Here is a 144,179-nt window from a genome sequence, read left to right as displayed (position 1 = left end):
GTTTCTCCTGTAAATCTGTTTTCTAGACTGTGAGTTGACATTCTATGTTGAGATTGTCCCTGTGTCTTCAGCCTGTTTATTCCTGCATTAATCACAATATGCATTGTTGCATTCGTCCTGCCACTGTAAAATAATTTTTATACATGCTGCCAGAAGAAATGAAGTCCTAAATTAATTTTGGAATCAAAATTTAAATATTTAAAAGGAAATCTACATTTTGTAGTGGGAGTATCCATTAATTAAAGAAGGGGTATGGAGAACAGAGAACACGGTATGAAACGGAGCACAAATTTATTATGCCTTTGAAGCCTAAGAATAAATGAACACCTGAATTTTCCTGGGCTCTACTAGCTTTTGCAGATGAATGAGGTCATATCAATGGTGATGGCTCAAATTTCACTGATGTTGGACTTAAGCTGCTTCCAAATGCCCATGCTTTTACTCAATATTTGGAGAAGTGTCTCCAGTGGATGTCTCCTATGTGTGTAGGGATAAGCGACTTCTCTTGAACGCCGCTACACTTCTGCACTCCGCAGGCTCTCTCTGCTTTGCCCAGCATTACAGTTCCCATCTAGTGATGTTATGCATTAACTTATGCATGTACACAAGTGTCTGGCACTGCCAATTTTTACTGGGCACTGACACAGTTTCTTTAGAGTCCAAGAGATGCCGAATCTGGGTAGGAAGTGGAGGGAGAGAATGAGGAGAGGAGGGAGGGAAAATGCAAGGAGGGAAGAGAAGGTTTTTCTCCCTGATTTTGTTTCATGGTTAAGTGTTGCTTATACCTTGATGTGTTAGAGAGCAAAGCAGCCTTTGATGGTTTTACTCACAGCTCTTTTTCCTTGAGATTTGGACTTATACCTATATACACAGGAAACAGATCAAAACGTAGTAAAACTGAGATTGTGAATTATTTTAATTTTTTTCTCAATACTTGATATTTTCATTAAAAAAATTGGGTAGGTATTAATTTTATTTAAAAAGGAAAGAGAAATCCTCATAACTCAAGGTTCTGGGCTTTAACATTATGTTCAAAGATTGCAACTTAACAGGGAAAACCCAAGAGTCAGTTTAAGATTCTGAGTTAACAATTTTATCAATTATTTATTGATTCATATTCCATTTGTGTATCGAAGATTTGACGGCATTTAAGATGATTAGGGAAAAGCCAAGGTTAACAATGAAAGATGAAATGAAAGGAAAGGATAGTAGAGAGAGTGCTTGAAAAAGAAATGCAAGTAATTTACTCTGATAGAAAGGAATTTTAAAAGACTAATGGAAAAAGACCGTGTCACTGAGAACACGAGAAGGAAGGAGGCCCTGTTTATATCAGTAGGTAGTTCTCTGTCTTCATTTTCCACAGCACTGTATTGCTAAATCCTGCCAGCTCTCTTTGATAGCTCACCTCGAGGGCTAAACTAAGAAATCCAATTACTGTTCTAGAAGCTGTAGTGATGACCAACTAAACTGTGGCCCTTGGGAACAGTATTTGTATCCTTTGACAGCAATTAATGAAACCAATAAATCAATTAGTTAAATTAAATTAAGGTCCACCCAGCTGTTTCCACAGCCCATCCATGTGTAACTAAATGTGATTATAAGGGTGCCCTTGACGTGAAACGGATACAATTCAAGTGATCTTTGCTGTCTTTACGTCCTTAACGTCTTCCCTTTACAAAATTATAGTTATTCTCCCTTCATCTTGACTCTGTATTGGATGAAATTTGCTTGAGGGAGTGTTCTTGATGGAGGCAACAGAAGTACTTTTTGTACCGCTGAGTGAAAACTCCTAACACTGGGGACTGTAGTTCTGTCTATTTATTCTTTTGTTGGACTTAAGGTATCTCATTTTTCTTCCAAAATAATGGTTGTATCCAGATCTACTTTCCGTTTCATAGAGGAGGCTCCTCTCCCCCAGCTTCTGCCTTCTTCTCTCAGACCTTTCTGATTTCCCTGCTTACCTCACAGGACTGGACTGTCCCTCTGGTTTTTCCTTATTTTATTTCCCTACATCCCAAAGAAGTCAACTGTTCCTCTTTCGTCTGCTTCCTTCCTACTGCCTCACACACCAGCATTCTAACTTCTGTAGCCGCTCTTCTCCACATTATGAATACCTCATAACAACTGCCTCCCCATCATTGAATTCACTGAGCTTTCCCCACCCTCCATCCTTTCCTTGACTTCTCTCCAGACTAGGACACCATTGATCAATACCCGCTTTTGAACTGTTTTGAGATTGGCCACGCCACATACTAGGTCCTCTCTATACTTGTCCATATATGTCTTCTTGATTGCTCTCATTAATTCTTACACCCGCTAATTCCTTCTGCATATCCACTAAATATTTATTAAGTACCCATTTTTGAAAAGCATTGCTTTAGGTCCTAAATATAAAGATAAATAAGACATACTCTTGAGCAGCTTATAGGATAGTGGGGGAGGCAGAGATGAATAAATAGCTATAATATGTCAAACTGTAATGAAATCCCCAGCTACAAGGATACAGAGGATAAAGAGAATGACTTTACCAGGATGGAGAAGGGAAGGACAACATAGATGACACCTATGTTGAATGACTATGGTAAGAAGAAGAGAAATGTCATTTCAAACATAGGGAACAGTATGTGTTAGAGACCTGGAGCTTATGATCTGATCTGAAATGCAGTCTGGTGACTCTGAGAGTATTATCTGTGGTTGATGATTTTGAAAAGGTAGATTGTGGCCAAACTCTGAAGAGCTTTGAATGCTGAGCTGGAGGGTTTAGACTTTCTCACTAGAAATGTGTGGGCTAAGATTTTTGAGCTGATGCGTTTGATTTTACATGAGTTGCAAAAGACACTTGTCAGCCAGCAGGGTGGGGAATGTGTTGGAACCTGGAGTTAACACAACCATTCAGAAGCTCATTTCAATGATCTGGGAGAAAAATGATTAGGACTTGAACTAATAGGATAGTTACAGTAGGAACGGCTACTAACCTTCTTGTGCAGATGGAATGGATAAAAGTGTCAATTGGATGTTGAGGATTGGGGATGGAGAAAAAAATTCATAGATAACTCTGATATTTCTGAAATAATTTTTAAACTGTGTCAGGCTTCTGTGCAGACATTTCAATGCTTTCTTACTGCCTCATTTCAGTGCTTGAAATACAGTTTCTCTGTCAATCAAACTTCCTTTGGCTACAAGTGAAAGAAATCAACTCTGGCTAGCCAGTCAAAGGGAAAAAAAAAAAAAAAGGAAATTGGAAGGATACTGGGGTCATCTCACAGAATTTAAGAAAGATTTGAATAATCTAGCACGAAGAAGTGCAGAAATCAAAGTAGTGACAGACACTCGAAAATAAGGAATTCATGGCTATTTTCTCTAGAATTCTGATTCCCACAGCCTGAGCCTCCAGGTTTCTCAGTTCACATCTGATTGGATCTGATTGGGCCGCTTGGGTCCATTGTTTCCTCAGCTTCACTCAGCGGTGACTACTGCAGCGAAGTCAGATGGTACAGCTGCTAGAGGCCACATCCTTGGGTGTCAAGTTTAGTATGCAAAAAAACAGGAGCCTTTGTGAGCTGGGCAGGTACCCTATCAGAGGTGTGTTCTCTATGTTCTAAATTGTTTTGAGTTATGCACTCACCTGAGAATCTGACGAAAACATGGTTCTCTTCCCAGGGAAAAATATACATTCGCAAAAATACATAAGGAGTTTCATGGCCCCTTGAAAATTATGCACAAACCCAGATTAAGAATATTTTGCCTGAAGAGTAAAGTCTACACTTCTTAGCCTGACTTCCCAAGGCCTTCATGGTTTGGTTTCTAAGAGTCCCTCACCAGTCTTACATCCCACTCCTTCTCTTCTCAAACTCTCACAGTTAAAGAACAAATTACTTTTCCAGCTCTGAACCTTTAATCATGTCATTTCTTCTCTCTATAAGGAATGCCTAAATCCTCTTATCGGAATCCTTTAGTGGCCCGACTGCAAACCTGTTCCTTTTATGAGGTCTTCCTTGACTCATCCATCAACACAGGGGGAACTCCTTCTTCTTGTCGTGTACAATACTTCATACCTATTTCTCTCACGACATTGATTACTTTCTTCTCTGCACTATAATTTCTGTATGGTTTATCTCTGTTCTTAGATTCTAAGATCCTGGGCAGAGGACCTGGGTGCCCTTCAACTCTGTGCCCGCATGTCTAGTGTTCTCTGCAGATGCAGGGCACTTCAGAAAAGCTTGTCAAATGCGTGAAAGGTTACTCACTGGGAGAGAAAGGGGCCGTGTCTACTTTTATCCTGCTTGTATTTTTACAAGTTCTTTTCAGAGGAATGAGTTCTTTTCTTATTTTCCTTTTTACTATACTCGTTTTCTTCGGCTTTATGTTTTATCTCTGCTTCCTTCCTGGCAAATCCCATCTCCTTTTTTGTTTTTTCATTTTCCCTTAGAGATAAATTTTCCCCCGTCAGCTTTTTTTTATTATTCTTATTAATTTGAATGACTGTCGTGTTTTCATTTGTTCTGCAGCGCACAGCCTTTTCTTTGGCCTCATTATTCACAGGAGGGAAAATTCTGATCGAATAGAGAGGCACTCTCCCTTCATTGAAATGCATTGTTTACAGATTCACTAATGGGAGCTAGAAATTCACAGAAAACAGTGTCGATGTTTATAGTTTAGCAACAGTGTTTAGTTCATTCCCACTTCTCTCCAACATTTTCACTTCCTTAAAAATCATAGATTTAGAAATCACCACTAAAATATTTAAATTAACTTTAGCTGAATGACAGATTCTCTGCTCTTTGTTTGAAGTGCAAAACCGCACTCACAAAATGGCCTGACGGGACTCCTTCTCCTGTTTGGACTGTTTTCCGGATGGCATTGGGATGGGTGGGGGGCTTGCTATGCATGGAAGAACAGCATCCTCTACTGGTGACACGGCCTCTGAGGCTTGAAAAGCCTTCTGAGTGCGGATAGCCTACAAAGCTCCGGAAAATTCTTGGCCAGCAGATTCACTATAGATTGGAAATTAATTCAAGATTTCTTATGCTCATCACCATGACATAACTGCCACTTATTTAACTTCATACCACTGGAAATCAGCAATAAATCTTCCCTTCCTTCTTTCCCTTCTCCATCAGGACTTTCCTAACTGCGAAGAATTACTCTTATTTTTAACTCCTTCGGAAATTCTCATTATGCAAAGTTTTTATTGTGGTTCCATAACAACGTTTGTTTATTCAAATGAAGCGACTTGATGTCATCATTATTGTCAAATATTTCATTAGAGACCAGCTCTGATGGTGTTCTTGGGATCAGTATGTGGCCATATCGTATAATGATATCTTCTTGGTATGTATGAGCCCTTGGCCAGCATCCACGACCAGCCATCATTAAATGAAATTTCCATCTGTAGCGAAAATGTGTGAAAATGTGTGTATCTTGTGTTCATTTTAACAACGTGGTCCTTGACATCTTCTTCTATCTAATAAAGACCATATCGGCTCAGTGTGCCTTCTTCTACATTGGATGCCTAAAGGTGAACTCATTTACCCCAAATTACTGGCTTTCTTATCCGATCCTCGGAATTTTTACAAAGAAAGAGTTCATCTTGCTGGTATTCTTCCATTGGTTTTTGTCTATATTTTACAAAGAATCTTTCTGGGACAAAGAGAAAGTAAGATGAGATAAAGTTAAGGATAAATAATCAGTGGGCAAGTATACTGATTTTTATAAGATTTATAAATTGCAAAATCTCCTGCATCCATCTCTATAATTGTCAGGCACACAAAGTTTATTGTCGTCCTAAGACTGACAAGTTCCCCAGCATGACATTTTGCTGTACGAAGTTACGTGAAAAGAGAAGAGAGCTCCAGGAATCTTTTCAATAAAAATGCCCTCAGGAAGTTCCATTTCTAGGATTTTTTTTATATCATCTCGATGGCTGAGCAGTTTCTTTCATTAGAGTGCTTCAAGGACTATGGTCCATGTGGCCACTTTGTATTTCTAGCCCACTTGGAATGAAAGAAGTTCCCAATATCTTATCAGTACATTCGCTACATCTCAAATTACTTTCAGTGTAGGGCATTTAGTTTCAAGAAGGATATCCATTTTTTCTCAGGAGGCCTAAAGCAGATCTAAACCAAGTCTGGATTTACCAAAATTTTTCTTTGTTCTAGTTTCACAGAGAAGGCTAATGTCTAGTAGCTAATATCCACGTATATTCTTCTGCATTACAGCCATAACTATATCCACGTACAGTTCTATATTCTAATTTCTTTATGATGGAGCAATTTGCATTAAACCTTCCTTGAGCTTATTATGATTACAATGACTGCTATAATCATAGTTAGTCATAACTATAATTATCATCACAAATATAGTGGCTATTAAACTAAATTTTAATAACTCACTCTATCATTAATATAATTGTTACTGTTAACTTCGTGCCCTCTTAGAGGCTTTGTGATAATGAATAATTGACAGAGAAGTGGAAATATGAATCACAAAGACCAGCATAAGAAATCCTATTTCCTGTGTTAATGAACTAAGTACCAAAAGTTTACTTATAAATTTATAGTTTGAAACTTAATACATTCTTCTTAGTACTAATAGTTATGAATGACGTTGAGCTTTCTAACTAGCTTCTGCCTCCAAATCTCTTTAAACTATAATACAGCTCAATATAAAACTAATAGGACAAGCAAGAATTTGGGATTCAGGGCAGAATCGAGCCATGTAGTGCAAGGGGGAGACCAAGCAAGAATTTTCTTCTCTTTCTCGGAAGGCAGGCTGATTATAGGTAAAATTAAGTAACGGTGAAGCTTTCTCTCATTTCTCATCTTTGGCATGCCACTTATACTACCTTCAGCTGAGTCCTCTGTGGTGGAATCCTACATAAAAGAAATGCCAGGATGGTGGAAAAATGGCTGTTTGACTTCCACATGTGATCAGTGCACAGAGGAAATCATGTAGATGTTGGGAACAGGCTTCTGCTATCATGTCTGGAGCCTGTCCTCGCCTCATCTGGCTCTCAGCATCTGAGGGTGCCAGGACTTTGGGATGCGCTGCCTCCAGTTGTTCTAAAAGATCTCCAAATGTCAGGGAAGAGGTTTAGAGGTCAGTAACCTTTTGTGCCTCTCTTTATCCTCACCCTTAACTTGCCATCAGTAATTGTTTCCACAGCTTCGCCTACAGCTGTCCTCTACTGGCCATTCTTGGTATCACAGTTTATTGCAGGCTCTTCCGCGTGTTGCAGGAACTATTTCCTAGATTCCCATACTTCCGTTACCCTCCTCTTGACATCCCCAATCTACCACCCATCCTACTCCTGCTTCTGTTTCCATGGACACATTTATTAATCGTCTACTATATCCCCAACACTGTGCTATGAAGTGTTATTCCTCTGCCTAAAAATCTTTACAGCTTTCTTTTGCATATAAAATAAATTCCAGGTTTCTTAACAAGACTCTCCAAGATCTGGCCTTAAACTACTCTGCCAGAATTATCTCCCAGGATGCTTTGTCATTTATCCTATTCCTCAGCTCTGATTCTCTAAACATAACACACATTTCCACATCTTTTTATATTTGCTCATTCTGTTCATCTGCCAGGAATGTTTCTCCCTTATTCTCCTGTCAAATTCTTGTTAATACTTCAAGACTGAAATAAAAATGTTTTTATGAAGTATTTCCCAATTGCTCCCCCTCCTCTTGCCTTAAATTCGGGATTAGTGACCCATTCTGATGTCCTTTACCTAACGTCTATGGCAGTGCCTCATTTAGCGTGTATTTGTCAGTCACTTACTATGTGCCAGGCACTACTGTAGATGTGGAAGATGAACTACACAGACAAAGACTGTGCCCCCAAAATGCTCATGGTCTTATATTTTGGCCTGAATAACCAGAATAACAGATTTGCCATTTAGTTGACAAAGGTGATGAGAGGAGCAGATTTTAGAGTAAAATCAATAGTTCAGGTTTGGACTTGTTGAGTGTGAAGTGTTATTGTATATCCACCTGGAGGTATGATGTAGGTAAATGGATATATGACTCTAATACACAGGGGAAAAGGTCTATAGTTGGGAATTCCCAATCTCTAGGAGACACTGTAAAGTCATTAGATTGAATGAGAATGGAAAAGAAAAGAGGTCTGAGTCCTGAATCCTGAGGGCACTTGAATGTTGGAAAGACGAAGAAAAGCTGTTATGGGAGGCTGGGAGGAACAACCATGAGATGGAAGGAGACCCAAGACACAATGTTAAGTGAAGAAGGCATTTCAGAAGAAAGGTAGTACCCAATTGTGTCAATGTCGCCGACTAAAAATTTGCCTTTGGATCAGCAATGATCTTGTCACTGGGGACTCCACCATTGGTGAATGCATGAGGTCAGAAGCCTGACAGGAGGGAGCGGGATGAGAGGAGAGGCTGCAAATATAGACAATTATTCCTAGTGTTATAGTGTAAAGGGAGGCAGAGAAGTCAGGAAGCGGCTAGAGGAGATGTGGGTGGGAGATCCTCCATTTGTTTGTGTGATGATGGGCTGATCCAGTGGAGACAGAAAACTTGACAACACGTGTGACAGAGATGACAACTGTAGCATCAACGTCCTTCAGTAGGTAGGAGAGGGGTTGGCCTTAGACAGGAGCACTGACCATGGATCCACTCTAATGGAGGGAAGTCAGAGTCGATGGGCCAGATGTTCATATCTTGGTAGACGTGGTGGTAAAGATGGTTGTCGTGGTGGTGCTTATGGAAACTCAATTCTTACTGTTTTTTTTTTTCCTGCGTGAAATGAGAAGCCAGTTGAGTTGAGAGTGAGAGATAGGAAAGAGGCTTAGAGATTTGAGGAGAGAACAGAAAGAGTGAAACAATGATCTAGGAAAAAAGAAAGAATGCATCTTGCTGGTATTCTTCCATTGGTTTTTGTCTATATTTTCCATTGAACGCCCCTCACTGACCTTCCAGCGGGGAGTCTTCCCCAGAGAAGGGGTTTGCTGAGTGTCGGCCATGTTAGTTGATTGGCAGCTCTTCTCATTACAGCTTGGGCCAAGGGGGCATGGCTCAAGGCCATTTCAGAGGCTTTGACTAATTAGACTACTCGCTCATTTTAAATTTACCCACAACCCCTTCCATGTTTTTGTATTTTAAACTAGAAATCCAGCATACTTGCATCTGAGCCACATTTTGCAAAAATATGTTTCTGTTGACATCAGACAAAAGTTGAGTTGTGAAAAACATCTCTTTAGAGCATTAACCAAGCTTCCAAAAAGGCTCTTTGTTGTGGAATTTGCTACCAGATGGGAAACTCTAGGTTCTGAATGTTGACAGTATTCTGGTGATTGCAGAAAAATAGCTTCATTTCATGTAAGTAAAATGAACATATATATGTAAAACACGATGATATTGTAAGTAGATATGCAAATAAGAGTGGAAAAACATAGTTAAATTGCTTGTGGTTTAGAGAAATGGAAATAGAAAAAGATTGCTTGTTAATTAACCAGAGCATACCTAGAAAATATTATCTCTACTACTTAACTTTCCCCACATGGTTTTAGGCACTGGTGTGGCATGTAGAAGAATGTTTGATAAGGTTATGACTCTCAAAGATATTCATCTTGGAGAGAAGTGGTCCTTGTTTTAAAGCACTGGAAAACTGCTAAGTGATGTAAAGTGTGACAGCAATTATGAAAGCAATAGAAGTCTAGTTCGGACTGGATCAGTTAGGGAAGGCCTCCTGGAGGAGGCAAGTCTTGTACATTGGAGAACTCATTTTTCTGAATGACTTTTGCTTGGAGAGCTCAGATAAAGTGGAGACTCTCTGGCTTTCAACTCCTATTGTGCTAGGCTTGCTCTCCGCTTGATTTTCTGTGTGTGTAAATCATGTCCCCTCAGCTAAAGTGTCTGTTACTCAGCAAACATGTAGTGAGAACCCAGTAGTTTCCTTGGGGCTGTGGATGCCCTGGTGAACAATTATGGCGTCTGCCATTGAGAATATCAGAGTGTCATGGACAGAGGCTGGTTCTTATGCTTCCTTATTGGCTTTTAATACTCCTACAGTTGAGTGTTTTCACTTCTTGCTGATCCATACATTAATCTTTTCCTCTCTTCAAGGAAAAATGTCTTTCATGGTAGACCTGTAGAAGTTAGTGGCGTGAAGTATTTATCCAGAAAAGCTCCTGAGCTGCTGCTCAGTGGGAAAAATTGAGAGGTTGCATGCGGCATCTACAGGGTGTGCACCGGGGGCATCTATTTTGAGTTTAGTGTCCGAGCAAGAGGTGATTTTCCTTCTGGAATGGGCTTCCCCTCCTCCTCCCACTGCAGAAGATGCTGACTGATGACAGGTTTGCCTGCACCAGATTCCGGGCTTTCAGGCATAAAAGGACAAGGGATGACCACTGCACTTTATTTAGCACATGTTTATCAGTCACCTACTACATGCCAGACACTAATATAGACATGGAGGATGGATGAATGAATGATACTCTCCAGAATGACACCCTCCGGAAGTTTATATTCTACTGCAGGAGACAAACAATAAACAGATAAGCAGATGAATATATAACATGCCATATAGTGATTATTGCTATGAAGAAACATAAAGATGCACAAAGCAGAGTAAGGGAGATTGAGAGAGAGAAAGAAGAGCAAGGGATTCTGTTTTGGATTGGGTGGTCAGAGAAATCCCCTCTGATGGTGTGGAATCTGGGCGGAGACCTGAAGAAAGCAAGGACGTGTGGAGCATGTGCATATATGGAGGAGCTCATTCCAGGTGGAGGGAAAAGCAAGCGACCTAATGAAGCTCGGAACTTCAGGACTGTACGATGAGCAGTGCAGAGGACGAGGCTCTGCAGGAGGCTGGTGTGGCTGCAGGTGGCTGGGGGGGAGGCCTGAAATGTGGGACTCACAGAAGCAAAAGATAATGGGCGCAGAGCTCTCTCCTCAGCCACGCAGATGAAGAGTTTCCTCCTACCTCGTGGCGAGAACCTGATCTCCTGGCATTCTGGCTCTGTCATTCTCAAAAAGTCCTCTTATGTTTTCTTGAAGTCCTGCAGTTCTTACCACCCTCCTGCTGGTAACTGCTGTACAGCCTGCTTCAGGGCGCTTGGGAGTGAATCTCATTCTTTCCCACTACCCTCAGAGTCCTGGAGAAGCTGGAGAATCTGGTTCCTGCCGCCTCCTGAGCTCATTTCCTCCATCACGGCAGTCTCTTCTCTGCTCAGAGTTTTGCTTTCTGATGCTCCATTTGGAGCCCCATCACCCAGTAAACCCATGGCTTGCCCCTGCTCCTGCTTCAGGTCTCAAAATGTCAACCTCACCTTCTCAGAAAGACCATCCTGGGCCACCGAATTGAAAGCAGCCCTACCCTCGCTCAGCAGCACACTGTTTGTTTCTTTCACAGCTCTTAATGTTCACAAAATGTCAAATTATCTTATTTATTGAATTGTTTATTAAATCTCAGCTCCCTGAGAGCGAAGGCTTGTCTTGTCTGTTAGTATGCTCTGCCGACTTGTCAGGTTGCCTGCCACAGAGGAGTAATCATACATTAACTGTAAATATGGGCTACATGAGAGGATCAATATAGATACCATGAGTTTGGTGGACCCTGCAAATGATTGCAGTCAAGATTCTGTTGGGTAAAACTCGGTAAGCAGTATCTGTAAAGAATTCAACCATAACAAGTCTTATTTCTGTCCGGATTTGATCCAGTGACCTCTTTTTATTCCAATGGAGAGGAATAATCTGGTTCAGACTATTTTTATTTCAATGTCTAACTGTAGTGTGTGTGAATGAATTCTTGCAGACCCACTGTGGAATTGCTTGGAGAAAAGGTACTAGCATTTTGAAACTGTGATCTCAGATTTTGTTTAAATGAAGCATTGTTCAGGCATTCTTCAGATGACAATATGAGAAATGATTGCTCCAGCCTCTGCTGCTGGGTGGCCTGATTCTTGATTCACTGAGATATGGAGTGGGGTGGGGAAGGGGACGCCTATGGGGAGAGAATTGAAGTATGAATGCACTGGTTTCTCTGGAATGAGGTGAAAAAATGAAATCTGACTGTGTTTATTCAGTTGTTGAGAAAGAAAACAGCTGTAATAATAATCCATTAGAGACAGACATTTGACAGTAACACTTTCTCACTTCTGTGAGCCATGACTGGATGTGGGCTGTGTCCTTGGCCTGCCCACTTGCCTCAGGCCCTTCTCCTTTTGGGATGGGGTCAGTTGACCTGCAGAGAATAAAACGCAGGGGCCTGGGCTTTCACCAGGGGAGGTGGGAGCTGAACACAGCCCAGGAGGAGAGGGGGCTCTGCTTTAAAACAATGATTAGTCTTTCAATGATCCTATTGACAGAAACAATATTGCTACATTAGAAAATCACCTGTTTGTAAATAGCAAGATGAAGATAAGATAACTTGTAGAGACAAAGAGAGCTTCCATTTCAGTGGAGGCAAACCGCTAGGCAGAGAGCACAGATATTCTCAACTCTAACCTGCATTTGGTGGAGATGGGAACAGCCATTTAATCTGCTCTAGGAGAACACAACAGCAACAAACAGTAATGGAAGCCACACTATCTGCTTATTTCATTTGTTGAAGTGAAAGCACTTCAGCTTCTTATTACTCTTGCCAAATGGTGCTTTAACCTTAAAACGAAGGTTTTGTCGTTATCACAGCTCAATTTTGGTTCACCCTAGGGCTTTCTCTCCTCTTCTATTGCTGTAGATCACTGCACTGTGTGATACGGTAGCCAGTAGCCACGTGTGGCTATTTAAATTTAAACTAATTAAAAAACCTGTTTGCTTATAACACTGCCCAGATTGCAAGTAAGAGCTCAGCAGCCACAATGGCTGCTGGCTCTTGTACTGAACAACGCAGACATGGAATATTTTCATCATCACTGTAAATTCTATTGGAATAACACTGCTTGAGAAACTAAAGGCCCATTCAGAAGGCACCTTCGTATGGAAGAGGTTTGCAATGTGTTTTTTTAGCTAGGGAATACTTTCTTGAGAAAAATTGTGTGTGGAAACTCAATATATATAAATGATCATTGTAGAGCTGCTTTTGCTGAAGTTGGAGTGGAAGGTTCTGGATCTCTGCTCCTTTGCCACTTACTTCCCTCCCCTCCCTAATACCCTGCAGGTGACCCCAGAGCACGGGTTGAAAGTCACAACTGGTAGAGTGTCATCTTTGGAGTGAGCTGACCTGAGTGCTGACTTTTGGTTCTTCTCTTACCAGCCTTGTGAACTTGGCAGTGCTTGGAACTTTCTGAGAGTGAGTTTTCTTGTCTGTAACATACATCAACTATCTCAGAAGGTTGTGAGGGCAGGTTTCATTTTCTCATTTCTCAGATGAGGAATTGAAGCTTAGCAAGGCTACATGCCCGCCAGACGGCCCCCCTGCTAGCGGAAGCCAGACCCGGGACCAAACCCAGGCCCCTCTCAGCTCTATTTCCACTGCTCTATAATTTCCTGTTCAAATTGAAATTTTTCAAGCCAGACCACTTTTTAAAAATCAGCTGTCTAGATGTCACTTGTGATTTTTTATTTCCTGGATCAATATAACATGTGAATGCTTCTAAATGCATTTAAACAGAAGTTGTCACCCTTGAACTAGCAAATGCTGTTTGAATAAGTCAAATCTTCTTTGATATCCTTCGTACCTCTTTGATATGCTTCATGCTCATCTCTCTGCAGAGGGTAGAAAATAAAAACAACAGGCAAACAAAACTCCCTAACTTTTCACACTTACTAAAAAGAGAAGGGCTATTTTTCCAAAATCCTCATTTTCAGGGGTGGAATTAGAAACTAACCTGAGACTGGGTTTGGATCAAACTCGATTACCCTCCATCATGCCTCAGTCATCCCCACCAACTGATGTCCATGTAGTCTTGACTACACAAAAAGTTTTGACAGATATAGCAGAAAGTTTAGTGGTTTTCAATACTGAAACGACTATTAAATGATTTTAGTGTAGCATAACCAGGAATTGCAAAATTTCATGATTATCAGAAAAATCCTCACTGTAACTGAGACCCTGATGGACTGACTCTTTTTTTTGGGGGGGTGAGGAAGATTGGCCCTGAGCTAAGGTCCATTGACAAACTTCCTCTTTCTGCTTGAGGAAGACTGTCCCTGAGCTAACATCTGTGCCAATCTTCCCCTATTTTATGTGGGATGCCACCACAGTGTGGCTTGATGAGCAGTGCTAAATCCATGCCCAGGATTCAAACCTGTGAACCGCAACTCCAGGGCCGCCAAAGCGGAGCACACGAACTCAACCACTATGCCAGGGGGCTGGCCCCTGGGCTGCCTCTTGATACCCTCTAGTTCCTCCTTTTTGTATCTCTAGGTGGAAATCTCTGTCTTAGAGTGTCCTTGGACACTTTGTCACTGGAAAAGCACAAGCTGCTGGCAAGAAGCTCTTGGTGGAGGCCTGAACATAGCATTACAGGGGAAGCTAGAGCCCAGGTCGGGGCTCACTCTTATTTTCAGTGTGTGCCTTTGAACAGGCCTTTTAACATCTCTGTGACTCAGTTTTCTCCTCTGTACTTTGAGGGCATCGATTGAAATAGTTGCTTAGGTCTGTCACTTCCCATCTTGTCCTTTTCATTTGTTATAATCCAATTATGTCACTGTTAGTAGAAAATAGCGTATAGTAAAAAAATATCAAAACCATGGCTTCTCTGTTGGAACTGCCATGCTCAAGCTTCCCATGTCTCTCCTGGGCCTGTTACAGGTCCTTCAGAGGTTCTCATAACTGTTTCTGAGGATGGACGAGGTAAAGATTTGTGGGAGAGCAGAAAGAGTGGTGAGCATTCAAATGTCCGGAGGGCGTGGAGCCAGAGAGAGGCCTATGTTGCACTCAGGTCTCCTATATTCCATAACCACCGACTGGCTCATCCATCCATGCTGCCTTTGAGCTGGATGGAGAGGGCAAAGGCAAAGCTAATATTTCTGGATACCTTTCCTAGATCACAACTCTGGTGCTGGAACTCTTCTCAACCAAACCTCCAGGGACACCCTTGTGACCACAAAATGAAGCCCCAACTGTATTGTATGCATTTAACATGGATTCTGCTTTCCTTCCATTTTAATTGCCTAGAATTCTTTGATTTTCCTCCATGTGGAAAAGGTCTGTGTTCCTTGCCACACCTCCACTCTCCAAGTCTTCAAGAAGAGCATATTAGAATTGCAGCTTTCTTTAATTTTCTCCAATACTCCTTCTACCATGCCCTTGGCCTACAGAGAATAACTATTTTTGAATCAACAAAATAATTATCACTCTTCAACACCTTAGTATAAAATAATTTGTTACATTATCTAGCCTGATCCAAAAGTGGTACATGACAGGAGATGGGGACAGGAGTCTTTGAAAGGACAATACCAAGAAGGGCATGACCAGCAAGACACTTGAGTGGATGGGTATTCTGTGTCCCATGGCGACAGATTTAGGGACAGGGCATGGCACTCAATATGAGTAGTGCAGTACAGGAAGGAAAGAAAGGAGACAAGCTAGACAGTCTACAAGTTTTCTTAGAGTCATCCCTGTGACCTTCATAATGTATCTTTCCTTAAGAAATATTTCTTTTACCTGGAGCACTGCATACCCGAGACGTTTTTAATGTTGTTGCTTTGCTGAGTACAGCTATGAGGGAATTTCCCGGCAGAGAAGCAGAAGAATTGGGGAAAATTCTTCCAATCGTGTATATAAGACAATTTTGATGCAGGATCATTTGCCGGAGTCTTTTGAAAAAAGAGGTGTTTGTTACCATGATTTAAAATCAAATGACTCTTTATTTAGGGTTTTGGGAAGCCTATGTTGATTCAGAACCCAGAAAGAAGATAGAACTAGAACTTTCCTAGGAATGAACAAAGAAATGGATGCGGTGAGTTTCAAGTCACACTGGGAAAATCTTGGAGAAGTTTATTCTTCTAAATCATAAGGATTGTTTAACTTCTCTTCCTATTGGCTGGCTGGGTAGAAGATACCCACTGCATGGAAGGTTACCCTGATTGACCTTGCACTGTCCCTTGAAACAGATTACTGGTCAAGTCCTTGACTATGTTTTCTTGACCAGTTGATGAAGGAAGACAGAGATACCTCCCAGTGCAGATGGAAGGAGTGTATACTTTTTAAATCTTTGTCATCTCTGTCATGAGGACTACTTAGACACAAAAACAAGGAATTCTTCATAATGTGAATTAGGGGCCTTGGGCTTCAGTCCAAGCAAAACAAAAATCGAAGTTCTACCACCAACAAATTGTCCTACCAGTGGGTAGTGCCCTCATTCACATCCTTTGTTCCCCAAGGCAATATTGATAATATTTCTAAATTTAGTGAAACTTGGTGAAACTGATTGCTTTGGGCCTTTTTATAAACTCTTCTGCTGGAAGTATATCTCTTTTAGTTCCTTTTGAGGTCACGACGATACTACAGAACTTTAAAGCTAAAGGAGTCTTCTCTTCTCACACAGTTATTTCCAGTAGGAGCAGCTGTCGTAGTGGTGGCGGTCCTGATGCAGTAACTGCTCTCTGCTGCTGCTGCTGGGACCCCTCCGTCCTACTACTGCTGCTTCCACTACTCCTAGTTTTGTTATATCAATGCTGGGGCTGCTGTGTATGTCAGGGGCTTTAGATACGCACGTCTAAGGCTCACAGTCATGCCGTAAGGTATGTATTGTTACTCTTATTTTAAGTTTATGTAACCAAACTATTCAGTTACCAACCTGGAATTTGATAGGAGATGCATCTGCTTCCAAAACCCACACTTTCACCTCATTCTTTGTCCTGCATCGGCTCCTCACAATATGGCCAAAGCTCCATAATCCCTACCAAATAGAATATACATTAAGACATGCACATCCCAAGAAGTGTGAACTTCAAAGGGCTATGCAGGAAGTCCGGATGGTTGTCCAAAAATGGCCTGTTTCCTTTGTGTTCAGTGACTCTGGCTTGTTTCGAATGCTTCAAAGTTATCTTAATGTCGTTTCAAAGGCAATTGAGGGAGCATCCATGGAGATAAATTGCCCCTGCAGCCTGTTGCTGAATGCATATTAAGTTCTATTCATGGATTTCCTAGCAACCGGAGCCCGATGACGCACGGAGTCAGTGAGCTTGCGTTATACTCATCTAGAGAAATTAAATCACTTGGATTGTATTATTAATATTTTTAGAAAGCCGCGCTAGATTAGCTGTTTGAAACGCGTTGTTATCTGAGTTACTATCAGCAACTGGTCCCAGCCACATCGGAAGTCACTGAGGACACTGTAATTTTCACAAATGCTCCAGTGCAAGCTTATCTCCATTTTAATATTTTTGACAATTAAGGCTTTAGTTGGGAAGGAAGGAAATTAAATAGAAAAAGTTGTTTTAGCAGCTTATGATCTTGGCAAAATTCTCAAACTTAAGACAAACATAATAGAAATAAGCAGTAGGCATCCTGATGAGAAGAGACAACAGGCTAGGTGGTCAGGCTTATTTGCATAAAAGGACACGTTGAAACCGAAGGACATAGTTTAACAAACCCAGCTCTTCAGAAGACATTCTCTAAGGGTGAGGGCAGAATGTTTTTCATATTAGGGTCCATTGAATATACTGTTTTACAGACTCAGATAACACCCAAATTTGTTTTCCATAGTTCCAACCAGCCTAGAGCGGTGCAAACTTCTCACCAGTTTCTCTCATGTTTTACTCCGTGTTTTGTTCGCCATACAAATCAAATAGACGTGTTCTCTGCTATAGTGCTGAAAGCATGGCATGCATATGCTTGGTAACCATATGTATTCATTCACACGTGACTGACCATTTAGGAATGTCAAGAATTTAAGCATCTTGTTTCTGACCTTATACTCTTTACAGGAAGTACCTCTTAAATCTTGAGACTTCTTAGATAAACACATTTGGATTAAATATCTGAGTGAACGTGACATATTTTAAAGCAGTAAACTTGAGAGGATGGACACTTACTCCAATGATTCTACTTTGCTAGCTATATATATATATATATTTATTTATTTATTTTGAGGAAGATTAGCCCTGAGCTAACATCTGTGCCCAACTTTCTCCACTTTATATGTGGGACGTCTGCCACCGCATGGCTTGATAAGCAGTGCTTAGGTCCGTGTCCAGGATCTGAACTGGCGAACCCTGGGCCACTGAAGCACAGCATGCGAACTTAACTGCTCCACCACCAGGCCAGCCTCATGTGTTTTTTCACTAAGACAATTTTTAGAGCAGTTTTAGGTTCACAGGAAAATTGAGGGAAGGTTCAGAGATTTCCCATATACCCCTTACCCTCCACACAATCTCCCCCACTATCAACATCCTCCTGCCTCCAGAGTGATACATTTGCTACAATTGATGAACCTACACTGACGCGTAATCACCCAAAGGCTGTAGTTTACATTATGGATCACTCTTGGTACTATACATTCTATAGGTTTGGACAAATGGATAATGACATGTATCCACCATAATATAGAGTATTTTCACTTCCCTAAAGATCCTCTGTCTTCAGCCTAATTCAGCCCTCCCCACTCTCCAAACCCCAGCAACCACTGATCTTTTTATTGTCTCCATAGTTTTGCCTTTTTCAAAATGTCATATGGTTGGGATCATATAGTAAGTAGCCTTTTAGAGTGGCTTCTTTCACATGCTAATGTGCATTTACGGTCCCTTTCTGTCTTTTCATGTTTTGATAACTCATTCCTTTTTAGTGCTAAATAATATTCCTTTGTCTGGATGTACCACAATTTATTTACCACTCACCTATTGAAGTACATCTTGAGTGCCTCCAAGTTTGGGCAATTATGAATAAAGCATCTGTGTGTAGGTTTTTGCATGGACAGAAGTTTTCACCTCCTTTGGATAAATACCAAGGAGAGCGATTGCTGGACCTTATGATAAGAGTATGATTAGTTTTCTGAGAAGCTGCCAAACTGTCTTCCAAAGTGTCTGTACCGTTTTGCATTCCCACCAGCAATGAATGAGAGTTCATGTTGCTCCACATCCTCAACAGCATTTGGTGTTGTCAGTGTTCCAGATTTTGGCCATTCTAATAGGTATTTAGTGGTATCTCATTATTGTTTTAATTTATACTTTCCTGATGACATAGGATGTGGATCATCTTTTCACATGCTTATTTGCCATCTGTATATCTTATTTGGTGAGGTGTCTGTTATGGTCTTTGGTCCATTTTTTTAATCAGTTGTTTGTTTTCTTAATGTTGAGTTTTAGGAGTTTTTTTGTATATTTTGGATAATAGTCCTTAATAAAAGCAAGAGCATAATGTTAAACCAGAATTCAACAAAGGCATAGATCTAGGTTCTTCAGGATAACCCATGGTTTTGTGCCCTAACCCATTTTGAATTTAGACCATGGATGGCTGAGTGCCAAATACATGGACTGATGCATGTAAGGGCTGAAGCCACAGTTCACCAAAGCTTCTCGCTCGTGGTGAGTCCAGGGTATGAGCTGCTCTCTGCCTAACTTCCCTTGCCACCACATTCAGGAGCCTGATGGACCCAAAAGGTTTCTTCAGAACATTGATAAAATGTGCTAAAATGTGTCTGTGGAGCACCCGCAGGGGCCCCCATGGTGGTGGTGGGCTGCCACAGTGCTTCCTCTGCGTCCAGCCAGAGGATTCTTATTCTATATATCACTTTTCCAGGTGATTTAATATTTACAAATGCAGAAAGTTGGGAAACCGCTTCTTTATGGCTGGCACCAGTGGCTCATTTTCACTTTCTGAAGAGTTTGGAAATGAGAGCTTGCTTGTTTAGAAGAATGAGCACTTTTCAGACTTTCAAACCCTCCTGCACTCTCCAGAATCACTGATTATGCATGGATTTCATTTCAGTGTTAGTTTAACATTTCATATTAATGGCCACCTGTTGCCAGACGGGAAAGCAATGATGGTGTCCAGTGAAGTGTGTCCTCGCCAGTGCAGCACACGGCTTGCAGGGCTGCCTTGGGAAAACTAGACCTCTGAGTGTTTTCAGCAAAAATTAATTATTTTGGAATGAATCTGACAATTTCCCTCCAAGTAGCTAAATGTCAATAAACTTGAAGTAACTTGTCTTCCTACGGATTTTGATATTACTGCAAATTCCTGTGTGTGTGTGTGTGTGTGTGTGTGTGTGTATTAGGCTAACACAAATTATCAAGAATATCAACCCCTCCTTGGCAATGTGCTAATTAAAATAAACTAAAAAATAACTCAGTGAAAGATTGATCTGCACCATTTTAGGTGGATTTTGGATCTGAGCCATCATAGGGTTTATCTTTGCAGCTGTCCTTGTAGTTTTTCCTTGACAGTGCGTATGGGAGTAACCGAAATCATGATTCATTACTGAAAGAAGGGAGTCTAGGAGATGGAGTTCCGGCGGTCTTGCTGACGGCAAGAGAAATCTGACCAGCATTTGCTAGCCAAGGCTCAAGAAAAAAACTAGGGGAAAACTATGAAATCTAGTGCTTATTTAACTTCTAAAATTTACCTAGACCTTTTGAAAAATATTTCTGTTTCAAAAAATTTAGAATTAATTCAGAACTTCAGATCTTAATTTAGACCATGTACAACTCATTCTCTTTTCTCTTTATGTGTAACACCACTATTCATTTGAATGTATTGGTTGTTTTTATACCTTCCATCCTCTAGTCTTCATATCGTTGACATACAGAAATTATTTCACTCATTTTCTTTGCTTGTGAATATCCAGAATTGTGTTCTTAAAAAATTATAAAGCAAATAATTTAATAGGAAAAACATCTCATAATTCACAAACTGCTAGTCTTTCATATCACTAACCCCTTAGATAATCTTCGATAATCCCTATGTCTCCAGTAAAAAGTTTTAATTAGGTTATTACTATTTTGTGTTCTGCCATTTTCACATTATATTAGTTTGTGTATCTCCATGAATCATTACGATTCACACACGTGTGATTTAAAAATCTGCATAGTATATGTTCATGTTAATAAATCTTATTTGTTTAACCACAATAAGCTTTTCTTAAAATGAGGATTAAATGATAAAATTCATAAAGGGTTTATTACTTTATCTCTCAGAGTAAGCACTAGATAAACATTTATTAAATAGAAGATAAACTACCTTATTGTTGATAATTTTTGTTGTTTAATATTCTTGTATTATAAATAGTACTTCACAGACTATCTTTAAATAGTAACATTCAAATAAATCTTCTAAAATATTTCCCTGGGATGTGATTCCCCCCAAAGAAATGCCAGGCCACAGGTTCCGGTTCTTTTAACAGCTTCTGCTGTGCGTGATTCTATAACCTACAGCTAATCCATAGTGCAATAAGCAATGTCCCCGTTCACAGTCCCACCAACTTTGGATTTTATCATTTTTCCTTATTTTGCTAACTTCTCAGGCATATTTTTGGACTATCAAACAATTTTTCTCAAAGCATGGGACTTCAAACTTCTGCATCAGAATCACTTGGGATGCTTGTTAAAAGTTTCAGAAACCTAGCTTTCTTGTAGATCTACTCAAGGCGTCTCTTGAGATAGGATCTGGAAATCCTCCTGCTGACTAAGCTTTCAAGGCAATTCTTAAGCACTCTAAAGCTTCAGAACTATTGCCTTATAATTATCTTAATTTGTATTCCTTTACTGACAGTGAGGCTTAGCATAATATCTTAGACCTGGAGGTATTGTAGGGAACTGGCAGGTTTTTATAGCAGTAAACCAATCTTTCAAGTCCTCGCTCCTCCTCTCCATGTTCCTCTGTGCTTCCCTGATCTGAGACACTATGGGTGATTGTCTCCTTTAAGCTTACTTGTTGCTTGTGGTTTGATACGTAGTTTTGAAGAGGGCTGGACGTTAGAGAAGTCCAAATCTTAATATTTTAGGAATACACAAATTGCATTTGCCTCTGATTTAGCTGTTACAGGCATCCTATTATTATAATACCCACATAAGCTAATGTTGGAAAATGAAATAGCTGACGTGGTCGTGAAGTCAACAGAAGTGATTGGCTTTACCTTGGCAGGAAAAATAGTAGTTTTCTGGAAGAGAAATAGGAACATAATACTCTAGTTAAATAAAATACTCAAGACAATGAAGTGAACAAAAAGACTTCTCATATTTTTATGTACAATGCTATATTGTCACTCTTTAGGTCAATTTCAGTTAGCCCATCTCAGAAATTTATTCTATCCCTGAACTTTCCCCTTCACTTTTTGTTAATAAGTTATCAGTTAAAAAATGAAAAAAATAAGTATAGAAGGACTGAGGAATAAGCGTGTGTATGGGCAGGGGGAGCTGTCAGAAATGAAGAAAGTTCAGCAATAAGAAGTGCTTATCAGTGGACTCAGAAAAATGTTTAATGACATAAAGAGATAATGATGAAAAAGTAGGTTATAAAATCAATATATTATGCAACTCTAAAAAAGTAAGAAGCTGAAAAAGTAGTGCTTTGCTTTTGCCCCTCATACGATTTTTCTCCCAAAATACATCCATATGGTAAATGTGTAGAGTTAAACCAAAACAAAGGAAGATAGCAATGAAGTGCTGTTGTTTCCCAACCTGTAAAAGCAGGGGACGCTCACTGTAAAATCAAGAGAGAAATGAGTTTATTTAGGAAGGATTCTTCAGGAGGCCATTTTGAGAAACGGGATTAAGTTATGGAGAAGAATACAGGATTACATTTTTCTTGTCTGTACTACGTAGAGCCTCACTCACTACCATTTCTCCAATACCTTGGTGGACAGGCACTGGGCTAGGGGCTTTGATATATGTTTTCTCATTTAATTTTCTTAAGAAATTGGTGAGCAAGCAACAGCATTCACATTTTTAGGTTCCAAACAAGGCACAAAATCTGAAGTATGGTGCATGTAGTGCACATGTAGAGAGACAACTCAATCCTTTAGCCTGATCCTCAGAGTTTTTAATGCACTTTCAGTTCCTTACCATATCCCCTCCCAGGTAAGTCTTCATGTCTTTCATTCTCAGAGACTGTCAACATTACTAATGACTAGATTGTGTGTGTGTGTGTGTGTGTGTACATACTGGATATATAATATGTTCATTTTGCAAAAATTTTTCATCAGTATCTTTTTGCCTGATTAAAATTTTTCTACCACATCATTTTAATGAGACTATTCCATTTTTATACAGGTACCATAACTTGTCTAACCAGGAGAATTTTAAATATAGAATCAATTGAAACTCAGCGGAGAAGCATTTTCCTGAACTGGGCATAAGCATCTCTTTTTCTGAATCTGTGTCCTCCCCCACTGACCGTGGTTGGATTGGGGACCGGCCACACAGCATTTCAGTTTGCCATCCCTAAAATATCTGTTGACTACTCGCTTTCCTCCAAGAGATAGGGCAATGTTTCACAGCTGTTTATCAGGCAAGCCATAGAAATTCAGACCTATAAATGACGGTGATTGAGGTTTGTACAATTTTAGAGGTAGAACGGATTTGAGAAATTATCTAGATTACCACCTTACTTCATAGGAGACATGACGGGGACCCAGGGAACTGAAGTGCCTAGGATCATGAGGGTAGAACCAGGATTAGAACCTGGTTCTCAAATCCTAGTTTGATGCTTGTTCTACTTTATCACAACTGCTTTCCAAGGAGATTACTTTATTGGACAGTAAAATAACAATAATCATGCCTAACATTTTTATTGTATTTTCAAACTGAGTGAAGATATTCTCTAAATGAATTTGCCGAACAACCCTCTAAGGTAAACCACATGATCCTCTTTTTTCCCACCAGGAACTAGGGCGAAGAGAGAGAAAAAAAAGGTGCTGAGGCGACACAGACAGTTACAGAAGTGGGGCAACTAGTGAGAGTGACATGTTTCATCCTGGGGACAGCGCTAAGCCCTTTGTGTGCATTGCCTCGTTTCAGCCTCCCTTGAGTGAGATACTGTTGCCAGCCCTGTTTCACAGATGAAGAAAAGAAATTTTAGTGAGGTCGCGGTCACCCATCTAAGATGTGATGTGACTGAGATTTGAATCTATGTTGCCTGACTCTAAAACCCATACTCGTGATCAGTTTATCCTGTTGCATTCATATGTTAGTACAGTCTTTTCATTCAATTCTTTATTCACTCCCCAAACAATTGTGAAGGTTCATTTTGTGCCAGGCTCCATGCCTGGTGCTAAGAAGAAAAACAATAAATAAGAAATAGCCCTGGGGCCAGCCCCACGGCCAAGTGGGTAAGTTTGCGCGCTCGGCTTCCGCTGGCCCAGGGTTTCTCTGGTTTGGATCCTGGGCGCAGACATGGCACCATGTGTCAGGCCACGTTGAGGCAGCGTCCCATGTGCCACAACTAGAAGGACCCACAACTGAAAATACACAACTATGTGCTGGGGGGATTTGGGGAGAAAAAAAGCAGAGAAAAAGAAAAAGAAGGTTGGCAACAGTTGTTAGCTCAGGTGCCAATCTTTAAAAACAAAGAAAAAGAAATAGTCCTGGGATTAGGAGAGAGAATTTTATGTCTAAAAATATAATATTATGTTATAGGAACTTTGATAGAAGAATGTACAAAGTCAGGGTAGGGGGGGAAGTTTAATTTTTGTCACTAATTTCTTAGCATTGTATGCCTTTTCCAGAAGTCTACGGCTCATAAAGGATGATTTGAGTGAGCCTAAAGAAACAAGCTTTGATTCCCAAGCTGAAGTCTGGTCTCTACGGCGGACTCAGTGGCTAAGCCAGCAAACCACCATGCTTTTTAAATAGCCCTGCTTGCATCAAGTTTGTTCATGAAAAGGAGCTATGAATATTGACATGTTACTTGTGATGTTGGTGAGGATTAACAATGAAAATGATCAGGAAATGTTTGCTAAATATTAGAAGCCCTAATACATAGTCTTAATCATTACATTAATTACAGACTAAATACAATGCAGGTTTTAAAGTAAAATTGATGGTGTGTGTCTTATTCTCCTTGGACTGCTGCAACAAAATGCCATAGACTGAGTGGCTTAAACAACAGAAGTTTACTTTCTCACAGTTCTGGAGGCTGGAAAGTCCAAGATCAAGGTGCTGGCTGGTTTGGTTGCTGGCAGAGCTCTCTTCCTGGCTTGCAGATGGCAGCCTTCTTACTGTGGTTTCACATGATGGAGAAAGAGCAATCTCTCTCTCTTCCTTTTCTTATAAAGCCACTAATTCCATCATAAGGGCCCACCCTCATGAACTCATCTAACCCTAGTTGCCTTCCAAAGGCATTACCATTACAGTAGGACTTAGGGCTTTGACATGTGAATTTTGAGGGGATACAATTTAGTCTATAGCAGTGAAATTATGCAATCAACAACAGTATGAAACAAATAGTATGATCACACAGTTATTATTCTGTTTAAACCTGAGGAAACCACATTATTTGCCATGTTTGTGTCTTGTACCTTTATGAATTTTTATTTTACTGTGATGTCTCTCAGAGGTTTGAATGAAAAATTCAGTTATTTGCTAAGGAGCTAAAATGAGTGACATGGAGAAATTGGCAACAATAAAAAAGTAAGGAATCGTGCCCCTCTGGTGTGAGTTGCAAATGAGAAATTTCTGCCCAAAGCCTTGGAACCAAATTAAGAATTAGCATAAGAAGTTTTAAATACTGAAGTCATGCCTTAAAGCTGCTAGTAACATTTGACAATGTTGGTCTCATTTTGGGACACATTTGCAGCTAAAGTTAAGATTTTCTTACAGTAAGTGAAATAATAAAAGTAATCAGAATATGAGACTGATGAAGAGTCGAAATCAAACATTAGCAGTGAATAACTACTTGGTGATCACAAATATTGATATTGTGATTTTCTAGAAAATGCAATATCTTTTATTTTCTACACAGAATGAAAGCAGTTTTGAGTAATAAAGAAAGATGGATTTAAAGACTTGGGGTTTGAATTCCACCAGCCCAATACACGTTGACAAATCACTAACTCTTCTGAATTTTCTCTTGCGTAAAATGAGCCTTTCTCTCTTTTTCTTCCTTCCTTCCTGCCTGCCTTCCTTCCTTCTTTCCTTCTTTTCAATAATTACTTATTAAGGGTTTATTATGTGCCCACTGAGGATAGCTATACTAAGGGAAAACTCTGAAAGTTGAAAAAAACTTTCTCATAAGATAGGTTTAAATAAGATTTTGTACGAGAAAGGGCTGTAAAAGCGTTCAACATTTTAAGCGTGTTAAGTACTTTTCCCTTTGGAGTTGACTTCTGATTTCAGGATTAACGAGCCGGGGGAGTTTTGTTTATGCCCTTATTAAAGGAAGTAAGATTAGTGACTCAGACAAGTTGAAAACCAAGTTCATTAAACCAAATAATTTTGTATAGTTTCTCAATTTCTGTACATTTTCAGAACAATTAAAATAAGCAAAGTAGTACTAATTATACCTTTTGAATTTTAGAAAAAGTTGAAAATGTAAAGTCACCAGAAAAGTCAACTGAGCCACAAGGGGTTTTGTGATAGCAGGTCAATAGCCAAATGATCAACATGACACACTTTTGCTCCCTCACTCTCACCACCGTTGCATCACATTAATCGCTTGCCTCGCAGGCATTTCAATGCCAGTCGCTGGACTGTTGGTTCCTGGGCACTGAGTTCTTGGGAGGTTGTGACCATGGTGATGCATAAGTCCATGTCTTTCCAACCCTGCCCCAAATATTGCTCTTCCTGGTACGTGATGAGTACATTGGACGGGAAAAGAGCATGATGGAATAGCTGAAAGAAATTACATCTTCCACTTTCTTCTGAGAAGGCTCTTGGGAAATGGAAGAAAAGAGTGACTTTTTGCTTATTAATATGTATTTCCCATAAATGCCTCAGAAATGAATGCTGCTTCTGAATCACTAAAACCAATTACACCAATCTACCATAAAAAGTTTTATAACACATTTCTTCTCCAGAAACATAAAGGGACATGTCCCAAATGTATATTATAAAAGCCTCTCTCTCATAGTTGAGTTGCTTAGAATTAAGAGCTACATAAATTGAATTTCAAATTAAACAGGCCTATTGCTCAAAATGGGATTCCAGGTCTGAGGTTGGCAATGCCGTGGCATGTTCGCAAGGTCTGAGCTTGTCCTTGACATTTTGACTACTATTTTCTTTTAGGAGATCCAAAGGCCAAAAACATGTTATTTATATCCATGTCTGTTTCATTCAGGTTTTGACAGTTCCAGAGAAACAACACTTCTGAAATAATCCTTTTGCTCAGACTACTTAGCCCAACATTCAAAATGCTACGACTGGTTTACCTACCGATGAGGTTGGATCGTTCTTGGAACTTTGTTGGGAGAAGACAGGCTTGAATAAACTAAGTTCAGTTTAAGTAGAAAACTTGCAAAAGTAAGTTTTTTGTTTGTTTATTAGCTTTTTACATCAAGTTTTTAATTAAGGAAAACAGCCATGTAAAATAATTCCATTTTAAGCAAACACCTTCCTTATTGATGGCAGTCTCAGGAGAACGGATCCGTGCATTTCTCTGAGCAATTGGTTTCTTTTTATCTCAATGGATCCAGTGTATTTTATAACTCATGTTTCCCTCTGCATTTTATCTGCTAGAAAGATTAGAGCTCAAATTCATAGCTCACTTTTTGCAAACATTTCAGACTTTATGGCAAGTACTTAGAATACAAACATCACTCCTAATTCTATCTTTTCTTCCTTTTACGTTTACTTTATCTGATTCATCCCACTTATAACAAATATATTTTATGTTGTTGCATTGTATCTTTTTTGAATTTTCTTGGAACAGAGTGGAGTACAAATAGATAATAATCATAATAATGTTAGCAGGGTAGTAAAAGCATAGGAAATGACAACAATTAATATTCAAAAACTAAAGGCCATTAGGTAATCCTAAAATAAATTACCTCAAGCTGTAGTTTAGAAACATATAGTCCTGCTAGTTTCTTGTTCAATTATTTCTAAAGTACGTGTACATCCTGGCTACACAAGGCTGGGAGAAAGGATGAGGGATTCTTGTATTTGTTTTTTAAAAACTCCAAATAAGAGAGTGAGGACTCCATTTTCTATAGACCTTGCATGATGGCTGCTTATTTTCCCTGTTGGCAAATGCCGTTTTTGAAGATTCTGGGGCCAGGCCAGGGCTGATGATTATTAGTTTGCACCATTCCGGCCATACCAGTTGTTAAAATATTGAAAACTACTGAAATACTTCCATTCCTGTTGATAGAGAGGCCTTGTCCTAAGCCTGCTAGTATCTTCCTGTCATTCAGGCCATTCTGGCCAACCCCTGACATCCCTGGGCCTTGCCTGTAATTCATCAACTAAAGGGTTAATGCCTGACACGGTAGGTGGCCTCCAATCCCCTGCTCCATTCTGATTGGTCAGTTCCCCAACATAATGACTTTAAATATTTTGAGTATCATCCTTGGGCTAAGTCTACATGTGCAACCCAGGGTAGAATCTTGTACAACTTACTCATAAACTAGAATGTCAAAGTGATAAAATGAAAATATCCAGATACTCCCCCTTAAAAAAAGCACTGAAGGTTGGAGAGAGTACTGAAAATGATATGATTTTGGATAAAATCTTCAATCAATTGATTATCCAAACAGTAAGCTTTTTTTTTTTTTTTTTTTGTGGGGAGGATTGGCCCTGAGCTAACATCTGTGTCAATCTTCTTCTATTTTGTACATGGGACGTCGCCACAGCGTGGCTTGATGGGCAGTGTACAGGCCTGTGCCCGGGGTCCGAACCTGTGAACTCTAGGCTGCCAAAGCAGAGGGTGTGAACTTAACCACTACACCACTGGGCGGGCCCTTCAGTAAGCATTTTTTGAGTTTTTACTATGTCTTTATCACTGTGCTAGACATTTTAGAGGCTATAAAGAAATGTAATACCTAGTTGGAGGTGACAATGTGCCAGTGACAAGATAATTGCCAACCCAAGCAAGTAATATATATTATAGACTTCACAGGATGGAGAGAACACTGACTGAGTATAATTAAGATTTATTGGTGGGTAGGACTTGAGCTGAGTCTTAAAGAATGAGAACGCTTCATAAAGGTGAAGATAAAAAAGTTAATTCCATTCTGCAGAATCAAATCTAAGGATGCTGAGCCACTGTCTTCGTATGTGGTAGAATCATAGAAAGAACCTAACGCTGGAAGTCAGATTTGGGTCCACATCTCAACCTTGCCACTTGCTAGATGTGGACTATTTGGAAGATCACTTAATCCTGCACCTCAGTTCAGCATTACTAAGGATAGAATAATATTGTTGACTGTAATTTCATTAGCAATAAAAAGCTTATCCACATAATTGTTTTTGCCACATCTCTATCAAATCAAGAACTCCAATGATTGCTTTTTACCTGCATGCTGTGTGACATCAGCTCTATGCCCACGGACCTGGAGTCTCCAGAGTGGCGGTGGTGGCCTAACATGTTGGCGAGAACTTTTAGGGCAAGCAATAATTGCCCTCCAGGAGGTTAATTTTAGGTTGACTTTGAATTCATAGGCTAATCAGGCAAGATTCCAATTTTACTTAAACAAAGAGATGTAACCACCAACCTATATTCTTAACAAATTTGTGGAGGTGCTGAATGAATTCCCTCATTTTGCATTTAGCTATGCTCCCGTTTAGGTATGTGGGTCTAGCTTCTTGACTGCAGGTCTCCAAAACCAGAATTCAGGCATCTCTGAGCCAGCTCAAAGGAAAGGCGGATCTGAAGCCCATTGTGTTAATATCTGTTCAAGCAAACCAAAACTCAACTGAACAGCAAAGAGCTTCCATATGTAATTGTAGTTACTGAGATGTAGAAGAATGTGTTTTCTAAAGGATGCAAACAAGCTGTGAGACCTCTTTGTAACGCACAGCATGTTAAGAAACAGCTGTTCGGAGATGACATTATAATACTGGTTCTTGGGATGAGTCTTGTCATATTTTCATTTTCAAATGTTTATTGGATGAAGAATATGGATAAAATATCACAGAGCTTTATCCTTTGGCTCTGGGGTTTGAGTTCGCCCTTTTGCATTGTTTGGTTTTTTTTTTTTCCATTGGTTTCTGGTTGAGCATGGAAACTGAAACTCCCCAAGAGGTTTTTAGGGAGCGGAAATGTTTCTCAAAATTGAATGGAAGTCCCATCACGGGCATATATTTTGACTGCTTTTAGAGAATGACAGCACTTAAAGAGGACTTTAAGGGGATAAGAAAAAGAGGGAATGAAAAGAAGGTGAGATAGACTATTTTCCCTCTCCCTTATGTCTGTGTTGATTGCCCACATTCAGAAAGCACCGAGAGACAAACATTCAAAATTCAGATAGCCCTTAAAACACTGAACGTATATGTTCTTGGGTCATTTAAAACTGATTATTTTTGCTGCAGAGGGTTATTGTTATTTGGGAATTTCTTACAGCTTGAATACTATGAGAATCTTCTTTTCTAAGAGGAAAAGGCCCACCAAACTTGTACCATAGAACTTAAAAATTCAGATCCAGAACACTAGAATATAGTATAGTAGCATAGATGTGGGGAGAAAATTTGTAATGGAATGAGAGGAAAGAAAAGGGACAGCGTACAGAAATAGCGGCTGGTTCTACGTCTCTGTTTGCGTTTTGACTTTCTGTTCTGTTATAAACCTGACCAGAGACTGAGTCTCCCTTGGCTATCCTTGGACATTCCTGACTGGAGATTTGCATCAGCACAATACTGAGCAAGATTAGAGTAGATTAGATTATTGAGTGTTAGATTAGGGTACTGGAAGCATTTGTTTTAAAGAGTTGTGCTTTCAGTTTCCAGAGTCTTTCCTATCACACGTTAGCTGGTTCATGCCCCTGATGGAACTTACCTATGATGGAGCGACTGAGGAGTAAACAGTTGGTGCCTCAGCCCTGCACTATTTAATTCTTCAAAATAACACGTTACTTTTCACGTTGGCTTTGGTATAGCTGACAGGAGGCTACTACCTGAATCAATTGTCACTTTGCATCTTTTTTTCTGGCACTTTAGAGATCAATTTCTGGGTAATCAGTTTGATCCCACAGGCAATCGGACTGGTCTCTGGTTGCTTCAGGCTGTAACCTAGCGTACAGGATGCCCCAGTACACAACCCTCCTTTACCTGTCTATTTATTTCCAACTTTTGCTAGAAGCATTGAATCTTATGGTTTTGAGAATCTTAAATCGAATCTTCTCTACAATATCCCTATCCACTGACCATCCTAGCCAAGGATTTGGCTGACTGTCAGAAAGTTCTTTCTTGTGGAAAATGAAGTTCTGTTTTGCCACGCTGTCATGTTCTGGGCTGCTTCGTTCTATCCTCTTGGTACCTCGCACTATTATAATGTCTCTGCCAGATGACAGCCGTTCAAAAACCAACGACAGTTGCATTTAAAGTAAATGATAGATTCCGTCCCTCATTTTCTCATCGGATTCAAAATAACAGCGACGAGCTTTCTGCTTTAGCATTCCTCATTCCAGCTTCTTTAGGCCACCGACTCCACGCATCGCTCCATTTTTACTTCTACGTCAGGGTACAGTCAGAAAAACCGAAAACACGCTAGGGTATTTCACAAGATAATTTAACAGAGGGAATTGGTTAAACAGGAATTGGAGGATTGAAAAAAGCAAAAAGGGATTGAGGCGGGGGTGCTGTCTGGACTGCGTGTGACTTCTCAGGAGCCGGAAGAGGAGCTTGGTGGAGCTGGCCCTCAGACTTCTGAGGAGGGGTGCTAGGCTCACACCTCAGTAGCTCAAGAAGGAGCCCTGTGATGCTGGCAATCAGACAAGTGGGAAGGGGATGGTGTCCAGTGGGGCTGGCACTGTGTCAGCTTGGAGGAAGGCCTCTGTTAAGCTGGGGCTCTGCACTTGAGTTTGGGGAGCTGCCTGCCTAGTGGTCTGATCCTTGGGGAGAGGGTGATGACCTTGGTTCTGAGACTGCCTGAGGCAGCCAGAGGCTGGACCCAACAGGAAGAGGAAATAACCTCTCCTTCTCTACTTCAGTCTCCCTCCACTGCCCCCTAGCTGCAGAATCTAACAGGAAGCCAACTGGCAAAGGAGAAATACATTTTTCAGACTTCCAGCCCCAGCTTCTCAAAACAGTAAAGAAGGATGGATTTGGAACTGAGAGAAAATGGCCCAGAAAATTACTTGTAAAAACTCATTTTTCTTAACTTTAGTTAGAAACTCAAATAAAGGTGGATCAATTTCAATTACATTTTCAAAGAAGGATTAAATTCCTAATATGAACGTTTGCCTATTTATTCACATGCAGCCGCACAGGAAGAGCTGCTCTAGTCGTTCCTATTTATTTCACTTCAGGTTTTTTTTTTGCCGCTGTTGTTTAACTTCCTTGTAAATCAAATTTTCTCTAGCTTGAAGATTATGAATTTCTTCTTTGGAGACTTCTTCATGTCGCAAATGTATTCCCTCTAGTGTCTAATTTCATGGAATACAGAATATCAGAGTACAATTTAATGACTAAAACCCAAATTACCAAAATAGAAACAGTACAGACTAACTCGCTCGAGAAGTTAAAATTGAAGTGAAATTAACACCACTGACCTCATTCAAAACTTTCCTTGTCAGAGTGCTAAGTATGAAAAGAAAAAGATATTGATGTCAAAATGCAGCCTTCCCTCTTCGAAGGAAAGTGGCAGAACTTCTTTGCATGTAATAGCTTTGATTTTCTTCTTCGTGGTGGATGAAAGCACTAGTTGTAAATTCACACACTGGGTATGCAAATAAAGAAAACTTTGCAATTCTCCAAATTTTTCTGGGGTTTTCCGGATTGAAGACCACTGAAACAGGTGAAAGATGAGGAAAGCAGTTTCCTGATCTTGAAAATGCTCTCTCTCTTTTTCTTTTGGATATAAAATTAAGAGCACTGGTGTGGGAATTTACGTTGCCTATTTCTAGTCCTGGCTCTGCTATTAAAGAAAGAGACCATTTGCATGTAGCTCTTTGAGCCTTAGCTTTCCCCTATGTGAAACAGGAGTATGGACGATGGTCTCTAAGCTTTTTCAGTTTTAATAGTAGGAGCAAAACAAGACATTCTAGAATGTTCCTGTTTTTGTTTTCTCTTTCAGAAGTAGGGGCTTTAGGAAAAAGAAGAGGGGAGGAACTGTAGTGCCTGATTATTATAATTATTACTGTTTCAATATTAGTCTTCTTTCTTCTTTCTGAGTTTCAATGGACTATGGAGTTGAAAGTCTTTCTGACATTTTAGAATCAGACTTTGGTTAAAATTCTAATTCTGTCTCATAAGTTGTGATCTTTGCTATTACGCGACATCTTGGAGCCAAAGTGTCCCATCTGTGAAAATAGGATAATCAAACCTGTCCTAAATCTTTTTGGGGAAAACGTGAGATACTAAATGTAAGGCCACCAACATAATCTTTCATACCCATCATATTAATGCAATGGGTAACAGCAATTGCTAACTAATAGTCTTACTTATGCTTCTCTGATTACTGGCATGTGATGCAATCAAAGCCATTCTTGTCTCCACATTCCAAGGCTGGCATTTGGCCAACTCTCGCGGAGTACAGTGCAAAGCGTGCGTAGGTGCTGCTGTGTTTACATCAGCCTAGATTTCTGTGTGCATCTGTGTATGCATGCACACGTGCACAGGCCCGTACCCATAGTGGAGAGCTGGCAAACTGATTTTCCTGCTCTGCTGTCTTTCATCTCCTAGTATAAGAATTTGATGGTAAGACTGGTCTTTTTCTGCTGTAGAACAAAAGAAAAACTCAAATTCTTCTTAAAGTCAGGCTAGCTATCTACATATAATATAGGGATAGAGGAAAGACATTACTGACACTGTCACTGTGGAGAATGATGAAGCTGTGGAAGAAATTATGGGAGTTTAGGAGCAAAAGATTGGTTCTATCTCTTCTAAACCATATCTTTAAACAAACAACACAAAATTATATGATTTAGTAATCTACTGACGTAGCTTCATTATGAGTTAGTTTCTTTTTCATTTCTGTTTTTTATTAACATCTAGTAATAGCATTACTTAAAAATTTAGGAAACTAAGACCAAAAAGTGTCAATGTCCTATCCCAGGATGCTAGTGAGTTTAGGTAACACTAAGAATGGAAAGAACCTCTGGGTTTATTTTTCAAATGCTAATGGCTTAAGCTGTTTGAGGGGTGTGATGTCTCTCCCAGACCCTTTTGCTATGGGCCCCAGGCTCACAGAACTTTGTGTTCAGTGCATCAGATGGTGCCACGCGACTTGTGCCTTCTTGGTAAACCCCTTCCTATGCTGGTACCAGGCTCCATCATAGCAGATGCCTGTATCGGAGCCTGCCATGCTGATGGCAGCTCAGGCTCCTTGTTTCCTCACAAGCACCAAGTTTCTTGTCCCCACCCCCATTTATTCTGAACCCTTCAGCAGCTCAGCACAGCCAAGCTTGACAGGCCCTGTCTTCCTCGACTGTTAATTTCACAGCCGGATGACTAGAAAGGTAATTTATATGGGTCAGTCAGATTTAAAATGCTGCTGCGTCTCCTGACGCGGTGGAATGAGAGGATTTAAAAGAATTATTAGTGTGGTCCAGAGCGGCCATCTGTGGTCTCTTCGACACAGTCCTCTACCTTTTCCATTTGGTAAATGCCCCACGTGGCCTCCACATGTTGACTGTGGATTACAACCAAGATGAGAATCAAGCCACTGGGGGAAGATTTTTGTTTTCATTTATTTTTAATTAATTGCAAACTTCCTCTTTCATTTGGCTTGCCACGCTCTGCAGATCCTGGTGACACAGGAGCTCTGCCAGCATTAGGAACCACTGTGCCGAACTGTGAGAGACTTAAAAGGACCAGCCAGCTGCTTTGCGCTCAATCCTCAGGGATGGTTTGAAATAAATTTGCGTGCTTGGAATTCACCTTCAAAAATGATCCAACTGATGTTGCTGAAATCCATGTTTCTCCTTCCTTAATTCTCTCTTTAAATGATATTTATAATTATAAATCATCATTATTAAAAACATAGTTACTAATTTTCAGTAGGTCAGTAGAGGTCCAGAGGCACTTTAAGGTGAAAGTCCACGGAGAGTTTTCCTTGCTCTTCAGATTTTTACTGAAATCTCTGGAATTAGTTGGCTCGCAGAGGGAAGGGATGATGTTGAACAACAGAAGAACTGAAAAGACAGGGGCTTGGGAATCTGCTGGGCTCTGCTGCTGAAGAATACCCATTCAGGGTAAAAAACAAAGCAATCCATACATTCATACTAAAATTTGAAGAGGAGGGAACTTTCTTAATCTGACACAAAATATCAACCAAAAAACTTTCAGCAAATATCATACTTAATGGGGAAACACTAGAAGCTCCATTTAAATCCCTTACAAATAATGCCTGCTATCACCACTTCATTTTAATATTGTACTGGAGATTTTAGCCAATGCAGTAAGGTAAATTAATTCAGAAATTTTTAAATGTGAAAACATCAGAAAGAAAAAGCAAAATAATCATTACTCCTGATGATATAATAGTCTACATGGAAAAGTATAAGAAAATCTATAAACTATTAGTAGCAATAACAGTTCAGCTGGATTCCTGGACACAAGACCAATGTAAGAAATCAGGAGTGTACTTTTATTCCCTCCATAAAATGTAGTAAATGTACCTAAAGGTAAAGCTAACAAAAGAAGTATAATATCTTTATGAAAAAAAACTACAAACTCCTTCTGAAGGACCTAAAAAAGAGTTAGATACATGGAAAGGAGACACGTGCAAGGATTGAAGACTTAACACAATTAAGAATGGCAATTCTCTAATTAATTTATAGAGTAAATTTAATTCCACAGGACTTTATAAAATGCTCCTAAATGTCATACAAAAGTAAAGACCACTAAGAATGGCCTAAAATAATTTTATAGAAAGAGATGGGGAATGAAGTGCAGGAGGAGGAGAAAGAGAAGAAACCCTACTAGGAATCGAGTTTACTGCAGGATCATATTAAATGAGGCAGTGTTATTGACACGGGGAGAAATCAATAGAGCAACGGAATAGAATTGAGTGTGTAGAAACAGACCCATCTCTATGTGGGAACTTTGTTTAAAGTAGAGTGGCCTTATAAATCCATGAGAGAAAGTTGGGCTGGTCAGTTAACAGTGCTAACAACAGGCTATCCATAGAGAAAAGGATGTTAGACTCCTACTTCATGCCACACACAAAATAAACTGCAGGTAGATTAAACACTAAATGTAAAAAGCAAACCTTTAAAATTTTCAAGAAAGAATATAGAATAATATTTTATGACATCAGGTAAGAGACATTTCTTAAACAAATAAAAATTGCAAAATAACAATAAATTTGACTTTGTTAAAGTAAAAACCTGTGCATGACAAAATATACTATAAACAGAGCCAAAAAGCAACACACACCGAAAAAAGATATTTTCCATCTATATAAGTGACAAAGGAATAGTATTCAGAATACATAAAGACTTCCATAAATTGATAAGGAAAAGAAAACAACCCAGTAGAAAATAGGAAAAGGATATGAAAAGGCAGTTCACAGAAGGGGAAACTGGAGCATTTCACACATGTATGAAAATATGCTCAACTTCACTGACACGTAGGTAATACAAATTAAAATAATATGACATACCATTTCATCCCCAAAAGATAAGAAAGACAAGTCTGATATCAAATCAGATGTTGGTAAGGGTTAGGGAATCAGGACTCAGGTGATGCCAGCAGGAGGCTTAATTGGCACAACCACTTTGGAAAACAATATTTTATTAGGATGCATGGAAATGCCTGTATACTAAAATTCTAAAATTCGACTTCTAGTTATACTTAGAAAAACTCTCACACATGCGCACAAGGGGTCATAGACCAAGATTTCATTGTAGCACTATTTCCAAAAATGAAAACAACGTAACTGCCAGTTAGGAGGAGACTGGAGAGAGAAGCTGGGTTTATTTATACAATGAATATTGTACAGTGGTTAAAATGAATTAATTAGATGTACATATATCAGTATTAAAAAAATCTCATGAGTAGTGTGTTTAATGAAAAAACAATTTGTAAAAAGATACATGCAATAGCAGTATCATTTATATGAACTTCAAAAACACATCAAACAATAATATGCATTATTTATGCCTACATGCATATGTATTAAATAGAATAAATTAAAAGGCAAAGATACATACATGCTTGATCAAGGTGCTTGTCACTCAAAGAGAGGGGCAGGAAGGTACATTGCTGGTGGAGATTTATCTGTGCCTGTATATTTTATTTCTTAAAAAATTTTAAACAAACTGGCTTATTAAGCAAATATGACAAAACAATATTTTGGATATGGTGAGTGGAAACGTGATGATTATACTTTTTCTGTATTTTCTATTTGTTTGAAATATTTCATAATTGAAACCAAAATTTTAAAAAGATAGTCAAAATATTTTATATATTATACAATATGGTATATTTTCTATTTTTTGATAAAATGAAGAACCTTTCTCTTCCCATGGAGGTGTTGATATGCCTCTGGTCCCCACCTTCATTATCTTTGAGAACCACTGATATGCCTAGGATGGAAATGTGACCTGCCAGTATTTTGTTACAATTTACTACTTATAATTTTTGTTATCAAAGCAGTAGTGTTTTCATTTTCCCAATTTGAAGTATATTCTAATATTAATTATGCTTTTTAAATCTGAACCTGCCTTTTGGAGATGCTTACATGCGCTCTCTCCAACTCTGTCTCACCTCCCTCAATTGGGAGTCACAGATAAAAAGAATTAGTATTGCACATGTATTTTTCTGAAAACCTCATTAACAGAGTCTGAGAGATAAGGGGACAAGTGCTGGCTTTGGAGCCAGGAGTCCTGGCTTCTCTCTCTGTTCAGTAACCATGGGACTGTTTTTTCAAATTTTCTGTGCTGCAGTTTCTTTATCTTTAAAGTGGAAGTGTTGACTTATCTCTAAATCCTTTCCAGCGCTCAGGTTTTGTAATTTTATGCAATATGTGAGTGAAGTCAGTCATAAAGCTAAGTGGTGACTGGCATACACGAATTGAGGAAGAGCCAAAGGGCTCCTGTGTCTCATAACATCTCTGCCTCTGTCTGTGCCAGAGTGTCACTGTTTCACACTGGGATATTGAAGGCTAGAATTTGAAAGCAAATGTTTTCTGAGAAAGATAAGCCAATGTTGTTCATTAACGCCTCTGTAGAAATGGATTTTAAAATAAGCATGTCAAATTGGTGGCTCCCTGAAAGACTCTGGGAAGTAGGGCAGGTAGTTTTGACCAAAAGCTGGGCCAGGAAAGGGCTAGAGTGTGGAAAGCACTGCCTTAGAGGGGATCTTTGCCATTTTGAAGGATGCGTGGGGCACTGTGTGCTTGGGAATGGGTGGAGAGAGGAGGATGGAGCAGAAGCAAAGACAAGCACTGCCACAATTCATGAGAGTTGCTCCCAGAATCCTCTCGTAAATTCCAGCTACTGAAGAACTGCTTCTTGGAGGCAGAAGGAGTTTAGACTTTTTTTATGTAATTAGGAAGAATGTTTTGCAATCTTTGGCTCTGTGATGGAGTGGTATTCCTATCTTAGGGTGAGGTTGAAGAGGACCCGTTAGTTAAACTGCCAGAGGAAATGTCCCAGCAGGTGTGCCCCTTGGCCAATTCAGCGGTCCTGGAAATACGCACCCTGAGCCTACTCCCAGTTAGAGTTACATTAGGTTACATCAGATTTAAATTAAAAAGGTAGACAAAAAGATGATTCAAAACTTCTAACAATGAGCACTCTGTTCTTTTACCGTATTGGAACTTCTGAATTGGTGTGAACTTTTCAAGGATTCTATAGGAGTGATTTCAATGTAATTTCCTGGAGTCTTAATTGCTAATTAATTAATTATTTAAGAGCTCTAAATTAAACATTCTCCATTTTGAAGGCTTTAAGGCATTTAAAGCAATTGCTGTCCTTGAAAATGTGTTTAGTATCTGTTCTCAGGAGTGGAATCTAATCAGCCACGTAAGGATGGTGACCTAAGAAAGCCAGAAGCATCAGCCTTAATTGTACTAAGAACTCAGTGTCCACTTGAGTAAAATACCACCATTGACTAGTGGAAAGTTTTGGAACTTAAAGTTCAGCAGATTCAAAGATGGCTTTAAAATTTATTTTTTGACACGTTGACCTGGTCTATTAATCAACTCTTAGGAAAAAAAAATTGAGATCAGCGACTTGGGGCTGAGGCAGCCACCCAAGCCAATATTTTCTGCCTGATCATATCTTAAATACCGTTCTTTCTATTAGTTATGCTTTTTTGTCAACCCCACCAAGGAAGTTATATATATATATATATATCTGTAAGTAAAGTGCTTACAATAGTCACTCCCGACGAAGTAAGCAAGTATTTACCTGAAAGTACAAGTATTTCAATACTTAAGACTACATAGAACCATCAAATGCTTTCAAAATGTAGAGAGCTAACTTATCCTGCCATTTTGAAAATGCCCTACTAACATTTTATATTCCCACATTCAGGTGCCCCAAAGAATTTTAGAATAAAATGCCTGAGTTACTATAACAAGAGATTGAAGAGGATTTTAAGTTTTGATCTGGGTTGCAGCAAGTCCCAACACTGTTGGACAAGGCACGAGGCACCTAGAATTCTGAATGCAGGGAACCAACAGTTGCTGGGACCAAACAGCTGTCTGCGGAAAATAAGCCTCCCAGTACAATCCCCCCACGCCCCCACTCAATAGAAGAGGACTTCTGGGGAGAGAGAAGGATTTCCCTTTTGGGAAACTCAGTGTTCCTGAAGATGGCTGCACCCTGCTTACATTTTGTTTGCCAGTTGGATATTTGTTTTGCCAGTAGGCTTGCTGCCTGCCCCGTACTGTTGAAAAGAAGGAAAAGGCAATTCAAGAGAGAGGTGACAGAACTTCCAGGTAAAGGGAGGGCTGGGGCTCAGACACACAATCTAGTTGTCCCAGACTCAACATTTTTTTCCTTGTTCTAAGAGTTGGCTGGAAAAAGTAGATGAGATGGGGGCTGTGGGCTTGTCAGACATGCTGTGCCTCAATGGAAGAGAGGCTCTGGATCATAGACAATCTGTTGGGCTTGTGCCAGAATCAGAGTTCCCATCCAAATCATATGGGAAATGGTCACTGCTTGGGGAAATCTATCAGGGGGCTCACTGATCTTCAGCAGTGGGGCATATTGGAGCCACCACACATCCTCATGGAACCCACAGGCAACAAACAAGACTGCTAGTGTTGGCCAAACTGGTATGCATGCCAACAGATTTCTAATTGGTTTCTGTGCATGTAGACTAGTTGTTCCATGTATCATTCTCCAAACAGCTATTAGAATGGTCTTAAGGAAGGCAAATCTAATCATGTCACTTCTCAGATTAAAACTCTTTGATGGTTTCCTGTGTTATTGTTAGAATAATTCAGACTCCTTAATTTAGCTTTCCAGGTCTCTCCAGCCTCATCTTTTGGCCATCGTGAGCTTCTTTCAGTGTCTCTACTTTGCCAGAGTACTCTCTTTCACTTCTAGGCTTTCTTAGTACCTTCTAGTTTGCCAGGAACACTTTTCCCTCAGACAGTGTACACTGCTTTGGACCTGCTAATTCTCACTTGACCTTTACTTAGCAGACGAAATGTTACTTTCTTATAATACACTTGACCGTTAATTTGCTGCTCTCTCCAACATGAGGGTGAAAACCTATGGGTCTTATTCATGACCCTATCCTGCCCCAGGGTACATACTCAATAGATATTTGCTGCAAGAATAAGAGTTAATTAGGGACCATTTAATCCTTGGGCACTAAAAAGATAAAGTTAGTTACGTTAATCAGATCAAAACTGGGCCTTCTGCCCACACCATATTAACTTCTGACTCAGAGCAGATGCTCACATTATATTAAGGTATCAACTAGAGAATAGTGAATATAATCCATCATTTTTTAGATACAAGCAGAAGCAAAAAACTTAGTTCTTATAACAGAGAAACTTATCCTGACAATTGTGCATCATACACATTTTCTCAGACTCACACCACTCAAATTGTGTTATTGTTATTCCCCGGCCTTTTTTTTTAATGTGCTAACTACAAAATCATTTGCTTGGCCTCATCAAATTTTTTTTCTGTGAATGCAGGGAAAAGTCGGCAGTTTGTGAAGTATTCACATTTCTATTTAGTGGCCAGCCTATTTCTATATAGAGTTCCCTAGTTTAGCATCTCTTCTCCTCAGGCTGCTCATGTCTTTCCCAACCAATAACTTTATGTGAATTTGCTTCCGTAAACTCCCCAGGAACATTCATCTTTAAAAAAAAAAAAAAGTCAGGTTGGGTGTTTTGGTTACTGCATTAGTCTGCCGGGGCTGCTGTAACAGCACCACAAACTGGGCGGCTTGGACAACAGAAGTGTATCGGCTCACAGTTATGGAGGCTGGAAGTCTAAGATCAAGGTGACAGCAGGTTTGGTTCCTTCTGAGAGCCGTGACGAAGAATCCGTTTCTTGCTTCATGCCTAACTTCTGGTGGTGTGCTGGCGGTCTTTGATGTTCTTTGGCCTGCTGAAGCACCACCCTGATCTCTGCCTTCACCTTCACAGGCCTTCTCCCTGTGTGTTGTCTGTGTCCAAATTTCCCTGTTTATAAGGATTCCAGTTATATTGGCTTAGGGCCTTACCCTACTCCAGTCTGACCTCATCTTGACTAGTGACCTTACGATAACCTTATTTCCACATAGGGGCACATTCAGAGATCCTGGGGATTGGGATTTTGACAAATGAATTTTGGAGGGACATAATTCAACTCATAACAGTGACAAACAGAAACTTTTGCTTAAGTGAAAAATGGAATTCGCCGAAAAGGTATAAGGCAGTGTTGAAAGGTCTTGGTGACGGGGACTGCTCAAGAGTTGACCCCAGGCATTGCAGCTCGGGAGAGTGGACTCCGCTTCTTCCATCCTCTAGCAACTCAACTCAAGATTCAAAATCTTTGGAGGAAAAGTTCAGTTGCCGGGCGTGGATCACACGCGCACTCCTCCGCGGCGCGGAGCGCGATGGCTGCGCGGTGATGAGAGAAGTTTCCGCAGCGCAGTATCTGGCTTCCATAGCAGGAGGGCAGGCACTTGGATTTACTGTTCTGCCCCCAAGGGAGGGGTGACGGTAATTCCTCAAAAGAAGTCTGAGATCTGGGAATACTGAGAAGGGAAATGGACGCTAGGTAGCCAAAAAGAAAAAAAAAAAAATTCCTCTAATTTTCTGTTTGGAAAAAGAGAAAATAAATTCAAGAGGAATGTTTTCTTTCTGGTGTGAATGTTAGACCCTGAAGTCACCAAGCAGGGAGATATCTCTAGGCAGAGATAAGTTGGAGCTTTGGGAAGCTCTTTGATCATACCACGTGCGTCTTTTTCTCTGATGATGTCCCTTTAGAATAGGTGCTTTTCTATTAGGGCAGGCCATCCTTAGGGGAGCTCAGTATATGCCCGTTTGTAGTGACAAGGATTTCCTGAAAGGGAAGAAGCAGGCATTAAGCTTTTATAATTTGTTTGACTTTTGCTTTTTCATACCAATCCTTGGACCTAGAGGGGCCTTTGTGTGCTTGCACACAGGAAGCAGACCTAATCCTAGGGAAGATGTAATCTGAATGCCTCCCAGCCCCAACCACCCAAGGTCTTTACCTGCTGTGCATGCAAACTTATTCCCCTCTGCTCCCCGAGACTGAAGGCTCTGGCTCATCTTCTTAAAGTAGCAGTGAGGGCCAGTGGACAGGCTGTAGGCTTCAGATCCCCTTGGTTTCGTGGGACGGACTGAGTTGAGTAACACACTTCTGAACCTCAGGAGCCTCCAATGTGAAATGGCGACCACACCTCACCAGGGATGACACTCTCACAGGGTTTGTGTGAGATTAAGGGTGAACAGGTTTGCCAAGTGCAACTCATGAAGGTGCAGTTCTGGGGTGACAAGTCAGGTTGAATCAACATTTATAACCAGATTTTGCTGGCCAGTTACTTCCATCTTCAAAACCACAGTGCCTCACACCTTGCCCTCTCCCCTCAAAAAATCTGTTCAAGTATGTCTAGAATTCCCAGGGTGACCTCTTATGTGCTCACAATAGCCGTGCCAGCTTCTTCTGCAAGAATGTCTTGTTGATCACACCTGTCTGTCAGCTTCTCAAGGAAGACACGTCCCCCTCTGCTGCTTTTGCTCATGCGTGCTGTGAAAAGGCTGCTTCTGCCCTCTACGTCTACACCGTCAATCTGATCCTTAGGTCCTTTGGACTTCTTGAGTCTGGCTAAAAGTACTGAATACTCTCTAGGGGATATTAGATTCGGAAAGTGAAATCAAACGGGTGAGTTACAGCCTCTGATCGCCGTGCTGACCATGTAATGAACACTTAGGGTTGTTTGATAGATCATTGGCGTAGCACCACCAGCACCTGTAGCGCCCCAAAATGTGACTTGGTGAGATTGAAAGGTTTTATCGGATTAGCTCAAGGATCAGTAAATTCGGAAATTTACTTAGGAGATTAAATAATCTTTTATTGTGACTGCTCTTACCTTTCCACTCAAATCTTCTCTAATAAAATTTCTACTGCAGCCAGTGAAAGTAGCAAGGAGGATTATAGTTCTGAGAGTTTTGGAAATCTGTTCACATCAGAAATTCATTATATACATCAAAATTCAAAACTCTGTAAAAACTGTGAGGGATGATTTCACGAGGCTGTTGACTTTGCCCAAACTGAGAAGTTGTACGCTCTCTTCTTTATGTTTTCCCCAAGCGCCTGATGTGCCCAGACGTGGTCTTTTTGGCTCTTTCCCCTCACGCTGCCATGGCCCTCTCAGCTGACTTAGGCTGCTGTCTATGTGCATTCCTCTGCCCTGCTCGAGCTCCTTGCTTTACAACTCCTTCCCTTCATCCGTCCCCCCCTTACTTACCTCCTTACTACCTGTTAGTCACTTTAACTGATAATCTTAGGAGGAGATAAGATACTCCAGGATAACACTTGTGGCCTTCTGGAAGCTTTACCCATTCTTTTTAATTTTTGATTTAAAAATCTAATGCCCAGTTTCCCAAGCTTCCCTCCTTCACCTACTACCTTCACAGTTTTGTCCTATCTTACTAACCCTCATAGTGTATTTTGCTTTGAACCAATTCTCATTTTAAACTTAAATGCATATTTTTAGCTTTTATCCTCATCAATAATACTGTGGATCAATGGCTTTGAGCTTTAAGTTGTATAATTTCTAATACACATTAAAATAATAAGTCCCTATTAGAAGAGATTCTTTGTCTATCCCCTGTCATCACCTTATGTGGTACCAGCAACACTCTCACTAGTCCATAGCGGCACTGTTCAATATGGTAGCCGCCAGCTGCACGTGCGCACTGAACACTTGAAATGTGGCTGGTGCAAGCGAGGAACTGAATTTTAAATTTAACTTAATCAATTTAAACTTAAATAGCCATATGTGGCTAGTATATTGGAAAACGTAGGTCTATATTGTGAGATGGTTGGACTAAATTATCTCTCAGCTTTCCTCCAGCTCTAAAAAAATTGAAAAAATGGAAGTGATAGGGTCTCTATAAGTAGGAATATCTGAGTAGATGGAAGAAGAGAGGGTATTGGGACTAAAACTTTTGGGCAGGAGGGACTTTGTCAGTAAGGCTCGCAAAAAGCACAGTACCTGGTTCAAGAAAAATTCTCAAGAGGTAGTAGCTTTTATCAGTCCTCAAGTCACATGGCCGAGATGATGGCCTTCAGGACAGAAACATTAGATTTAATTGAACTCAATTAATTATAGTCAGAGTTTTTTTAGTCACCTTATCACAACCATTTGTCCAGGGCTCACTGTGTGCAAAGTGGTTTAGCAGAGAGATACAGACCCCAGAAGCATAATCCCTGGTATGTGGTCAGGGCCTACTGGTCAGGGTCACCCTTTAATGGAAGTTGTATTTCGTATAGCTAGAAAACTTTCAAGCACAGTTCTTTCTCCAACTTAGTTTCAACTTGAACAAACACAAGAGTACTTGCAGAGAGAAATTCTCCCCTAAAGTGCACTCTTCTGGTGATTACCAGCAGGTCCACTGGCAGCAGCTGGATTGAGTGTCTGAATCAGCCTAGCTGATTACCGTAATCACCTTCATCACAGGCTCTACTCTCCCTGGAATGGTCTTAACATGGAGAGTGGTAGAACAGCTACTCTAAGCTGAAAACGCCTCCTTAGAGCATATTCTGATGCATTTAATGAAGAGCTGACGATTTATATTAGGGACAAGATAATTTCAAGGCTTTATCAATCTTTTGCCAGTTCTTTTGTTAGTAATGAAGAGTTTTCCAAGAATGTCTTTGTTAGAATACACAGCACATCCTTGAGAGGTGCTACTGACGTCCCAAGGTGAGCGTCTCTTCCCTGGCTGCTCCTTAACTGGTGAAAGCAGAACCTGGGATTTTCCTTATCTGGCCCTTCGTTTTGAAGCCCCATCAGTCCATGCATATTTGCGAATGGGGAGTACAGCATGATACTCACTCCCAGAATAAGAAGCAGTGCCTCAAATATTCTTCATCGTGAACACTTCTAAGTGGGTCACTCAATAGACATTCACTCCACTGGGGTCAAACCACCTGAATATTCAAAGTACTCTGCCAGGTTTATTATTTTTTAAAAATAGTACGTCAGTATATAAGGAACAGCAATAACAAAACAAACTGGTGCACTCCTGCCAGTAACCATATCTTTGGAAGTTTTATATCTTCTCATGATTGTACAGGTTTGAGCTTGTGAGAGTAATCCATCAGGGACTATTTCTTTTCTCCTGGCACTGCCTTTTGGTAAAAGTCACCATGGAAATAATAGTGATAGCGTTATGCTGTATTGGCCAAACACCTAGATTTTTTAACAGGCATGTCTAATATTCAATGATTGTTTATAATGTGACCTCTTTACTGAAATAACAAGCATCACTATCAACTGATGTCTAATTACTAACATTCAGACAAAATTTTAAAGACTGTTACAAATTTTAGCTCCAGTTAGGACTAATTTACTATACGTACCAGAAAAATTAATTGCCCATAATGATTAAGAACATTAATCTTGGGGTCCGAAAGAACTGGGTTTAAATTCTGGTGTCTCACTTCCTTCTGTGACCTTAGGTTAATTTCTAAACCTGTGATTTTCCAGTTTCCTTGTCTATAAAGTAGATAATAATATGTAACTCATAACATTTTTTGTGAGAATGAAATGAATAAATATATGTAAAGTGATTAGGATAATCTCCAGCACTAGGTAAAATCCTAGTAAATGATAACTAATTTCAGCAGTGGTATTGTAATACTTTTAATCAGGTCTTGAAAACAACTGTTTTCCAAAACGGGTTCTAATTTTTAAATTTTGGACCCTTGTTTTCAGAACATTCTAGAATATATTTATTTAGAACAAAATAATTATAGTGGGTGCTTATATCACACTTACTGTTTGGCTGTCACTGCCCTGTGCCCTTCACGTACTTTACTCATTCCATCATCACAACAACCTGATGACGTAGGTACTATGATTCTCCCCATTTTACAGATGAGGAACCTGAAGCACAGAGAGGCTGGATAACTTACTTCAAATTACCCAGACAGCCATGACAGAGCCAGGGTATGAACTAGGCAGCCATGATCCTCAATTAGTGCTTTCACCCACTTAGCTACACTGCCTGTTAGGGTCAGAAACAAAGGTTGACTTATAATTATAATATATAAATTACACATATATGTTATATGCAAATTATATATATGATATATAAGTATACAAACATAATTATAGTATTTAACATATTGTAATTAAAAACAAAACATGTTAATTGCAGAAAATAAAAACGTATGTATAAGTAAGTAATTAATGAAATCTTCAATACTCCTTTGGCCCGGATAACCACAGCATAATTCGCTCCACCCAGCACCTTTGGATGAATATTCTTTTTTAATAGACCCTCTGCTTTTGAGATTTAAAATTCAACTTTTTCTAGAACTTTTCCAGAATAAATTAAAGTTTACTTCTTATGAGGGAGGTCGTCTTTATTTTCAAATCTCTTACTCTTATAAGTAAGTAAAACCTCAGTTTGTTTGTAAAAATCATCCTGGAAAGAAAACCAGCATCCAGTGCCAAGGACATGAAGGGAGAGTGGAAAGTCTGTGAAAATAATGGTTGTTCACTGGAAAATCAAAATTTTAGACCAATTAAAAATGGACTAGGGAATCTGGCAGTGACTTGACTCTGTCATGGAAATGGGTCCAGAAGAACCCCATGTGATGCAGACACCAGAGTAATGAGTTCTAGGTACTATAAAAACTGAGTTTTGGGGGAAATCACCTGCCATTGTAATACTGAAAAATTTGGAGACTTCCAAAGTATATATTCCTCAAATAATAGATCTTGTGGCTAAATATATTTTAAAATACACAGTTAGGATCATAACTATATATATATATATATGCATTTATGCATATATTTTAAATTTTATTTATGTATTTAAAATATCATACTGTATTTCTCTATTTTGTGAAATCTACAAGCTCATTTTAACAATTTTCCTTATGAAAATTAGAGTGTTTCTGTTTTTCACCATGACAAATAATTCTACAAGAATTATCCTTATGCATGTGTCATTTCACATCACATATTGCCTGTGATAGCATTCTAGTTGCTTAACTACTGAGTTGAAAGCTCTGAAGTTCAGGGCATATTCCCAAATAACTTTTCACAAAAGTTATACCCATTTGTACTTTTACTAGATGTGAAATAGATTGCCTATATCACTACACCTTTGGCAGACTTGAATATTCCCATTAAATAATTGTATTTCATTTTATTTGCATATTAGTATAAAATTGAACAGCCATTGAATCTATTCATAAGTAGTTTTCTTCTGGGTATTATCTGTTTGTGCCTATATTTCAGTTAGGATATTAATAATATTTCTTAATGATTTGTATCTGCTCTTCCTATATTAAGGATATATACATTTTAATTTTTGTAAATATTCTTCCAAGTTTGTAATTGTAAGACAAATATTGCATGGTTATCACTTATACATGGAATCTAAAAAAAAGGAAGAGTCAAACTCATAGAAACAGAGACTAGACTAGTGCTTACCAGGGATTAGGGGGATGGGGAAATAGGGAGAGGTTGGTAAAAGGGTACAAACTTTCAGTTATAAGATGAATAAGCTCTTAGGAGCTAATGTAAACTGTGTCTATAGTTGAACGAACACTGTGTTGTATAATTGAAATTTGCTAAGAGAGTAGAACTGAAATGTTCTCACACACAAAAAGAAGATCAATAAGCGAGGTGATGGATGTGCTAATTAACTAGACGGGGGAATCCTTTACAATGTATAGGTTTATCAAATCACCACAGTGTCCACTTTAAATATTTTACAATTTTATATCTCAATTATACCTGAATAAAGCTGAAATTTAAAAAAAGAATAAGTTCTGAGGCTCTAATGTACAGCATGGTAACTATAGTTAACCATACTGTATTGCATACTTGAAAGTTGCCAAGAGAGTAGATCTTAAATGTTCTCACCACAAAAAAGAAAGTGTAATTATGTGAGGTGATGGAAGTGTTAATAACTAACCATTTTACAATATACAAGTGTATCAAGTTAATACATATACCTTAAACTTACACAGTGTTATATGTTAATTATTTTTCAATAAAGCTGGAAAAAAATCTCTTTATGTCTGTGGCTGTGTTAGATGGTAGGACTGGAACGTCAACACCCTGCCTTCTCTGTCATTTCATTTCTCCTGTACTGTTTGTGTATTCTACCTACAGGTTTTCTTTTTCTTCTTTCCAGAACAATACGTTCACTGAAAGAAGAAAATACAAGGGGGAAAAACCTTCAATTCTTCCACTGCATTTGAAAAGCAAATTAAATATCCCAAGGGCTCCCCATTGTGGGACAAGATGGGGCTTTTATTAGCATAGTGCATGTCACTCTGTATATGAATCTTGCATACATAATTCCCCCACATGCTCAGAGAAGAAGAACTTTTGACATGGAAAGCTCTGCAGAGACTGCTTATTATTTTGTTTCTGCTTGAAAATTAGGTAGCAGTCCTGGCCAAAAGAAGACAACACTTTGCAAAAAATAAAATCTCTCAATTTCAGCAGGACAACATCTGGATCAGCTGGAAAGAGAGAATGGTAGTCTTGACAAATAGTCACATAGTCTTGACATATCAGATGAGTTCTAGGTCCCTCCAGAACTTGCCAGAAGGTGACAGATGTTGGTGAGAGTTGTTATCATTTTGTTCTACTCTGGTCCAATTTTAAATCCCAAATCAAAATAGATCTCTGGGTGGTAAGCTCTTTAGTGGAAAAGTTCAAATGACACTAGACTGTCCCTTGTTTTACACATGACTCCACGTGCTTCCTTCAGGTTCCTTTGACTTGCTTTCATGAAGGCCCTTGGTAAATATTCTATGGCTCTTCCTAATGGGGAAAATTGGGCTGATTAAAATAATCCTGTGGGTTAAGTCTGATTCTTTCAAGACAGTTTATTTCACATTTGTTCAAAGTTTTAAAGGAGCATCTTCAGGGTTGATTCACAGCTATAAAGGGGTACAGCTGTATAAACCCGGCAGCTTCAGTGTGGTATAATATTCATGTCCTCATCCAGATGTTTATCTACTACAGTCCTTCTATACTGGGATAGGGCTAAAGAGACACGGAAGTTCAGCTTCCAAAAAGGACCTCAGTGGCAGTGTGTCCAGGGCCTCATTCTCCTGTTCAGCCTCCAGCCCACCCGCAACATGGTGGCTTTGCCTGTAGAGTCCTTCTCACACTTCCTCAGATTCCTCTTCTCTGATTACATTCATTCCCTCAAGCTGATGGTTGGCAGGAACCTACTCCACTGGGTTTTACCCATTTTCTAGGTAGCATTCATTAGGAACCCACCAATAGCCTAATGTACTGTTGTCAATAGTAACCAAAACAGAGAGAAAAATAGTTTAAAAATCAACTCATTCAAAATTCACTTTCCATGGAACCTCTCTCCGGTGACACTGCCAGATACAGGTTATCCCTTAACACATTTCCCAAACTGTCAGAACATAACAATCATTTGGGCACACTCTTTTTAACAAACACATTGCCAAACCTGTCCCTTGGACAACACTGTTTCAGTGGGTTTGGAGTGGGGCCCAAGAGTTTATATTTTAAGAAGCCCCAAAACATATTAAATATGTTGTACTCAAAAGCCATTTCAGGCTGGGTCTTACGATCAGGCAAACTTAGGAAACTACCTTAAATTTTCCTTTGCATCTTTTGCCTTAAGGATCTGATGATTTAATTACATCTTAAATCTCATGGATGAAGTGTGTCTTGTGGAGAAATTTCAATGAAACAAGGAGGGAAGTTGGATTATTCAAAAAGGTGGTCATAGGGACTGGAGTGTGAAAAGATAATTAAGGAGAGAGACAGGAAAAGTGCTTCTCAAAGGAAAAGGGGCAGAGTGGGAGTGGGAGTGAGTGGGGAGACGGAGCACTCCAAAGGTCCAGGCAGCATGATAATTGTCGGTCTTCCGCCTCAGCCTCTGCACCCTCGAATTCCTCACAGCTGTCACAGTCATCTTTCTCAGCATCTCTCTTTGATTGCATTGCTTCTCCTCTCAGATCCCTGTGCCAATGGCCAATTACCTCTCAAGCCAAATTAACACTCTTAATCATAGGTGTCAAGGCTCTTCACTCTCTGGTTTCCTCTATCTAACGGCCTTCCTCACCCCAGCTCAGGCTTTCCGCTCTGGCCTCAGGCTCTGTTTACCAGTCCTTGGGTGAAACTTGTCAGCTTGCTCTTGGCAGAGCCCACCTCAGCCTCGGACCTCTGCTCCTTCCTTTTGATGCAGCTATGTGCCTTTCTTCCTTGAAAATACTGTTCAAAAGTATTTTTTCAGTGTTATATTTTCCCTTCTCTTGTTACCGACCAAGATGGTCTTATAGTTCCCCTCGGCTTGACTAAGCTTTAGAGTCTTCCTGACTCTAGGCCCCTGACCTCTCTTTTCTTAGAGCATTTACCTTAGAAAACTTGTAATTATAACTTCGTTCTCTGCCCCTTTGCAATGATGTAAATCTCCCAGCCTCTTGCCAGTTTTATACTCAGGAAATGTCTTTCTTAAGGACCAGAGAACCATGTCTTTGAAATGTAAACATCAAAGAAGATTGCACCCCTGTCTCCCAGTCTCTGTGGGAAGGTGGGAGCCTAACTTTGATGGGCACCAGCTAGCAGACCCAGATGGCCTAATCACAGAGAAAAACATTTGCAAACTCAGGAGTAACTCAGTGTGTTGCCCACATCACAGGGATCAACCTTCTGCTAACGTCCTCTAGTATTTTTCCACTAGCGCAACCTAGCTCTTCAAAACCCTCCTGTCTTTTCTTTCTACAAAATTGAGTTCAGTCTCTCCACCCCATTGCAATAGCTTGAATAAAGTCTTCCTTGCCTGTTTACCTTTGTCCAGTGCAATTTTTGCTTGATGTTACTTAACACCATAGAGAGATAACTGGTTGTATAAATATACAACCAATACATTTCAGAAGAAAGGAATGTATGTATGTGGATATATTATCGTGTCTGTATCTCTAAAGCGTAAAGTGTTCAAAGTTGGTGACCAGCTCTCTTAGTACTAAATTCTTCTGAACAGGAGTCTCTGTTAAACAAAAGAAAGGGTTAGTGGAGTCTCCATATACAAGATGGATGATGGGAAAGACAAGTTTCCAAAAGTTCTGAAGGCATTTTAGAACACTTTTCTATAGAAGAAAAAAAGCCACTCTCTTTTTTAAGCTCTGGGAAAGTGTTCCTAAGTCAGAAAATTCATTTTCTTCCAGAGTTACACTTTGCTATGATTTTAAATTTAGGGAAATTTGCCTCAAATGTGTTTCAGTGCATAGCCATTGCCCAATTAATGGAACTCCAGATCCAGATGTCTTATTAGTAGAAAGTATTAATCAGAAATAAAATGAAATTAAAAAAAGAAAAAAAATCAATAAAATATACACGAACATTTATTATGCAACATACGCACATAAAATATAACTGAAAGGTTATATTGATTTATTGATTCATCATGAGAAAAAAACCTAATGCTTTTTTGCTCCATAATTTTTTCAAATAAATTTGGGGGAATGTTATTACACCAAGTGTGGAAAACGTCTGTTAACAGGAGTATGCGTGTGTTTTGTGAGACTGTCTTTTGTAAGGTTTTGTCAAGTTTTTAAAATTTTCATCTTATATCTTATCAATATAGTTTTTCTGTTAAGTATGTGGGAAAGGGAGCTCGATTGTTAGATAATTTAAATAAGAACATGAAGATTTACAGCATTTCTTTTGTGATGGTCAATTCTACCTGGACCATCCTTGTTTTCTCCCAGTAAAGACAAGCTACACGTTTCTAGTGAGTTGGGAATGAGGGCTCACTGGTTTGTGGCGGACAGAGGTTTTTCTCGGCTGCGCTGAAAGGCCTTGGGAATCACGAGTTCCGTGTAGCCAGCAGCGGGAGGAAACTGTTCTCTAGCAACTCCAGAGGGATCCCCGTCTGGGTCCTCCCTTTCCTAGCAATGCAAGAATCAAACTCCACAGAAAGGACAACCAATTAATTTGCTTTTAACCTGACAGCCCGTTCTTTTTGTTTGTTTTTTGGACAAAACACTTCTGGGTTTTCCGTAAGTGGTGTTATTTTGGCTTCTAGGTATTGAATAGAAATGAAAAGTTCGTCTTTTGAGTGGAAGAGACGAACTCAGTTAGTTAATTTTCAGGATTTTGGTAAATCTTCAGTCCCTGTTCTTAAGATAAAGAAAGAATACTTTAAATTACAAAAAAGCTGTTGATGACACAACATTTATTTGCATATGGATGTGAAAGTAGACTTTTGAGAATTACTTCTAAAACAAGGAAGTGCAGATGGCAAACTTGGACCAATCTGCTAATCTCTTGCATCAGGCAAAGATTCTACAATTTTCTGTTATTATGTAAAACAGTTCCTTACAGTTTGCAGATACCATTTTTTTTGGCCAAATTTATTAAACCTTTTTAAAACAAATGACCTCCAGTTAAAACTATTTCTGTTTTTTCCATTTCCTACCTAGGAATGTAGATGGGAAATTGATTTTGTGGATGCATTTCATATTTTAAAGCTTAATAATTGAGTGAATCGAAATATTCATGAATGAGCTTAATATTAGAGATTGCAATTTATGACTTTTGGGTTTTTAAAAGATTTCTTTTCCCTTAAGTTAAAATATGGTTTATATGAGCAGCCAGACGTTTATTGAGCCCAGTTTTTATCTAGACATTTTAGGTCTTGCGAATGGCTGAACCAGATAAGTGATATTATAAGGGGTTAACGATACTGCCTGCCTCCTGCCCCCACCCAAGCTTCTGCTGTGTCAGCTGCTCAAGTCCCTGTCTCTTCTTCCTTCTCCATTCTGTATGGAGTCTGCGGAAGCCTGACCACTTCAGGTGAATTTCTAAGACAGTCTCTAAGTTGATCTTGCCTGACAGATGAAGTGTCAGGGTTTGAACTGTGTCTGTAAGAAGGGTTATATTTTAATTTCAAGGGAAAAGACCAAGGTGTTCATATGGGGGTTCAGTCATAAAAACAAACCTTATCCTAGGGAATTAATGTGACTTGGGCAGAGTCATACCTGAATCCTGTGCTCACTGTCCCTCATTCTTTGCCCACTGTATGCCTTTGAGTGCATCACAGTTCATTAATATTTTATAAAATGGTGTAGGTAATTAATTTAAAGGAATGTAATGGGGGGGACATATTACTCCATTTCAAAAAAAATCCTGAGAATTTCTCAAACAGAGAAAACACTATATAGCAGGATCTCTAGAACTTGAATATTTTTGTACTGTTATTTTCCTTGGAGAGAAGTTAATGGTTTGAGGAATTTGAAAGTTTCTGGAGGAAAGGCTTGGAAAATTAGTAAAAGAAACATTTCTGGGATTAAAAGGTACCAAGACACCAATTTCTTCTTTCAGAGGTTGGAGATTTTCGTTATGAAGTCCTGTTGAGGAGTGAACCCAGGTGGTCCCGAGTGCCAGTGGCAGAGATGTGCAATTAGCAGGAAGAGAAAGGATGGCGTTACTTTTCTATCACGGCTGTAACAGACCACCACAAACTGAGTGGTTTAAAAACAACACAAATGCATTATCTTACCGTTTTGTAGGGCAGAAGTCCCAAGCGAGTCTTACTGGGCTAAAATCAAGGCATAGGGTGTATTCTGTGGAGATTTATTTGCCTTTTCCAGTTTCTCAAGGCCTCCTGCATCCCTTGGCTCATGGTCCCCTTCCTCCATCTTCAAAGCCTGCAAAGACAAATAGAGTCCTTCTCGCACTGCCGTCTCTCTGGTCCTCTGCAGCTAGACAACGCTCTCTGCTTTAAAGACCTCCTGATTAGATTGGGTCCACATGGATAATCCTGGATAATCTCCCCATCTCGAGGTCCTCGATCTTAATCGTATTGGAAAGTCCTTTTTGCCGCAGAAAGTGACATACTCACAGGTTCTGGGCATTAGTGTGTAGACATCTTTAGGGGCCATTAGCCCATTGACCATGGGAATCATGGATTGCAGTGGGTTGTTTGGCAGGGATGTGGGCTCTTGGTCTCGAAAACAACAATCCCCAGGGGTAGATTAGGGTGAGGTGAGTGGGGTACTCTCTCCAAGTGCAAAATCTAAGTGGACACCAAAATTTAATAATCAAAATAAATAATATTTTAAAGTAATATTTTAAACAATCAAAATCTTTGGGAAAGGCAATCTCGTACATGCAGTCTTCTGACTCTCATTTGGCCTTGAACCTTGAGCACCTCTTCATCAAGAAGTAAAGAGCCCACAGAGCCTATGCAGCGGTTGTCGCCTTGTGTGGGACTGTCTTTCCCTGTTTCAAACTCTATGTAGTGTCCCTTTCTCTGCTTAAGCATGTATGTCAATGGCCTTCAGGCAGGCCCCCAGCTTTCAGTGTGTCAGACTCCATGGTGGAGATGTTAGGGTCTTTCCACTGTGGGATGAGAGGGTACACGTAGGCCAGTTGCCCTGCATCAGCTGCTAGACATGGAGGACCATTGCCCACTATTGAAGCTGATCTTCCTCTGTCTCTTTTCTTTTTCTTTTTTTTTTTTGCTGGGGAAGATTTGCCCTGAGCTAACATCTATGCCAATCTTCCTCTATTTTGTATGTGGCTTGCTCCCACAGCATGGCTGCTGACAAGTGGTGTCTCTCCACGCCTGGGAACCCAACCCGGGCTGTGAAAGAGGAGAGTGCCAAACTTAACCACTAGGCCACAGGGCTGGCCCCACTCTATCTCTTTTCCATGTGAGCAAAGCATTATTCCATCCAGGGCTTGAATGTGTTGTGTTTTCCTTGGCAACTCTGATACCAAGATGCAGTGGGCAGGGGTGTTTGGAGCCCTCCCCTGGGACTGGTAACCAATGCACTGTGCTCTGCTCCTTTGGGATTGATCCAGTGCACTGTGTTTGGCTCGAGAAAAATAAATGCAGAAAATCCGTGATGAACAAACTTCAAAATTATAAACTAAGGACAGGCTGTTGTTGTTTGTTTGCTTTATGGCCTTGTATTATTGTGCAAAGAGAACAGTCACTTCCAATTAGCCCATAGCTGAGGGTTTACAATGGTGTGTGAAAGGATTGGGCAATGCAGGGCTTTATGTGTCATCGTGTTTTATGAATTTAGAAATTTTATCAATTAATTTTTTTCCACTTGGTTCAAAATATGGAATGATATCTTCATAAGTGTATATAGCGGTGCATATTTTTCCTTTTTGCCTCAGGCTACAATAAGGCTTTGTATGGTACTGCCAGTATTTGTGCTTTGCCAGCCAGACTTGCATGGTGGAGGGGTGGCCAAATTAAGATGACCTTAGTTTGTGGAAGCAAATTACAAGGAGGAAACATTGGAGCCCAGGTCAGTGAAGTGAGGTACCCTTGAATGAATAAGATAACACTTTGAAAACCTGCTACATTCTGGCAGGAACATGTTATTGTCAAGGTCAGTAACTGTAGCAGCATCATCCCTGCTACAGACTGGCAAAGACGTGTCGATCACTAGCGTTACAGCAGGCTTCCTCATTAGCATCGCATCGAATCTCTGGCTTCCTAAGCTTGTACTGTTTGGGGACACCCTTCAAGCTCAAGGGACCTTATCTGATGTATAGCTCCAGCAGCAAAGAGGGAAACTGTAAGGATGACCCTTTAAAAAAGAATTCCTGAATTCCTGTCCTAGAGAGTTCTTGGCCACACCGTGGCATAGCGATAGAGATTTGGGTTATTAATTTTATGTGATGTGATTTGGGAATATCGCCACAGAGCATTGTTTGCACTTCAGCCCAGGATGTATACATCCAAGTTTCAAACGTGTAACACATTTGTATCAAGTACATACAGACAAGAAGCAATAATGGGGGAACTCAGCCTGTAAACCAATTCACCACTGGCAATATTGTAAATTTTTCCCGAGCAGGGATATCAGATGTGTATTCAGCTTATTGGCAGTCCCTGGAATTCTGATGTACGCACTAAATCTTGCAAGCATACTTTCCATTCAGTCCCAGTCAATCTCACACTTTCTTTTTCTAAGATACTCTTTCTCTTCCTTCTTGATCTCTCTGTTACATTCACTTTGTCTTTGATCCAGCAATTTGACACGATATGCTCAGGGATGATTTTCTTTGTATTTATACTATTTGGAGATTTGCTGAACTTCCTGAAGCTGACGTATTTCTCAAACTTGGGGAAAATTTTGTATTATTTCTTCAAATTTTTTTTTCTGTATCATTCTCTCTATCCTTTCCTTCTGTGGCCACCAAGTATGAAGACTGTCAAGATACTTGTTAAGTTCCAGAGGTCACAGATGATCTGTTAATTCTTTTAACTTTCTCCCTTTGTGTTCTACAGTTTAGGTAATTTTATTGATCCATCTTCAAGGTTGTTGACCTTTTATTACTGCCGTGTTCAGTCTGCTATCGAGCACACCCAGTAAGATTTTTAATTTATGTATTGTGCATTTCAACTCCAGAATTTCCTCTTTTTAAATTTTTTTCTCCTGAGGTTCTATATCTGCATTCTCCTTACATTCATTTTCCTTTAAGTCCTTAAACATATTTATAATAGCTCTTTTAAAGTCCTTGTCTGTTATTTCTACAATCTGGATCATTTTGAGGTCTCTTTCTATTGACTGCCTTTTCTTCTTGATTACAGGTCAGGTTTTCTGCTTTTTCACGTGTCTGGTAATTTTTACTGTATACTGGACACTAGATTTCACACAGGAAGGAGTCTGGATTATGTTGTCTTCCTTTAGGGATTGTTGAATTTTCTCGTGGCAGATGGTCAAATTACTGGTATATCTTAATACTCTCATGCTTGTTTTTTAAATGCTTTGTTAGAGTAAATCTACTTCTGTTCTGTCCTTAGTGTCCGAGGATATGACCCTTTCTTTAGAGTATAGCCTTTCTGAGGCCTTAAGTGAATGCGTGAGGTACTCAGAGAGATTTATTTACCCTTACCGGGCCAGAACTCCAACATCTCCTAGGACTGCCTGACTTCCAATATCTCTGCTCAGCTTTCAGTCTTACTGCAGCCATTTTCTGGTTGGCCTCTTGATATTTCTCACTATGCATGACATCTCAGTCCTCAGCCATCGACCTAAGCAGAAACCTCACGTAAACTTCTGCTGTTTTTGCCCTCTGTGAAGCTTTCTCCACTCTGATATCCTGTCCTGCAAATTTCAGCCAACTCAGCAACCCTGAGCTACTATTTCTGCCTCCTTAGCCCAGTGAGACCACTGCTCTCCAGTTGAGCTTCGGTATTCTGTGCTGAGGCCAGGAAGTTGCCCCAAGACAGAAAGCCCAAGCTACATGTGACTCACCTTATACGCTGACTGATCTCTGATTAGAGTGACAAGTTTTGTAGTTATTTATGGTAGGAGGGTAAGACCGAAACCTACTGCTCAGTCACGGCTCAAAGCACATCTCTCTCTGTTATATTTGGGTGTTAGTGTTTTGCCATGAAAAATTTGGGAGTCAGGAGCCTGACTTTAGCTTTTTGCTGTGTAGTCCATAGCAAATGCACAATCTGGGAAAAGTTGAGGGCTACAGGAACCATCTTTATTGTTGGCAATGAGGAGAAGTAGAGAATAAGATGTGATGCAGGAGAGCAAAAATTTAGTTCTTTCTCTTGAGGTCACTATGTTTTCTCTCCTTTCCTCTACAAAAAATACTGTCTTCTTAATTGTACTCAGTTGGGTCCTCTGCTGATCTCTCTGCTCTTCCACAATGCCTGCATTAGGATCTTATTTCCCATATCTTGGTTTGGACTAATTTTCTTCTTCTCACATTGACATCTTAGATTTTACTATTTCAGTATTTTATCTCTGACCAGTTCACCCCAAATTTTCTTGCACAGTTAGTCTTGAACCATCCTTCACCCCTCAGTAATATTGCCCTGGGGTGATTCTCTGCTCGTGTGTGGTCTCCTGCACTCCTGATCCCTGACTTACTCTCCCAGAGTCTTTGTCAATGTCAACTCTCTTCCTTGACCAAACTTGCCTATAAGGTTAGGCTCCAACCTATAGATAGTTAAGACACTGTCCAATTTCTGAAATGCAGCTAAGCTTATTAGACTGTCTATACAGCTGGGATAGAGGAAAGGAAAATAAACTCTTCAGGTCATTCTAGAAGACCCTAAAGTTTGAGAGCTACTGTTATAGGCAAATGTCCAAGACATGATTTTCTTTTCCTCTATCTCTGCTCTCTGTCCCCCACGCTAAATAGAATGTTACTTGGCTTCTTTCAGGTCATGACTTGCTTGTTTCCTCCCATACCCTTTCTTGCTTTGTACTGATCACTCAAATTACTTCAAATTAGAGGACTGTTGTTAGCCTAGCATACATAATTGTTTTTACATAAAATGATTCTCTGGTTGCACACAGAATTTTCCAGAAGTATGGTACTCTAGCAATCTTGAATCTCCAAAATTATCAGCACATGTTTTATTAGTGGTTTCTCACTGTCAGCTGAAGCATAGATAAGACAACCTGAGGATGTGGACAAGTGTAGCACTCTAGGTGCAACTCCACATACTTCTCTTGAATTTAGGGAAATATATCAGAATATGCATGATTGATTGGGACATTATTGTGAGGATATCCTTAAACTCATTACTATTTTAAAAAGTTAATTGTTTATTTTATTATTGGTAACAAATTACTTACCTCACAAATAATGGCAGTCTAGTCTAGCTTGACATCAAGGTTGAGGACCAGTCCTGCAAAGAATCTTAATAAAGAATCATAGTGGTGGCATCTCTGGACCTTGCAACCTGTGATCTCTGCTTCCCATCCTTTCTGAAAGTTAATATAGTTTGTCACTGGTCCAGGGAGGTGGTAAGAGGCATATCATGTCTTTTGTCTATGCTTTTTCTACAGTAGTAGATCTCAAACTTTAGGGTGTATTAGGGCTTGTGAAAACAAAAAGGACTTGGCTTCACTCCAAGTTTCTGATTTAGTAGGTCTGAGGTAGGGCCTGAGAATTTTCATTCCTTTCAAAGTTCCCAGGTGGCGTTGTTGAGAATCACTATGTGAAGATACTTTAGAGTCTCTTAAGTCTGAGAATACCCTGGAACTGATTCTCCTTTTAGGTAGTTCTGAAAAATATTGCTAGTGACTCAGCTTTGGTTGACCTTCCGTGGCATTGCCAAAGTCACTTAGTGCTTCTGTGTTTCTATATCACTGTCTGCAAGATGGAATATGTCATCTAAAGCTTAATGATGCTTAGGCTCACATGAATAGTGCTATGGATTTGCAAGTATTTATTTTAAAGTATTATTTTGCAGACTTGGAAAATTCCCCAGAGAAGTTATCATTAAGGCTCCATATAGAAATTGAAATCCCTCTTTGGCTTCAAAATCATTTACTCTGGAGCACTGGATTATTTGCAACAGAAAAAAAGTCAGCTTTTTGTGCTCTGTCTCCATGAAGTTATGATTAAAAATAATTTTTAAAATCAAACTATCACTAAATCCTAATGCCTGTTGATGCAAATGTTGATGCAATCTTTGAGGAACTTTTAAATGGTAAGTTAGGAAACTTTTAAACAATTTTTAAAGGTTCTAAGTATGAGAATACAAAAATGAAAAGGATATTATTAATTATTAACTAGAATAAAGTTTGTTTCATTTGAACAAAATATTGATTTGATAAGAATGTCACATTACATTGAAAGATTCTTCGGGTCAGAGTTGTACAATGCACAAATTCTATTTTATCTCCCAAGTACCAGCCTTGACAAATGTTTACTCTTGGCATTGTATTTCCTTAGAGTAATAACTCACTTGAGACTCCACTTTCTTATCTGATATTGGTGAAAATGAAGCACCATCCTCAAGAAAACTGTTGTAAAACCTTAATAAGATTATGAAGTGAAAATATTGGGGACAATGTGGGTCGATAGGTATTTGAAGTCTTACCCATTAAAATATATTTGGGTCCTGCAATAATTACACAAACAGAATTTTTAATGGATTATTTTTCTTCTTAAGAAGTAAAGGAAATCTCCATCGCAAAGCAACAAAACAAAATGAAACCTAAAAATAAAAAAAAAAAAGAGCAGTGAGCTAAATATAAAACAGGGAACAAACCTCAGAGGTGAAATTTAAGGTTGTCCAGGCAAAAGCCTACATCAGTTTTGTGAGTGGAGAATAAGTATTGGGTGAGCAGCAAGGTAGGAGAGATGAACTGGAGAGTCTCAGTTCAGGACCTTCAAAGTTGGATAAAATCCTAGCTTAGTAGAAACTTGTGACTCTCAGCAGAAGTACAGGTCTTCTCTGGGTACAAGTATGCTCGTATTTGAAACTTAGGATTCCCACAGAACAAGTTTAACAAAATAAGTTCATAGTAAAAAGTCCAAGGAAACTAGCCATTATGAGCGAGAGTTGGAAGGACAGCAAACAATGGATAGGTGCCCGCCAGGACTTCAAATATTAGAATTTGCAGATATGGAATCTGTAACCAAACATTTTTAAAAGGTAGAATATGGAATAAGAAATGGAGCAAGAAGCAAGAATATATGAATATAGCTAGGCATATTTGAAAATCATCCAAATAGAACCTCTAAATATAAAAGATGTAAATGTTGAAATTGAAAGCTCAATGAATATTTTAACCTGAGTTAATCCCACTGAAGAGAGAGTGACTGAACTAAAATACAAATCTAAATAAGCTCCCCAAAAAGCAACACAGAAAAAGGAGGAGATGACAAATATGAAAGTTTCATTATTATGGAAGTTAGAATGAAAAGAGCTAACATGCATCTAATTTGAGGAAATAGTTAAAAATATAATAGCTAAAAAAATTTCAGATGATAAAATACAGAAATCTACCATCATGGGAATCTGATTATATTCCAAGCAGGATAAATAAAATTAAATCCATATGGTGTAATGTTTTAGCAAAGTTGTAGAATATTAGTGACAAAGAAAAGATCTTGATAATAGCCAGAGAGAATGCGTATTGTGCATAAAGGAGTAACAATTAGACTAACAACAGACTTTTGGATTAGCAATAATGCCAAAAGACAGTAGAATAATATCCTCAGTATGCTGGGAAAAGCTATGTACTTGTCAGAGCTAGATTTTTTTAAAAAAATTATTTTTGTTTATTTTTATTTTTATTTTTTTTAAAGATTGGCACCTGAGCTAACAACTGTTGCCAGTCTTTTTTTTTTTTCTGCTTTTTTCCCCCAAGTTCCCCCAGTACATAGTTGTATATTTTTAGTTGTGGGTCCTTCTAGTTGTGGCATGCAGGACGCTGCCTCAGCGTGGCCTGATGAGTGGTGCCATGTCCACGCCCAGGATCCGAACTGGTGAAACCGTGGGCGGCTGAAGTGGAGGGTGTGAACTTAACCACTCGGCCACAGGGTCGGCCCCAGAGCTAGGTTTTAAAAATGAGTAAAATAAAAATATTCGAAGTAAATAAAAACTGGCAAAATATACCATTAATAAACATAAGCCTTCATTTATAAAGGGTATATTTTAGGAAAAAAAAAGATGAAAGGTCTGAGTTGCAGGAAAGAATAGAGAACGGAGAAAGAGGAGAAACTTAACATGATAAAAGAAAAGACGGAAAAATCTAGACAAAAATAACTTGTTTAAAATACTAATACTAAATGCCTAATTTGGGAGTTAAAAAAGATATAACTAACCCACTAAAAAACAATAGCATGTATGTTGGGAAGGAGTTATTGAAATCAAGTTATTCTGAAAGTCCTACTTTTTTTTTAGGAGAAAAGACAAGATATTGACTTCAGACTTGGTTTAATATGCATAACAAAATTTCAATAGTATTATCAAAAAAATAGATATAGAACATACAACCTCCAAACAAATGGAGGGAGGAATTACAATGAGAAAAAGCAAATAAATAAACCAAAAGAGACCTCAGTTAGGGAAACTTCCATGAAAGAAAAGGAGAATATAGTGGAACATATAAGAAGCACAGTGTCAAATTAGTGGAAACCAGAACAAGCATATCGATAAGAAGGTATCATTTAGCTCCTGCCACAAAACAGTAACAAATAATTTCACAACTCAGTGGATTAACATATAAGCATCCATGCTTATGGGTCTTTAGATGGATTGAGGATTGGTGTTCAAGGCTTGGCTGAGCCAAAATGGTTTGGATCTGCTCTACATGTCTCTCACCCTTCTCCTAGGACGAGCTGGTTAACCTAGGGATGTTGTCCTCATGGCTACAGCAGAGAAACATACAAGCATAATTCAGTCCTATGCTGTATTACATCCGCTAACACCCTATTTGCCAAAGCAAGTCCTATCGCCAATCTCAAGATTGATGGAATGGGCAAATATTCTCCTTCCATGGTGTGAAGAAAAGATACAAATACTTATAAACAACAATCTAATCAAAGAGCAATAAATGTAATTATACTAAATTCACGTTATTTACATTATAAATAAATAGTGATGTAAAGATTTCCCCAGTTACAACAATTTAACTACTACCAGTTAAAAAATAGAGATTATCAGACTGAATTTAAGAGAAACACAGAAATCCGGAGAGATTGTTGATAAAAGGATGGGAGAAAAAGATAACTAGGAACACACACTACACAAAATAAAACAAGAAGTTGTGAGTGGTTACTTTCGGGAGCACAGAGGGGACAGTGATTGGTAGGGGACCCCGAGGGGCTCCTGGGGACCTGGGAATATACTATTGCTCAATTCGGTGAATGTAGAAATAGAAAAAGAAAGACAGGAAGGAAGCAAGGAAGGTATGACAGCTGTATTAAAATTGAAGAAAATAAAATAAAAAACACAAAATTAGGAAGGATAAAGTAGATCCCTATAGAAAAAGTGAGAAGTTCAATTTACCAGAAAAATAGAACAATTCTAAACTTGCGTGGATCTAGTTAAATAGCATCAAAATGTATAAAACAAAACAAGATAGAACTATAAGGGAAATTTACAAATTCTCCTTATCTTTGGTTATTTTTAGGACAGGCAGAAGGAAAGATGTAACAATGTGGAGTATTTGAACAATGTGTTAGCAAGTTTGATTTAATGGGCATGCATGGAACCATATTCCTAGCAATTGGAGAATACACATTCTTCTCCATTACATATGAAGCTTATCTGCTAGGACTTTATGCATTTCAAAGAATTGTATCATATTCATCTCAATACTATTAAGATAGAAATCATACGTTAAAGGATAACGTTTACAGCCAGTTATCCATTTGGAAAATAACAAATACCAAAATAATAATAAAATTATTATATGATAAAACAAAGAATTCTGAATATTTTGAAGATAATGTATATAGATAGCCTTTAATGCTTATAATAGAAAAGCTGAAAATTAATTACTAAAGTTAAGATTTTAGGAAAAAATCAACAAAACAAATCTAGAGAAAATAGATAATAAGAGAAATTAATGAAATAGAAAGCAGATATAATGAAGAGGATGAACGAAGAAAAAAGTGATTTCAAAGGACTAGTAATATAGATAAACCTGCGGCAGAATTTATCCAGTCAAAGAGATAAGGCACAAGTAAAAGTAATAATTTTTTATCAAAAATTTGGAAACATAGTTGGAATGAATAGATTTGTAGAAAACTGTAACTTATCGAAATTGAATCAATAGGAAATGAAAATCCAGATCAGCAGTTAAAATCTCCCCACACTGAAAATAGCAATCCCAGGGGGCCTGCCCCGGGCCGAGTGATTAAGTTCGCAGGCTCTGCTTCGGTGGCCCAGGGTTTTGCCGCTTCTGCTCCTGGGCGCAGACATGGCACTGCTCACCAGGTCATGCTGAGGTGGCATCCCACATAGCACGACCAGAGGCACTCACACTAGAATATACAACTATGTACCAGCGAGCTTTGGGGAGAAGAAGAAGAAGAAGAAAAAAACAAAGATTGGCAAAAAGATGTTAGTGCAGGTGCCAATCTTAACAAAAGAAGTTAGTTTGCTGTAAAAAGAAAAAAAAAAAGAAAATAGCAAGCCCAATTTTATCAATAAATTCTTTACATTTTTAAGGAAAACAGTTAATTCTAACCTTAAGCAAATTCCTCTGAATAACAGACAAAGAGGAAACCCTCCATAACTTATTTTCTAATACAAGTATAACTTTTCTACCCAAACACACAGATAAGGACTGTCTGTGAAAGGAAAATTACAGACCAATCTCACTCATAAACGTTAATGCCAAAATGAACAAAACAACATTGTCAAATCAAATCCAGCAGTGTATAAAAAGAACACATTATGATCAAACTGAGCTTATCCCAAGAATGTAAAGGTATTTTAACATTATAAAATCAATTAGTATGTTTCACCACATCTGCAGATTAAAGGAGGAATACCATTTGATCATCTCACTTGAGGCAGAAAATCACTCAGTATAATTGAACATCGTTTCACGATTATCACCCTTTCCAAACTAGCAATGTAAGTATTTATCAAACCCATACAGCAAACATTCTTCATGATGAATTTTGGAAATAGTCCTTTTAAAATTAGTAACAAGACAAGGATTCCTATTATTGCTCTTTTTTCCAGCATTGCACTGGAGTTTCTGGCCAATAAGATGTAAGAAAAAGAAATAGAACTTTTGGAAAGAAAGAAACAAAACCGTTATCTACAAGTAATTATTCACATAGAAAATCTAAACAAATATAGTTTATTAGAATTCATAAGAAAAATTAGGAAAGTGATCGGATATGAGATCAAATACACAAATCATCTGCATTTCTAAACACTTGCAACAGAGAAAGCAACTTAAAAAAAGACACCACTTTCAATGTAAACAAAAATCACAAAGTACTCAGGAATAAGTGTAACAATCTAAGTGAAATGCCAGTATGGAGAAAATTATAAAACATTATTGAAAGACATTAAAAAATAAATAAATGCAGAGATCCTCATATTCAGGGTTAGGAAGAGTCAATATTACTAAGTGTCAATTTTCTCTAAATTAAATGAGAGTTTCAGGGCAAATGCAATCAAACTCCCAAAAGGCATTTTTGAGGAACCTGACTAGCTTATGATAATATTTGAATAGAAGATCAAGAGGTCAAGAAGAGCCAGGATACTCCTGATGAATAAGAATAAGGTTAAGAGAATTGCCTTACCAGCTACCAGATCTATTAAGCTAAGCTAATTAAAAGAGTGTGGTATTTGCGCAAGGGTGAAAATTGATCAGTAGAATAGCAAGCCCAGAACGAGACCTCCTCAAATATGGAAATAAGATATATAACTGAGTTAGTGTCTTGATATAACAGTGATTATTTATCCATAGAGGAAAAAAAAAGAAATTAGAATCCTGTCTCATAACATACGCAAAAATTATTTCTGGATAAATTAACATATTAGGAAAGGTCAAACTTTACAATAAGAAAAAAGTTTTTAAAGAATATCTTTATGATTTCAGATAGAAAAGGTTTCTTAAACAAAATACAAGAAGGATCAACTAGATGAGAAAAGTTTGATAAATTTAATTGTAGACATAAGCTCCTTTAACTGTAATTGCAAAATGCAGAAAGCCATGAAATATGAAAGTTTATTTTCATATGCAGCCTCATTTGGTGGCAAAAACAGACTTGAGGCTGTTCGTAGTGTTTCTTTATAACAGAAGTGAGTATCACCCATTTTGCCTCAGATATATTAATGAGTATGACTACAAAATTCTCTCCAGACTCTGCGGGGAGTGTTCATAATACACAGGATATAACCTATATATAATCTTTCTGGGAAAAAAAAATACAAATCTGAAACACATCTGGTTCTAAAGGTTTCCAGTAAGGGATTGTGTTCCTGAACATTAACATTAAGAATGAGAAACACATAATTCAAGGTAATAGTTGCTTCTGGGTGGAGATGCAGAGGACGAGATGGGCTATGAAAGGACCACACCTGTCCTTGAATGCTGTACGGGGATAGGTAATATTCAAGTAAATGGTTTGGGGTGGGGGTAGTCAGGATTTTATTTGCTTCATAACTGACATGTATGTTACACACATTTAGTATATTATAGTAAATAATACATTTAAAATATGGGTTGAGGATGTTTTAATTCTTCTCTGTCCTTTTTCATCTTTAGAACAGACGATTTTTCCCCTCACAAAACTGATTTTATGGTTCACTAATAAGTCATAAGCTACTTTTTGCCTAGCAGCCCTGGAACAACCTCACCCATGTGCACTGGGAGCCCTGAACAAGAGTATCAGCTGTCCTTATTCCTAAGCGTTAAAGTGGTTGATGCTTAATGGATGGATTGTCTTCATGTTATAAGACAACTTGAATTGGACGTATCGCAAATGAAAACATTCCTCCTCTTCACTGCGAAAGTTGATTTCTTTCTTCTTATTTTCAGATAAGGACTAATTATCCCGTGGATAGCCTCGCCTTTTTGCTAGCGGGGTCCCGTCTATTATGCCTCCGGTGTTGTGAATTTAATGCCATTGTATAGAACGGGCACGGCAAAGCAAACCGCAGCGTCGAACGAGGAGAGAGGGAAGCGGTCAGGGCGGGGAAGGTGTCGGGTTGACAACCTCGGTTCCCGCGTCTCCCTCGCGGTTCGGTCGGGCACTCGCCCGGGAGCGCGGGTGTTTAAACAGACAGCATCTGCCACAGCAGCCGGCCCTCCTGCCGCCTCTCAACGGGGGGGAACATTCATCTCCCTGGTATCTTCTGTGCATTAATTTAGCAAAACCGTGTTCCTGCGGGTAAGCCAAAGTAATCAGTACGCACAGGAGATAAGACTTCGAAAAGACAATTTGGAGCCATTCGAACAACTCCAGGTCTCTCTGGTTGAGATACTTTGGGGAGCATACACTCAAAATGTGTAGACACCCCTTTGGAATTTGCGATTTTTGCCCAGATTATAAGATTGTATTTATCTGAGAAATCTCCAGGCAACTGTCTGAAAGCAGACGGGGATTTCCACTTGACATGCCCTCAGGGCATCGGCGATTCCACAAGATGGGGATATTCTCAAAGGAAAGTAGAGTAGGCCTCTTCAAGGGAAGACGGATCCGTCCCGAGTTCACAACAACTGGTAGTATCGCGTCCTTTCTGGGAAGGAAGAGGGGAGCACACAGCAGATGCTCTTGAGGTTATTTGTAGACTTACTGTAGGAAATAAAGTATTATTCATATGAAATCTAAAACTTTGTCCAGTTTTTTTCGAAAAGTTCAAAATATTTTTTATAATTTGCAATAATCTGCTTTGTTAAAAAGATTACAGTTAAATATTTTGGTTTTCTTGTTAGAAATTACTTATAAACAGGGGCTGGCCCCGTGGCCGAGTGGTTAAGTTCGCGCGCTCCGCTGCAGGCGGCCCAGTGTTTCGTTGGTTCGAGTCCTGGGCACGGACATGGCACTGCTCATCAGACCACGCTGGGGCGGCATCCCACATGCCACAACTAGAAGGACCCACAACGAAGAATATACAACTATGTACCAGGGGACTTTGGGGAGAAAAAAGGGGAAAAAAATAAAATCTTTAAAAAAAATTACTTATAAACAGAATGGTGAAAATGAAATAGCAATAAATATTAGATATCATGAAAGTACAACTAAATATTTTTAACTTGCTAATCACCAACTAAAAAATTCTCTAGCCTCTGTGAAGTTTAGCGTCTTTTATTTATGTGTACATGATTTTACATGATTACTTTGTGTATGCCTCTATGGGGTTCTTATCTTTTCATTTATCGAAATCGCATACGTCTCTAAAATATTGTGAAGGCGATACTAGTAGAGTTTCAGACTCTCTAGTGTCAAATCCCAGTGACCCTACTTACTAAGCTATATGACCTTAATCAAATTACTTAACGTTTTGAGATTTTCTCATTTGTAAAACAGAATATTGCGGGGGAGAGGAAAATTCCCCCCTTCCCCTCTTGGTTCTTATAGTTGGTCAAATAATTAAAATAACATACGGCAGCTTAACAGGAGAAAATCAAAGTTTAATTCGTGCTCATGGGGAGTTCACATGACAAATTCCAAAGACAGTCGGGCAAAATGAGGTAGATATTTCATTCTGGACTAAGGAGAAGAGGGCAAGCGTCTGGGCCTTCAAAGGGAAAGGAGGCAATTTATAGGAAAATGTAAAGAGTTAATGATCTTGAAACAAATGTTTGTTGGGCCATGTAGAGACAATAGGACACAGAGAGGACCTTGATCAAATGGGCCTTGCTGGGTTCCTCCCTGTCTACCACACTTAGTTCATATTCTACTATGGTCTCTATGGTGATGACTCCTTCCTGGAACAGGCCTTCTATCTTAAATTTTTTAGGCTGTTAGGGGGAAGGTCAAGGTTTCTTCCTGAGGCTTTTGTTCTTAAAAATAATCAGCCCAATAATCCTCAAGCCAAAGAGACAAATTTTGGAGTGGCAAGTTCTGCTCCCCTATAATATCATAAAAGGCATTTGAATCCATAATACGCATTGTCATGGGAGTTCAATGCGCCAACCCATATAAAGAGCTTAGAACTATCTGCTTGGCACATATCTAGCTCCTCAGTACTTATTATCTATTATCATTATTTCTCCATAATTATAACATTTAAAAATGCTCAATCTTCTTCCACAGTGCTGCACTTTTCATTTGTGTATGAAATATGGTTTTGTAGAAATATTTTATAGTAGGAAATTCAGTCCTATTTCTTTTAGACCTAGTTTTAAAATAATCAGTGGAATGAAACCAGTGAGCAAATAATACTATCAAAATTTCCTTCTTAATTTATCACTTCATTTATCAGCAGCTGCCTTCAATCCTTGCCTACATGATTTTTAAAACCATTGAGTTTGCATATAGGATCATAGAATATTAACAGAAGTTAACTTATATTTTATCCTGGTCTGGTGGGGTGGGTGAAGTTCTGCTCCCAACCCAACAGCAGCTTTTACACAGAGCAGCTCTGATTTGATCTAGTTTTAACAATTGAACTTCTGGGAAAATTTCATTTGAATGAACAATGTCTCATCCACTAAAACAGTAAAAAGTTTTACAAACTGTACGCTTAATCCATTTATCTCATTTAATAGATGAGGAAACTGAGGGGTTGAGAGGTGACATGGCTTGTTGGCTAAAGGAGAGATGCGCTCCCTAGAAAGTATAGGACACAAAATTCTTTGTAGGTGTTTTTTGTTCTTTATCTCGAATATGTGTGAAATTCAAGCTATAAGCAGTTTTTCCTAATGTTCATGCAAATTATAGGAGGAGCAGAAATATATTGATGCTTTTGTGAAATTGTTTTTCTCTATGTGATAATATTTAACACTTATTTTATACATGTTATGTCTTCATGTGGATTATTTTGTTTAATCTTTGAATAGCCTTCTATGTGAGTTTTTCTTTTTAAAGTTATTTATGGATGAGGAATGTGAGGTGCAAGATCATCTAGGTGGGGATGAAGCTGTGATTCAAACCCAGCCTGACAGGCTGCAAAATATATGCTTTTAATCAGTCCTGTACTAAAAAAGTCCACATAGGTCTTACCACTTATGTCGTTAGTAATGAAATTATAACTTGAATCTTCTGATGGTCCATTAATTATAATCCAAAATTATTAGGATTAAAATGAAGATGAAAACATGCAGTGGGAAACAAGTAATAAAAAATATATAATGTAACATATAAAACATTTCACTCACGGGAATGATTAATGATGGGAATTTTAGGCACTAGATTGTCCTAGCGGGAAAAGCTCTTTTTAGCTCTCTTCACATCCTATCACATAAGCTATTGCTGACTCCACCCTACTTCCTAGTGTACCACCAGCCAAATAGCATCTAAACCAGATGTTTGCAGGAAGGCCTTAGGAAAATGCTCCTTTGTAGGGCTAAAGTTTCTAATACTTGCCATCCCATTAATGATTTTTTTCTCTCTCTCTGGAAACAAATGGAATTAATAAATGATAATTTCATTTATGGCTGTAGACTTAGTCACACTAAGATTATTGTGCATTTTTCCCAGAAGCTATATTTTACATCTTGTAGCAAATGAACCATGCAATTCTTAAGATTTTCCAGTGAGACATTTCTCTCTCAGGTTGCAGCTTGCTGTTTAATGTTGTTATTATAGAAAAGAGAGACCTAACTATTGCATCCATTCCATAAAAGATAATAGGATTTTGAGGTTAACAGATGATTCATTTATGACCTAGGAAAGGTTATGAAATTGGGTTAGAACCACCCCTCTGCCTTGAAGCAGTGAGAAGGTGTAGACAAAATACATTGCGTACATCCACTGTTCCTCCCTCAAAAAGTGGGGGCAGAGAAATTAAGATCTAGCGAATCTTTTATCATCTTGAACAATCGGTAGTTGTGAAAAGCCCCGAACTCCTTTCCTCATACTACTGCATTCTAATCACCTCCATCCCTATCTCCCTAGCATGCAGAATATACCTTTTTTTGCATTAATATTTCTTCAAGTGTTAAAAGTTAGCTTGACTATGCACTGAATTTAATGTGTCCCTGTTATATACGGGTAGCACTTTCATTATAAAAATAAGGGAAAACATTCCCATTACGGAAACAGGTAAGGAATGCTCAGTTGCACATAGAGAGAATTAGCAGACTAAATGATCTGGTGATCATCAAACATACCTCTGGTCGGGAGGCTTCCAGCCTGGAAGATTTGAAGCGGAGGCACACTGTTTTGTGTTGTACCTTCTAAAGAGGGGACTAACAACTCCGTGCAGATAATAGTGGAAGCGGAACAGAGGACTATAAAGAACTCGGAATATCTGTTCCTGAACCATGTCTCAAAATTTCCCTCAATTCCTTGAATTCTCTTCTGAGTCTCCTCTCTCCCAAATACCAGAGCCCATGGGTTGCACCTATTCACAAATTTCACTTGATATGGCAAACGAGTCCCTTTCTCGTGGTAGGACTGGGTGATAGTCAGTGAAACGACTTTCCTGGGTAGCTGGCAGCTGGCAGCGGTGCTGTGATGTGTTTATTAAGCTATTAGCCTGCCAGCCATATAAGTCTTTAGACTTTGTTAGGAGAGAGGACATGACAGGTGATGGCAATTTTCATTAATACTAACCTTTGATGGTCTTTAGGAAATCACTAATTTTTCTAGGAAACAAATGTAGTTGTTAACTTTAATATTCCTTATGTTTGGGAAGATAAATAGAGTTTCAGTTTTTAAAGTTCAGTTAGAAATAGCTTATTCTAGGGATTTTCAAAAGGTTGTCAAACTCAGTTTCCTCTAGAGAACACTGCCGTAAGTTCACCCAGCATTTAAACAGGAAGCAGGTTAAAAAATAAAGCAGTGGCTAGATTTTAAAATCTTTTTGTTGTAGCGTGCAATTTCTGCTATGTTTGGCATACCCAGGGGGAACTGCCGTTCAGTAAGGAAGAAGGGCGGTTTATCTGGTTTGCTCACTTTAGGCACTGGAATCACAACTACATGATAATTGAAATTAAGTGCTTGAATTCCATGTATAATAAGATCCAAGGGTTCCTCTGTTATGAACTTCAAGAAGATGACTAAATGAAGTTGGCGGAACTAGCACTGTACCATGAAGTCTATACAAATTGCCAACATTTAATGTGCCACATAATGACAAACAATAAACAGTGGAGCTCTGATAGCAACTTGCAGTCATTTCTCAAGAAAAATTCATGAAATCATAGCCAGATAAGATGAGGGGACATAGTGTCCTTATTTCGTCTTTTCTCTAATTTATCTACTGGCTCTCTGCTTACTCACATGCCTCACCATCCTCTATCAGGTGATGGAATTGTCCTTCTGTGGATATGCACCTGTCTGTCTTGTTTGCTGTTGTACCCACAGCTGCTCACACAGCATCTGGCACTTGGTAAGTTTTCAATAGGCAAGTCTGAAGGGGCAAGCAGAGGCTCTCTCTGGACTCAGGGCCCTATGGTTTTTCTGGTGGTGTATCCTCACTGCCATGCCTTGGGTTCTTCTCTGGCTACTGGCATGATTCTTAGCTGATTTGAGATTTGCTGGCATGGTGGAAAGATATTTAAAAGTTAATTTCTCCTGTTGATTTAAGAAGCAATACTATTTAACAATAATACTGTTCATTGAAGGTTTGGAAAATATACCAAAATATATTGAAGAAAATAAATATCATGATTCTAGTGCTCACAAATAAATATTTGGATGATTTTCCTTTCTTGATATCATATGTGCTTATATGTTATAATACAACTTTGATTAAGCTATTATCATAATTTTAACACGGTTTTTAAATTTAATATTATACATTTTTTTCCCTAGGTTGTTAAACATTCTTCAAGTCAGTGATTTTTTAATAGGTGGCTTTGGCATTTTGTATTTGTTTTATCATATGCATTTTCATAATTATTTTAACCATTCTTTATTTGTTCCAATTGTTTTCCTTGCTATTATAAATAATGCTTTAACTAGGATCTCTGCACTTTTACCTCTGTAATTCTCAACAACATTTCCTTAGGATAAATTCCAGAAATGGAAATTCTAAGTTAAAGCATAAGAATATTTTAAAGTCTCCAGATGGATACTGCTAAACTTCTTCCCAGAAAGAATGCACCAGAGTATACCGGTTCGGAGTTTTTCTTTCATGTGAAGATTAGCTGGCAGCTAGAATTTAGAATGAAAAAGCATCCTCCCCAGCATAGAAGTTCTGAAGCCTAGGCTAGGTCACTACATGCATCCCCCTGCATGCCACCACTATTTGCAGCAGCCCGGATTGAGCTACTTGAAGTGAAATCTCTGCTAGAAATGGCGAGTTCCAAGACTGGAGCACTATAGTTTTAACATTTTGTGTCTTTTTGGCCGCTTGAGATTTATTGCTTTACCAAGTGTGCAAGGGCTGTATAATAAAATTCAGAGCTAGGGTCATGGTTAAAGTACCAGAGTCAACATTTGTGCCTAAAACGCTATTGGGGCTATAATCTATTGTGTGTGCTTAGAGAAAATGCACAATTACTCTTTTGGAATGTCATCCAATATAATGTGCTAAATAGACTAAAGCAGACCATACCCATCAATAATAGAGTGAAGTAGGAGTGACAATTGGCAAAGTTTAAATTCATGCAATGTGAGCTTGCAAATAAGTTAGATAAACAATTAAAGCCGAGAATCCCACACCGTATCATAAGGACAAATAGTGACGAGTTGTTTCAAGCTTGTAGTTCCCTAGAATAATGGATGAGGCTATGCCATGCATGGATTTCCATTAAATCGTCCCCCAGGTGGAGGAACAACTTGTCTACAGCCCACTTTAAGCCATAGCCTCTAGTGTCCTTTGATAGGCACCTGAGTACAGTTTGAGTAGATGACATTGAATCAAGTACATAGTAAAAGTAACTTTTATATTTTTAACAGAAGAGTAAGGGGCATGTCTCCTATTGCTATTTTACCTTCTTTCCTTACTTATCTTCTCTACTCATGATGTTTCTCAGATGGGCAAGTAGAGAAGGGAAGTGCCTCCTTCTGAGAAGAGGGACAGAATCATAGAATTGAGGGCTGTCTCTGGGAGCTATTTGTTTCATAAAATCATTCTCTGGGATAAAACAATACTGCACCACAGTTAGGAGAGTTTCAATACTCTTCAGACAATTCACTAATTCAGCCAATATTTACTGACTGCTTAATATTTACTTAAACACTGTTCTAAGCCCAGGGATAAAATAGTGGGCAGAAAACAGATCTCTCCTTGCCCTGTGTCATTTGTCATTTAACATGAGGGTAGAAACATTAATCACATAATTTCACAAACAAATGTATAAATGCAATTGTGAAGAGGGCCAAGATAGAGAGATAATAAAGGGAATTGACCCTGCTGAGGGTCAGGAAGGCTGCCCTCAGAAAGTGATACTTGAGTTGAGAACTGAGAGATAGACAAGCATTAACTAGGTAAAGAGAAGGTAGATGAGGATTGAAGATGGAGAAACTGCATTCAAAGGCTCTGCTCAGTCTGAAGGATGCAAGAAGGCCAGTGTGGCTGGAAAGGAGAAAATAATGGGTATATGATATGAAATATAACTAAAGAAGTAAATAGGAGCCAGGCCACACATGGCCTCCTAGGTCATATTACATATTTTTATCTTGATTTTAAGAGTAACTTGGAGACATTGAAGGATTCAAACAAGAAAATAAATTATCAATTTTTTAATTTGAAAAGCTCACTCTAGTTTTATCATGGCGAATAGATTAGAAGGAGTTAGGGTGAATGGAGACCAGACAGTTAGAAGACCATTGTGTTAATCCCGAAGAGAGTTCTTGATAGGCTGGACTAGAGTGATAGCAGTGCAGATGTAGAAAATGGACAATGTTGAGAGGTATTTAGGATGTAATACTAATAGAAATTGATGAGAATTTGGAATGTAGGGTGGAGGGAAATTGAAGTGTCAATAACAATGTGTGGGTTTCCGGTTTGAGCAATTGCTTAGGTGGTGGTGCCATGTCCTGAGTTTAAAAATAATGGAAAATGTCCAGGTTTGGGGGAATATTTTGTATCTGGTTTTGGACATTTGTTGAAGTGACTTTGAAATATCCTGGATGAGATGAATAGATAGTTGAATGTGGTACTCTGACTTCTGAGGAAATGTATGGGCTGGAGTTACAAGTTTTCCAGTCATGTGGGTATTGGATATTGAGGCTGTGGCTGCTGATGGAGTTACTAGGATGAAAGTTTAAGTGAGCGAAAAGACTACAAGGCATAGGCCTAATCTGCTGTATTCAAAATGTCGTCTTTCTCTCCCACATCAATAGATAATGAGGCTTCTTGAGTGTAATTCCTAGGCCTTCTCCTCTTGCCATCTATGAAGAGATTATAATATTTCATGAAAGAGAGATTGGTTAATGATGACATATTTTGTTGAAGAATCAAATAAAATGAAAATGTTAGTTGAGTTAGTCACTATCATGGACATCTGCTACTTTCTTGAGAGTCATTTCAGGGAAATCCTTCAACAAGAAGGTAGATTGGATTAGGTTGAGGAGTGAAGAAATGAAACATAGACAAAATCTCAGACAACTTGAGAAGTCTGACTATGAAGGAAAAGAGAGATTGGGGCAATAGTTGGAAAGGAATGAAGAACTGATGAGGATTTTTCATTTTTAATTGCAGAAACTTAGACTGTGTAAAACTTAATGGAAAAGTTCAATCAAGGAGGAGAGATGTTGAATATATGGGAGAAGGAAAGATAATCAGTAGCCAAAGTTTCTTAATAATTCTGGGAAGCATTGAGTCCAAAGTACAGGTGGTGGAGAATTTAGAGTTAGCGAGGAAAAGAGACAGCTCTTTTATTTTCTCAGGAAAAAAGAAAGCTAAATTATTGAAAATGTAGATGGATGTTTGTCTGATATCAAAGAAATGAGGTAACTCTCCTGATGGTTTCTACATTCTCTGTAAAGTTCCGACATCTTTATGAAAGGTGATTTGCTGAGTTTGAGAGATGAGGGGAGTGTTTGAGGAGAACGGAAAACTTATGACATAATTGTTGAGGTGAGCATAAGAGTGAACAAGCTGAGCCAGAGAAAGGTGATGAGTTTATTAGGTGGTGCAGAAGGCACTGTTTGAGGCTGGTGATCACGAGTTTACATTGGAGCCAACATGGCCTCTTGTGTGATTTTCTCTGGCTACACTCAGCTGCTGAAATTCAGGCATCAAGACAGCAGATAATCACACGCATTCAGTTTTAGGGTTTCCTTAGAGGGGAGTAATGAATAACACAGAAAGGCAATGAAATTTATAGCATTGTCAAGAGTATCATTGAAACAACGGAACATGTATTCTAACCCGTCTCAGAAGGGAAACTAAGAAAGAATAAAGAGGGGGGACAAATTGAGAGGAAGTGGAGAGAGCATTAGACTAGAGACCATGATGAAGTCAAAGAATTATAACCGAAACAATTTAAAAAACCAAGCTGAGAGCAGAAGAGTTAGCAGTCGAAGAACATGAATATATTTGAATTATCACTTTGGACATAGAGAAGCTCAAGGCAAGATCATGCTCATTGGAGATGCAAAGACTGAAGAACGGAGAGGCCAAAGCGTTGAACCAGGCGATCCAAGGGAACTTGAACGACTCACAAGGATGGCATGTTGGGAATGGTGGGGACAAATACAAACTAGGAATCAAATTTTCTAGTGATCCACAGACAGTGGTCCTAAAGATGGCAGCCTTTAAGAGCTTTGATGTGACTGAATGACATAAGTCTCAAAGGAGTCTTTTTGTCTTCCTTTTCAAGAGAATGAGGAAATAGTGATCTAAAAATAGCAATGCTGAACAAGAGAACATCAATCCTACTTCCTATATTGAGGGTATGTGGGATGTGAGAAAAATAATGTGATGTTATCCCTTGAGATAGCTTGAGAGCCTTTCAAGATAAGAGTCAGGTTGCAGATACAGCAGAAGGTGGATGGAAAATTCAGACAAGAGGCCAAAGATGTAGAGGAATTAGCAAATTCTGAAATAATAAATTATAGGGCCCACTGAAAGCATATGAAAGATGAAATAGGAGAGAGAGGCTGAGTAGGGGCAGGGAAGTACATGGCATCATGAAGATTATGATGGGATAGAGGATTGAGAGCAAAGTTCTTACATGTTGGGAATTTATTTAAAAAGTTTTCGTCTCAAGAAAACCAGAGATAAAAGTGAGTACTCTGCCCAGTAGCCAAGGGAGTTGCTTTTTTCATCTTGGAGGGGTGGTGGTGGGACCAGAAACTATCTATTCTAAATGCTTTTGTGTATTGATGACTGACTCAGAACTTCAAACTTCTAACACAGCCAGGATCCAAGGTTACTCTTTAATTCCTTTTTAGAAATTATTTCCTATTTAGTATGGTGAGTCTTTATACGTGGTGGTCTTCAAAAACTTTTGATTTTCATTGACTTTGGTCTAATCTTTATTCTGGCTCATTCTCATGTGTGAGAATGTAAAACTGTAAAATTGTGAGTAAAATTGTGTGTGTGGGGTGTGTGTGTGTGTCCTCTGACTCCACTGTTGTCTTTACTGAATATTTAGTATGATTAGGTTGATTGGTCTGGTTTTCATTAGCTTTACCCCTGGTGGAGGCTTCAAAACACGTATGTTACCCATTCATTTGAGCTGGATTTATGAATATCTGTTGTGTGTGTGAAACCAGAATTGAAGCTAATTTAAGGACCATGTGGTATCAATGAAAGTCACAGCTGAAAGTGAGGATGGATGATTAAGTCGAGCCAGGAATGATGAAGAGGCCAGATGAATCAAAGGGAGTTTGGAGTTAGGCAGGGTAATCTTGCTTCTGTTTTCCTTTTCTTGGGGTCTCACACATTTGAGGCATGAACAACTATGAGTTTACGGGATATTGGCTTGGCTCACAGTGTACAGCCTTCCCAGATGGCTCAATGCACTCATTTCCTGCCATGAAAAGGTCTGGGATTACCCTGCAGTTTTGATGCTCTCTTATTTCAGTGTATTATATCATTGTTATTTCTTCCAAAGGTTTTGAATATATTCAATAGTATATCGTGCCACTGTTATAATACAGTGAAAAGAGTGGATTATCAAGTTGATGTATGATACCATTTATGTAAAATTATGTGTGTGTCTATGTGTTATAGGCATAGAAGAAAGAGTCTGGAAATTGATGCCAAACTGTTTATAGAGGTTATTACAAAGTGTGAGGATGTGGAGTTTAACTTTTTGCTTTGATTCTTTTTGTCTTTTGCATCAGCCAAATAATACTATATAATAAAATATTCATATAATGTTATATATTTGTATGCACATCTATCTTAAAATAAATTAATCTTGTATTGCTTTTATGTCATCTTTTAGGATGACAGGCCATATCTCAGATTGGAATCATTGATTTAGACTCTATGATTTGGAATCATAATTTTGGAAAAGTGACAAATTTTTTGTCTTGCTTGTGTAGCTCTCACACAAACGCACACAGAGTTTCCTTGTCTTTAAGTTATGTTCTTCTTCGAGAGTTTGGAGCAAAACAATGTTTTAAGACTGAAAGACGTGCCAATTCATGCATTTCTTTATGTGAAAGTATGTGATATCACATGTAACTTGGTAAACTCTGAACCAGTTTAAAAGAGAAATTGTCAGAATGAAGTCCTTGAAGATCTCCTAACAACTGGGACAAATAAATAAAAATGAGGAATATAGAAATTTGAGGGGCCGGCCCCATGACCAAGTGGTTAAGTTTGCACGCTCTGCATCGGCAGCCCGGGGTTCACTGGTTCTTATCCTGGGTGCAGACCCACATACTACTCATCAAGCCATGCTGTGGTGGCATCCAACACAGAAGAACCAGAATAACTTACAAGTAGGATATACAACTATGTACTGGCACTTTGCGGGGGGGGGGGGGGGGAGAGGAAGATTGGCAAAAGATGCTGGCTCAGGGCCAAACTTCCTCATCAAAAAAGCATATAAAAAAAAAGAATTAAAAAAAAACAAATTTGATAATTATTAGGAAAGGAAAGGCAAAGCAATCCAGGAATGAAAGAAGTTAAAGTAATTAAGATCTTTTCCATACTTGTTAATTATTATATAGGCACCTGGAAACTTTTATCTAGAGGACAATTTTCAACAGTATGCTATGGGTGCAGCAAGGAGTAACAAAGGAGAGAAGCACCCATCTAAGTTTAGGGAACAGAGTAGGGATCAGAGAAGACTTAGAGGAGAAGGAACTCTTGAAGTGAACTTGAAGGATGGATATGAGTTAGCCAGGCAAAAGATTCCAGTATGAATGAATGGCACAAATGGAGTTGGTAGGAATGAATCATACCAGTGGGGAAGCTTGGAAGGGGTTGGAATGCTCCGCAGATACCACCAATATTAATCAGCACAGCTTTGGGTGTGAGATTTTTCTCATTGGTTGGTACACTATTCAAGCCCTGCCTTTGGTTTCAACAAACATGAAGACACTGTTAATCTTCTTTTTATTGCACAAGATTCCTTCCTCTCATCTACACAAAATTGTAATTGCTAGCATTCATATTTGCTATCTGGTGAGTGTACTCAGCAGGAATTCCTCAACAGCAAAACCAACTTATTTGTATTTCCTAAGTGGAGTTCAGTGCCTGTGTGGACTATATTGGATATAGTGAAATGAGTAAGTGTTGGTGATTCTGTGTGTGTGTGTATTTACAGGGCAGTTTTCAACTCCTTTGTCTTCCGCTGAGAAATGTGGAAAATTGTGGTAAGCGGCAAAATGGAGCCCTGGACTCTGACACCTCCATACCTCTAACAGCAACGTGGAGAAAAGGATGGCTAATCTTCAGGAACAGATCATTGTCAGTCAAACAAACAAACAAACTCTGGATTGGGCTTTGTGATAGGTAGATTGAATAGAATTGAAATGGATATTTAGCTAGGTATTGGAAGGGGAACAAAATACTGCATTCTTTAAGTTGTTGAATTATTTATTCCCCAAACTACAAATCTTCACGATGGTAGTAAATTCCATGTTTCAGCAGTTCACTGGAACTTTATAAAATAAAATACCCATTGATGGAATTGTGGGACTGAAGAAGAAAGGATGCCCCCTGTGGTCTTCTGGGTCATGGTAGTAATAAAACCTTAGGAACCAGGGAGTTTGAGACTTGAGAGTAGAGTATAAACCTCATGGTTCTTAACAAGCACTGCACACCAGAATTGCCCGGATGGTCTTTTCGAAATTGGTATGTTTCAGCCTACCTTCAACACTTAAATGAAGTCCTGGCATGTGCATTTGAAGATGTTCCACTGTGGATGTTTATGCACAGCTCTGTTGGAGAACTATTGATAAAGTATAGACAAGCAACAAGAACAACACAATGGCAGCAACAACAGCGGTTGCTTTACAGTTTATGAAGTATTGTCAACTGTGTTATTTTGCCTAGTCTTCATAATAACCCACCAAGATAAGTAATGTTAAACTCATTTTATAAAAGGAGAAATGGAGGCTTGGAGAGGTCCAGTAAATTTCCCAAGTTTCCATTGCACAGAAAGAGCAGAGCTAAACTCAGTCCCAAATCTTGTGACTTTTCTAGTATTAAAATCTCTGGCATGAAGTCTCTTACATCATCAGATCATGCTTGAGCACTTCTTTGTCCCATTCCATTCACTGTAGCTCCTTCCTTAGATATGTCCTATCCAGTGGAATCCCATTCTCGAAAGCCCTGTTTCCATACAGATATATTGGGAGGAATTAGGATTTGGTGGCTTAGCTTGGGGATGAGCAATATTAGCAACTATACCACTTTAATAACCCCATAATAATTTCCTGACTATTTCACAGTGCAAAAAATACGTGGGATTTCCAAAGGCATTTTAAGGGAATTCCAGACACCAGATTAATGTTGACTAATATTGGAGGGAAGTAATTTGTATCAAAGGCCTAATTCTTTCCTTGCCTAGAAGTTACACAATATATTGACTAGCTATTAACTTCTACTCAAAGCTTTAAGAATAGATGTACAAATGTTTTTAATGAGCAATTTCAATCCCCTGGGAAATTTCTCAGAAGAAAAATAATTTTACATTCTGAATTAAGAATTTTCAAATATCAATCAAGGGTTTAAGTATGTTTCCATTTATGGCATAAAGGAGTTTATAATGATTCCTCATTTGGGGATGTTCTCCTGTCCTTTTGCCTTTATCTTCCCTCAGAGTGCAAGCTTTTCTTTCTGAAGAGGATTCTCATTCACTTTTTTTTTTTTTTAACATTTACTACATTTAATGTTTTTTTCCTACAATCTTGCTCTTATTTTATGTCTTGACAACTCGTGACTTTGTCCTTCTTTCCATAGGATTTTTCTACATAGAATAATGTCTCTCAATATCATCCTGACCTTAAAGAATCTTTTAGACAATTCCCAAAGTTTCTTGAGGTCAAAGGGGACAAGCTCACAGTTCAATCACAGTGACAGCTGAGCACAAAAATCATGGAGGCAGAACCCTTGTATGACACATACCCTAAAGGATGGACTGCAACACTTTATTTCTAGGCGAGGCATTATTCAGTGGCAGCTTCAACCTGGAACTAACATAGCTCCCCAGTGAAGTCTCAGAGTAGCCTGATTTGTTTTTTAGTTCATCCATCTAAGAAATAGAAGAATTTAGTCTATTTATCAGCTCACAACTCCTCTTCATATTTTGTTCCAACCTATTATTCAAGGTGGCTAAACTCAGGATTGTCAGCACCCAGCTTAAGCACTAAGAGGTGAATTGTGGAATGATACCATTTAGTTCACATTTGTTCATTGCCTGTGGGAGATAAAGCTTGGTGGAGCAAAAGAGAGCGGGCTCTGATATCTCTTTATCTCGGTGCCCTTTCTAATGTCTGTTCATCTGGATAGACTGACTAAGGAAGGGCTGGTAATATAAATGTATTTTCTAACTTACAGTATAAATGAGAGAGAAGACGCAATACTTCTACTTTGTCAAATGAAGACTTTCTTAAAGACTTCTTTGCTTACCTATTCAACTTATTTTTGACTGACAAGCTGATTCTGAAGCATATATTTTGCTATATTCTGTTCTCCTTCAGCCTTTGGGAGGCTTTAAGGGCAACCACTGAGGCTGCATGAGAGGGATGACAGCCCTGGCGTCCAGCATCAGCACAGGTTCTTCGAAAGTTACAGTCCGACTGAGAATTGAGCCAGGAAATTAGTAGTCTGCTTAGGAAGTGGGACATTTGTATGGAAAACAAATGCTGTATGAACATTGAGCCAGACCATCATCTTTGTTCACTAAGTGAACAATAAGTTGATCTGCTGAAACAAGTTTCTTAAGATAAATAATATTAGGAGCCATATTCATCATAGTGCAGATGCTAGACAAAAATGTTTGTCAGGATAGGAACTCTATAGAATTTATTCCTTTTTTAATGTAACCTTCATATCTGGCTAGAGACAGACCATGATGGTTATTATTCATTTCAGGACAGGGCATAATCACCTTGGAATAATAAGATCCTTAAAACTCTTTTGTGAGGAAAAACCCGTTATCTGTATTTTAAGAGATGGAAGTAAAGTAAGGCAAAAAGTATCTCCTTAATGAGAAATGTGTCAAATGCCCTTGTGTGATGCCTTGCCATCATATTCAGATGTTGAAAGAAAAAAGTTCCAATGCATAGTCCAAAAAACTGTAATAATAACAACAGAACAAACGTAGACTGCGGGTCCTGATTACGGTGAATACAAGGCAGAAACAGGGGCACTAAGTAACAAAAAATAGATTTCTGTGAAAAATAGTGATTGTGAAGAGGCATCTTTCCAGTATAGAAAATTTAGAGATTGTTTTTAGCTCAAGAAAAGTAACTACAAGTGGATCTGAAAACTGCTTGAATACCTTCCAAAATTGCTCACGTAGTAACGGAAAACAACACAGCAGCAGTGACAACAGCACACTATCTGATAAGAAATAAGAAAATGAGAAAACCCATAAAAAACTGAAAATTTATGAGATGACAAAAGTAAAGCTAAATATATTTGTCATAACAACAAATGAAAATAGGATGAACTCATTAATTAAAAGAGTAATACTGAGTTTAGAATAATGAAAAAAAAATCTATGTGGTCTGAAAGACAATCACCTAAAACAAAGTGACTAAAAATCGAAGGGTAAATGATGAGAAAAATATATAGCGAGAAAATGTGATCTGCAAGAAAGAAAATATGAATGCTAACTTTACATCAAAACGTTGAATTTGAGGTTGAAGAAAAATGAAATGTGTTGGAAAGCATTACTTTAGGGGCTGGCCTTGTGGTGTAGTGTTTAAGTTCACGTGCTGTGCCTCGGTGGCCTGGGGTTCACAAGTACAGACCCCGGGCACGGACCTACGCACCGCTGGTCAAACTATGCCGTGGCAGCATCCCGCATAAAAAAATAGAGGAAGATTGGCATAGATGTTATCTCAGGGCCAATCTTCCTCACCAAAAAAAAGAAAAAAAGAAAGCATTACTTTATTGTAATGAAGAATTCTAGACATATTAAAGGTATTAGTAAGAAAGTAAAGTAGGAAAAAAATCCCAAAACCAAACCCAAACAGGAAATAGTTAGGGAAAGCCAAGAGTTTGTTAATTAGGTAGAAACTCCAAAATAATACAACATATAATCCTCTAGCTAATGTAATGTTATGGGCTGAATTGTGTTCCCCTCAAATTCAAATGTTGAATTCCTACCCCAATACCTCAGAATGTGACTGCATTTGGAAATAGGGTCTTTAAAGAGTTAGTTAAATGGAGTTTATTAGGGCGGGCCCTTATCCAATATGACTGGTGTCCTCATAAGAAGAGGAAATTAGGCTATAGACCCACACAGATAAAAGACCATAGAAGACCCGGGAGAAGACGGTCATCTGCAGGCCGAACAGAGAGGTCTCAGGAAAGAACCAACTCTGCCGGCACTTTGGTCTGGGACTTCCAGCCTCCACACTTGTGAGAAAATATATTTCTGTTGTTTGAGCCACCCAGTCTGTGGTACTTTGTTATGACAGCTCTGACAAACTAGTATACCTAACTTTACAAAAAGAACAACATACAGCATTAGCATCAGGAAGGAAGAAATCATAAAAAACTGACTAAAAAAAGTAAAAAATGGTATGGTTTTATGGTAATAAAGATGAAAACATGGAAATAAATAATTTCTTAGGTATACAATAAATTAGAAATCAACTAAAGAAGAAATAGTCAAAATAAAAGACCAATAAATATAGAAATCTCAAACTGTCTGTCAAAAATAGAACAAAAAACATAATCATCTGAATAGACACAGAAAAAGCATTTGGAAAAATCCAATATCCACATCTGTTAAAAATTCTCAGCAAACTAGGAAAAGCATGGAACCTCCTCAACTTCCTAAAGGGCACACATAAAAACCTATAGCTAACTATGGACTTGATGGTGAAAGACAACATATTTTCACTCTTAAGATCAGGAAAAAGGAAAGGATTTCCATTCTTACCACTTCTATCCAACATTGTAGTGGAAGTTCTAGCCAGTTCAACAAGGCCGGTAAAAGTTATAAAAGACACCTAAATTGGAAAGGGAGAGGTAAAACAGTACTTTTTCACGGATTACATGATCATATATGCAGAAAACTTGGTAGAATCTATGAAACAAACAAAACAAAACTATTAGAAATAAGAAGTGAGTTTAGCAAGATTGTAGGATACACGAGCAATATTCCAAAAATCAATTGTATTTCTATATGTCAGCAATAAACAATCATAAACTGAAATTAAATATCAATGTCATTTTCAATAGCACCAAAAATATTAAATACTTGGGAGTAAATTTGACGGAAGATATTCTGACCGGAATATATGAAACATTCCTGAGATTAAAGAAAATCAAGATAAATGACCCTGAGTCAGAAGACTCAGTTTTGTTAAGCTGTCATTCTCCCAATTTTCTGTAGATTGAATGCAATTCCAATCAAAATCCCAGCAGACTTTTTTTGGTGGAAATTCACAAACTGATTCTAAAATTTATATGGAAATGCAAAGGACCTAGAAGAGTCAAAGTGTCTTTGAAAAATAACAACACATTCAGAGGACTAAAACTACCTAATTTCAAGCCTTATTTTTCAAGCCTAGAGTAATCAAGACAGTATGATACTGGAATAAAAATAGACAAATATATCAATGAAACAGTACGGAGCATTCAGAAATAGATCCATATGTACATGGAAAACTGATTTTTGACAAAGATGCAAAGGCAATTCAGTGGAAGAACAGTCTTTTCAACAAATATGCTAGAACCGTTGAACACCCATATGCAAGAAAAAATTACCTTTGATCCATACCTCACATCACATACAAAAAGCCACTCAAAATAGGTTATAGACCGGGATGTAAAATCCAAAATTACAACTGTTCCAGAAGAAAATAAGGGAGAGAATCTTTTTGACTTTGGGTTAGATCAGGGTTTCTTAACCCCAGCACTACTGACGTTGGGGGTCAGAGCCTTCTTTGTTGTGGGAGGCTGTCCTGTGCCTCGCAGAAAGTTGAGCAGCATCCCTGGCCTCTACCCACAAGAAGCTAGTAGTAGCTTCCCAGTTGTGCCAGCCAAAAATGTCTTCAGACTTTGCCAAATGTGCCCTGGGGAGCAATATAGCTCTGGTTGAAACCACCAGCTTAGGAAAAATTTCTTAGATATCAAAACCAAAAGCATGACCCATAAAAGAATAATTTGGTAAGTTATACATGAACAAAATTTAAAGGCTTCTGCTCCTCAAAAGACACTGTAAAGAGAATGAAAAGACAAGCCACAGACTGGGAGAGAATATTCGTAAATCACATATCTGAATAAGACTTGTATCCAGAATGCATAAAGAACTCTTCAAACTCCAATAATAAACAAACAACCCAAGAAAAATGTGAAAAAGATTTGAACACACGCTTCCCTAAAGAAGATAAACAGATGGCAAATAAGGACATGAAAAGTTGTTCAATAGCATTAGCCAACAGGAGAATGTAATTTAAAACATAATATAACTCTATATATAATAATACATATATACATATATAATAAAACATAATTATTAAACTGGCTTTAAATAAAGAGTGACCATAGCAAGTATCACTGCAGATATGGAGGCACGAGAACTCTCATTCACTGCTGGTAGGAATATAAAATGACACCACATTGGAAAACAGTTTGGCAGTTTCTTAAAAAGTTACACATGCACCTGTCATATCATCCAGCCATTTCACTCCTTAGTATTTACCCAAGAGAAATGAAAGCTTATGCCCACACAAAGACTAGTATAAGAATGTTTATAGCAGCTTTATTTCTAATAGACAAAAGAGGAAACAACCCAAATGTCCATCAACAGATGAATGAATTAATAAACTGTGGTATATCTACATGATAGAAAACTACTCGGCAGGAAAAGGAAGGAAATATTGATGCACTCAACACAATGGATAAATCTCGAAATGATGCTGAGTGAAAGAAGCTTGGCAAAGAAGTATATACTGTCTTATTCCAATTATACAAAATTTGAGAACATGTACTCACTCAAGTGACAGAAAATTAAGATTAGTGTTTGCCCGGGGACAGGGCGTGGGTAGTGGGGTAAGGAGGGTGGCAGCACACAGAGCACAGAGAGACTTTGGGGGTTGATGGATATGTTTACTGTATTGATTGTGGCATTGGATTCAAAGCTCTATACACACGTAAAAACTCACCAACTTGTATACTTTAAATAAGTACAGCTTATTGTATATAAAAATATAAAAGAAAAAGATGCCATTTACAATAGCAACATGGAGAATAAATTATGTAGAGTTAAACTTAGCAAGAAATATCAAGCACAATTATGAAGAAACTTTAAGACTCTCCTGGGGATATAAAAAGAAGATGTGACTAAAATGGACTCATCCTGTATCTTTGTTACTGGATAAAAAGACTCATCATAAAATTGTCAATTTCTCTAAAGCAATCTATGATTTTAACGCAATAATAGTACCAATCCCAAGGAAACTTTATTTTTTTAATTTTCAAATTTATTTTAGAGGAAGATTAGCCCTGAGCTAACATCTGTGCCAATCTTCCTCCGTTTTATATGTGGGTTGCCACTACAGCGTGGCTGATGAGTGGTGTAGGTCTGCGCTCGGGATCTGGGCCACAAACCCGGGCCACCAAAGCAGAGCATGCCAAACTTATTCACTATGCCACAGCTGGCCCCAACTTTATTTTGTTTTTGAGCCATGACAAATGTATTCCAATGTTTATATAGACAAAATATGTGAGAAGAATCAGTAATTAAAAGAGGAGGGCTGGCCCTGTGGCCATGTGGTTAAGTTCGCACACTCCACTTCAGCAGCCTGGGGTTTGCCAGTTCGGATCCTGGGTGCAGACCTATACACTGCTCATCAAGCTGTGCTGTGGCAGCATCCCACATAGAGGCGCTGGAGTGACTTACAGCTGGGATATACAACCATGTACTGGAGCTTTGGGGAGGAAAAAAAAGAGGAAGATTGGCAACAGATGTTAGCTCAGGGCCAGTCTTCCTTAAAAAAAAAAAAAGAAAGAAATGAAAAGAGAAAGTTCTGAGAAATGACTTTTACCTACTACATTTTAAAACATGTTATAAAGCTGAAGTAAATAAAGCCATGTAAATTTGATGCATGAATTAATAGATAAATCAATGAAGTAGACAAGGTTCCAGAAATGGAACCGGGTACATGTGGGCAATAAACATATGATGTATGTGGCATTAAAATTTGTAGAAAAAAAGACGAATTCTCTAATTAACAATTTTGAGATGATTAACCAGCCATTTGAAAAAAAACATAAAGCTAGAACATTACTACAGTCCTTATAAACATAAATTCCAGATTGATCAAAGATAACATTTAAAATAAAAGTATTAAAGAACCAGAAGTCTTCTGGGACACTTTTATAATCCTGAAATGGTAAAGATTTTTCTTAAGCCTGAACTAAAAGCCAGAAAGATATGTAACTAAAGATTTAAAATGTTGAATACATAAAAACTCAAAACTTTTACACTGCAAAAAACACCATAAATGAGGCTGATGAAAATGAAATATCTGCAATTAATGTGATAGAAAAAAAAGAGTGAGTATTTGCATTATACAAAGCCCTCTTAAAACTGAAAAGTTCGGGAGTAGCTGATTCCTGAAAAGAAATATAGGCAAAAAGATATAAACAGGCAATTCACCCAAGAAGTATAAACGGTCAGTGAATTATGTATATATTTCAGCCTTATTACTAATCTAATGAACACAGGCAAACACGTGATGAGATATTGTCACCCTTCTGACTAGCAAATTTAAAAAGACTTATCAAACTCAGATTGGCAACAGAATGGAAATTGACTCGATCATGTATTGTTGGAGAGAGTATATAAACTGACACTTTTTCCAGAACACAATTTAGAAACATATGTCAAAACTTGAAAAGTGCAATTACACTTCTAAGGAATTATTCTAAGTGGAAAAACATACGAGCACAAGGATTTATGAACAATGATCTTCACTGCTGCTGTATTCCTTCTTCTTTATGGAAAAGTTTGAAACATACAAGAATAGAGAGAGAATGGTATAATGAACTGTTAACGTAATCACCCAGTTTCAACAATTACCAACGTTTTGCTAATTTTGTTTCATCTGTCTTCCCCTGTACTTTTATTTGGGAGAATTGCACTTTCATTTGGCTGTGGAGACCAAGTACATATATTAAGGTAAGCCAAAAACAATAGGATACACTCCGCAAATACTTTGGTATGTACATGTTAGAAATAAAGACTTCGTAAACATAACTAAAGTAAGTTATTAATATCTAATACCCAGCCCACGTTTAAATTTCTTCAGTTTTCTCAAAAATGTCTGTTTAAAGTTGGTTTGTTTGAATTAAGATCTTAAGTTTCATATATTACATTGGGTTCATTATGTCCTTCAGGTTTTTCTTCTTTTGTTTACTCTGTTCCTCCTCTCCCTCTTTTTTAATGTTTATTTATTGAAGAAACTCAGTCATTTATACTGTAGAATCTCCCACAAACTGAATTCAGCTGATTACTTTTCAATATGTCATTTAACTGGTTCTTCATTTCCTTATAGCTACTGTAAAATGGTAGCTATAGAGGCTTGATTACAAAGTTTTGATGAGAATGTTGCATAAGGGCTGCAGTGGACTTCCTGTTGCAAAATGCCCGATTCTTCTGTTGAAGTGATATTAAGATCCAGATGGGTCCAGATGATGTCAGCGTGATGCATCCATTATAAAGTTCCCCTAACTTCTCACTGATTGTTTTATATCCATGTTGATAGTTGCATAGATCCATGATTTCATTAGGGACTGCAAAACTGATTTTCTGATTCTGTCATTCCCTTTGCATTTACCAGCTGTGATTCTTCAAAGAATTTTTGCCGGGGTCCAGCCTCGGCAGAGTCCAGGTTCCCGCGGGAGAGACGGCGTCGGCGAAAGTGTAAGTGCTAGATGTGAGACTCGAAGCAGTTGCAAGCAAGTCCAATTTATTTCGGGGACAGGGTACACTTATACAGGAAAAAAATCACACGAGGTGGTCTAACTATTGTCATGGGAACAACAGGTGAGGGGCAGTGCGTGACTAAAGGTAATAATCAAAGGTGGTTATCTACATACCAGATGTGCAGCATACATATCGATTGTTTAGGAAGAGGTTACGTAGTTTCAGGGTCTTCAAAGAAGTTAGGAGGACAGCGAGTATCTAATTAACGGAATATAGACCCCCTCATCCTTGGGGGCTGCTGTTTGTTCTTTGAGATATGTTTATTGCTAGTTCTGCCTGTTTTTACAAGGCTTCCAGGACAGAGGGAAGACGTTAATCAGTAATAGGCTTTAGAAAGGAGGACAAAGGACTCTGCTTAAAGAATTATGTTCCCTGGAGAAGTGCCTTGCACGATTCTCCTTCCATTGCCAGACCTTGTCACAATACAATGGCAGCTAGATTGGGGGAAATTTTCCCTTATCAACTAATTGATTATACTAAAATAGATTTTGTACAGCAAAGACTGGCTTGATTCTTTACCTTTCTTTGTTATTTTTTTAGAGTAATGAGTTGGTTTCCAAGAAGCCTCTAAGGACGACCATTGAGTGCCTGTGTGGTGCTTAGGTCGTTATGAACTTGGGGATTTTCACATTCCTGATGTGTTTCAATCTATTGCAGCCATTATTCTTTTGATGTACAAATTATATCAGCCCAGTTAAAGCCCCTTGAAATTGACTCTGTCATCCTTTTGAGATAACTAGTCATTTTTCGAGAAGTTTCTTGCTTTTCGGCACATCTAAAGCTCCTAGGCTCACTCTATATATTTCTAACCCTTGGCCTAGATCCACCCATTTTTCCGAGGAGCTTGGGTAGTTTTTTCTGGGGGAGAGGTGGGAAATAGTATTTAAAGATCAGAATCTGGACACTGAGGATGCTCCTCCTGAATTATCATTGTCACGGGGCATTTCCTTGGACACAGCTAGGAACTAGGCATTTTTGGAAAGGACAAAGAAAATATTGATATTTTCAATTTGAGTTAAGCTTATAGGGCTTTACTTTAACTTCCTTGATTCTAGATTTGTATTTCTTTTTCACTGAAAATCATGATTCCTAATGATATTAACATAGTATTTATTTACTTGGTCCTATAATATACCTATAATAGCTTCAAAATAACAAAAATATTATTACAACTAACCGAATATAGTTTAAGATTACTTTGCAATTCGTTTTGTCCTTGGGCTATATGCAACCAAGGATTTGAAGTCAAAATACTATGCTTTTGGGTCACTTAAAATAATTCTCTGGGAGCCAGCCCCCTGGCTGAGTGGTTAAGTTCATGTTCTCCGCTTTGGTGGTCCAGGGTTTCACTGGTTCGGATCCTGGGCGCGGACATGGCACTGCTCACTAGGCCACGTCGAGTCGGTGTCCCACATGCTGCAACTAGGAGGGCCCACAACTAAAATATACAACTATGTCCTGGGGGATTTGGGGAGAAAAAAGCAGGAAAGAAAGAAAAGATTGGTAACAGTTGTTAGTTCAGGTGCCAATCTTAAAAAAAAAGAAAATTCTCTGTATGGTTATGCAAACAACTTAGCATAGAGTTAGATTTATTTGCTTAATTTTTTTATGATTTTTAAAATTTTAATTCTTTAATATAAAATATGTACATGGTTTGAAAGCCAAAATATAAAACCAGGTACATTAAAAAAATCTAGCTTTCGGGGCTGGCCCCGTGGCCGAGTGGTTAAGTTGGCGCGCTCCGCTGTAGGCGGCCCAATGTTTCGTCAGTTTGAATCCTGGGCGCGGACATGGCACTCCTCATCAGACCACGCTGAGGCAGCGTCCCACATGCCACAACTAGAAGAACCCACAACAAAGAATACACAACTATGTACCGGGGGGCTTTGGGGAGAAAAAGGAAAAAATAAAATCTTCAAAAAAAAAAAAATCTAGCTTTCATCCTGTCTTCGCTACCCTGTTTCTTCTGTACACTTAAAGGTAATTACTTTTGTTAGGCTTTGGTTTGTTCTTTCAATTGCTTTCTTTTGAAAATATAAACATTATGTGTGTAGATGTATCTTCTCACTTTTCATACATAAGCCGGTATATAAATGCTTGGAGAAGAGCAATGAGTTAGGAGTTGGAGGGACTGCGTCCTTGTTTTGCCTGAACAAGCAACTGAAGATAAGATTTTGGAAGAGTCACTTAGTGATTCTGTGGTTTAGTTTCCTCATCTGTAAAATAATAGAAATGGCCCAGATTACTTTATAATAGTAGCATTCTATACTTTGTGATATTAAACATTGCCTATTTCTTGAAATATACAAGTAAAGACATGAAAACTGACCATACACACACACAAAATAGACCTTCCCTTCGTGGCATAGTTAACAATGCACATCCTAACCTAAAGATAGGGCCACAGTGGGAAAAATCTGGGTAACCAGTGATCCTAAACTAATTCGAACTATTTGCTTTCTTAAATAAGCTTTTAATTGTGCAAATAGTTATATTATTACTACATAGTCTTACTCATGCAAAAATGGTAGATCTTAGAGAGCAGTTAATAATAACTAGTCTGTTCTCCCTCCCATTCTTCCAGACAACTATTTTATACTTTTTTTTCACCTTAAATTCACATCTCCTTCTTCATCCTCATATCAATGGGTAATCTTGCTTTTTACCCTCCCCCCCAAATTTGAAGCAACTAGAAGGAAATTTCTAAAAGTTCCCACCACTGCATCCTCCTATTCATCAGCATCTATGCCTATAAACTATCTTTTCTCCAGACACTATGGAGGGAACTGTCCCCATCTGTAGCCATGGCCAGCCTCTATACATGTGCATTAGAGTCTATGCTCTTTCACCTATTCATTCATCATGCCCTTCCTGGGGCATCATCAACTTCTTACTTTCTGTTGGATTATCTCTACCAGTTTAAAAATATGCTATTGCTTTTCCCCTCTAAAAAATTCTCTTACATCACATTCCCTCTGCATACACTACCCCATATTGTGCTCTCTTTAAAAGAGAGCAAAATTCCTTGGAAGAGGAACCTCTGCTCACTACTTCTAATTTCTCTCCTTCCACACTTTCTTGAACACATTCCAATCTAGCTTTTGCTTTACGACTACCACAAAATTGCTCTTATCACAGTTATCAATGACCTAAGTGTTCTCAGGGGCAACAGTCATTTCTGAGTTTTCATCTTAATGGATAAAACAGAGATATTTGATTATTTTCTCTCTTTGAAACACATGACCCAGATTGAGTTTCCAGTATTTTCTCCACAAAACCAGCTCCCTTCAATGATAACTTTACTCTTTCAGCTGCTTAAGCCAAAAACCTTGGTATAATCCTTAATTTCTCTTTTGCGTAACCCAGATCCAACCTGACAGTAAATCCTGTCATCTCTATCTTCAAAACATACTCAGAATCCCACCACTTCTTATCATACCAAATACCTTTAGCTTGGCTTATGCTGCTGTTACTTTGCATCTGTATGATGGCAATAGAATCGAAACTGGTCTCCCTGCTTCTGACCTTGGATTACTGCAATCTATTCTCAACATAGCAGCAAGACGTATACAGTTAGAACATAAACCAGATTACATCTCTCCTTTCTCTGATTAGCGCCCTCCAATGGTTTCCCATGTCACTCAAAATAAAAACGAAAATAGCTACTGTGAGCTAGAAGGCCACTCAGGATTACTTTTCTGCCCTCATATCCTACTGCCTTCTCTAGTCTTTTCTTTTCTCCATTTCATCCTCTTTTTCCCTCAGGACCTTTGCACTTGCTGTGCCCTCTGCCTGGAATGCTCTTCCTCTAGTATCTGCATAGCTTACTTCCTTACTTCCTTCACATCTTTACTTTCCTGGCTACTTACCTAAAACTTCAAACTTGACCATCATCTTAGCTTTGGTTGCCATAACAAAATACCAAAGACTGGGTGGCTTAAACAACAGGAGTCTGTTTCTCAAAGTTCTGGAGACTGGAAGTCCAAAATCAAGGTGCCAGCAGGGTTGGTGTCTGATAAGGCCTCTCTTCCTGGCTTGTAGAAAGCTGCCTTCTCGCTCAGTGCTTGTGTGACCTTTCCCTTGTGTGTGTGCATGGAGAGAGAGTGAGTGCTCTCCTGTCTCTTCCTCTTTTTAGAAGGGCACTAATCCCGTCATGAAGGCACCACTCTCAGAACCTCATCTAAACTTAATCACCTCCCAAAGGCCCCGCCTCCAAATGCCACCACACTGGGGGGGGGGGGGCGGGTTTCAACATATGAATTTTGGGGGGACACAAACATTCATTCCATAGTAGCTACCACCACTGGTATTTCATATTCATCCTCTTTGTTTCCTAAGCACTTCTCACTTTCTAAAATACTATATATTTTACTTATTTATTTAGTAGACTGTTTGTATTCCCAATTAAATTATATCTCCACGAAAGGAAGGATTTTCAGCTTTTTATTTATCGATTCTCCAGCACCTCAAAAAATTTCTGTCACATAGTAGATGTTCAACAGGTATGTGTTGAATAAATAAGTGTCCAGAATGTCTTAGAGGGTCAAGTGGGCCATGCACATAAAAGAGATGTAGGCCTTGTGAGAAAGCATCTGCTCCACTCTGGAATAAGCGATGAGTTACAGGAAATCCTTGCATTACGTTTATATCCACAACAGTGAACATCTTCACAGTCGTTCAGTGGATTTGTGAATTAAAATCTCTCTTTGGAAAAGTATCTAATTCATAAAGTTACAGCAAATAAACTAGGCCATCGAAAAAGGAATAGCAAAGTAATTTAAATTCCAATGCTGGTATGGGCCTCCGTTTATTGTAAAACAAAGGCTTTTTTCCTCCTTTACTTTAGAATAAACAACTATGACAAATTGGCTCAATATTTCCTTTAGTTATGCTCATGATATATTTTAAGCAACATAATAGGCTTACATTACCCATCTTGTTTTCAATATCCATATGGCGACCATTATGTAGATGTTCCTTAAAAATAAATGATGCTGTTTAGTATACAATGTATGTTGTTTGCTGCTAAAACTACGATTATGTGAAAGAACAGAGTCATTGAATCCTCCTAAATAAAAGATTAAATTCTAGGAGAATTATAAATAGGAAATAGCTGGTGTGGTTAAACTAATGCCAGGCACACTTGAATTTATCAAGATGGCGTAAGTTGGAAGAGGTTTTAAGATGACAATAGAACACATTTTCTAAGTTTTTCAAGGAATATAGTGTATGAAAGACTCTGAAAACTAGCAGCTAGAAAACTGAAATCATGGGTAGGGAAATTGTGACTGAGGTAGCCAGTGTGTTGCTTTGTTTCTCAAAAAGCCAAGTAAGTGTAATGAGGAGAGGAGCCCTTGTGACTATTAATGGCTATTTTAGATATTTCAGAAAATGCAACTAAGACATGGACTCTAATAAGAATCGCTCACTATTCCCCAAATTTTGTTTTGTTTTGTGGATTTTAAATGATAAGAATTTTGGATAGTCCTTGTAGTCTATTGAATTGAGAGAGCTTTATGGAAGACTGAACATATACACACATCAAGTCCAGCAGTCAGGGGCCACATTATAGACACCCTTGCAGCTCAGGTAGAGTCCTCTAACAGTTCCTTCAAATGCTCTATTTTGAGTTAAAGGTGTTCTGTCATATTCAGTTATAGACACACAGAATCTTAGCATTTAGTTTATCTCCTTTGTTACGCATGAAGAAGCATGGATCCTGCAGGCATAAGAAGCTTTCCCAAGGTCACATAAGCCACCTTATCTGTGACCAGGACTGAAACCCATCATGTCTACATTTAGTCTCATTGCTGTCATAAAGGATTCCAAGTCTTTTTTGCTACTGGATGAGACTGGCCAAGTAAAAATTACACACACACACACACACACACACACACAGATTCACACTTACATATATGTGTAATTTTATTCATGCAGCTTAATTCCATTCATCACGGGAGACGAGCAGGTTCATGAGTACCTAACGATATGTTCAGTCATAGGAACATTTGGTTAGCATGTTTATCTTGGCCTGTTTCTTGGGGCACCAAGTTTCCTCAGCAGCATCCAGAGCCTGGGACTTAGGATAGTGATAAGCATTTTTTAAGGCTGATGAAAATGGCGAATGGGTTCTTTTGTTTATTTATATTTTTGGTAGCTGGCATTTAAAAAATATCAGAAGCATATAGTAGCTCTGGCTGCAAGCACAAGTACTTAAAATTGCCCTATAAAGCTAGAAAACAAAAAATAGGCTATGGGAAAATAGCGTATTTGCTGCCTCATTACCTCCTTACATAACAGCGGAGATAGGGTATGAGGGGCATGCCAGGATACTGTCTTTAAATGACATGATTTTAAAAAATTAGGGAAAAAATTAACAGCTTGAAAAAGTAAGAAGTAAAGAGGACATTGTTGAAAAGTGTATTGTCTATCACTGTTTTCAAGTTTTCTGCTTTTAACAATGTGATATTCTTCCCAAATTTTAGGGACTATGCATAAGCCTTCTATCATTAATATTTTCTACAGAATGCATTTTGCTTTGTGTGGTTTTTGAAGGTGCTCCGTTAAAAATTTGGAAGTCCAGAATAAATTGTAGTAGTTCATCAAGATTTAATTGGATTTGGGGAACCCTAGTCTTCCTTTGTGTGTTCTATTGAGATATCAATTCAGGGACTCCATCAAGATAGGCTTCTCCAGGCAATACATCTGCCTTTTGTAGGTTAGCACAGTTTTCTGCTTATCAGAGATGTGTGCTTGTGGCTTAGGGCAAGGAAATGAAACTGTAAGAGTACAAGAATACGGGTTGAGTAGTGAAGGATATTAATGGTATCCAGAGATCTCTAAGGGGGATAGGTACCGATGGCAGAATTTGTAATTGCAATGGGGGTCCTGAGGATGGATTAGGATAGTGAATCTCAGCAGTTGGAGAATGTCCTTCTGCACAGAACAGGAGCCTAAGAACTTGAAACTTGCTCCTATTTATTTCTCCCCAAAACCAGAACATAAAAATTCAGGCAGTTTGCTAGATTCAAATAACGCTATGGACAAAATAACAGCATAGGTGTTGGTGTTGCAATCCAATGTACACATCAGGACAGATGTGGAGAGGGCTGATGGCCACTCTGAGTTTATTATAACCAGCGTTTCAATATATACATAGTTTACATCTGTTAAACATACACAGGTGTTCTGGATGAAGTAATTAGCGAATGCCAAGAATTCTTAGTGATTTCTCAAGAAGCCCTCCCTTGGCCTCTGTTTTGATATTATCATGTTATTGCTGTGCTCTTATATTTTATCTTGGAGCATGCAAGGCCTCCTAGGCAAAGGTCCCTCCTGCTCCCAATATCGTGTCTCCATCATAAGAGATTCCAAAAAAGAACACCAGAAAATGCTTACTCTTTCCAAAGAAAAAAAAAAAAACCACTGTAACTATCAAGTTAAATTTAGAGGACCAACCCACCAAATAGATACTTGTATTTAAAATGTTTCTTGCTTGTTCATTTATACGTAAGAAAAAATAACACACAAAAAAATTGGAGTTGTAATAAGACCATGTGTTTAAAAAGAAATGCATTTTGAAATGTGGGAAAATCCATGAAGAATGTGGAGGAAACCACAAGGACTTTTAAAACATTGGGATGAAATACTGATGAGGGCTGCGGAGTTTGCCCAGGAATTCCTTCTTGGTTATAGTGGATATTCTGGATTGGCTCTTTTAAACATCTGTTTCAACCTCTTTCTAACAAGCAGAGGCTGAAAATAAAAAAAGAAAATCACAGATGTGTTCGAAGTGAGGATTCCAGATGTGATTCAGGGCCTGCCTATCAGATACCCTCAAAGGACACTTGCATTCAGAACTGAATTAACCAAGGAGCCAGGTCTAGTGTGAGACGCTCATTTAGTGGGTGCAGATTTAGCAGGATTTGTGTGACTGGGACCAACAGTGGCAGCCGTGGACTCGTGGTCCCAGATCACAGCTAAGGCAAGGATGATTCTGAAGTCAGGAGTTGGCTCCTGGATCCCCTCCCAGAAGTCGTAATACTCTTGGCAGGCCAGTTCTACTGTGTGGTTCTGGGAGTCATTCCTGGAGGCCCACCCCAGCGCCTGTTCCTACAGCTCTTGTAACAACTTTGTAAATGCCTTATTCCCTATACTAAATTATTTTCTAATTTCCTGTATTAAATTATTTTCTACTTAAAATAGCTAAAGTATTTTCTATTGCCTGCATCTGAACATTTATACAATAGTAGAATGAACACATTCTTATCATATGCTTCCAGTGTAGTCCTGCTGGAAGGGCTGAGGAAAAGAAAGGACTAAATGTATTGAAAGTAGGTCCCCCCCAATAGAACTGTTCTCTTCCTGCTGTGTTCCCTCTGGAATTAGAACCACACAGGCACCACTTTGATCTTTGGCAACTTACTTGAATTCTCTGTGCCTGAGAATAAATAATCGTGTGTCCCGTGTCTCCCTCACAGAGTTATGAGAATTAAATTATGAAAACGTGTAAAGTGCTTCGCACACTTCCTGGTACATAGTAAATGATCAAGAAATGAGATCTACTGTGAGCATTATTACCTCTGTAAACTTCTGTCATTCATGATAATAGATATGTGATAAATGGTTTGCATATCCTTGAGGGAAAGAACTAGACTTCATTCATTCATTCATTGTCCTATCTCAAGAGCCTATCAGAAAGCTTGACACTTAGTAGATATTTAATGTTTCCTGAATGACTGTTTCTAAATGAAGAGTCTATGAGTTCAAAAAGATTCTCGAAGTACTCAGAGTATCTTGTTCTTTTATTTTCCTTTGGGAAATTAGAATATGCCTAATCCTTCATAGAGTCTTCCTTGTGAGGAAGAGATAGAAGCGAATAAAAAATCTAAAAGAAGCTTTGTATAGTATTCATTTCAGACCCAGCACTTCATGTAGGATGAAAGTAAGACCCAAAGTTATTCTTTTGTGCTCAAGTTCACAACCCTACAGATCTCAACCAGTTCTCTATAATCCCCCTGCTAGATTTTCTGTGGCATCACACTAAGTAGGAGATGACCATTAAAATTTCATTCAGCCCTGAAAGTTAATAATTTTAACAAATGAACTTTAAAAAATTGTATCAGTTTAGGTGTAACCCTTCAAATCATTACTGAAAACTTCCACACTTACTTCAATAGTATAACTGTGCCTTTTGTTGATTGCTGAAGACTGTGCTAAGACTAAGTATCAGTGATTGCACTGCGATACGATACAGTGACCTCGCAGAGTGAGTACAGGTCTTTAGGGACTTCTCCCCTGAAGAAGCTAAACAGTCCCCAGTGTTTACAGGCCTTGGATCTTTCTTTATGGTTTTGCTTTCCGTTTCTTTTCTCACTATGAGATATTCAGCTGTCTTTTCTTGCTGCCATCAGTAATCTGGTCTCCAAAAACTCTCACCGATTTTCTAATTTTCTTCTTCTGATCTTCAAGGGTTCAAGAAATCAGGAAAAAAAGTTATTATAACTAGCCCACAGACTCTTAGCGAGAGCTTATGGGATTTTTCTAGGCACAGATGTGAATTTGGTTGGGTAGGTGATTTGGTATTGGTTTTGGCCCCTCAGGGCTTCCCCCTCTTCTCTTCTGATTTCCATTGGAGTTTTGATAATTGAGGTGACCAGACAATTAGGCATAAGACATGTTAGTCTAAGTACCAATTCAGAACACAGAAACAGGCGATTCCTCACAAAGTGAGATAAGGTTATTATTTGACACAGCAATTCCATTCCTAGTTATATACACAAGAGAAATAAAAACATCTCCACACAAAAATTTGTACAAGAATGGTCATAGCAGTCATTATTCATAGTAGCCAAAAGGTGGAAACAACCCAAATGTCTATCAACTGATGAATGGGTAAACAATATCCACACAATGGAATATTATTTGGCCATAAAAAGGAATGAAGTACTGGTATATGCTACAACATGAATAAACCTTGAAAACATTATGCTGATGAAAGAAGACAGCCACAAAAGACCAAAGATTATATTATTCCATTTATATGAAATGTACAGAATAGACAAATTTATAAAGACAGAAAGTAGATTACTGGTGGACTAGGGCTGTGGGGTGGAAGGTGAGGCAACTGTGGGATTCATGGCTAAAGAGTACAGGGGTTTATTTTTGGGTGAAGAAAATGTTCTAAAATTGATTGTGGTGATGGTTGCCCAACTCGTTTTTTTTTAAAGATTGGCACCTGCACTAACATCTGTTGCCAATCATTTTTTTTTCTTGTTCTTCTCCCCGAAGCCTCCCAGTACATAGTTGTATATTCTAGTTGTGAGTGCCTCTGGTTCTGCTGTGTGGGACGCCGCCTCAGCATGGCCTGATGAGCGGTGCCATGTCTGCCCCCAGGATCCGAGCCCATGAAACCCTCGGCCGCCCAAGCAGAGTGCGTGCACTTAACCACTCAGCCACGGGGCCGGTCCCTACAACTCTTATTAACTAAAACTGTTGAATTGTACATTTTAAATGGGTGGATTGTATGGTATGTGAATTATATCTTAATAAAGCTGTTGACCAAAAAAGTCTCCATGTAACTAAATGATGATCAGCCTCCAGCTGAAATTTCATCAACTTCAAACAATATTGTATTCAACAAACATAACAGTTCTTTAAAGTTTATTGTAAAAAGATCCTGTGTGTAATAGTAATTTGATGAGAACAAATGCTCTTCCTAAATTGCCCATTTATATGGTAGGGAATTTGAACAAATATCACTGCTCCAAATTTACAGCGATAAATCGTAAACTTTCACATGAATGCCTGTGCCCCACTCAATATTTTTGTTTCCCTAAGAAAGGCACTGTTATCTGGAATCTCACTTAGAGGGTGACGCAAACAGGATTTCTTAAATTAAAGACAGGAAAGTTCAATGGCAGAAAGATGATTAATCAGCACAGAAGAATTTCTAACTTCCGGGTTAACTCGTAGTGGAGTCAACTTTCTTTCTTTTGTTTTTCGTTGCTATAGAGATCAGGGAACTATAACCACATGTGGTTTGGACAGGAAGCTGCTTACATCTCATCAGAAACAAAAGGGCAGAGGGCAGGAGTGCCTAGTGGCGGGGGAGGACTGGCCAACAGAGGCTGGAGGCACGTTCCTGGTCCTGTCAGGGGTTGCTCCCTGACGCTGGTGATCCATTTGTGTCTCTCATGCTACTTTCCCTGTTTGTTACAAGTTTTCAAATTAAGTCCTGGGAAAAGTATCAGCTTATTGACCTGAGGTGTTTTTTTCTGAAACTCTCCACAATAGGATTCTCACCTTCCTGTGTTGTTATTAAAAATTTTTAAAAACAAGACAACAATATGACATTCCATTATCAAGTAAGTTTAAACAGGAGACAATGGGGAAACAAATTGTTAATGATTCACTCTGAACTGCCTAGAGGCAAATAGTTATATTAAAAATAAATGTATTTTAGGTGCGATCTTTTAGATTGTTTGAAAAAATTATGCCAGGGACTAATAAGAAAATCTCAAAATAACTACCCACACATCCTACTTTTATGTAAAACTGGATATTTTCCTCCATATGACAAATCTATGGCTGAGGGAAATGCTGTCACAAGAAACTCTATGTTTGTGCACTTGAACCTGTGTGTATCCCTGAGTGGGTACGTGTGTTCATAACACAGACACATGGTGTTTTTAAGAATTCAGTTACTGCAACAAGGCAAGAGATGAAATTGTCAACATTATTAAGTAGTCTAAATGTCTTTTGGATGACAGGCTATTCAGAGTTTAAAAAATTAAGATAATTTTAAAAATAAGAAGTATAGTTTGCTAATAAACTTGATATTCATGTTGGTCATTTGCAAAAAGTTATTTTAAGTGGTTATTTAAATGCTTTACATTGTCATGCTTACCATTTTCTAGCCTTCAACCCTGTGAGACTGGGCGTGAAGCTAGTCACAGAGGCATTCTGAGAACTCCTTCCATGGAAATGTCTAACAGTGTTGCACCCATTTTCCGTCGAGTGGAGAGAATCCATTTTCAGTTTTGATCCTAAATATACAGTGAATGATTTCTGACAAAATGAATTTAAAACACCCCTCTCACTGGTACAGCTCAAAGAATTCTGATCCAATAGGAAGCAGGCAGACTTGACCCTACATTCCCGTCTTAACTCCCCTCCTGACCTCCAGCCTAGGCTGCTGATCCTACTGGAAAAACTCTTGTGCCAAAGGTTTCATGTATCTATTCTGTGAATACACATAGAACATTCACAATGGAGAGCAAGGGAGTTGCATCATTACACCGACCATTCTTAGGTTAGGAAACAAAAGCTGAGCACATGGTACAGGTTAGTCATAAGTCCAGCTCAGAGGATCTGTGACTCACAGAGAGTCCATTCCTTTAGCTACAGTGGGAGAGGTGACCATAGTCAGTGGTAAGCTGGTTCAGCAGAACTGACTGTCGCTTATGGATCATTGTATATGAAGTCACTGTTAGAGGATTTTATTCCAGCAGTGGATTTAGCAATACTGTAGCAAATTCTTATCCTGTCTTCAAAAATCCTAAATCTGTGAGCACGGATGTTGTGTAGAACTTTTATCAGATTAGGAGTTGTGGCATAGTTTTCTGTTATGCATATACTGTAAATGCTAAATTGGCAGAGGTGGGAGGCTAAAATTCATTAGACTATACCATGAAAGTCTGACATTTCTTAGGAAAATGTGCGTTTTTCTTGTTAAATTCCATATTACTTCATAATAGTTGGACTAATTGTATCAGGAAAGCCCTATTTATTCAGGTAAATTCAAAACAGCTGGAAGAGCTGATTAATTCCCAAGGACTAATAGCGTAAATAAATCAATTTATGGGCCAACTGGAAATTAGGTTAGGGCAGAAACTGTGTGCATTAAAAGTGAACTAATGTAAATTGAAGTGTTTTGAAACTTGTAGTACACTTGCTAAAGGTAAGACATTATTATAATAATTGAAGAATATTATGGGTTTTAACATTATTACTAACTATGCGTGATTTAATTTTAGACGCTTGCCACCAGGAATTATGATAAATACCTATTTTCATTATGTGCAGCCTTTCCTAAAGATTATGCGAAGTTCCTTTGCCAGAGAACTTTTCTTAAATGTATGGAAAAATTTACTTTTTGTATTCTCTTGAATACAATAAAGACGTCCTGATCAATAAACCCTGGGTCACTGTCACCAATTGACAACTTTTATAATTCATTGCTTATGAAACAGAGATTTAAATCCTGCTGTCTCCTTTTCAGAGCTAACATTCTAAAAAATTGTAGAGAAACAAAACATTTTTTTTTCCCCTTGGACAGATCTGAAACTAGTAACATCCTTGCACTCATGAAGCAGTCCAGGAGGTGATAGGGCAATGTGCTGGGCGCACTGTGTCTGTCATCTCACTGGATCCTCACACAAGCCTGAGAGGCAAACAGCATCTCCAGTTTACAGATGAGAAAGAGGAACCTTCCAACTTCTCTACCCTGGTTTCAAGTAGGCAATTCGTAACTCTGCACACCTCCAACTGAATGGCCTCTTCTCTCTGGATTTCTGCCTTCCATGAGAATACTCTCAGCTGGAATATTGCCTTATAGTCTCATATACGGGAGAGGAGTGGAGAGGAGGGAAGGGGAGCAGAAGAGAGAGGAAAATAGAGGAGAAATACTCTGGCGTCAAGCTTCTGCTTCAAGAATGCTTCCTTATGTACCACCTGATTTTGTCTTTGGCCGCCTGGAATGGTGGGCCTTGTTCTTCAAGTATGATTCCCAAAAGGTGTGGTAGGCAGAACAGTGGCCTCCAAAGATATTTCTGTCTTAATTCCCAAAAGATGTAAATATTTCAGCTTACATGGCAAAGGGGGATTAACGTTGCAGATGGAATTAAGGTTGTTAATCCGCTGGCTTTAAAATAGGGAATTGTCCTGGATTATCCAGGTGGGTTCAATGTAATCACAAAGGTTCTTAAAAGTGGAGGAGGGAAGCAGAACAGTCAGAGTCAGAGAGAGATTTAAAGGTGCTGTCCTGCTGGCTTTAAGGCTGGAGGAAGAGGCCATGAGCCAAGGAACAGGGGCAGCCTCTAGAAGCTGGAAAAGGCAAGGAAACAGAATCTTGCCAGAGCCATCAGAAAGAAACTCTGCCCTGCCGACATCCTAATTTTAGCCCAATGAGACCCATGTTGGACTTCTAATCTAAAGAACTATAAGATAACAAATTTGGATTGTTTTAAGCTACCACATTTGTGTAATTTGTGACAGCGGCAAATAGATAACTCATGCATAGGGCCAACCTTGTGTTCTTCTGGGTACAGGAGGAAGGTAGAACATTGTCACCCTCTCTCCACCTCTGCCCACTGTTGTATTTTCTTATAGTGAGAGCCCATGGGAATATTCTGCAGTTTTCTAGTATAACCCTTAGCTGCTCTAACACTGGAAGATCTACTCACCTTGTAAGGCCAGAAGACACCCTCATGTGAGGGTGCTTGGGGACCCGCACAAGCCCATAGTTGGATTCCTATCAACCATGTTTATAAGTAATACTGGGGAGGAAAAAGTGAAAAAAGTTGACAAGTTTTCAACCTTCAAGAGTAATACTCATCAAGTAAATATAGGTAATACCTGTCAGGTAAATAAAGATAATACAATGTGGCAGGTTTTCAAGCTCCTCTTGAACCAGAGAAGCATAACTATTGTGGACATGGACTTTGGAGCCTGACAGACCTAAGATCAAGGCCTTGCTCTGCCCACCGGCTGGCTGACACTCTGTATCCATGTAGCCTTGGGAGAGTCAAAGCAGACAGCTGAAACCCAGAGGCTTCCAGTTAACCCCTTGTCCATGGAGGCAGGGACACTTCCTGCAGGAACTTTGTGAGATACCTTAAACTTTATAATTTACCCATTTGTTATATTGATCACCTCCTATCTCTTTCCTTAAGATTAAGCATTTAAATGTAACTCCACATTTAAATATAAGAATACCAGGATGCTTATCTATAGTGGAAAAAAAGAAAGGATGAGGCAGGTGAGTAGAAGGGATGGAGGTGGGAAGAGTTGAGAAGAATGAGACAGGTCTGTGTCCAGCTACTGGGGGAGGGCCCAGAAACCAAGGGATGGAGGCGCTGCTGGACCCTGCTGAAGGAGAGGGAAGCTTCTGGGCCTCCGGCAGTGAACCAAAGTCAGGAGGCTCCTGAGAAAGAGCCTTGGACACTTTGGAGATCTGAATGGAGAAGTTACTCCTTGCAGGTCAGATTCTCCTTATGGACTTATCTTATCTCATCTGTCCTTAAGAATTTCTTGAGCAACTGATCAGTTGGATACTATTGACATTAGGAAACTTCAAAAACAAGGGAGAAATAAAAGGATTAGATGGAGCCTCTTCCTTGAGGGTTTCCTGACTGAAGTTCATTGGGAGGGGTGGGTAATGGACCATAAAGAAGTTATTATAGAAAAAACACAGAGGAACTGAGGACCCGGACTCCCATGGCAGAGCTTTTGTTGAAAACTGAAATGACCTGGAGGCAGCAAAGCACATGAGAATTACTTTCCTATAATTAAGATTAGAAATGATTTTGTGAAGCCTTGAGTCCGATTCTTTGTGTCATCTTTGAGAGACTGGGAGCTTCATACTCAAAACTCTAGGATCAGATTACACTGTTAAAATGAAAACAACCTTTTAAAAAATTATTTCATGCTTTGGTCATGGCCCTGTGGCAGAGTGGTTAAAGTTCTGAGTGCTCCGCTTTGGCAGCCTGGGTTCACAGGTTCGGATCCCAAGCACAGACCTACTCCACTCACCAGCCATGCTGTGGTGGTGTCTCACATACAAAAAAAAAAAAAAAAAAAAAATGGAGGCTTGGCACAGATGTTAGCTCAGGGCTAAACTTCCTCAAGCAAAAAAAGAGGAGTATTGGCAATGGATGTTAGCTCATGGCAAATCTTCCTCAGCAAAAACAAAAAAAAAAAAAAAGGAAAGAAAGAAAGAAAAATAAAAAAACATTTCATGCTTTGAATCCAGGTAATGTTATCCTTAGTTTGCTTTGACCATCTGGAATTCATCTTCTTAATTCAGTCCCATGGGCAGCAAAGATCAGCTCTCAGTGTCCAGGGATCTGCCTCACTGTGATTTTGGTCCTAGAGGGAAAAGTCCTGGGCAGCAAGAGTTCATCTCTGGACTCTTCCCCCTTCTCCAGAAGGACAAGGGGACACTCAGTGATGAGGGGCTAACCCTATGGGTGGCAGGCAACACTTGGGGTGAGACAAGCAAGACCAGAGCAGCAGGTAGGGACTATTAGACACTACTGCAGCTTAACATTTTTTTCACTTGCCCCTCAGCAGCTTCCTTTCCCATTCTCATGATGGCCACTTCTCATGTTTATGACTTCTCTTAAATCCCAAAACCATCCTCACTGTTATCAGGAAACCTAATCTCCCATCCCGCGGAAAAGAGAATTTTGTAACTTCTCTTAATTTTCCATTAAATGTACAGCCATCTCAACCTCTCCTTTCTGTCCTCCCTTGGTCTAATATTTCTTCCTCTCTTTTGGCTCCTTCTCCTCTGCTATGTACATGCTCAAAATTCTCATGTCCTACAACCAAATATTTCCCACACAAGCCTGCCTCCTCCTGAGGCCACCAACTTCTCTCTCCTCTCTCCTTCATTAATGCAGTTCTTAAAAGGAAAGTCTCTTTTTGCTTTCTAGTTTCTCACTCCACTTTTATTGCTCACCCCACAGAACTTTAGGTTCTGTCCTTTCCTTTCTAATGAAGCTGTTCCCACAATGGTCATCTCCATCTACTTCCTCATTGCCAGATCTGGTTTTCTCATCTCAATTTTCATTGTATTTGATTTTGAAATAATTATTCAGTCACCATTTTGTCCCTGGCATTGTTTTAAGCTTTGTCACATATTCCACTTTGTCTTCAACATAATCCTGTGTATTAGGTGTCATATTCCACATTTTACAGATAAGGAAGCAGCTTTGCTTGAAACCATAAACAACTTCCTCCACTTGGACTCTCTTCCTCTCTTGGTTCCTATGAAATTACTCTTTCCTGATTCTCCACCTGGTTAGGGGGCCGCTTTCGCTCTCTCTTTTCCTGCCTCCTTAACTTTTGTCCGTTTCTTTTGCCTCCTTCTAGTACTCAGTCTTTCTCAGTGATCTAAATCATTCCTGCATCCATGTCTATGTGCCATCTCTGAGTTTCCGATCCATGTTTTCGACCATGTAATTAATATCTCTCCATTCATACTCAGAAACCAAAGCTAACTCATTACCTTTCCATTCACATTTTCAGGAAATAGCCCTAGAATCTATAGCATGTTCCACGTATTGTTTGCTGCCCTGGAGACATTCAGCTGAGTAAAGCACAGCCCTGTCCTTGAGGACCAGGAGACGGACTTGCGAATAATTATAGTACAAAATGTAGGAAATATACTAGAAGTATGAGAAATAGAGCAAGAAGGAAGCGAAGGGAGCCTGTAGCTGCCTGATGGCTGAAAGAAAGTTTCCAAGAAGAGACGAAAATTTTTGATATGACTCTGAAGGAGATTTCTAGGCAGACAAGGGAAGAAAGAGACATTTAGTGCAAAGGGTACAGCTTGTGCAAATGTACAGAGATTCTGCAGAGAGAATGGCATACCCAGGAAAGCCTTTGGTTTGCTAGCTTGGATGCTTAGGGGTGGGCATTCCGTACTGGGTCCATAGTAGCACTATTTATTGAATTATTTACCTAGAAAATATCTGGCTTTCCCTTCCCCAATAAATACTATCACAATCAGTATTATTGATTTTGTTTTCCATAGGACTTTTGATCCTGTCATAGCCTCCTTTTCTTCCTGTGGTCACTGCCCGAGTGAAAGTTCTTATCATAAATCATCGTGGATGATTTATTGCTTGAGAGTTGAGAGAGGAACTCTGTCTGCACTGTTAACAAGCCCTTTACCCCATTCAAAAATAAATATGCTTACAGATCTAGTCACCCTATTATGCTTAGGTAAAATTGTGCTGGTTTTGAATTTTGAAATTGAACTAAGCAATTTTAAAAACATCAGAATAAATTTTCTCAGTGTGAAATCAGTTAAAAGAGAGCCCCACCGTTTTTTTTTTCTTTTTTAATTCATGGGAGCTATTCTTGCCCTCATTCTTGTCGATATGAAGTGATCAGTGTCAGAGACTGGGCAGCACGATCCCACGAAGTGGAAGAAAACTTAAAGGGATCGAGGAGGATGTCTCTGAGAAGCATTTTAGGAGAAGGGTATGTCAACATGTCAGTAAAAGGGCCTGGAATATGATTACCAAAGAAGATATGGAAGAAGCCGGAAAAGTGAGATGTTTTATTATGAGAGGCAGGGAGAAAAGGAAGTAGTGATGGGTGATATATTTATGTTGTCAGGCTCCCGGCTGTGCCACACGGTGAGCTGAGGTGACTGTAACTTTTGGTCTTCACCTTAACAAGCGGTTTCTGTGCAATAATAATACTTTATGTATCTGTAGCTATAATTAATTTTCAAACAGTTTGTGTAGATTTTGTTTGATTCTCATTCTAGTTTTATAGATAGAAATTATTCTTGTTCATTTCAGAAATGGAAGAAACTGCAGCAGAGTGTTTAAGAGGCTTGCTCAAGATGAGAAGAGCTAGTTAGTAATCAAAAGATCCGGAATCAGGTCCACCATTCTAGAGCTCTTGCTATATTATATCAGCCAGACTCCTAGCAATTACACAGAGAACTGAAATTACGTACCAAAATATAGGTTTATTGAAGGCTGATCCTGAAGAAATTCGGAAATCAATGTGAAATTTGCAAACATACAAACTTTGCAAACATGCATTTTCTAGAAAATGTCTTGAAAATTGTTTGTCCTAATTTTTGATTATACAGTTTTGTTTTCTGTGACTCTGTTTGTTCAGGCATATTCCAATTTCATATAGTCAGCTTTTTATCTTCATATTAGTATAAACATGCTCATATCTATCACAATAAGTCTTCTGATTTGGGGCCTCGTAAATTTGGCCCTCAGATGATTTGAGATTTGGTAAATTTATCACATAAATACTGCAGGTGTTAAAAGATTATTGTATTGTTTACCTCCTGCCAATGGATCTCTTTTCCTCTTCTAAGTATTTTTAAAAATGTATTGATTTTTCTTTCTTTTTTATTTTTCAGTTTGAGTGAGTATTAAAAAGAAGAGATGCATGTTTCTCACAGTGCTGGCTCCCTTTTCTTGGGATGGAGTAACAGTCCTGGCTAGGGGCTCAAATGCCCTGCCAGAATTTTTAGATAATTTCAAAATATCCAAACTATATTAAAAGAACAAGAAAAGCTTAATGTCAATCATTTCTTTAGATGTATCTTGCATAATTTATTACGACTTATGAGATTTTGTAAATGTGCTGGGTACCATCTCCCAGGGGTGCTTTTTCAAGACTGGGAACAGTTGAGGCAGAAGCCGACCGTCCTGAGACAATCTCCTGAACCTCTGTCTTTCCCCTGTGGTGGAGGCGGATGCCAGCCCCCTCGCTGTGAGGACAGTCTACCCAACGTCAGGTCGTTCTTTAGCCTTTGCAGGAAGAAGTGCTATCCCAGGTCAAAGAAAGCCCTTTTGAGTCTTCCCTTTGGGCTCAGGAAAATGCTCTCTGCGCGGGTGGGCGTTGCAACTACTAAGGCAGCCAACAGACACAGAGGAACTCTCCAGAGCTTCTGTACCTTAATCAAGTTTAGTTGTCACTTTTAGCAATGTATAATTTCAGATAATACATGCATATTATCTAGAGCTTTTCTCGTGGACTGTATTGTGGGGTGGAGATTATTTTTACTATGAGTTGTCGTCTGATCTGTTTGACAGCCATGCATTTGGAGGGATTGCTACTCTTCTCTCTCTTCTTGGGATTCTTAGAAAGCTCTCATGTAACTTATCTATATTTTGGGAACACTTGGAACTGAGGAAAGGGAGATATGCTGAAGATTGAGGTGGTGTTTACCTCTCTCTACCATTCCTGTCTCCTACTGTGTAGCTCTACTTTCAGAGAAAAATTAATATTTATACCTCATAAATTCACTTAAAATTTTTTCATTCTCAATTCCAAGTCAAAGAATTTAATTAAGGGGCCAACCCGGTGGTGTAGTGGTTAAGTTGGTGCACTCTGCTTCGGTGTCCAGGAGTTCATGGGTTTGGATGCCGGATGCAGACTTACACATTGCTCATCATGCCACACTGTGGAGGCGTCCCACAGGAAGACTGGCACAGATGTTAGCTCAGGACAAATCTTCCTCATCGAAAAAAGAAAAAAAAAAGAATTTGATTAGTATTTATCTTGTCTAAGTTGTTATCCATCCTGATTTCTTGAGAAAAAAGTAGTTTCTTCTCCTAAAATAATGGTACTTGACCATGGTATATAAAATTATATTTAGTGATAAAATAACCCCAAATTGGTAACAACTAGTTTGTGAGTTCATCCCTAATTCCTGAAAAGTAAAGCTAGAAAGTCATAACTCAATCAGCCACTGGGAAACACTGATGTTTCTTCAGGAAATTCAGAGATTGTAAAAAATATATTGTGATTGAAATATCTCCTGAATACCAATATAACATATGCTCTCTCCCACATGCAAATACACACACACTCTGGTTAATTCTTTAAGTATTCGTTCTATGCAAATATATAATATGATGATGACCACATAGAATAGGATTCTTCCACAATATTACAATAGGTATTACTGGAAGGTATGTTGGGGAAGGGGCATTGGATGAAAATTATGAAAATTAAATAACATTTTAGAAAAGTGAACGAATCAATTTTCAGAGGACACAGATAACTTGAGAATAATTCAACCAACCCTTTGGGTTTGGAAATACGGTAGAAGCTTTCTTAACAAACTTTGAATCAACCACATTGCCAGCTTAACTGCCACTCTCCATTCCTTCTATAAATCGTACCAGTTGATGTCCACGGCAGGTGAGGTCCTCATGACCACTCGGCTACTCTCTGGCCAGCCCACAAACTTCTGCTGCTTCCAACTCAGCTTGCTAAGAGTAAGTTGTGGTTGTTACCAAACCTGTTAGTAGCAAATGAATTGAAATTATGATAATTATATGTAAACAGACCAATGAAATATAAGTTCGAAGAGTTCTGATTTCTGTGGAGCCTAAGTTGCATACTTTGGAAATACTCAAGAAAAGTGAATTGTTTACATAGTTCTGGCCATATTAGGTGTGGATAAGAACACTGAAAAAATGTAGTGTGTGTCGGGGAAGCTTCCTCACTTTTCAGTTAAATCTCTGTTAACATTTTTACTGGAGCTTTGAACGCAGAAATTGTAAACCATCTACTAATATAAGGAAATTTATGATTTAACGAGCCATTCTTTATCCTCTCACTGGTCTAAAAAAGCAAATGGGTCTATCCTCATCATGGGTGAGGTTCTCTGGGAAATAGGTGTGGAGATGAAGATTAGCGTGCTGACAATTTATTAGGAAATGTTAGGGTCAGCCTTTATGGAAGGGAAGAAAAGGAAGCAGGACTGGGTAGAGGGGGTAGTTGGACTGTGGTCCAATCACAAAGAGGCCTGCCAAGGGAGAAGGGCTTCATACTACCTCAATGACTCGCCCAGTGAGTAGATGCAGGCTTCCTCAGGGCGGAGTGTGATGGTGGGAAAAGCAGTTCTTTCTGGCTGAGGGCGATTCTCGGAGATAACTGAGGGCTGAGAGCTGTCAGCTAGCGATACTCCCAGACACTGAGGGCAAAGTCCTTCAGTCCTGAGGGCTATGTAGCAACCATGACAATCTTTATGTTCTATTTTGGGATCTGTGTGGCTTGGTGGGAAAATCGTAGTCATTGGAAATAGGCAGACCTGGATTCCAATTTATCATGAGCCGTGTGGTCTCAGACAAGCTATTTCACTTCTCATGGTCTATTTCCTCATTTTAAATTACAGGTGATGATATCTACTACACAGACTTTAGGGGCAGATAAAAGGAGTTAAAGTTTTGAAAAGACTGGCAAATAGTAGGTGCTCAATAAATATTGGATTTTTCCTACCATTTTCCAATAGACCAAAGAACTTTACAAAGACAGTATATTTTTCACCCAGATATTTTTCTCTTTATGCACTTTCTATTCCACTTGCCATTTGGAGAAGAAATGTAACAATATTTTCCAAGCTATATAATTTAACATGATACTTTTTATGCTGCTGAGGAAGAATTTTTATATGAAGTTTTTCCACTAAAATAGCGTTCATTTATTTCAGGGAAGAAAAAAGCTAAATTAAAGAAATAAGATTTTTTCCTTTTAATCACTGAAATGAGAGAGAATGAGAGAGAGAGATTGAGATAGAGAGAGAGATTGAGACACAGAGACAGAGAGAGATTATTTCTGTTAACACCTAAGATAGCCTCTTTCCCTAATCTTAAGATTCTAGGGCTTCTGGCATATTACCCTGCTCAAGCAACATTCCTTCCTCAAAGGAACTCGTGTTTCTAATAGTGGGGTACTTCTGGACCAACGGTGGCTAAGCCCTGCTGAACCACATTACAGTGCTTCTTAAAGTTTAATCCCTGAGCATCACCAGAGAAATTGTCAGAGATCTAAATTCGCAGGTCTCAACCCATATCTATTGAGCAGAAGCTCCAGAGGTGGTACCCACCAATCTGTGTTTTAAGAAGTCTGCCCACTGACTTTAATACATACTGAAGTTTGAGAACCACTGGAGTAGCATGCTAATCTGTGTCCCAGCAGGAAACAGATGCCGTGTTCAAATTAGGATAACTCCAGAAAGGTTTAATAAAGGAATTACTTATAAAGATTGGCCAAGGTAAGAGGGAAGCACAAAGCATGGTGGAGTATGCTGGAGCTTGTAACGGCACAGCTGTTACCATACCTAGGGCTGAAAGGATGAGGGGAGTAAGAGTTATTGGAGTCCCAAATGAGAGAGTCTTATGGAGATGATAACCTGAGAGAAGCTGAAACCTCTGGGATATAGGCCAGGTCATGGTTGCCCCACAAGAGGAAGTTTTTCCTTCCTGTTTTCTGTTGTAGGTCTCCATTGCCTGAGTCCAACCAGAAGTCAGAAGGCAATAGGTCCCATTGATGTCTTGCCCGTATAGGTCAGCCTCCAGGACAGAGGGCAGCATGGGGAAGGGTGAAAGTTGGTCTAAATGGGCAAATGGAAGATAGCTAATACAAGTAATAAATCCTAAATGTCACTATTAATTTTTGTTCATTTAAAAGTCTGCCTCCCTTAATTTTAGCTTTTCCAAGCAGTTATTTCTGACTCCCTTTAGAAGTAATTGTCTTGCAACTCCCAAAGGATACTCTTTGTTTTTATTTTTTTAAATTATTATTGGCAAAAGTCTGCAAAATATGTGAAACTCTTGAGGCTAGTAGTAAACTTGGGTTCAGTTGGCATCATTTTCCTCTTTTCCTGGTGCTTATCATCACAGGCACTGCTTCATTTAAAAGTGAAAATATGCCTGAATGGCAAAAATGAAAGTATTAGTAAGAATGTAAGCCCACAGGAACTTTCTACATTGCTGATATATATTGGTGCAAAAATTTTGGAAATCAGTTTAATGTTACTTAAAGCGTTTGAACCTATACCCACTGACCCAGCAATTTCCACTCTTAGATTTATCCTAGATTAACTCATACTCATAAAATGAATAAGGTGGCATTGTTTGTAATAACTAGAAAATTAAAACACATCCTCAAACTTCATTAAAGTTAGATTGTTGATGAACAATCAACAATAATAAATTGGTGGTATATGGTATATTCATACCAAAGAATTGCAACAAAAATAAATAAACTGTAGTTAAGCACATCCAAACATGTGCTTAACATCATCCACATTATCCATTTAACATGGATGAACCTCTCACATGTCTTTTAAATGAAAGAAACAAGTCAACAAAGTATATGTACAATATTGTTCCGCTTATATAAAGTTCAGAAGTAGACAAAACTAAGCAATATGTCATTTAGGGATGTATCTAAATGTGGTAGCATTACCCAGAAACAAGGCACTGGTTATCACAAAAGTCAGGATTCTGGTTATACACAGTTATATATGTGGTTTTACATTGCAAAGGGGTTGAAACACAAATGGCCATTTAAATTCAGATTGGCCAGGGGACCAATTGGTGCCCTTGGGGTATTTTACCTTGATGAAGGTGCACACAATGTGTTAACTTCAGATTTTTCTGATTCTTGTGTTACACCTGAACCTGGTGTATACCCAGTCTTGGGGTGATACTCAATCTTCAGCACTTTCTAGAAATGGTCTGCCCTTTTGATTGGCAACTATTTCCGTTCCATATTTTTTACCCTCTTTATTTATTTTGTGTCCTTCTGGAAATGGACTTCCAAAGAAAAAGTCACTCTGATTTCCTCCGAGTAGTTAAATAAATCAACTCAAGTATAAACATCTTTTTATTAAAATAATAGAGTTCTCACAATTATCACAACAAAAAATTTTATAACGCAAATTTTCAAACATACATAAAAATTGAGAGACTATATCATGAATCCCTATGCACTCCTCACCCACTTTCAACAATTATTAACATTTTTCAAAACACTTTCTTCTTATAATGAAATTTAGTTTTTAATAAACAGCATTGAGTTTCTTGAGTGCTAGTTTGTGTCTAAAAGTAGAGTGAACATACTTTGAAATTTAATGGATTTGAAATATGTTTCAGTTCATTGCCTACATCACTTCTGTGATTTGGAGCATTTTTCGTTGTTTTTTATGCAGTAGAATAAATTGCATTTTTAATAGTATCTCATATGGTTGCCTGAGGTAACACATTCTCACACTGAATTATAATTCAGTGAGAAAGTATATTATTTTCTCCTAAAAACAAACATAGTGTTCTGGATGGAATTAGGATTCAAGGCCTAGAATTTAAAATTATTGTTTGGCTGATGTTCAATAGTTTCTAATGAGTAGCAGTTAAGATATGATTATAACCATTAACAGGGAAAAATTTTAACTTAGTTGTTCTCTAAGTGTAGATATTTTCACTTTTGTTATATTAATTTTATACCTTAAGATTATTAGATATCAGATTTTCTATTTCCAAATAATAATATCAACAGACATTTTATTCCTCTAAGTCTAAATACTCACAGCTAGTTTGAAGTATGAGGAAGGCACAGAGAGGCATGCCGTCCCCTGCCAATGGCTGTCCTGCAGAGGAACGAGGCGAACCAAACACGAATCGTTAAAAAAGCTTTAAAGTTTTAAACATTAGAGTGGCTCAGCCAAGGCAATTACTTAATTGAGCCTATATTTTATAAGACAGTACTCAGAAAAATGAGGGGTCATTCCCTAAATTTCATGCACGAGCAGGGGACAAAGGATCCCACACAGTATACTTTTAAAGGTGTACTGAGAATGAAAGTAAAGTTGCTTTTTGATTACCATACAGTAAATTCTGCTTTCTATACATAGTGGTTGCACATATAAATGATCAGAAAAGACTGGGACTCAGTTTATTGATGGCAGAAATCATCCACAACGTTTTCCTATTCACGCACTTTATCAAACACCAAATGGGTAAGAGAAGAGCATCGACAATGGAGACATCTGAGCGATCGTGGCCTCCCCGGACACTCCTTTCATGCCTTGTGAGGATGCGCCCAGAGTGGTGGTGGTGGCTACGCTCTGCTCAGGGAGAGGAATAGACTAGTCTAAGGGTACTGGAACAGAGAGCTACACCAGACTTTAAACTTCGCTCCCCCTAAAAGGGCCACAAAATACCCAGGTGATTATGATTCCATAGAAGACAATAATTCTGTTATTCAGCAAAATCATGGCACTCCAGCTGTCCACATTCCAAGTCCTGAAATCTTGCTGACAATTCTAATGAAAAGTCCTCTTTTCTGTGGGTATGCTGGGGGTTACACACATTAATTGAAGTAATACTACCTGTTATCACAAAGTCCAACATGTGTAATAGCTCAAACACTACAGAAGTTTAGCTCTTACATACCTTCCAAAGTTGGTGGTCCTGATTGGTAGATAACTCTTATCCATGTGGTGATTTAGGGCTCTGGGCTTGTTCCATTTTGCGGCTTTGTCATCTTCAGCACGTGGCTTCCAAGGCCGTCGTGCTTGTATCATCAACCTGGCAAATGGGGAAAGGGCTTGAGGGGAGTTTCATAGGCCAGGCCTGAAATTGGCGGCCATCACTTCTGTTTCTAGACTCTCTTGGTTAGGATTATGTCGCGTGGCTACATTCAGGCTTAGTGAGTGGCAGAGAAGAAAGAGGAAAGGGGTTCTGCGGACAGCTGGCCATCTTCAGCCACAATTATGCACTTCCTTCTCTGTGTCTATAGGGTCTAGGTGTTTTCCACTTACGTCTACTTAGGGGCTTTTCATGAACAAGCCTGGCCATGGCCTGCCACACAACAAAGTTAAGATATTCATTCAACTTTATGTAATTAATTCCCCATAGCTTTTGATGTCAAGGACTAATAATATCTAATTCTACTCACAGAAATTGTTACATTTAAGGAAGAAAGAGAAAGGGCACTAATTTTGGAGAACTAATGTGGCAGCTTAATATTTGCTCATTAGAGTCCATCATTTCCAACAGATTTTGTTCTTTGAAATAATTTTCATAATTACTTGACTAAATTCCTCCGTGAAAATAAATGGTGACAATTAACTCAAATTTTGCTTTAGGATGTAGATAATTAGTGAGTCTGTGTTTTCCAAATGTCTCTGTCATGAGGGCAGAGACGAGAATTCTAAAGTCTTTCCTTGCAAAAGGGCAGCCCTGAACTATACACAGAGCCTGATGCTCAGAATCATGAAATCTGAATGGCACTGGACACTCAATTTCCATGTGATTTTAGAAAAGTCACATCACTGTTCTGTAGACCAATGATCCCATTTACAAAATATCTCTTAAAATTTGATCTGAGGATCATATCGGGATAATGTCAATACAAATATTTTTGAAAATTTAAAGTTGCTGTGTGCTTTCTAGATGACATTTCTTCAAATTTTTGAGTTACTGTTAAAGATTGATAAAAGGAACAAAAATGATGTCCTGGTTAAACAGAGACCACTCACTCACTCAGCCTCTAGTGGACCTTATTTTATCAGGAGGATCGCTTACTTCCAGCTGTCTTCTAAGTGCTGCTTGGCAAAGCCTTGAAATTGCCTCTGTGTTGCCCTGAAAGTGTGCGGGATGGTCCCATTGTCTTTGCACCGCCCCCTGGACTTGACCCCTTCTGGAAGTCGTGGTTTGTCTTACCACCACGGGCAGAGGAATCGTCTCTCCTGAGCAGAGACCTTAAAACTTCCCTGTGAGGTATACAGCACACAGGCTCCATTTTGTACTTTGAGACACAGTTGCCAACAGGAATATGAGAATTCTAACTTAAATCTGGAGATACAGGCACATTCAAAAATAAGAATTATTTGTCTGGAGTTATTAATGAGAAATAAAACTACTTCATGCCTTATTGACCAGAACTCCATCTACCTCCAGGGAGGAGAACGTAATGATTTTCCTTCTGAGAATCTCTTTTCTATTGATCCTTTACATAGACAAATATATCTTTTTTTTTGCCTCAGGGAAAAATCAGATCAGAGGAATGAAATGCCTTAGTGGACTAATATTTGAAAAATGAATTAAAAATGTTAGAGTGTAACAACTTCTTTTTATGGTTCATAAAATTCCCAAGTATCTTTAAAAGTCTCCCTTGTTAATACCCTTGAAAATCCCTGAGTTTATATGTTAGATTAGTTTGGTGAAACAAATAACTCAACTAACAAGATTTAGAGAAATTTTTGCTTTTTTAATAGAATAAAATTGAATTTTCTCGAGGAATTAATAAACGACTTGGCTTAGGAATTTTGGAACTGTTCACAGCACTATAAGCAGAAACTGTGAAAGGAACTGTGGAGCCAAAAAATTAATGCAATAAGAGGAATATTTTGTGTTGATTTTGCCATTGGCTTTTCCTTCCTAACACCCGCACTGCTATCAACTCTCAATCGGGATAAAGCACTTATTCCAGCTGCTATCACCCTTTCAGCAGCCGGTTCTTGAGCATCTACTGTGTACCAGGCACGTGGTACTGAAGTCACCTGTGGGGACCATTCCAACCTGGAGTTTGAAAATCGTATGATACTCTCAGGGTAGCATCAGTCCTTGAAGGTGTTTAATATTAAAAAAAAAGAAAGGAATGCTTCTAAGTGAAAGACAACATGATGATGCCAAACTATTGCCCCCAATTTTTCCTCCCCCACCAAAAAAAGAGAGAAAGGAAAGATTCAGAACTTAAGAAACTGCTACTATGAGGATTGTGTCCTTCATCCACTGATATTTTTAAAGCCAATATTATTACACATGGACATTATTGTCTAAATAGCTTTCATAAAAGTTAATAGTTTAGAAATAATAGCTGACAGTTAAATGTCATGATGTGAATTACAGAAGCAGTGTTGACTTCTGAATGTTCTCTTTCTCAAGCTAGCTGAAATTTTCCTGTGGAACGGAAAAGAAAAAAGATACACTTCCAACAGGTACATTTTTTTCCCTTTAGGCAAAATATCTCATAAATTGAAATCCTTTGAAATGTATACCTAGATTCCAGTGTCTCCATGAACTTTAAAGGCCTAAGATTATTGCCTCAAAAAGGACAAAAAAGGAGCCGACCCAGTGGTGCAGTAGTTGAGTTCGCACACTCTGCTTTGGCAGCCTGGGCTTCACCAGTTCAGATCCCAGGCACAGACCTACACACTGCTTATCAATCCATGCTGTGGCAGGTGCCCCACAGATAAAATAGAGGAAGACGGGCATAGATGTTGGCTCAGGTTTAATCTTCCTCAAAAAAAGAGAAAAAAACTAGTTAATTCTGACCTTTTTAGCTGTGACTTCAATTTCACATGATTTCTAATTTCGTTATGGAGGACTATATTGAAAATTATCCCAATGTCCATTACACACATAAATATCCATAAATTATGTTTTTTTTTGTTTTCTTTTGGAGGATTGGCTCTGAGCTAACATCTGTTGTCAATCTTCCCTTTTTTTTTCTCCCCAAAGCCCCAGTACATAGTTGTAGGTTATTTTAGTTCCTCTATGTGGGACACTGCCACAGCATGGCTTGATGAGCAGTGTAGAGGTCTGTGTCCAGGATCCGAACTGGTGAAGTGGGGTCTACCGAAGGGGAACGTACCAACTTGACCACTCGGCCGCGGAGCCAGCCGGAATTATGTTATTCCCAACTTCCGATCAGTTGCTAAAATGTTTATCTTCTTCTTGAAGTCTCTAATCAGTTGCTTTATGAGACTTACCAGCAATACTAACAATGAGTCAAGGTCATGTCCTATCAGCCTCTGTCCCTGCAGTCCAGCCCTGATGGAGACAGGAAATCCTTAGGAGACCTGGACCAACTGCCTTCCTCTTGGTCACTCCTCTTTCCGTCCCGTGTTGGCTGTCCCTCAGAGTTCAGTGTACGGCAGCCTCCTGCCTGTGAGAGTGATCGAGGTGTAGCATCTGTCACTCATTACTCAGAAGGTTGTCTATCTGGCTGGAGTGTGTCCCCATTTTTCTCACCATTCTATGTACTTCTCATCAAAACTGGGCTCTTGGTCAAACAGGGGAATATTCCTACATGCAAGAGGATACTTTTAAAACCAAGGCCATGCAGGCTGAAATCTCCACAGCAGGCAGTGCTCTGTGAAACTGCATGAGAGAATGTTCTAACGGTGACCATTGGGTTCTACTGTTACATCCTAAGACCCGCATGTTTTCTACGATTTGTATTGTCTTATGTGGTGGGCCCCTTAGTTTTCCAAGCTGGGTTGTAATGGATATTGAGACATAGCTTGCAGGTATCACCCATTATGTATTTGTAATGACTAATTTACATAGGGAGGAGTACTGTTTTGGTAGGAAAAACATAATTTCAATAACGGGCACAAAAAGAAAATTTGTAATGAGAAAAAAAGAGTCTGACACAATGAGCAGGATTCTGTGACAAGGTCTGAAAGTTGGAGGGAGAACATCATCAAAGCACCTGGACCAAACTCTTCCCCTAGTGTAAAGTCCCCAGGGAGAAAATGTGCTGTGGTTTTAAAGTGAGAGCAGTGTCTTCAGGCCCAACATTTAAACAGTATAACACAGCAGAAGGCCAGCCTTTCCCTTTCTTGTCTTGAGGCAGACTGCAGAACCGTCCTATCACTCTAAGTATGGGAAGCACCTGGAGCCAACGTGGAAAGAGTTCAGAGTAGCACAATCACAGACAAGAGACACTGCTCTCATTCATAGTTTTGTGTAAAACACTTCTTGGGAACTTCTAATAAATATCGCCCGTGGAGAGTGGATTGTGCCAAGATGATTCATGCATTAGCTTACCCCCTCCCAATTCCTTCACATTCACATTTCCGATGATCTTGTCATCCACCTGACCTCAGTGACCAGCCGAGTGATCAAGACCTTCTTGCCTTCTTGTCCTTATCATTATCAGTAACTGCTCTCCTATAACAATGAGCTCCCAGCTTTTATTCAGGGCTAATTCCTCCACGAGTACCATTTTCACCTGCTCTTGCAATGACTATCCCTCTCTTCTGCATTATCAACTTTTCCCTCCCAATGCAGCATACAGAAATGCTGTAAAATCTCCAATCAAAAAAAAAAAATACAATTGTACCCCTTGACAGTACATCCTTTTCAGGTGCTACCCCATTTCTCTGCTCTCTTTATGGCAAAACATCTTTAAAGAACAAGGATGTCAATTTCCTTGTCTAACACTTTCTTATTCCACTCCAGTCCCCATTGCTCCACTAAAACTGCTCTTTTCAAGTCATCAATGACTTCCATATTACCAAACATCATGGTCCATTCTCAGTCTTCATTTGACTTGGCATGTCACTGTCACTTGGCATTATTGATCACTCCCTTCTTCTTGAACACCTCTACTGGTGTTGCAGAGCATCACTCTTTTTTCTTTGTACTTACTTGCTGCTTCTTATCTGTCTCCTTGCTCTGCTTCCTGACATCTAGTGTTAGAGAACCACAGGGCTCAGTCCTCAATTGTCTTTTATTTTCTATAGTTATTCCCAGGATGATCTTATTCTTTCCCAGTGGCTTTAGATATCATTGACATGCTTAACTCCTAAATTTCTATCTCCAGCCCTAACCTTTCTCTTGAGTTAGATTTGAATATCTGTCTGTTTGATCCCTACGCATGAATATCTGATAGACACTTTAAACTTAGCAGGTGCAAACCATCCTCTGGATTTCCTCTCCTCTCTTCCCTGCACTTGCTTTTTCCTTGGAGTTCCTCATGTTATCAAGTAGAGCCGCTATTCATGGGCCAAAGTTCTCTCACAAAGACCAGTAGAGAAGAGGGATGTAACATGGTTGCATCCTCCTGTTTATTTATTTGTATTTTGCTAGGCACCAGCTTCTTAATTACCCTCCAGCCATATGTTATGCTCCTAACTAATGGCCGTACCTGTGGAAGAAAACAAACACTTGTCAACAATGGGATCAACCCTGAATCCTCCTTGTTTCATATGCAATCAATAGTACCTCATGGAACTAATTCCCATTGATCACTATTTTGTTCTGGTCTAGCCTGTGTTCTGCCTAAAACATGTGACCATGTGATAAGTTGCAGCCCAGATAATTAAAAGACAAGTAATTTAAATACTGAGTTACAGCAAGGAATTATAAATGGCTCCAGGGGCATGTTCTGAACAGTTTTGTTTCCTGTTTGTTTCTCTTTTTTCATGTTTCCTTTTTAGTTCTCTCTCAACCCTCCTTTACTGAAGTTTTGTTTTTCTACTTAAACTTTTCCATTTAGTATAGATTTCGGAATCAGAGCCAGGGGAGTCAGTCTTAGTTCCTCTCAGCCCTAGAGGTTATTCTCAGAACAAATCAATTTGCCATTGTATTTAACAAGGTATGTATGCATTTATCAACCATCTTGTTCTTTAAAGGATTTGAGAGACGTCAATCCAAGTCTGTGAGGACCATATTGATCATGAGGGCTTTTTGTATGTATATTTTTTTTGTTTTATTTCGTCTACTTGCTCTGCCACTAGCTTGTAGCATGCTGAATAGCCTTTGAGTCTCTTCATCTGCCACATCAAAGTAATGACAGACACTTGCAGCAATAAACAGAAAACTAAATGCTTGAAAAGCATTTGGAAAATATATAACACTTGAGGTATACAGATTTTAATCTTTTGATGAGACTGGAAGAGAAATAGTACCTTAGAAATTTTCTGTTTATTTCATTTTGATTTTATTCTGTAAAATTGAAGAACTAATCATACTTCAGATGTAAGCCAAAATGAAAATCCTAACATATTTATAGATATTGAAGCCTAGCTAATTTTCCTTTTGCTTTGCTATGTTTATCAAGCAACATGTTGAATTTCACGTAACCAATTTTAAACAGACAGTTTCTATGTAGAATGAAGGATTCCAGAATGTAAAAAGAAGCACAGTTTCTTTCTTTAAAGAGCTTAAGCCAAGAACAGGAGTCACGTAAGCAACTGTAATATATTTTGTTTCTACAAAAACTTTCCATTTGTATTTCTCCAACTGGATTCCATGTATTATCAAGGATCTTCTAATTCCCTATGAGATATTTTAAATTTTATGTTTATTTTATAGGTAAGGAACAGAGAAGTTAAGTAACATACCCAAGGACACCTGTGGGAAAGCCAGGATTTTGGTAGGAGAAATAAGTGGCGGAGTGTATTAAAGGGTTTGTCATACTCAAAAGAATATGCTCTGTAGTAGTCAGTAATGTATGAATTGTGTCTTTTGCGTATGATCTGTAACAGCTCATTAATAGTAGTATGCCAGTAATCATTAGTAAATTCACTAATAAGTATTAGTAACTTTTTCTTCAAACAACATTTTCAACTTCATCAAATTTATTTTAGAGATGCATAATTTAATTGCTTGGCCTATCAAATTAATGAATTCATAACTAAAGAATGAGAGTTCCTTACTGAATTGAAGGCATAACAACTGGAGATAATGATTGAAATAATGGTTCATCATGTTCAAAACCAAAAGTCAAGCTGATACCCAAAACATAAAACATTCAAATAACACAACAATTCCTTGTTATGAGAATTGTTATGATTTAAATGTGGTCAGCCACAGCATGAGGCTCATTGTGAACTGTTATGAAGTGAACGTTTAAATCTGCTTAAACTTCCTGGATTTCTGGAAATCAACATAAATTGTCTCTCCACTCTAAAAGTGACTTGTGAGCATTATGTGCAAATATGAGCACTACGAAAATAGATCTGACCACAATGAACAAAACTGAGTGCATATTTCTTACAAAGCATCCTTATAAAATTCAAAACTATACATCAATAAAGGAGACCACAAACATCGTGGTCATTGAAATGCTGCAAAGAATTAAATTAAATTTATAAATATGAATAGTATTTAGCACTGTTATAAATATTAATATTAAATAAACTAATATGTGATATTAATTTACTAAATCAATAAATTAAATGAATGAAAATATGAAGGAAAAATTATTTTCTTACAAAAATATTTTCAATTAAAAAAATACAGGCATCTCAAATAATGATAGTTATATTTTATTGATGGAATCATAAAACTGAAAAGATTTTCTTTTTGTCATTTATTATTTACTGACACTCTTGCTAATGCTATATTTTAAAATATAAATGATTTTTAAATTTCTCATAATGCTACATGTTCAACATGACTGGAATAGAGATAGTGTATATTCTATATCTGAAAATGTACAAGGCTTGTTATGATAAAGGCATTTTGTCTAATTGTATCATTACAGTATACATAGGATAACCTTAGAAGTCAGAAATATATTGGAATATTATTATTAGATTAATGTTTTATAATAATTAATGTTATTACAGCTCATTTACTCAATTTTTGCATTTTCTATATTTTGTAAATCAAAGCACAACAATTTAAGCAGTTTTATTGCATTCTGACACTTTTGGCTAGTTCATGAAAAGGTTCTTAAACACTTAGAAAACTTACCTGATAAGATAGAAGTATTTTTAAGTAATATTTATAATACATATCAACCATGCTAGCAAGTGTTCAGCAAACTTTAAATTTTTAATATTTATAGAACATTTAGCTGATGAAATAGAAGTATTTTTCAAATATATTTCAATTACGCTAACAAATGTTGAGTTAACTTTATTATTTTATTTATTTTTTGGTGGTGAGCATTATAAGGGGGAAAAGTCTGTGTACAATATGGGGGTGGATGTTTTTTACTTTGGGGTTGTTAACATAGTAAAATGAGTTAACTTTAAATTGTTGGCTTTGATAGAGTGTCTGAGACACTTAAAGACAAACGACAGGGTCTCATTTACCTCTAAATATCCATAAATTCAGATACTGTTGCTGAATTAAAATAGCATGGAGACCTGTAAATGTTATCACAGGTAATTTTTACACATGGCCGAATGTTGAAATCAGGTAAACCAAAACCAAAAAATACAGCTCGCAGTGCTAAAATTATCCTCAAAATCTGGAAGCCAGAAGACATACATGTTGCAAAATGTATGTTGTGTATGCCCTCTCCACCCCCCAAATAAAAACCTTAATAGTCATACGCATTTTAAGCTAAGTTGTCTCTGGAAGATACAAACCTTGGATGTATAATTTAAATATTGCGTCACTTTGGTCTAGACTTTATAATTGTTTCTGTGTGCGCTAAAATGAAGAAGGAGCCGTCTTCTGACCATGTATTCAAGTGGTATGGTGTAGCATAGATGTGTCTAGAAATCTATGAGTAGCATGGATTCGGCAAACTCTGCTTGCGGTAAGAAACCAGCTGGCTCATAGCTATGTTGTAAGGCCACTTGTTCCAAACAGGGTTGTACAGTTCCAAGTTTAAAAAAACAAAGGGTCATTCTATCCTAGGCATTCTAATCTCTTTTTTAAGACCAGTTCCAAATTTAAGCCAAATAAAATGTTTCTTAATGTCCGGCTGCTTTTCTGTAAAGATCTTGATTTCTGTTAGATATCACCCTTTGACTTTTCTCTCCTAAGCCTTTAACTCCCAGTTCTTCAAGAAAAGACAAGGTGATAACACCAGACTTTTTTTTTTTTTAAAGAAAAACATGGTGTACATGATGTATCACAACAAGCACTTATGTCAAACTTCCCGCAGTACGGGTTGTTAGTTACTGGAAGCGATGCTGAAGTGAAATTGTAGCGATGCTAAAGGGAAATTACATGTCTTTGAAAATCAAGTGGTCATAAATGTCTGGAATTGGAAATCTGGATAGCTAATATCAGTGTTGCTGTATATCCAAATAGAATTTTGATTGTTTTTTGTTCGTCTAACAAATCTTAATATCTTGTGTAATTCTCTGCAATAAACCATCAGTGTATGAAGAAATGATTCTGAATGAAATAGAATTGTTTTATGAACAATGAAAGTGCTGGAGGTAGCAGTTAAATTCATGATTACAAAGGAAGGAGAAAAGTCTTACTGAAATTAAATCATTCAAATATATTGGAACTTTATGATTCTTGCAACATGATTATCATTTTAAAGTGGTCAAAATTAATCATAGGAATGAAAATGTGTGTTGTACTTGGCAATGTATTTTGTCTGTAAAATTTGCACTGTAGTCTCCTGTTATGGGAGCTTTCGCTTTCCTAGGTTTCAGTTATCTGAGGAAACGTCCCCAGGCTGACTGTGGGTAACTGAAACCGCGGAAAGCGAAAGGGCAGATAAGGAGGAAAGTGAAACTGTGGATAAGAGGGGACTACCATACCCGAAATAATCTGCTGGATTAACTCCTTTATGTTTCACCTGAGTCATCCAAATAATGTTAGTGAAAATTAAATTACTCTAAAATGCAAATTTATTCAGCATTTAACAAGTGCATTCTGGTGTCCTTCATATTAAATGATGATATATTGAATGATGAATAGGGATTAATTTTCTTCTGTTGAGAATTATAATTTTTTCCTACAGCACAATTTTTTGGGCACACATGTACCCAATAAATGAAAACTTTGTTGCAACAATATTACTCCTAAACAACATGTATTGCTGAGTAAGGAAGCCTCAGCAAGTCTATCCCTTTAACAACCTGTGTTTCAAACATTGATGAAAACATTCTATAGCTTAAAGTGGGTACACTTCATGTTCCACAATACAATTTTTAAAGGTTTTTGCCTGGCTGTAAGTCGCACAAATCCTCTTTCCATTTTTAAGATGACAGCCCTTTTAATGTTTTCCCAACACCTTTTCTCAAGAAAGGCTCTAACGTATTAAATAAACTTCTCAGTATTCTCTTAAGCAAATTTCTTTCATTGACACAAATGTTTGTCTTGTTCCTGTGAGATAATATTAAAATTCTCAAAATGTGGAACAGTACTGAATCGGTTATTCTTTTAAAACATATATTAATAAAAATCTAGAATTTATGATACTCCGAGAAAAAAGAGTGGACTATTTGGAAATAGAAGTAATTTGTTCTCTTCTCTTTGCTATTTACAAATATTTGATGGTTTTGACTCATTTTGAGGTGTGTTAGCAACCAGAGAAATTCTAGAATCTCTGAAGGCAGATATTGTACGCTCATTTATTGTTTTGTAGTATTCCCAGTCCAGAGTGTGCCCACCATGGGTTCAGAAATATTGAGTAAACTGCGGAGTAGATCTATGAGTCTACGTGTATAAGGAACCAGGAGGACTCCTGGAAGGAAAAATCATTCCAGGAGAAGAAAGAGTCATGACAAAGCCTTAGTCACCGAAGGGAAGGGCAAGTCTGCATTCAGCACGCTGTCCGTGTCTCAGCTCACATCCTGTAATGACACGAGGGCTACTGTCTGAGTGAGTAAAGCGGAAACACCCATAATACAGTGTAATACAGAACAGGAGGAGTGTTTCCTCTTCATGAACCAAATGCAGAGTTTTGGCCACTGCAGGGCTCCAGGGCCTCAACTTGGGGCTGAAGAGAATCTAGAGAAATGAGTATGAGAGAATTTTCACTCTTTGACGCCTTAGGGAACCCTATTGTGCCTGCAGGTGTGGAAAACTCCTATAGGAGTAATAGTCGTGGTACTCAGCGTTAGGGAGCAAGAGCAGAAGAGGAAAATCAGGAGTCCAACATGACAGCTGACCCCATGGTGCTTGGATTTATGGGAACTCATATGAGGCACCCCAACAATACATGAGGAGGAAAAGCCAAGTGCTGCGTCTTTCAATAGTAGGTTTGGATGGGTTTTGTTTATGACCACCCTCTGTGCCTTCCTTATAGTGGATTCTCAATAACTATAGATTGAATGAATGATGTAAAGCTAATTTGATCATATTCAACGGAGGTGGAAGAAAAGACTGGGAATATAAAAGGTCAACTGCAATCCTTATTTGATACGATTCTCCTTTGGTTTACCTAATCTGTCTTTAGAATTTGACTGTTTGAAAGATAGAATTAAAATTATACATTTTTCAAACATCTGATGTTGGAGCAAAACTATCCCAGTTTGTAGAATTTAAACATTAATCTTGCCATAGTAAAGTCAAAGAATTTTGAAAATTAATGTAAGTATTGTGGAAAATTTCTTGTTTTCTCATTTTCTACCCAGGGTGATGTTCTAAAAATCGGGAATTCATTTTACTTCTTAATCAGGATAATTTCCTGATTATTGAGTTTTGAATATAAAGATTTTACTCTGTAGTTCCTTTGCTCTGAGACAAAGTTTAATGAATGCTGACATTTAAAAAATATCCTAGGGGCTGGCCCGGTGGCACAGTGGTTAAGTTCGCTCGTTCTGCTTCTTGGCAGCCCGGGGTTCGCAGGTTCAGATCCCGGGTGCGGACATGGCACCGCTTGGCAGGCCATGCTGTGGTAGGCGTCCCACGTATAAAGTAGAGGAAGATGGGCACGCATGTTAGCTCAGGGCCTGTCTTCCTCAGCAAAAAGTGGAGGATTGGCAGCAGATGTTAGCTCAGGGCTAATCTTCCTCAAGAAAAAAAAATCCTAAAAAAGATGAATATGATGTCAATAGTGAAGAAAAATCATCTGTTATTGAAAAATATCAACACTACATATTTTTGCAGCTGCCATCCCAGCTTTTTCAGCCCTACAGGAATAATCCCTGATGAAATAAATTAATTGATGTGCATTTTTGTTTAAAGCCTAATTAGTTTTTGTATGTGTGGGAAAGCTCATGTTGAAGAAATATACATGGTGATTATGTCACTTTCTTGCTTAAGACCCCGTGATGACTCCCTACCACCACCTGTTGCAAGTTGGTTTCCTCAGTAAGTAGACTTGGAAACTACTGTGCAGGATTTTTAATAGGGGATGGTTTTAGAATCGACATTGATGGAGGGAAGAAAAAAATAGCAGAATTCAGCAGAGGGAGAAGTGAAAATCAGAAGCTGTCTCAGTGGGGCCTCAGTTGAGGAGTTCTGAGGTTGAGATAACCCTTCTGAGTTGTCTTGAATTGGGGTCAAGAAACCAGGCTTTATTACCTGTGTCAATCAATCATTGAATGTGGGCCACATCGGAAGGAAGCATGACCTTAGCTTTCTCCAGGTGAAGCAATGCCCAGACAGGGCCGACAATGGAGGGCTAAGGGCTTTCTGCTGGCAGCACTCCTAGCAGCTGGGGAAGTTAAGTCTTTTATTCTCCAAGGAGGATCTGGACTGCATTTTATAGCATCTACACACTACTCAAGAGGATGAAATTATAACTTGTTAATATGGCTCACAATCCCAGGCTACATTCAACCTATCTTTCCAGATTCATTGTCTACTATTATCCTACCTCTATCCTGGATGCCATTCAAATCCCCCTGCTCTCATATGCCTCTATACTGTTAAAAACAATAACCTGGGCACACTGTCTTCCTACCCTCCAAGACCTCATATACATCCTTAGTCAGAGTTAATGCTTCTTCTGTGCTTATACCATTAGCATTTATCTCACATTACTATTATCTATTTACTTACTAACTCCTCAAAGGAAGACAGTTGCTTTTCATTCACATTGTACAACAAATTCTTAACACAGAGCCAAGTATGCAAAGGTCCTGTAAACACTGAGTGATCAAATGAATAATGAATGAGCAATAATTCAAAAAGCCAAAGAGGACGCAGATGTCGTTTACTCCTTTCATGGAAACTGGTTGTCTTATTAAACACGCCCAATTTATTAAGGGCAGAAATTAAATCCAATGGACCAACATTTACCTTAGTCCTAGTATGTGTCAGAAACTGCTTGGATTTGTGGAAAATACAAATAAATGAGAGATGTATTCCGTGTCCTCAAGGCCCCTATGATCTATTTGAAGAGACAGGAAACAAAAAAATATAAAAATTAAATGATAAAGCATACAATAGCATTTATTACAAAAATACATGAGAAATCATGGACAGCTCACTTATTATAATTGGGATGTGTTACAGTAAGTTATTGATGAATTTTTTGTCAAGAATTTAGGTCACATCTTCCCACAGAATAATATTTGACTTATTAATCAATTTCCCTAAATAGCTTATATAATGCTATTTACTAAATTTAAGTAAGCCTTATTATTAACAATGATATATAATTTAGTAACACATAGAAATTTTACTTGTATGTCAAATTTGATTAATTAATATGTTCATATATTGACAAATATTTTGATGAGCATCCACTACATGCCAGGCACTGGGGTATACCTATGAACAACTCAGATAAGCTCCTTTTTTTCGTGGAACACACAATCTTTTGGGCAAAGCAGACATAGAGTGGGGATTGTAATAAAGGAAGGGGGACTCCAATGTGCTGTGATAGCACTCAACAAACGAGCTATCTAAGGCAGGGGTAGGCCAAAGTTTTAAGGGTGAATTAGATGTAAACTGGAGCTTGGAGGGAAGAAGGAGGAAGGACAGGTTCCAAGTAGTGGGAAGATCATGTGTAAAGGTCAAGACACGGGAGGAAGTACATGTTTAGAGCTCATTTGCGTAGCAAAAAGAACTGTTGCACGGTTAGAATACTGAAAGTAAAGTGAAAGAAAGCTACATGTTGGGGAGATATGTAAAGGTCACACCATGGCAAGCTTTATAATGAGATTGGTCTTTGTCTTAAATGCCATGGAGAATTAAAAGCGGGCAGTAATACTCTCAGATTTGCATTTGCAGAAGATTATTCTGGAAGCAATGAGGGGAGGGGTTGTAAGGTTCAAGGATAACAGCAGGGAGACCAGGTGGCTAATACTGCCAGGGAAAGTGCACAGTAGGCTGGACTAAGAACTGGCAATGGAGATGGATAGGAGTGGATGGTAGCGAGCCTGCAAAATGGATGATGATTGGACATTTATGAACTGTAGGGAGTGAGGGAGAAAGAGAAGCTGAGGATACCCAGGACCCTCTACATTCCAATAAAGTATGCCTGCAGTATACCTGTCTCCTCACCTGCTCCAGGCAGTGTGGGAGGGGCTTGATTCTATCCTTGTTTAGGCACAGGACACAGCGCAAAAAAGGAGTCGCGGGGCGGGTTCTCACAGCAGGGGCAGGGGTAGAAAATGAGCCACCCTAAGCAAAGCAGGGTGAAGGAACTGAGTGACTCTGGGGGTCCATACCCAGTAGGGAGGAAAGTTCCTGGCCAGGCAAGCACAGAAAAAAAGAGAAGAAGAAGAAAAAAACAGCCTCTGACATCTGGAACTGATCTGATTTTCACAGGTAGACCTCAGTGTTATTACAAGCTGGTCTGACATTCAGAGCCAGGTCATTTTATTCTCCTGTTGGACATAAACAATCTCTAACCTCAGACAAGTTCACCCTGAGACAACGATAAAAGGAAACAGAGCAAGGTCACTTCATAATTTTGTCTAAACACAGACAAAAATCAAGGTTATTGTGCTACCCAAAAAATGCCGAAACATAGAAATGCCCTCTTTTTCTAACAGCATCCAATCGAGAGTAAACTCTGCTTCCTTAGACCCTCTCCTAAATCAGCCAATCTAAGCCCAAATCCTATAAGAGATTCTTCCTAACTCCCTCTTACTGGGACGCCCCCCCGGCTCCCTATGTTGTGTGTTCTCCCCCACTGCGATGAGTAGCACAACTTGTTGAACTACGAGGAGGTTCCTGGTGGTCTTTGGCTGAAGGCAGTGACGGTAGGTCAGGAATTCATAAATTGGCAATGGCCTGCCTAGACGTGATGCATTGGGGTTGTAGTACCACAGAACGACACACCATGGGCACAGAATAAACATTTGCTAAACAGACAAGCAAACATTTACAGGAATGAAGAGAAGACCGCTGCAGTCATCCACCCACTTGCAATCCTTTCTGACCAGCCTCTTGGTCTCAGAGTTTGATCTCATCCTACACTGAAAAAGGAAACAGGGAAAAATTAAAACGAAAACAAAAGCAGCACCCCCGGAAGACGATGAGTAATGCTGCTGCAGTCACGACAGTCTTTAATTTTTTCTACTTTGATTTTGCTCACGGAACTTTTAGCTTTACTCATCGTTAATTACCTTAATTTCATACTTAACTCAGGCGCAGAAGAGATCTGTTTGTAATTTCAGATGAGAGAAAATGAAATTCCCCTCAGCAGTCAACTTTTAAAATTCAAGAGGAAGAACAATGTGCCAGCTCACAAGAAATATTAACCTTACATTTCAAGGTAATTCAGTGGTTAAGCAGTATTAAAGAGCTCAAGTTTTGTTTTGAAAACAAAACAAAGCAAAACAAAATCCAACAGAGAGAGGGAGAGAGAGAGGGAAAGAGTTACAAAAAATCTATTCGTCTCTCTCTCTTTTTTATCATGGTAAGAACATTTGGCATGAGATCTACCCTGTCAAGAAAATCTTAAGTGTACCATACAGGATGGTCAAGCCCTATAAGCACAGTGTCGTACGGCAGAGCTCTAGGACTTAATCATGGTGCTCAACCGGAACTTCATGCCTGTTGAACAGCGGCTCTCCATTTCCCCCACCCCCAGCTTCTGGCGACCACCATTCTGCTCTCTGCTTCTACGTGTTTGACTATTTTAGATAGCTCATGTCAGTGAGATCTTGCAGTATTTGTCCTTCTGTGACTGGCTTATTGCACTTAGCATAATGTCCTCCAGGTTCATCCATGTTGTTACAAATGGCAGGATTTTCTTCATTTTTTAAGGCTAACTAATATTTCCTTGTGTTTATACACTACGTTTTCTTTATCCATGCATCTGTCAACAAACGCTTAGGTTGTTTCCACATCTTGGCTACTGTGAGTAATGCCACAATGAACATGGGAGTGCAAATATCTCTTTGAGGTCCTGATTTCAATTCTTCTGGATACCCAGTAGTGGGATTGTCTTTTGGGGAATGTCCATACCATTTTCCACAGCCGCTGTGCCAGTTTACATTCTCACCAACAGTGAATATGAGTTCTACTTCCTCTCACATCCTCATCAACACTTATCTTCTTTCTTTTTTTTAAATAGCCATCCTAACAGGTGTGAGGTGATATCTCATTGTGGTTTTGATTTACATTTCCCTGTGCTTGGTGATGTTGGGCATCTTTTCATATGCCTGTTGGCCATTTGTATGTCTTCTTTGGAGAAACGTCTCTTCAAGTCCTTTGCCCACTTTTAAATCAAGTTATTATTATTATTTTTTTTGCTATCGAGTTAAAGGAGTTCTTTACCTATTTTGGATATTAACCCCTTATCAGCTATATGGTTTGCAAATATTTTCTCCCATTCCGTAGGTTGCCTTTTCACTCTAATTGTTTCCTAGGTTGTGCAAAAGTTTTATATTGTCTCTAGAAGGTGGGATATTCAGGAGGTGTTAATATTTTTCTTTAGTTTGTTGTGTTTTTGAAATGTTCAAAAAAGACAAGAATTATCTTACAATTGAAAAGAAAACAAGAGTAATTCAAACCAATTAACACAAGCCAATTCACGAAGCTAAGTGGAATGGAAAATGTGTAATTGTCTGAGTCTTGGTAACTCTTATTTGAGGAAAAGGGAGAGAGTCAGACTCACATATAGGATTGTTTGTATTAACCATGTTCAGCAAGCGCTTGCCCTCTTCCACAGTTTATTTGATGCTGATTAAGCCAAGGACCAAGAAACCACCCCCTGAAACTTCTGGTAAATTTCAGTTTACCAGCTTAATTTTCTGAGTTTGAGAAAGAAAGTTATGAGAAAATGTAAATACACAAAAAGTTACCAACTCTTGTGCATAAGTGTGATAACATTTAACAGGTTCTATGAGAGGCAAATAAAGAGATCATATTTTGCATTTTTAATACACTTCCTATATTTGTTGAAGAGACCTATTGTAAACAGATGCATCTCCCTAATGAGGATGCTATAATTGATATTATTCTTTACTGTAAAAAATACCAAATTTCATGAAGACCACAGAAAACATAACTGAAGGCAGAGAATTTCTTTTGAGAATCGTAGCTACGTTTCTCTTTCATTACTAAAATATGAGTCAGATTGGCCATGATATTGGTGAATAGCATATGAAAAAAAAAAAGAATGAGTAGCCCATATGGAATAGAAGATGTCAGTGCAGGGCTGCAGGCTCTGTAATTCTGAGTTGGAGACAATGTTGGGCACAGTGACATCCATTTTGGGAATTCTACATCAAAACAGTGACATCTTAATTGGGTCATGTCTGCATTCTTCTCTTGTGCTTTTCTATACACTTTGTCAGTGATTTTCAACCATGTTTTTCAGCTGTACAACAGCTCAATCTTAAATTCTCAAAATTCCTTTTTTGTCTTTTAAAAATATTTCTGTATTTAATGTATATTTATGTATTTTTAAATATTTATGTATTTAATATAAACACGTACTCAACACTTTTTGAAAAGTTATGAGTCTCTACATCAAACTAAATGTAGAGCTGTAAACTAGAAAGTCTGGAAACCACTACCCAGGGGGGTCAGTTCAGAAGGTAACATGTCTTTATATAAATTGGAAAAGCAACAAGACTAACTCATTGTTGCAGGCTGGAGTGATGTTGGTGTCAGACCACAGAAAATCTAAGGGTGAAGGGATCATAGAGGCAAAGATGCAGTGAATCATCATATTCAAATGAATGTTTTTAACTTGTGTATGATTAATACTTTTTGAAGGCCAAGGGGTTTGGGTTTTTTTTTTTTTTTCCTGAGGAAGATTTGCCCTGAGCTAACGTCCGCTGACAGTCTTCCTCTTTTCTTTGTACGTGAGCTGCCACCACAGCATGGCCACCAACAGACGTGTGGTGTGGGAACTGAACCCTGGCTACTGAAACAGAGCTCACCAAACTTAATCACTAGGCCACCAGATTTGGCCCCGGGGATATTTTTTTTTGTATCTTCTGCCCTTTAAAGTTTCTCTGCAACCATCTGCCATTAAGTAATGATTAATTCTACTTGATGTGGCTATCACAACCCTATCAGAATTATAAAATGATACATATCAAAGTAAAAAGATAAAATAATTACAAGAATTAAGAAACAATACAATTCCAGAACTGAAATAAAGTTGAAAATGTTGGAAAATCTCTAATCTGATACAAACAAAGAAAATCTAGACCGTCACTCGTTTGGCTATACCAAAAGGGGGTGACATCCTTGTTGTGGAGTACTCCTGCAGGGTCCAGGTAAAGATGGATGTGCGAAAGCAGTGAAGCTCCTCTCCAGGAGCTATGTACATTGGCTGAAACCCTTGGAAGCTGAGGCGTCTTCTGGTAGAGGAAAGTAGGGATGGTGGTAGGAAGGGGAGAGCCTGTCTGTAAAAGAAACCACCCTAAGAGAAGAAGTCTGTACACAAAGACAGAGCCCGAAGCAGTATGCGAGGTTCTAAAGTGAGTGTTGTTCCAGCTTCTGTGAGGTGATTGGTATTTGAATACATCCCTCCTCACCACACCGGCTGTATGTGTTCTCTGGAGGAGAGGTCACGTGTAAGATCAACAAGGTGCAACACCTCAGCGGGGACTCTATCACCCCGAGAACTGCGTGCCTCATCTGCTTATGTGAGCATGGAAATACGAATTTATTTTTCAGATGGGTAATGAGGTGGGGCCGAGGGGGAGTGGGAGGAGGCATCTTTCCAATTCTCAGATCTACTTCTGTATGGGGAGAAGGCAGTCTTTGACACAGGACTGTATAAAGATGGTAGATTTTGCATCACTATATCCATGCTATGAAGACACTATGAAATGAGAATTACAGTTTACCAGTTGATTTACAACATATAAATAATTTCTAACACTTACCTAATTTTTTCCAAAAGACTACATATAACATGTAGGTACAGTTTACAGAAAAATAATAAAACGCCCTACGTACCCCCACCCAGCTTAAAAAGCAGAATATATCAAATGTAGTGTTTTCTTGCTTTACTTCTATTTTATAGTATAAGTGTAGTATCCAACTGGAGACGTTCTTCTCTCACGAGTAGAATACATTCCTAAGAGAGTTATCGCTGCGTCAAAGAGTTGTGAAACACGACTAAGCAATGGGAAATCATTTCCAAGGAGGCTGTGGGTGGTTTCATTGCCTCACATGTTCTCCAGCACTGGCTATCGTCAGATATGTTTTTGTTGGCTTGGTTTGTTGGAGGTGAAGCAAAACTTAATGTGACTTTATTTTGCTTCTCTCCGATTACTAATATAGTTAAGCGTCTTTTAATTTGCTTATGTTTGCTCTTCCATGAGCTGTCTTTTGTCTTTTCTCTTGGTTTGACCCTTAATGGTTGATTTATAGAAGTCTTTGCTATGTTCTGGACTCTAGCCTTTGACGGTTATGCATTTTGCAAATAACTTCTCCCAGCTGGAGGCTTACGTTTTTATTTTCCTTTTGGTGTCTTTGATGATAATCAATCCCAGATATAAATTTTGACGTATTTTTCAAACTTTTCCTTTATGTTTTTTTTTAAGGTCTTAATGAATTCTTTTTGTGAGTGGAGGGCATAAAGTTATTCTCTTATATTGTCTTATAAGCATTTTGAAGTTTTGCTTTCCACGTATAGGTGCATCTGGAACTGAATTTTGTGTATGGTGTGAATCATGGTCCTAGTTCATTTCTTCCGTTTGTAAAGCCAGTTTACTAAAGAGTCCATCTTTCCCCCAGTGATCTGGCAAAGCAAATGTCGAGTTTCTACATATATGTTGGTGTATCTCTGGACTCTCTTTCCCATTTCATTGTTTCATTTACCTATTCATGTGCCAGTTTGGCACTGTCTAAATTATTAGGTCTTTATAAGTATTACTGCCTGATAGCACAATTCCCATCCTTCTTGAGAGGCTGTCCGCCCCCACCCCCCCCCATATTTTTAACTTTACGTTGAGATGACATTATTATTATTACTTTAAACAGTCAATGTTGTTTAGTTTTTCCCTCAGCTTTACCAGGTTTTTGCTCACCATTGTCTCTTTTTTTTTTTTTTTTTTTTTTTTAAGATTTTATTTTTTCCTTTTTCTCCCCGAAGCCCCCCGGTACATAGTTGTATATTCTTCGTTGTGGGTTCTTCTAGTTGTGGCATGTGGGATGCTGCCTCAGCGTGGTTTGATGAGCAGTGCCATGTCCGCGCCCAGGATTCGAACCAACGAAACACTGGGCCGCCTGCTGCGGAGCGCGCGAACTTAACCACTCGGCCACGGGGCCAGCCCCTCACCATTGTCTCTTGAATTTCAGACTTTGCTTCAGGGATCATTTCCCTTCTTCCTGAAGTATAATTTTAGAAGTTCCTCTGGTGAAGGTTTGCTATTGGTAAACTCAGTTTTTGTTGTTCTTACTAACGTTTGAAAATATCTTTATTTTATCCTCACTCCAAACAAAAACAATAATTTTTCTGGGTTTTCAATTCTAAGATAACAATTATTTTCTCTCAAGACTTTAAAGATTTTTTTTCGATATTTTCCTAGTTTCTATCATTATTGCTGTGAAGTCAGTTGAATTGTCATACTTGCAGGTAATTTGGGATCTTTTAAAATTCATATTTACCTTGGGCTTTTTGGTCATGTAATTACTACGAATTCCAGCTCCAAATTTGTACGGAGAATGTCCACAGTTATAAGTTATATTGTCCATGGAGAGATTTTGTCTGTCTATCTATCTATTTACCTACCTATCTGCTTCACCTGGAGCCAAAACTGAGGTAAGTATGTTTAGTTTTTTCCTCAGCTTTACTAGTTTTTGCTCACTGATTTCCATTGAGAGTGCCACTTTTTGATTGTTTTGATCTCCAATGTAGCCCACAGGTTAGTCTCCTGTCTCCTGCACGCATGGGACTTCAGAACCCAGCTTCTCAACCACAGGGATTTTCAGATATCCCCAAAATGAACACTTGCTCCAGCACTTATTTATCTTTCTGGATTCATGATTCCTTACAGCTCTGGTCTCTGGTGATTTCATCCACTTTCCCAAAAGTTCAGCCATGCTTTTAAAAAGATGATGTTTACATTTTATCAAATATTTCAGGTACTCTATACAGGGAATGTTTCTTCAGATACCAAGTCAAATGTGTTGGAGGCAGCAGAAAACTCAGATATTTTCAAACTCTCCTTTAATATCTTTAAATATTCCTTGCAACTCTTAATATCCTTCAAATTCTTCTACATTAAGGAGCTGGTAAGCTTCCTGTTCAGTTACAGGACCACAGGCATCTTGCTTCTGCCAACATCCCACTTCGGTACCAATTCAATACCCCTGTGCTAGTCTTTCTAATCTCTACAATGGTTTACCTTGTTTGCTGTTTGTTCACTTACCTCTGCATCCTTCCCCTTTCTTTCCCTTGGATTTTCCTTTCCTCTGTCTTCTATTAACTCTAAGTATAATTGTTGGAATCATCAAATGAAGATCAAGCTGTTTATCGCCCTAAAACAGCCTTGGCTCAGCAGAGGAGAAATATATCAAAAAATGTAAATGTAGCATATGTCTTGCTGAAGTCTACCTGGGAGAAGATAAAGCACACACATTTGGAGTATGAGAGGAAATGGGCCTATATGACCTTTTTTCTGCATCTTTTTGCAATGGCAACACTTTTAGAGAATGCTCTCCCCCTCTTTCCCTCAGACCTCTAATTCTGCCACTGCTTGGGACTGGCCAAGTGATGGCAAAAAAGTAATAGCACAGAAGACAGACAGAACATTAAGCTTCCAAGAGGAGCAGAGACGTGCTGGGTAAGCAGTCGCTGAGGATATATCTGATTACACAAGCACGGGTAGAGCCATGGGAAACGTGGGCTGGATGAGCACAGAATGAGCTCCTTGAAGAAGAGATTTTTGACAGTTTTATTTCTACTTCCTGGCACATAGTAGGTTCTCAATAAATATCTGTTAAAGGAATAAAAAATAAGTGATAAGCGTGTTCAAGTTAAATGTAGGAGGTTGACTGGTTTTCATACTTGGCTCTAATAATAGTATAATAGTATATAATAATAATAGAACAATATCACATCAAATTAGAAATTAATCAGTTTAGGTAGATTCATTTTTAAAGTTTATTTTGTACAAATAACATTGGAGAGTTAATACGCAATGTGTTATATCCTTGTTTTTCTGCATTACCCCTGCCTGAAGTGAGCACAGGCATTGAGGCTATGCTACCACCTGAAACAGACATTAATATTTATGTGGTAGCAACTACCAGAAAAGCAGACAGAGTGCCCTGGGGAAATAATTCACTTCCTTCAGATCAGCCTTGCATCCCAGATCCTCATCAGTGAAGAAATGCCCCAGAATATCTCATTTGTTGGTTGCCACTCAACACCCCTCACACTTTTCCTCTCCTTCTCGTTTCTACATTTTCTATTATTTTTGCCAGGGTTGCCATCACTCTAACCTTTAAGTCAGGCAGGTGCTGATGAATGTATTATTTTTTTAATCAGCTGAAAATGTTGTCACAATCACAATCCCTTAGATAGTAGATGTTTTTAGAAGTGGGCTGTAATGGTAGGTTGTTAAGTATGTGTTGGCTGAATAATAATGTTATAAGTGTGGTAGGGGAGGTTGCTTTGTAAAAGAAATCCCATAGTGAGTTTTCATGAATTTTAAAATCCACCTACAGAAGTATTTAGAAAAAGGAGGATAATCACCCTCTGCTTTTAAAAATCTGGATTTTCATGCTTTGGAATTACCTAAAGCAGGGATATATCTGTAAGATAAACTAAGGGTTTTTTGTTTGTTTGCTTGTTTTTTTAAGAATAGCATTCCTATGTGTGCCATTTAAACAAATGTTTAACCATGTTAAACAATATTTCCAAGAGAAACCCAGGTTAATCTTGGATTCTTAACCTGGTTTGGGAGGTTATAAGACAGAATCCCCAATTCAGATGTCTTTAGGTGTCAGGCAGGTAAAACAGATGAATGAAACAGACTAGCTGCAATGCAACAAGGAGTCTTGTGGACTGTGGCAAACCAAAAAAGTGTATGCTCCAGCTCAAGAGTTCCTGGCCAATTACTGCCTTGTGAAAAATCTGGTGATCTCGTTTTTCAAGAAAAGCAAAAACTAGAATTTAAGTGAATTTTCCAATTTGTAAAGTGTTAACAAACAAAGTCACAAAATGGGCAAAGATATGATCAGGCCATGCACAGAAGAGGAACCCAAAAGGACAATAAACTCTTGAGAAGGTGAATTTAGCTTCATGGGTAATCAGAAAAAAGAACACTAAAACAACAATGGGATGTCGTGTGGTCCCATCAGATTTAAGGATTGCCAAGGCGTCCAAACAAAGGGAACTCTCATTCATGGCTGGTGGCAGGGTAGATTGGCACAATCACTTTGAAGAGAATTTGGTCATATTCAATAAGATGAAAGATGCACATCCTGTATGACCAGTAATTCCACTTCTGGATTTGTACTTTAGAGAAAACCATACACTTTGGTACATTAAAGACAGTACGCGAATGCTTGCACCATCATTGTCGGAAACAGTAAAAATTAGAAACAGCCTAAATGCCCTGCATGAAATGTTTGGGAAAATATGCTGCAGCATATTCTTGTAATGAAATGTGGTACAGCGTTTTAAAAAATGACCTAAAACTAAATGTACCAATATATTAAAAATATACGATTAGGCAAACACAAACCAATAGGTGGGGAAGGTAATGTATAGGTTGCGCAAAAAAGTTCAAAAATTTGGAAAATATTATATTTTGTTTATAGATATATATCTATTTATATATAGATATACAGATTATATATATTTTTATTGTAGATATATATACAGTATGTATACACACATATACAGTACAAAAATTATTTACAGATATTTAAATATAAAAAATGCATGAGAATGATAAATAGCAACTTCAAAAGAGTGGTGGTGGCCTCTGGGGGAGAGAGAATGGGATGGAAGAAGGGCAGATGGAGACATCTCCCTTAGCTGTAAAGTTATATGTTATAGTGCATTAAAAAGAAGGAGGGATTCAATAAAGCACAAAGGGTTATATGAATTTTCCTGTATTTTCTGTATATTTTAAGTAAATCGAATGAAATATTTCATGAAAAATGCTTATACACTGACCCACTCTGCTCCAATACAGAAGAGTGGGGCTCAGATTCTCCAACTACCCTGGCTACGCTCTTTTAGTCTCTTGTGTTGATTCTTTTTCAACTCTTGGATCTGTCAGTATTTGTGTTCTCCAGAGCTTTGTCCTAGGATCATTTCTTTTCTATCTACACTAATTCCCTACACGCTTCCATCTCATTTCTTGCATCTAAAAGCCTTCTATATGCTGATGACTGAAATTTGTATTTCCATCCAGACTTCTCCCCATGAACTCCAGCCTCAATGTTCAACTGTCTACTTAACGCCTCCACTTGTATGTTTGTTAGAAACCTCAAGTATAACACATCCATTACCCAACTCCTGGTTCCCACTTCAAGCCTGCTTTGTGCAGCCTTCCCATCCTCAGTAAAGAGCAACTCCATCCTTCTGGTTGTTCAGGCCCCCAGACCCTGAAGGCATGTCAGAATTCTCTTTCTCTCATACCTCATATCTAATCAGTCAGCGAGCTATATGATTCAACCTTCAAAATATATTCAGAATCTGACCACTACTCACCACTTCCACGGCTACCACCTGGTCCAAACCAATATCAACTTTTGCCTGGACCACTGCAATAATCAGCAAATCTGATTACTTTCACTCTTGCTCCTTGCCAATCTATTCTCAACACAGAAACCTTTTCAAAAATGTAAAATTTATTAAAATACAGGTTAGGTATGTCATGACTTAAACTCTCCAATGTTTTCTTCCCTTATGCAGAGTTAAAGCCAAAGCCTTTCCATGGCCCACCAGACTCTGCAGGGCATGGTTCCTCCCTATATCTTTGTGTTCATATCCTACCTCTTCCTCTTCCCCTGCTACAGCCACTGACCTCATTGCCATTCCTCTCCAAACCCAAGGCTGATACCAGAACCTAGAGGCCTCTACATTCTCTATCCTTCTATTCTACTTTATATATCTCCACAGTTCATACCACCATCTGATGTACTATCTACTTCCCTGTCTTCTTTTTATTCTATGTCTCCTGTCCTATAATTTAAGTTTCATGAAGGCGGGAAACTTTGTCTCTTGTTTATTGCTACATCTTCAGCACCTAAAATAGTGCCTAACACACAGTAAGCACTCAATAAATGTTTGTTGAATAATTTAATAAATGATGATAAAACAGTCTTATTGGAAGAGTGAATAATTGGCATAGAATCAAGAATTTTAAAATAATCTTGATAGATTGGAATCACGCAGATCAAATTTTCGTGAATATTGTGGAGACCTGGATTTAGAAGAAAAAGTTCAATTAAATAGGATAATGAGGTATTTGTTCCCATGTAAAGCAAATGAGCAATAATTTAATTGATCAAGCATTCAATGTCTGTTAACTTAAAAAAGTCAGTGTTCATAGATTGCATTTAGAGTAGGGCGTAAGAAAGCTAATTGATGACACCTATACACAGGCCACATTTTTATTCTTTGGAGAGAATAATAAAATCATACCTGAATATCTTCTAATCTCACAAAGGGTCTAATTTATACTGAAATGAGGCACCAATTTAATTGTCTTCCTAAAAATTAACTGTCCTTAGCTTCCTAAGAGAATCCAATCATTTTTTGGGAACTATCCCTCATGTCTCTCCTTTTGAACCCTTACCAGTATACTTCCATTTTATTGATATTTTTCATTATAAATATAATAAATCTAGAGAAAAATACGTAAATATAAATATAGAACTTAGCAAGTTATTGAAGACAAGTCCTAGTGAATCTCCCAAATATACTTTTCCTTTCTGTGTCTACTCCTAGTCTTCCAAGCCTTTATTGAAGTCTTATTTCCTTTACATTCGTCAGTGCTATCCTTCTTCATCAGGCTTTCCTCAAAGTTGGCTTCTTCTAGGGAAGGACATACATGCTCTTTTATGGAGGGATCAAAGCTTCTCTCCCTCAGAGCCTTTCTCCAGGGTCTTGAGCGTTGAAAAAGCTCAGTAAATGTGTGTTGAATACAGGGATGAATGAAAGCAGAGTTTGTATTGATAGATGGTAAGGACACAGGGGTACATAAACCCCTACACACCCCAAAATAATGAAGTGGAATCCTTTTAAATGTTGAAATAGACAAGGACAGATGGAGTGATGATCAACCTTCTTTCTCTCTTTTTTTTTTTCTTTTTTCTCCCCAAAGCCCCCAGGTACATAGTTGTATATTCTTGATTGTGGGTCCTTCTAGTTGTGGCGTGTGGGACGCTGCCTCAGCGTGGTTTGATGAGCAGTGCCATGTCCGCGCCCAGGATTCAAACTGATGAAACACTGGGCCACCTGCAGCGGAGCGCGTGAACTTAATCACTCGGCCACGGGGCCAGGCCCATTCTTTCTCTATTTTTTAATGCTTAAGTTAAGAACAAAACATTTGATATCGAAATGTTAGACTTTATGAAGATGTAATCATTAAAATGAAGAAGCTAATGAGGCAGAGAAAGAGTAAAACAAGAACAAGGCTTTCACAGCATCTTTGCATCAACAGCCAGGCCATGATGGGAAATGCTCCTGCACCTCGGGAGACAAGGAACGCAATCAAGAGCCAAACCTTATTAAATGGCTGCAGTCTAATGTGGTAATTAAGAGAACAACATGGACTGCTTCCTTTTTATTCTTCCCTTTCAAATTGCCCATTCTGATTGTGATTTCACTTGTCTCTGTAGAAAGGGGAAATAAACAGCCAGTCCTTAGCCACATCAAGAGAAGGACATCCTCAACATCTCCGTAGAGGGCAATAGCTTTCTAATGCCAACATTGTACTACTGCTTTAGATGCAGGGAAGAGGCAAAGAATCAAAAAATACTCACTGCTTTGCCACATAAAGCTAATATTGGAGTTTGATGGATTTTATTCCAAAGGAGAAATAATGCAAAAGAAAAAAATTGCGGTGTATGTCCAGTCCTAAATTCTTCACATTTACAGAGTGTTCTCTTTTGAAGACTTCATACCCAAGAAAGCAATGTCTCTGCACATTTTGTACATGGATACTGTTGACAATCCTAAAAAAATGTGGTTCTTTGGCTGAAGATCTCAAAGTACTAGAAGATGGGAGAAATACAGCTATAACTTGAATTCTACTAAGCAGAAGGACCCAGTTACCAAATAAAAAAGATTTATAGTTACCTTTAATGCCTGAGCTTCTGAGTGAATGCTCAGGAAAAATTAAAAGATATTATAATGTGTAAAATGTAGAACAGGAAGCAATTATTTGAAACCACATAAATGAAAAGATAAAGATTTGTTGTTATGCAATAATACCCCTAACAATTCTTTTGTTACTCAGAATTTCAACATCGAATGCGACAGATCCAGGCGAACCTTCCATTCTTGTTTGCTTTTGGATTATTTGCCCTTCTTTTCATGTGGTGTCTTCTACTTTCTAAATTCTTCTATCAAAGGAATCTAGAAATTTTATTAGTCTCTCAAATTTCTTATTCATTTCTGTCTAAGTCAAAGTGAAACAGAAACAGAGAGGACATCAAATTAAGAATACAAAAGAGACACAGTCCAAAAAGGAAGATGATGATTAATAAGAAAAATAAACTTAGCTCCGATTGCAAATGAGAGCAATCCAAATGTTCACTGATATCATTTATTTAGTAATTACTTTATAAGAAGTACTGAGTGTCAGATACTCTGCTAGGAGCTGAAGATACCAGCTCACATTTAAGGAGGGGCTAGATCAGGGTGCATGTCAGAACTCAGAACTGGGGATAGAGAAGCCATGGTGGTATATGTTAGATACTGCCATGTAACAAATCACCCCAAAACTTAGAGGCTTAAAACAACTATCATTCCCTCCCTCCTCAAGAGTCATCAAGATGGTTGGGTGGTTCAGTGAGTCGGTGGCACTCAATCCTGTCAACTTCAGGTCAGCTTGGCAGCATTGCTGATTTTGGGTAGACCAACTCTGGTATCTTGGAGGGGAGAATTGAACTCACCTGGCTCTGCTCCAAGTGGTCTCTCATCTTCTAGCACGTTAGCCTGTTCTCATTCATGATGAAGGCAGGGGAGCAACAGAGAAAGCCAAGGTGTCTGTAGCCTCTTGGGACTAAGCTTAGAGTTGACATTCTGCACATTTACTTCTTCTACATTCTATTGGCAAAAACAGGTCAAGGGACCGTCAAGTCAAGTCAAATGGTAAAGAAATAGACCACCACTTCAGGGGAGGAACTGCAAAATCACATTGAAAAGAATGT

The sequence above is a fragment of the Equus asinus genome, chromosome 1, assembly GCF_041296235.1.
Source record: "Equus asinus isolate D_3611 breed Donkey chromosome 1, EquAss-T2T_v2, whole genome shotgun sequence".
NCBI classification, from domain to species: Eukaryota; Metazoa; Chordata; class Mammalia; order Perissodactyla; family Equidae; genus Equus; species Equus asinus.
Note: the sequence above shows the minus strand (reverse complement) of the source record.